This window comes from Anomaloglossus baeobatrachus, chromosome 5 (assembly GCF_048569485.1).
Source record: "Anomaloglossus baeobatrachus isolate aAnoBae1 chromosome 5, aAnoBae1.hap1, whole genome shotgun sequence".
NCBI classification, from domain to species: Eukaryota; Metazoa; Chordata; class Amphibia; order Anura; family Aromobatidae; genus Anomaloglossus; species Anomaloglossus baeobatrachus.
The window spans coordinates 235,119,268-235,263,446 of NC_134357.1; the positions used below are offsets into that span (position 1 = coordinate 235,119,268).

At 49.1% G+C, this 144,179-nt stretch overlaps 2 protein-coding genes across 3 annotated transcripts in view; both read right to left on the reverse strand.

Moving 5' to 3' along the window:
* The window catches only part of LOC142309890 (uncharacterized), a 14,632-nt gene extending 14,031 nt beyond the window's left edge, over positions 1-601 (reverse strand). For both annotated transcript variants that reach the window (XM_075347348.1, XM_075347349.1), the window contains exon 1: positions 488-601. The gene's annotated coding sequence lies outside the window, so the exon portion shown is untranslated. The remainder of the gene's footprint in view (positions 1-487) is intronic.
* Positions 602-24,057: 23,456 nt separating this feature from the next.
* Positions 24,058-88,106, reverse strand: LOC142311098 (uncharacterized). The gene is made up of 5 exons (XM_075349198.1): positions 88,049-88,106; positions 49,616-49,705; positions 49,354-49,536; positions 39,031-39,133; positions 24,058-25,441 (listed from the first exon to the last, which is right to left on the reverse strand). Exons 2-5 carry the CDS (start codon positions 49,691-49,693, stop codon positions 24,429-24,431), a joined length of 1,377 nt encoding a protein of 458 aa, XP_075205313.1. The 5' UTR covers positions 49,694-49,705; positions 88,049-88,106; the 3' UTR covers positions 24,058-24,428.
* Between the last annotated feature and the right edge of the window lie 56,073 nt (positions 88,107-144,179).

The window sequence follows — 144,179 nt, forward strand, 5'->3', positions numbered from 1 at the left end:
GCTCCACCTGTACAGAGGACTCTGCTGTATTCCTCCTGGTGACTCCATAGCCTGCATCTCCTGCTCAGGGAGGACACTACAGCCTGCTCCACCTGTACACAGGACACTGCTGTATTCCTCCTGGTGACTCCATAGCCTGCATCTCCTGCTCAGGGAGGACACTACAGCCTGCTCCACCTGTACACAGGACACTGCTGTATTCCTCCTGGTGACTCCATAGCCTGCATCTCCTGCTCAGGGAGGACACTACAGCCTGCTCCACCTGTACACAGGACACTGCTGTATTCCTCCTGGTGACTCCATAGCCTGCATCTCCTGCTCAGGGAGGACACTACAGCCTGCTCCACCTGTACACAGGACTCTGCTGTGTTCCTCCTGGTGACTCCATAGCTTGCATCTCCTGCTCAGGAACGACACTACAGCCTGCTCCACCTGTAAGATGAAATGATAGGATGACACGAGGGAATCAGGAGGCCTTGAGCATTACTTCTTGTCTGCGCTCTCCTGCGGCCCCCGCAGATCAGTGTACCCCGGCACTGTGCAGGGAGGAGATCCACAACATAACGCTTTCTATTCATTACTGGAAGCACAGGCGCTGAGCCTTCCGGGCTCTCGTAGTGACGTCATTAATCGCAGCAGGTCAGGCTGTAGATTGCCGAGCGCCCCAGACTCTGCAGGGCGGGGGGAGACTGCACATTGGCCACATAATGGCCGTTCTAGTATGTGTAGGCGACCTCGTCAGATAGGCTCTCCCGGTAATTCTCCGTGTGCAGCCAGTGTCGGCCATTCACAAACAGCACAGCTTCTAGAGCAAGCTCTGCACTAAATAGGGAGGATGGACCTGCACTGGATTAAAAAAAAACAATAACCAGGAGCAGCACCAATTGGAGTGCAGCTCCATTATCACAGATATGGATGTTTCAGAGACAACATATTGTATAGCCAGGGCTGAGATTAATGTGACTGGGATGACCGGTCCTTCAAGTCTCTCCCCACCCCACTCACCTGGGATGACCAGTCCCAGAGGTCTGTCCCCACCGGCTTCTCCCCACCCCACTCATGACCAGTCCCAGAGGTCTGTCCCCACCGGCCTCTCCCTACCCCACTCATGACCAGTCCCAGAGGTCTGTCCCCACCGGCCTCTCCCTACCCCACTCATGACCAGTCCCAGAGGTCTGTCCCCACCGGCCTCTCCCTACCCCACTCATGACCAGTCCCAGAGGTCTGTCCCCACCGGCCTCTCCCTACCCCACTCATGACCAGTCCCAGAGGTCTGTCCCCACCGGCCTCTCCCTACCCCACTCATGACCAGTCCCAGAGGTCTGTCCCCACCGGCCTCTCCCTACCCTACTCATGACGAGTCACAGAGGTCTGTCCCTGCCGGCTTCTCCCCACCCCACTCATGACCAGTCCCAGAGGTCTGTCCCCACCGGCCTCTCCCTACCCCACTCATGACCAGTCCCAGAGGTCTGTCCCCACCGGCCTCTCCCTACCCCACTCATGACCAGTCACAGAGGTCTGTCCCTGCCGGCTTCTCCCCACCCCACTCATGACCAGTCCCAGAGGTCTGTCCCCACCGGCCTCTCCCTACCCCACTCATGACCAGTCCCAGAGGTCTGTCCCTGCCGGCTTCTCCCCACCCCACTCACCTAGGATGAACAGTCCCAGAGGTCAGTCCCCACCAACGTCTCCCCACCCCACTCACTTAGGATGACTAGTCCCAGAGGCTGAATTTTGATTTTACTTGGTCATGCCCACCACGCACTTAAAGGAGTTATTTGAAGAGCCTCATGTTAATGGCACAGCCTTGCGCATGATCAACCACAGCTCCATATACATGGTGTTCTTCAAAGCTACCTTTCTTGTGATTGTGGGGGTCTCAGCAGTCAGATCCACAGTGAACGGAAAGTCATCCCCAATCCAGAAGATAAGTGATAACTTCCAAACTCGGAATAACCAATTTAAACAGGGTTTTCAAGATTTATTTTTATTAGCCCATTGGAACATAAAAAATAATAAATCAATAATGACATTTCCGAATCCAATGCAACCTGTCTAACCACAGGACAGGAGAAGAGGTACTGTGCCGTGTATATATACAGAATAATACAGACACTGAGAATTACACAGATACAGGACAGGAGAAGTGGTACTGTGCAGTGTATATATACAGAATAATACAGACACTGAGAATTACACAGATACAGGACAGGACAAGTGGTACTGTGCAGTGTATATATACAGAATAATACAGACACTGAGAATTACACAGATACAGGTTGGGAGAAGTGGTACTGTGCAGTGTATATATACAGAATAATACAGACACTGAGAATTACACAGATACAGGTTGGGAGAAGAGGTACTGTGCCGTGTATATATACAGAATAATACAGACACTGAGAATTACACAGATACAGGACAGGAGAAGTGGTACTGTGCAGTGTATATATACAGAATAATACAGACACTGAGAATTACACAGATACAGGTTGGGAGAAGTGGTACTGTGCAGTGTATATATACAGAATAATACAGACACTGAGAATTACACAGATACAGGTTGGGAGAAGTGGTACTGTGCAGTGTATATATACAGAATAATACAGATACTGGAGATTACACCCAGTATACAGGACAGGAGAAGTGATACTGTGCAGTGTATATATACAGAATAATACAGATATTGAGAATTACACCCGTTATACAGTACAGGGAAAGGAGTACTGTGCAGTGTATATATACAGAATAATACAGATACTGGAGATTACACCCAGTATACAGGACAGGAGAAGTGATACTGTGCAGTGTATATATACATAATAATATACAGCATAATATACAGCATAATACAGATACTGAGAATTACACCCATTATACAGGATAGGAGAAGTGATACTGTGCAGTGTATATATACAGAATAATAGGGATACTTAGAATTACACCCAGTATACAGGACAGGAAAAGTGGTACTGTGCAGTGTATATATACAGAATAATACAGATACTGAGAATTACACCCAGTATACAGGACAGGAGAAGTGGTACTGTGCAGTGTATATATACAGAATAATACAGATACTGAGAATTACACCCAGTATACAGGACAGGGGAAGGAGTACTGTGCAGTGTATATATACACAGAATAATACAGATACTGAGAATTACGCCCAGTATACAGGACAGGAGAAGTTATACTGTGCAGTGTATATATACAGAATAATAGGGATACTTAGAATTACACCCAGGGAAAAAGGAAGATGTCCAGCAATCACGTCCACGTTGTATTAAAAATAAAAATCCTTTATTTTATTCCATATTAAAATACTTCAGTCCATTCGGGAGTAAAAAGAATCCAATGGATTAATTATTCATTGAATTTTCTTAACTCCCGGATGGACTGATGTATTTTAATATGGATTAAAATAAAGTATTTTTATTTTTAATACAACCTGGACTTGATTGCTGGACATCTTCCTTTTTCCCTGCTATGTGGATGTTTGCCGACTCCTTTTTGCCCGTGCACCGTCTAGTTTGGGAGGTCTGCATATGAATTGGGTGAGATTTTGAGAATTACACAAGTATACAGGATGGGAGAAGTGGTACTGTGCAGTGTATACATACAGAATAGTACAGATACTCAGAATTACACCCAGTATACAGGACAGGAGAAGTGGTACTGTGCAGTGCATACAGTTAGGTCCAGAAATATTTGGACAGTGACACAATTTTCGCGAGTTGGGCTCTGCATGCCACCACATTGGATTTGAAATGAAACCTCTACAACAGAATTCAAGTGCAGATTGTAACGTTTAATTTGAAGGTTTGAACAAAAATATCTGATAGAAATTGTAGGAATTGTACACATTTCTTTACAAACACTCCACATTTTAGGAGGTCAAAAGTATTTGGACAAATAAACCAAACCCAAACAAAATATTTTTATTTTCAATATTTTGTTGCGAATCCTTTGGAGGCAATCACTGCCTTAAGTCTGGAACCCATGGACATCACCAAACGCTGGGTTTCCTCCTTCTTAATGCTTTGCCAGGCCTTTACAGCCGCAGCCTTCAGGTCTTGCTTGTTTGTGGGTCTTTTCGTCTTAAGTCTGGATTTGAGCAAGTGAAATGCATGCTCAATTGGGTTAAGATCTGGTGATTGACTTGGCCATTGCAGAATCTTCCACTTTTTTGCACTCATGAACTCCTGGGTAGCTTTGGCTGTATGCTTGGGGTCATTGTCCATCTGTACTATGAAGCCCCGTCCGATCAACTTTGCGGCATTTGGCTGAATCTGGGCTGAAAGTATATCCCGGTACACTTCAGAATTCATCCGGCTACTCTTGTCTGCTGTTATGTCATCAATAAACACAAGTGACCCAGTGCCATTGAAAGCCATGCATGCCCATGCCATCACGTTGCCTCCACCATGTTTTACAGAGGATGTGGTGTGCCTTGGATCATGTGCCGTTCCCTTTCTTCTCCAAACCTTTTTCATCCCATCATTCTGGTACAGGTTGATCTTTGTCTCATCTGTCCATAGAATACTTTTCCAGAACTGAGCTGGCTTCATGAGGTGTTTTTCAGCAAATTTAACTCTGGCCTGTCTATTTTTGGAATTGATGAATGGTTTGCATCTAGATGTGAACCCTTTGTATTTACTTTCATGGAGTCTTCTCTTTACTGTTGACTTAGAGACAGATACACCTACTTCACTGAGAGTGTTCTGGACTTTAGTTGATGTTGTGAACGGGTTCTTCTTCACCAAAGAAAGTATGCGGCAATCATCCACCACTGTTGTCATCCGTGGACGCCCAGGCCTTTTTGAGTTCCCAAGCTCACCAGTCAATTCCTTTTTTCTCAGAATGTACCCGACTGTTGATTCTGCTACTCCAAGCATGTCTGCTATCTCTCGGATGGATTTTTTCTTTTTTTTTCAGCCTCAGGATGTTCTGCTTCACCTCAATTGAGAGTTCCTTAGACCGCATGTTGTCTGGTCACAGCAACAGCTTCCAAATGCAAAACCACACACCTGTAATCAACCCCAGACCTTTTAACTACTTCATTGATTACAGGTTAACGAGGGAGACGCCTTCAGAGTTAATTGCAGCCCTTAGAGTCCCTTGTCCAATTACTTTTGGTCCCTTGAAAAAGAGGAGGCTATGCATTACAGAGCTATGATTCCTAAACCCTTTCTCCGATTTGGATGTGAAAACTCTCATATTGCAGCTGGGAGTGTGCACTTTCAGCCCATATTATATATATAATTGTATTTCTGAACATGTTTTTGTAAACAGCTAAAATAACAAAACTTGTGTCACTGTCCAAATATTTCTGGACCTAACTGTATATACAGAATAATACAGATACTGAGAATTACACCCAGTATATAGGTTAGGAGAAGAGGTACTGTGCATTACATATATACAGAATAATACAAATACTGAGAATTACATCCAGTATACAGCACAGGACAAGTAGTACTGTGCAGTGTATATATACAGAATAATACAGATACTGAGACGTACACCCAGTATACAGGACAGAAGTGGTACTATGCAGTGTATATATACAGAATAATACAAATACTGAGAATTACACTCAGTCTACAGGACAGGTCTTCTATGTGAACCTGCTGCCGACACGCAAGCGTTCTTGCACCATGCGTTCAAAGCTGCTTCCTATAGGGATTGGTGAGCTGGATATTTCCTTTTCTTTTTGAGAATTATATGGAGTATACAGGACAGGAGAAGTGATACTGTGCAGTGTATCTATATATATAATTGCCTTATTCTGTCTGTCTGTCTGTCTATCTGTCTGTCTGTCTATCTGTCTGTCTGTCTGTCATGCTCCGAAATTGTGTCCTTACGGTGACACAAAGCTGATTGGCCGCTGGGCTCGCCATGGCCCCGCCCCCCCACACGGATTGGCCTCTCGCCCTGGCTATCTGCAGGCCCCGCCCCCCTCACGCAATGCACGCTCGCTCTGGCCCAACTGACACGGAGCTCCGATTCCCAGGTGAGTACACACACACATCAGATCACACTCACTCTCACACTCACTCTCACACACACCTCACACATCACAACATGCTGGGATATCGCTTGCTTCTACACCGGCTCCGTCAGGATCCCGGCAGCGCCAGACATAACCTTGCGATGCTGGGATCTTGACGGAGGCCGTGAAAGCTGGTAACCATTATAAACATCGGGTAACTAAGGTCCCTTAGTTACCCGATGTGTATCATAGTTACCAGTGTACACCGGCTCACACACACCTCACACACACATCACATCGCATCCACACATCAAGGTCCTGCAGCTGCGGAACATACACACACATAACAGCACACACACACACACACACACACAAATCAGATCACACTCACACACACCTCACACATCACATCGCATCCACATACTCACAACATCCTGGGATATCGCTTGCTTCTCGGCGGCGATACTGTGCTGTTGTGAGCTTCCAGGACCTGCCGGGGGATCACATGGCCAGAAGCATGTGATATCCCCGGATGTTGTGAGTATCAGCGCGTATGTGCAATATCGTCAGTGTGTGTGTCTTTGTGTGTGAGTGTATGCGATCGGGTGTGTGTGAGTGTATGCGATCGGGTGGGTGTGAGTGTATGCGATCGGGTGTGTGTGAGTGTATGCGATCGGGTGGGTGTGAGTGTATGCGATCGGGTGGGGGTGTGTGGGTGTGTGTGAGTGTATGCGATCGGGTGTGTGTGAGTGTATGCGATCGGGTGTGTGTGAGTGTATGCGATCGGGTGGGTGTGTGTGGGTGTGTGTGAGTGTATGCGATCGGATCTGTGAGTGTCGGCAGAGGAGCACGGCGTGCTGGAGGAGGCTGAGAGGACAGAGGCTGATCCTGGGGAAGGCTGGGATGGGGAGGCTGATGCTGGACACGGAGAGGCTGATGCTGGGGACAGAGAAGCTGATGCTGAGGACAGAGAGGCTGATGCTGGGGACAGAGAAGCTGATGCTGGGGACAGAGAGGCTGATGCTGGGGACAGAGAAGCTGATGCTGGGGACAGAGAGGCTGATGCTGCGGGAGGCTGATGCTGGGGACAGAGAGGCTGATGCTGGAGACAGAGAGGCTGATGCTGGGGACAGAGAAGCTGATGCTGGGGACAGAGAGGCTGATGCTGGGGACAGAGAGGCTGATGCTGGGGACAGAGAGGCTGATGCTGGAGACAGAGAGGCTGATGCTGGGGACAGAGAGGCTGATGCTGGGGACAGAGAGGCTGATGCTGGGGACAGAGGCTGATGCTGGGGACAGAGAGGCTGATGCTGGGGACAGAGAGGCTGATGCTGGGGACAGAGAGGCTGATGCTGGGGACAGAGAGGCTGATGCTGGGGACAGAGAGGCTGATGCTGGGGACAGAGGCTGATGCTAGGGACAGAGAGGCTGATGCTGGGGACAGAGAGGCTGATGCTGGCGACAGAGAGGCTGATGCTGGGGACAGAGAGGCTGATGCTAGGGACAGAGAGGCTGATGCTGGGAGGAGAGAGGCTGATGCTGCAGGTAGAGAGGCTGATGCTGGCGCAGCATGGCGGATGGAGCACCTTTGGGAGTGCGCAGCATGGCGGATGGAGCACGTTTGGGAGTGCGCAGCATGGCGGATGGAGCACGTTTGGGAGTGCGCAGCATGGCGGATGGAGCACATTTGGGAGTGCGCAGCATGGCGGATGGAGCACGTTTGGGAGTGCGCAGCATGGCGGATGGAGCACGTTTGGGAGTGCGCAGCATGGCGGATGGAGCACGTTTGGAAATGCGCAGCATGGCGGATGGAGCACGTTTGGGAGTGCGCAGCATGGGGGATGCAGCACGATGGGGAGTGCGGAGTATGGCGGATGGAGCACGTTTGGGAGTGCGCAGCATGGAGGATGCAGCACGATGGGGAGTGCGGAGTATGGCGGATGGAGCACGTTTGGGAGTGCGCAGCATGGCGGATGGACCACGTTTGGGAGTGCGCAGCATGGCGGATGGAGCACGTTTGGGAGTGCGCAGCATGGGAGATGGAGCACGATGGGGAGTGCGCAGCATGGCGGATGGAGCACGTTTGGGAGTGCGCAGCATGGGGGATGGAGCACGATGGGGAGTGCGCAGCATGGCGGATGGAGCACGTTTGGGAGTGCGCAGCATGGCGGATGGAGCACGTTTGGGAGTGCGCAGCATGGCGGATGGAGCACGTTTGGGAGTGCGCAGGATGGGAGATGGAGCACGATGGGGGGTGCGCAGCATACGGGATGGAGCACGATGGGGAGTGCGCTGCATGGGGGATGGAGCACGATGGGAAGTGCACACCTCCCCCCAACACACACACACACACACACACACACGCGCACTGCACAACACACCACACCACACACACACACTGGGAACCACAAACAACTGCCCTACACAGACACCCACACACACAGACAACGCTGCACACACAAATATACGCACATACCGCACATCACGCACATTGCACAAAACATACCTCCCCCCAAAACACACCACACACACACAAACTGCGCAACACACACACAACGCTACAGACACAGCGCTCCACAAACAACGCAACACACAAACAACACCGCTCTCACCCCCCATCACACCCAGACAACACCCAGAACATGTACAGCGCCCTACACAAACACTTGGTAACTACACACAACAACATCTATATAACAAAAATCATACATGAACTACACAATACGTAAATTCTAGAATACCCGATGCGTAGAATCGGGCCACCTTCTAGTATATATATATATATATATATATATATAGTACAGACCAAAACTTTGGACACACCTTCTCATCTCTAGAACAACTGTTAAGAGGAGACTTTGTGCAACAGGCCTTCATGGTAAAATAGCTGCTAGGAAACCACTGCTAAGGACAGGCAACAAGCAGAAGAGACTTGTTTGGGCTAAAGAACACAAGGAATGGACATTAGACCAGTGGAAATCTGTACTTTGGTCTGATGAGTCCAAATTTGAGATCTTTGGATCCAACCACCGTGTCTTTGTAGAAAAGGTGAATGGATGGACTCTACATAGCTGGTTCCCACAGTGAAGCATGGAGGAGGAGGTGTGATGGTGTGGGGGTGCTTGGCTGGTGACACTGTTGGGGATTTATTCAAAATTGAAGGCATACAGAACCAGCATGGCTACCACAGCATCTTGCAGCGGCGTGCTATTCCACCCGATTTGCGCTTAGTTGGACCATCATTTATTTTTCAACAGGATAATGACCCCAAACACACCTCCAGGCTGTGTAAGGGCTATTTGGCTAAGAAGGAGAGTGATGGGGTGCTACGCCAGATGACCTGGCCTCCACAGTCACCAGACCTGAACCCAATCGAGATGGTTTGGGGTGAGCTGTATCGCAGAGTGAAGGCAAAAGGGCCAACAAGTGCTAAGCATCTCTGGGAACTCCTTCAAGACTGTTGGAATACCATTTCCGGTGACTACCTCTTGAAGCTCATCAAGAGAATGGCAAGAGTGTGCAAAGTAGTAATGTAAGCAAAAAGGTGGCTACTTTGAAGAACCTAGAATATAAGACATATTTTCAGTTGTTTCACTCCACATGTTTTAATTCATAGTTTTGATGCCTTCAATGTGAATCTACAATTTTAAGATATAAAAATAATTTTAGGACCCCTGCTGTTTTCAATCTACACATTTGGCCTGGGACATCTCAGAGTCCTACGGCTTTCAGTATCACCTCTATGCTGATGATACACAGATCTAATCTACCTCTCTTGCCTGACATCACCTCCTTACTAACCAGAATCCCACAGGGTCTGTCAGCTATATCATCTTTTTTGTCTGTTCGATTTTTAAAACTGAACATGGACAAAACAGAATTCATTATTTTTCCTCCTCCTCACTCAATGCCTCCAACTGATCTATCCATCAATGTCAATGGTTGCTCACATTCCCCAGTCCAACGTCCTCGTTGCCTGGAAGTAACTCTAGACTCTGATCTCTCTTTTAAGCCACACATCCAAGCCCTCTTCACCTCCTGTCAAGTCCAAATCAAAAATATTTCCTGGATTCGTACATTCCTTTCCCAAGAAGCTGCAAAAACCCTAGTGCATGCCCTTGTTATCTCCCGCCTGGACTATTGCAACCTCCTGCTTTGTGGCCTCCCTACTAACAGTCTATTCTAAACTATGCTGCCCGACTAATCCACCTGTCCCCCCACTACTCCATGACTTCTCCTCTCTGCCAATCCCTTCACTGGCTTCACATTGCCCAACGACTCCAGTACAAAACCCTCACCATGAGCTATAAAGCCATCCACAACCTGTATCCTCCCTACATCTGTGACCTAGTCTCTTGGTACTTACCCGCACGTAATCTTCGATCCTCACAAGATCTCCTTTTTTACTCCCCTCTCATCTCCTCTTCCCACCATCGCATCCAAGATTTCTCCTGTGCATCCCACATACTCTGGAATGCTCCGCCACAACATATCAGACTCTCACCTACCTTGATAAGCTTCAAAAGGAACCTGAAGACCCACCTCTTCCGACAAGCCAACAACCCTCAGTCTGATATAGCACCACATGACCATCTCTACCCTCACCTACTGTATCCTCACCCATCCTTTGTAGACTGAGCCCTCATGGGCAGGGTCCTCTCTCCTCCTGTAACAGTCTGTGCCTTATTTTGTTTATGATTACTGTAATTGCCCTTACTATGTGTACCCCTTTTCACATGTAAAGCGCCATGGAATAAATGGCGCCATCATAATAAATAATAATATATATACAGAATACTACAGATAATTAGAATTACACTCGGTAGACATGACATGCAGTGTACTGTGTAGTGTATATATACAGAATAATACAGACACTGAGAAAGGGCATCACACACCAATAGGACATCCATACACAGGTACCATCCTCTTATACATTGTGTTATATATTGCCATGCGGCTGATATACCTTCAGTCTTTTTGGCTGACACATTTATTAATTACCACTACATTTCCATTGTAAATGCTTGCACATTTTCTTGTTCTCTAGCATCTTACATGTACACCATTTGCGGTTTATGGTTCTTCATACATTGTTGCTGTAGCTTATATACTTTACCATAATTCCACTGTTTTCCATGCATTCATTACCTTACATATACACATGCAGAACTTTACTTTTTATAACTCATGCTCCTGATTTGAACCATTATAGTTCAGTATTGTTCCACTCATATTGCTGCCACAGCACATGCACTTTATAACATTGTCGGTATATTATTTTCTATACATACATGTGTACTGCCCCCGTGCCAGCAGCCGGGACTGCTGCTCGGATCCGGATCTGCGGTGGCTTGAGGGGTCTCCGGACCCGGGGGATCATGCGGCCACTCAAAACGAAAAAGGGGGGTATTTACAGGGGAGTGATATGTGTAACGTTTGTGACGCCACCCATGGTGCGTGGTAAGGTGGAGTACCACCGCTGCCGTTAGGAGCATCTGGTGGCGATGGGATGGTAGCCAGGTGTTTAACCCCTCCGTGGGTAGGGGGAATGTCCCAGGGCTCGGTGATGTTGATGAAGGGACACCGTTGGGGAGGTTAGGGTCACTGTGTACTCACTTAGTCCAATAACGCTGACACCAACAACTTGTAAACCAAAGTTCTGAGCACCGCTGCAGCAAGGAGGAAGCACGCCTGGATCCTGTGCCTGTTGGTGTTGCTTGTTAGCCTGTGGCCTTTTCCTTGGCACCTTTTTACTGATTGGCCCCTGTAGTGTAGAACTAGTCAGGTCCCGCTCACCCATATGGCTAACGGAGTGAGCTTGCTCTCAGGGTTCACGCTTGGGATTTTCTCGACTGTGTATTAGGAAAGTCCTATCCCCCTTGTTGCGCTAGTAGTTGAAGCTACTTCCCGGCCTAGGGTCCATGTACCCAGTCGTGCCTTGGCCCCTGCCTGGAGATGGCACAAGGCCGCCGGCTGCCCTCCTCAGCAGTACCGTGCCCCTTGTCACGATCCCCTGCGACAAGGGTTCCAGCTCCTACCAGGCCCAGACCAACGTCTGCCGACTAGTAGTAACAAGAAGCCCAGCTCCTAACCTCCTCCAACTGACTTGTGACCTCTCCTCACGAGTCACCACACAACCAGACTTTTCCTAACACTCCTGACCCTCCCCTACCAACCCCCCCAAGTGGGTGGCCCTATTCCCTTCAGCCTACCAATTGGTGTGTCTGGTGGGTGTGGTGCAGAGTGTTTCTAGGATTTTGATTAGCTTGTTCTTAGCAACATCAAAGGCCAGGGAGCTGTAACCAAGGAGGATATGGATACTGTGCAGAAGGGCAGGTTGCACAATACCCTGTGACGACCTGATAGGCCAGGGCGTCACATTCCCCCTTGGTTAAACATAGCTAGTCCCCGAGCTACAAAACACCAGAGGTTTATTATTATATATATATTATATATATATATAAAAATATATATATAAATATATATAAATATTTTTTTTTAACTGTAGAAAAATAGAGAACAAGATTAACATTTTTATTTGTGTTTTCATCCCACGCAGGGGAGGCACATTTCTTAAACGTTACTAAACTTTTTAAAGAGTTCGTCACCCAACGGTGGGACGCTACCGGTTTTAGTGGTAACGGAGACTCAACCTGCTCCGTTGCAGCCTCTTCCTGCGACAGTCCAGTCCCAATGTCATGGATCCCATTAACCCACCACCCAAACAACCTGAACCCCTGGAAACCTATCCGCGGGTCCGTGACCAGTTTAAGGTCCCAGGCGTGGTCTTTAGACGACTCTGGTAGGCACAGGATGTGCAACTATATACAATACACAAGTTTGTGTTGGTCACACCAGTCGTGTGACTGTGGTCCATTTTTATTAACTATAAAGAATCAACGGAGTCCATGTATCGGGTGTACACACTGTAAAGGAATCTGGTTGTTAATCAGGTAACTTCTTCGTTCATTTGCAATTGGTTATTTAAACATTTACTTGCTAATATCTCTATATGAAAAATATGAAACACCGAGCGGCCAATGCGACGGTTGTCACTGTAACGACATAATTTTGGAGCAAGGACAGACAGACAGAATAAGGCAATTAGATATAATTTTTTATATATATATATATATATATATATATATATATATATATATATATATATATATATATATATATTACACTGTATATACCATATATATAAATTACAATTGACAACATTACCTCCTGGCACATGACACTTTATTTAGGTTCATGTTTACAACAATTTTTTACCATATTTTCATATATCAGCTCCTTTCTGGTCAGGCGCAGTCTGCAAATGTTTTGCACTGAGCAATTATGTAAGCTATAGCAAACTGTACCTGTCTTTTATGGATAAAGAAGGTCCTTTGTCCAACTACTATTTCTGTGATGCCCTATTTTGTCCAGCCAACTGGTTTGTCTTTTACAATTTTTTTTTTAAAAGGTTTAATAAATATATCATTATACTTTGATCCTTTTGTTCTTTTTTTTTTTCTTTGGTTCTATATTGCCGAATGGTCTTATCTGTCCTTTAACCCCCACACTCATGCTCAATTTTGAATATGTTGTATATTTGTTACCATCTTTTCTGGGAGTAGGTACGGGTTTTTCTTTAAATTCTGTGGCTCTAATCATAGTCTGAACCACACGGTGGGAAAAACAAGCTCTTGTCAGAATCGAGGATTCAACGGCCAGGACATCAAATCCAGATATTGAGAATTGCGATGGAAGAGAGGCCCCTGAGCGAGAAAGTCGGGACAATCCGGGAGTAGATTGACCAACTCCGCATATCAGGACCTCCTGGGCCAGTTCGGTGCGATTAGGATCCCTTCCGCCTTATCTTCTTGATGACCTTTGGAACTAAGGGGAGCAGAGGGAAAATGTACAGAAGACGAAAAGGACCCAACCGCAACGAGAAGCATGGCACCTTGCAATTTTGACGGGACACCATCAGATCAATATCCAATGTTCCCCACCTCTGACAAACTTGACCAACTACGGCCGGATTGAGGGACCCTTCTCCCGGGGAGAGCTCCTTATGGCTTAGGAAATCTGCCGTCCAATTTTCTTGCCTTGTCTTGCACAATGTGGTGAAGAAAGACTGCCCTCCAACCCCGGATGCTAGCATCTGTCGAGATCACCTGCCATCGATGAGGACGGAATGACTTCCCGAGGTGGAGTCCACCAGGTGAGGGATCACTTCACCCGAGGATGGAAGAGGAATGGATGATCCAGTGAGGATGGACATCTGTCCCACGCAAAAAGGAGGGCCAACTGGAGGGGGCGAAGGTGAAAATGGGTGAAAGGAACCGCCTCTATGGCTGCCACCATCCTGCCTAGTACCCTCATCATGCTGAAGCGAAGAGAGCAGGGGGAGGACAGGCAAAGACTGCGGATGCCAAACAGTAGTGAGGAGATTTTTTCCTCTGGGAGAAAAACCCTGCCCATTTTTGAATCGAGGACCATACCTAAAAAGGTTAGATGATGGGCTGGGGTCAGAGAGGACTTCTCAAGATTGACTACCCATCCTAAACAGGAGAGAGTATCAATGGAGACGTGGAGACTCTCTAGGAACTCTGAAAATGACGGGGCTTTGATAACTAGATCGTCCAGATAAGGAGTAATCATAACTCCTCTGAGACAAGGAATGGACATGACAGCTGCCATAACCTTGGTGAAGACACATGGGGCTGTAGCAAAGCCGAACGGCAGGGCAGTAAACTGATAATGAACTCCCGAAATGGCGAACCGGAGAAAACGCTGGTAGGTGGCACAGATAGGGATGTGGAGATAAGCGTCCTGACTATCTATTGAACACGCATTCCCCTGACTCCATGGAAGCCACGACTGAGCGCAAGGATTCCATGCGGAATGACGTACCCAAACCCACTGATTTAGCAGCTTGAGGTCCAGAATGGGTCGAACCGATCCGACTTTTTTTGGAATGACAAAGAGGTTCGACTAGAACCCTGTGAAGTGGTCGAGGAGGAGGAACCATGACGATAACTCCTGAAAAAAGGAGAGACTAGATGGCCTGAAAAAGACAACGCCTGGGAAGGTGATTTTGGAGGCCAGGACTCTATGTAACGCATTCAGAGGATAGAAAGAAATGCTATCTTGTATCCCGTAGACACAATGTCCCTGACGCATGCGTCCTGAACAACCAAGAGCCACTCATCTCTGAACAGAAGTAGACTTCTGTGACTCTGTCGTGGTCCTCGGGAGAAGGCCACAAGTCATGTGGCGGAGAAACAATGGGATTTAGACCTCAAAGTCTTTACTTGGCGGGTACGTGAGCACCAAGCGGATTAGACTTAAAAGACAGTCCTCTTTTCCCAACAAATCTGGAGCGATCCCTCTAAGAGACAGGGTCGGAAAACTTCTGAAAGGACCGAAAACGGGAAATGTGGCCCCTCAGAGATCCATGTTCAGCCTTTTGCTGGGGAAAAGACGAAATCAACATGTCCTGTTTTTCGCCGAAAAGATGAAACCCCTGAAAAGGGGGACTAGAAAAGGATTTTTAGAAGCCACATCAGCATTCCAAGCTTTCAGCCAAAGAATCCTGTGGAGTGCATTACTAGAAGCAAGCACTGAACAGCATGCAGCATCGAGGGATGATGACAGCAAGTATTTCCCTGATTTCTCTGCAAGGGAAATCTGATTCGCCAAGTCTGCCATCTCCGCTGGGAGGGAACTGATAAAATTCCCTGGCGGAGGACCTTAGCCCAGGCAGGCACTGACTTGGCAACCCATACAGAGACAAAAAAGGGGCAAAGAGAAGCACTGGCCGACTCAAAAATGGATTTTGACAGCACATATATGTGCTCATCAGTAGGATCTTTGAGGGAAGCCCCGTCAGGCAATGAGAGGACAGTATTGGACGATAGGCAAGATACAGGTAAGTCCACAATCGGGGACTCCGTCCAATCTATAAGAAGCTCTGTAGCAAAAGGGTAGTAAAGATCAAGTCGCTTCTTGCCTTGAAAGCACATCTAGGTGCACCTCGTGATGAGAAACAAAGGGGAGTTTCACTTTCTGAAAGGAGACCGAACGAACCGGGAGTGGAGGGTCATTACATGCCACCTTGAGCGTTGGAATGACCGCCATAGTAAGGCCGTCAACCATCTTTTGCACGCCAGAGGACTGATCCGGGGGACAGAGTGGATCAGACCACCCTGTTTCCTCCATCTGAGGAGTGGGAAATCAAGGTGAAGAGTTACCCCCTGTTACCCAAAGAGAAGACCCTGAAAATGTAGAAATAGCTGCTATCCTTTCATGCCTCTTAAAGACATGGCGGTTTGTACCTAGAATCTCACATTTTGACTTGTTAGACCTTAGTAAAGATTTTTACTGATCTAATGTCCAGTCCTCGTGATGCTTGGCCTTAACAAGTCTATTTTTGTTTGCAATCCTCAGTAGTAGCTTCTTTACAGCAATTGAACCAATTCTCCTTGACAGTTGATGTTCAGATGTGTCTGCTACTTTATGACTAAGGGTGCGTGCCCATGATCAGTTTTTTGCAGCGTTTTGGAAGCAGCATGCTTCAGCTGCATCCAAAATGTTGCGTTGTACAATGCAAGCATAATGGAGGGGATTTTTAGAGCAAACATTGACCTGTGGTGCGTCTTTTCAGACCGCAGCATGTCAATTGTTAGCTGCAGATTCGCATGTCTCCTCTGGAGGGAGAACACAAGGGAGAGAGCGCAGCCGCCCGAACCCTGACCGTGGGTACAAGCAGCTGCGGTCTCCTGCGGAGGAGACTCGCGGACCGGCAGGTCAGGACCCAGTGATTCCTGATCGTGGGCACATATCCTTAAGAAGTGGTTCGTACATTTTCATTATTTTCTACATTGATATAACCTTGAGAAACAATGGTCCTGTCAAATACCTTGCATTGCCAATAGTGCCTGTGAGCGGTGCTATTGCAGACCGCTCTTCCCCATCGCAAGACCCCCGGGCTCCGTAACCTAGGGGATCGGGTGAGGTCACGTCAACCTCCTGTTCACCTGACATCACCGCGGCCGGCCCCAGTCTCCACGAGTCACTGGGCTGTGGGTGGCGTTTCACCGGTCATTACAGCCAAGCATCCCTCCTGCTTGTGCGCTGTGCAGTGAGGCAAGGAGCAGGGAGGTGCTGCACTGTCACGCTGGGCTGTGCTGAGCGGTGAAACTCCGCCCACAGCCCAGTCACTCATGGAGACTGTGGCCGGCCTCAGTTCATGTGACATCACCGGATCCCAGAGGTCACGGAGTCCGGGTATCACGTGATGGGGGTGAGCGGACCACAATAGCGCTGCTTATAAGCACTATTGGCAACACAAGGTATTTGAGAGAAACATTGTTTCTCAACATAATATTGATGTGGCCAATAATGAAAAGGGGTGACCCATTAAAGCATCATTCCTGAAGGCTGAGATCATCAGTGATGTAATTTAAAGTTTCTCAGGCTAGTGAACTTATCCTACGGAGCAGAGGTAATTCTTGGTCTTACTTTCCTGGGACAGTGGTCATGAAAGCCAGTTTCATCATAGTGATAGATGGTTTTCATGACTGCCCTTGAAGATACCTTCAAATTTCTAGCAATTTTCAAGGTTGACTGACCTTCAAGTCTTAAAAGTAATGATGGACTGCAATTTCTCTTTACTTAGTTGACTGGTTCTCACCATATTATGGCTTAGTTCCATAAAGTGTTGAACCCAATTCCAAAAGTGCGCTGCGTACGAACACTGCCTCTGCAAAACACACCTGATGGTCGCAAAACAGTGTCTGAAGGCCGGTGATTCCACACATGAACTCTTGATGAGGCATACCTATGCATTAACTATCATTCCAGGGTGATTTTTCATTTTTCCTCTCCTACTTTCAAACAGCCATTTTTATGCTTATTTTTCAGTCAATATAGCCATAGGAGGGATTGCTTTTTTTGCAGGACGAGTTGTAGTTATGAATGACACCATTTATTCTGCCCTGTATTGCACTGGAAAACATGAAAATGTCCATGTGCAGTGAAATTTCAAAAACAAAGTGTCTTTTACTGTATTATATAGTGTTTTTCCCCCAAATGGTGGGGGAAAGTGGGGGGTGCGTGTTATAGTCTGAATGTAGGGCTGCGGGGAATGAGGGTGGTGCGGTGGAGCGGATCATCGGTGGCACGAGCAGGCAGTAAGAGCGCCTGCCATGACCACGTGGGCCCGCTCATTTCATATGCATGCATCCTCTCCCCCATCATCTCAGCGCTGAAGCCAGTGCTGACAGGTAGGCGGGATGATGGGCGGGGGATGCGCGCATAGTAAACAGTCGGCCCGTATGATCACCCCTGGCAACTACAGCCTGGAGTGATCATGTGCGGCTGTATTCACTGCATATCATCATCAGCGCGGGGTGCAGTGAAGAAGTACGGTATACTCACCGTTCCCTGCAGCATCGCGATATCCTCCTGTCTGCCGGCCAGCTGATCTGTGCAGAGAAGGGTGAGCACAGCGATGACGTCATCCCTGTGCGCATCGCACTCTACACACATCAGCGGCCGCAGACAGGAGGACATGGCGATGCTGCAGACGGCTACACACAGGTCAGCAGCGCTGCTGCTGACACAGAGAGGAAGACTAGCGATGCTGCAGGGAGTGAGGAAAGGTGAGTATAAACGTTTATATTTTTCTGTGCCATAGGATACAGGCCATATACCAGGATGGGGTATATAGCAGGATGAGGGCATATACCAGGATGGGGGTATATTATGAGCAGGATGGGGGTATATAGCAGGATGGGGGTATATATAGCAGGATGGGGGTATTTATCAGGATGAGGGACATATATACAAGGATGGGGATCATATACAAGGCAGGAGAATTTGGGGACATTACCCCGTAACAGTGTCAGCAGCAGATCCTCGCCCCATAACAGTGTGTCATGACCACATTTTTGTCATGACCAGGGTGTGTTTTATGGTTCGGTGTGTCTTATAGTCTGAAAAATACGGTATTTACCATGTTCACTATATGGTAAAACTGAGCTTGCAATATGATTGCCCAGATCAGTACAAGTACGTAGATACCAAGTATATCCAATTTTTTTTTTATATGTGGTAAAAAAAAATTAATAAATTTGTAAAAAAAAATAAATAGAAAAATTTTTGTCGCCATTTTTAAGACCCATAATGTTTTCCTTTTTTGTGATGTGAGGCTGCGTGACAGCTTAATTTTTGCGCCCTGAGATGATGTTTTTACTGATTCCATTGTGGGGTAGATACAATGTTTTGATTGCCCTTTATTGCAATGTTTTTTCAACCAAAACAAAGTAATTTAATTTATGGACATCTATGGTTTGATTTCTTTGCATGTGTGGATTGGATGGGCTGCTACTGACATCTGGTGAGCAATTCATGTCAATAGTACCTTTAGAAATATATTTACTTAGAAAATTGATGATGTGTTCAATCCTTATTTTACCTGCTGTATAGATTAAGGTGATGGATTGACTGAGCAGCAAGTATCATACATATTGAGGTAACACATAGGGACTGTAAGGCTGTGTGCGCACGTGTGCGTAATTCATGCAGTTACGCTGCGCTTTGTGCAGAGGACGCAGGACGCATGCAGTTACGCTGCGCTACAATCTATGGAGATTGTGCAGGGGCCGTGCGCACGTGGCATCTTAGAGCGCAGCGCTTCGGCTGCTACCCGAAGCGCGTGTTCTAAGAAGTGACATGTCACTTCTTCCGTGCGCTTTGTCGGCAGCCCCTGCTCCGTCTATGGCAGGAGCTCAGGCAGAGCGCACGTTCTCTGCTGGCACCATGCGCTTCAGAACGGAGCTTTTCAGCTGCGCTCTGAAGCGCACCTTTTAGGTGCGGTGCAGAGCGCACACGTGCGCACATAGCCTAAATCTGTGGCGTTCTGATGCCGGTCCACAGATAACAGGTCTAAGATACACCTGCTCAGCAGCATACAGATACACCATGTGTGCCAGGCTGGAAAAAGCTCTCTCCTAGCTTCTATCAGTACTTACGTCACCAAGAACACATTTTCTTCACAGTATTATTTATTCCAACAAATATTTATCACCTAGAATGTAATTTAAATAACAAAAAATGCAAGTATTTTAAGTTAGAGTTAACAAGTCCGACAATAATATTAATTCTACTGAACAAAAATAGAAATGCAACACTTGTTTTTTTCTCCCATTTTTCAAAAGCTGAAGTCAAAGATCTAAAACGACTGTACACAAGGCCTTTTTCTCTCAAACATTGTTCACACATTTGTCTTCATCAGTGTTCGTGAGCACTTCTCCTTTACACCTGTTTAACACGTCAGTGAAAAACACAGACGTTTTTCACTGACGTGTTAAAAACGCATATGCACCTCCATGTGCCGTGATTCACGGCATTCATGTGTTCTCCATGTGCTATACCGGATCAGTGATAGCATATGGAGATCAGGTGTTCCAAACTCACCTGTCCCCACTCCTGCCGTCCGTGGTGCTGAATCTCCGACTCTGCTGTGTCCGGCCACTGCTGCTACTTCCGGGTCAGCTCTGCAGTGCATATTCATGAGACTAATTAGTCGGCTAGGAAGCAGCAGCCAGCAGCGGCCAAACACAGCGTCGCTGGAGAAGGTGAGTTTTTTATTTCAAAGATACTTTTTTTTTTTCTGGTATGCGTTTCACGGATCACACCATAGTGTTGTCCATGGGACATCAGTGATGCCAGAGAAAAACTGACTTGTCTCCGTGCGGAAACACGGACACACATGTACGCCACACGGAAACACGATCAATGGGGAAAAAAAAAAATCACTGATGTGTGCGCAGACCCATTGATTTTAATGGGTCTGCGTATATCCGCGATTCTGGTACGTAAAAAAACTGTCACATACATACCAGAATCACTGACGTGTAAAACAGGCCTTATCAAGATTATCTATCCACTTCACAGTTGTGGCATATCAAGATGCTGATTAGACAGCATGATTATTGCACAGGTGTGCCTTAGGCTGGCCACAATAAAAGGCCCACTCTAAAATGTGCAGTTTTATCATACAGCACAATGTCATAAGTTTTGAGGGAGCGTGCAGTTGGCATGCTGACTGCAGGAATGTCCACCAGAGCTGTTGGCCATGTATTGAATGTCCATTTCTCTACCATAAGCAGTCTTCAAAGGTGTTTTAGAGAATTTTGCAGTACATCAACTGGCCTCAACTGGAAACCACGTGTAAACCACACAAGTCCAAGATCCCAACAGCCAGCATTCAAGATAGTCTGAGACCAGCCACCCAGACAATTCCTGCAACAAACAGTTTGCATAACCAAAGAATTTCTGCACAAAGTGTCGGAATCAGTCTCAGGGAAGCTCATCTGCTGCTCGTTGTCCTCAGCAGAGTCTATACCTGGCTGCGACTTGAGTGAGTGGGCAAATGCTCACATTCTGTGGCGTCTGGCACATTGAAGAGGTGTTCTCTTCATGAATGAAACCTGGTTGTCACTTTACAAAACAGTTAGACTGGAAAATGGAGGTCACACCAGATCCTTACTGCTTTTCTGACCCCCCAACTTTCGACACTCAAACTGTAAAATGTCACATTTTAGAGGGGCCTTTTATTGTAGCCAGCCTAAGGCTCACCTGTGCAATAATCATGCTGGCTAATCAGCATCTTGATATGCCATGCCACACCTGTGAGGTTTTATTATTGAATGTTCTCAGTGAGAGGAACAAAATTATAATCTTGTGATACCTTTTAATGGCTAACTAAAATAAAATAAAGTGATGTTACAAAGCAAGCTTTCGAGACATCTCAGGTCCCTTCATCAGGCATGGTATGACAAAATATCTGAAGAAACACAAATATATGCACAAACAGAGCAGAGGGATGGCATAATAAAAGATATTTAAATAAACAAACACTGAGCTTAGAAAGTGAATCCTTAATTAGCTTTGATTAGTGGTGTGAGAGTTTTATTGTCCCAATATCCAGGTAGGATCAGAGGCCTGATGAGTCTCTGGAATGACTCCTCAGATTTTGTAATGGGCCATGAATCCTCCTGACAGATTGAGTCCTGTGTCCACAGAGTTAAACATTGTGATAAATTTGTATTCCCAGACCCTGCGATGGCTCTGTGATCTGAAGTTGCCTTTTAATATGACAACTTTCATATGGTTTATGTTGTGTCCTGAAGCACAGAAATGTTTGGCCACAGGTAAATGGATTTTTTTGTCTGTAATTGTGTGGTGGTGAGATCTCAACCTTGCTCTCAGTCTCTGTCCTGTTTCTCCAACATAGAGACCCCCAGTAGGACATATAGTGCACAGGATTAAGTACACCACGTTGGAAGAGGAACATGTGAATCTCCCAGGAATTTTATAGTCCTTCTGTGTGTTAGGGATCTGTATCCGGTCTTTGGTCTCTACATGAGTGCAGGTTTTGCAGCTCTTTACATTGCAAGGATAAGTTCCTCTTGGCGTGTCTGAGAGCATAGAACTTCGGATCATGATGCTCCTTAAATTAGGAGGTTGCCTGTAGCACAGCAATGGAGGATCTTTGAATATTGTTTTTAACCGGTCATCCTTGTGTAGAATGTGGTGAAGTTTCTTGGCCGTTGTTCTCAGTACCTCGAGCTGTGGGTTGTAGGTCACCACCAGAGGTACTCGACTATTTTCCTCTTTTTGTTTGTATTGAAACAGTTCACTTCTAGGGGTCCTTGTTGCTCTAATGATCTGGTCATCTATGGAGGTGGGGTGGTAGCCTTGGTTTAGAAATGACTTTTTAAGATGGGTTGTTCATCCCTGTCTGCAGGGCTGGAACAGATACGATTATATCTGAGGGCCTGGCTGTAGGCAATGGACTTTTTAATGTGTTTTGGGGTGAAAGCTGTCCCATCTGAGGTATGTGGGACGGTCAATAGCTCAGATGGGACAGCTTTAACCCCAAACACATTAAAAAGTCCATTGTCTACAGCCAGGCCCTCATATATAATCGTATCTGTTCCAGCCCTGCAGACAGGGATGAACAACCCATCTTAAAAAGTCATTTCTAAACCAAGGCTACCACCCCACCTCCATAGATGACCAGATCATTAGAGCAACAAGGACCCCTAGAAGTGAACTGTTTCAATACAAACAAAAAGAGGAAAATAGTCGAGTACCTCTGGTGGTGACCTACAACCCACAGCTCGAGGTACTGAGAACAACGGCCAAGAAACTTCACCACATTCTACACAAGGATGACCGGTTAAAAACAATATTCAAAGATCCTCCATTGCTGTGCTACAGGCAACCTCCTAATTTAAGGAGCATCATGATCCGAAGTTCTATGCTCTCAGACACGCCAAGAGGAACTTATCCTTGCAATGTAAAGAGCTGCAAAACCTGCACTCATGTAGAGACCAAAGACCGGATACAGATCCCTAACACACAGAAGGACTATAAAATTCCTGGGACATTCACATGTTCCTCTTCCAACGTGGTGTACTTAATCCTGTGCACTATATGTCCTATTGGGGGTCTCTATGTTGGAGAAACAGGACAGAGACTGAGAGCAACGATGAGATCTCACCGCCACACAATTACAGACAAAAAAATCCATTTACCTGTGGCCAAACATTTCGGTGCTTCAGGACACAACATAAACCATATGAAAGTTGTCATATTAAAAGGCAACTTCAGATCACAGAGCCATCGCAGGGTCTGGGAATACAAATTCATCACAATGTTTAACAATCTGTCAGGAGGATTCATGGCCCATTACAAAATCTGAGGAGTCATTCCAGAGACTCACCAGACCTCTGATCCTACATGGATATTGGGACAATAAAACTCTCACACCACTAATCAAAGCTAATTAAGGATTCACTTTCTAAGCTCAGTGTTTGTTTATTTAAATGTCTTTTATTATACCATCCCTCTGCTCTGTTTGTGCATATATTTGTGTTTCTTCAGATATTTTGTCATACCATGCTTGATGAAGGGACCTGAGATGTCTTAAAAGCTTGCTTTGTAACATCACTTTATTTTATTTTAGTTAGCCATTAAAAGGTATCACAAGATTATAATTTTGTTCCTCTCACTGAGAACATTCAATAATTTTTCAACTGGCTAACACGGTACTAAAACCTTTTCACTTGACACCTGTGAGGTGAATGGATTATTTCGGCACTAACATAACTATTTGAGAGAACGATGCATTTTGTGTACATTTTGTGTACATAGAAAAAGTCTTGGCTCTTTAAGTTCAGCGCATGGAAAATGTGAGCAAAAACAAAAGTTTTGCGCTTATATTTTTGTTCAGTATACAATAAATAAACGTAACTGGAGGAATTGCGAAATTATCCCATCAGAGATCAGGCAGTAACCAGAGGTTTGGAGCCTTCTGGTTGTGACTTCCACAGTAGAAGTCTAGAAGGTGCCATGAAGCTTTTTATTGGTGCAGCTGTGAGTGTATTTTCTGATGACGCACAATGTCAGACTTAAGCTTGAAGCATTTTCCGCAGTAACAACATGTGAATGGTTTTTCACCTGTGTGGATAGTCAGATGTTTGAAAAGGATGGACCGCTGTGTAAAACTCTTCCCACACTCTGCACATGAGAATGGCTTCTCCCCTGTGTGTATTCTCTGATGGTCAAGAAGGCTCGCCTTCTGGGTAAAGCATTTCCCACAATCAGAACATGAAAAGGGTTTTTCACCCTTATGAATCCTCTGATGAGCAACAAGGTTTGGTTTATGCGTAAAACATGAGCCACACTCTGAACAGATGAACGGCTTCTCCCCTGTATGTATTCTTTGATGTTTCACCAGATCTGGTTTCCGTATAAAACATTTTCCACAGTCAGAGCATGTAAAAGGTTTGTCTCCAGTGTGGATTCTCTGGTGTTTACTCATATCAGACTTCCGAGTAAAGCATTTCCCACAATCAGGACAAGGAAACGGCTTTTCTCTTGTATGAAATTTCTCGTGGGCAACCAATGTTGATTTCTGGGTAAAAGATTTACCACATTCCAGACAGGAATATGGCTTCTCATTAGTGTGAATCCTCTGATGGACAATTAAATCAGATTTTTGCGAAAAGCATTTTCCACAATCATAACATGCAAATGGTTTCTCCCCCGTGTGGATTCTCTCGTGTCTGATGAGCGTGGCTTTCTGTCCAAAGGTTTTACCACATGTGTAACATGGAAACTGCTTCTCAGCTACACTGACATTCTGCTGAGATGTCAACTGTGTGTTCTGAGGATGACACTGAAATATGTTGTCTAAGTGAGGTCTGCTGGGGACAATGACAGAATCATCTACTAGTTTTTCTCTACTATTATCAAGGCTTTCTGTAATAGGATGATCTTCAGCAGATTCTTGGGCGCCATCATTATCTTCCAAATCATCCTCTGAAGATAAATTGAAATGTCTGTCTGATAGGGTCCATTGATTGTGTTCTCCTAGGGGAAAAATATAAAAACCATCAAACCTATATAGCCATAAATCAGTTACTTTCTAGATTACTGCTTGTCTTGAAAAGTAATTCTAGATAATTCCCTAAAAGGATGGCTTTATCACACACTTTTTGTGTTGATATTTTGGAGGTTTTATTTTTATTTAACTCTTAGGCTATGTTCACACACTGCGTTTTTTACCCGCGTTTTTGGTGCGTTTTTGCTGCAGAAATTTCTTGAGAAATTTTTGTAACCTTTCTGCAGACATTCCCCAGGAAAACCTATGGCAAAAAAAATAGCTGTGCGCACACTGCGTTTTTTTTCTTAAGAAAATTCTTTCAGTAGATTTTAAGAAAAAGAATGAGCATGTCACTTCTTTTCTGCAGCTAACCGCGTTTCATTGCGTTTTCCTGCGTCATTCCCGCATTATTTCACGTTTTTCGGGACATAATGTTCAACACTGCCCTGCGTTTTTCAGGGAAGTGATGTCATTATGACAGGAAGAGGAAGCGGAGCAGAGAGTAAACACACACAGATCACACTCCCTGGACACCGCACGAAAGCACTTGTGTGTGACCTCCTTCGGGTGCCCGTGCAGTCTGTGTCCCGCTCCAGCCCCGCGGCTGCCCGCACTGCAGTATCAGCAGCTTCTCTACCTGCTGTGACAATCTCCTGCTCTCCTGACGTCAGTGCTGTCACTACCTTCCATTGCCCGCCGCGTTCTTATGTCACGTCTCGTGGGCGGCCCGGAGACTGTCACCAGCTGTGACATCACGGGCTCCCGCGTATCGCTGAGAATGCGGCGGGAAATGGAAGTCAGTGACAGCGCTGACGTCAGGAGAGCAGGAGATAGTCACAGCAGGTAATGATCTCATCTCACCTCCTGACAGCAGCGCTCCGGTCACCTATTGATGTTAGCTCAGGTCACTGCACTACTCTACTCTCCCAGCCAATGGGGAACATTCTGTTCTTCATTAATTGGGACAGTGACTATGGTATGGATCGTCGTGGGACCCCCTTATTGGATTATGCTGGACCCGGATTTGATTGTTCTTTTCAATAAAATGGTGAAAAGAGGTTGGGGAGTGTTTTTTCAAATAAAACTTTTTTTGCTGTCTATTTTTTATTTCTTACTGACTGGGTTGGTGATGTCAGGTATCTGATAGACGCATGACATCACTAACCTCAGGGCTTGATGCCAGGTGACATTACACATCTGATATCAACCCCATTTATTACCCCGTTTGCCACCGCACTAGGGCAACGGGATGAGTTGGGGCAAAGCGCCAGGAATGGCACGTCTAATGGATGCGCCACTTCTGGGGCGGCTGTATCCTGCTATTTTTAGGCTGGGGAGTGTCCAATAACAGTGGACCTCCCTAGTCTGAGAATACCAGACCACACCTGTCCGCTTTACCTTGGCTGGTGATCTAATTTGGGGGGGACCCCACGTTTTTTGTTTTAAATTATTTATTTAAATGTAAAATAACAGCGTGGGGTGCCCTCTGTTTTGGATTACCAGCCAAGGTAAAGCCAGCTGTGGTCTGAAGGCTGCAGCCGTCTGCTTTACCCTAGCTGGCTACAAAAGATATGGGGGACCCCACGTCGTTTTTTTTTTTTTTTTTTTTAATTTATCTATCCGTCTTTCTATCTATCCATTATTTATCTGTCTATCCATCTATCATCTATATTATTTATTGCTGTTAAAGCATTAAAAAACGCAGGGACCAACCTGCAAAAAAACGCACCACAAAGCGGTAAAAACGCATGCGTTTTTCAGTGCGTTATTGGTGCGTTTATTTAAGAAATTTCTTAAGAAAAATCCTTTTTCTAGTGCGCACAGAGCCTTAGAGATGAGAGAATCGACTTGCAGAATCCCGATCCAGCAGTCAGGTCGTTATTCCGTGACCTCTGGAAGGGAGCCCTACAAATAGTTTCTTATCTGACGGCATCCACAGCTCCTCTATTGATTAGTCAAACTGATGCAACCTCATCATGGCAGTTCATATACAGCAAAAATAGCAAAAAAAATGCAAGCCCAGTAATATAAAATATTATTTGTACAGAATAAGAAATAAAAACATAATAGCAAAAATAAATATTTAAAAGCACAGGCACAGATAAAAAAGCAGAGGCACCTAGTACAATATGATATGTGTATAGAGACGACAATATGGACTAGATATAAGGCCCGGGTAAGTGAATATCAACACATTTATTTTAAGTTACCAGTGCTTTAAAAGCATACTGAATTGGGAACCGTACTAAAACAAGATGATATGTACATATTTGCATAAGCGTAGAAGAAAAGGCTAGGTACTGTAGAAGTAAAGCAATATTAAACCTACCAAAGTGCTCCTCTTTAACCCCTTCACGACCATGGACGGCTATATCCGTCATGGAGCGTGTCCCGTTAAGCCCCGCCCCCTGCCGCGGGCAGGCGGAGTTGATCGGCACACATATCAGCTGTTTTCAACAGCTGACGTGTGACTGCATGTTACGAGTGGAATGGCATTCCACCCGTAACATTAACCCCTTACATCTCGCTGCCAAAGTCTGGCAGCAAGATGTATATACGCGCGGTGAAGATTTTCACTTACTGCCGCCCCCACCAGAAGTCACGTGAGTGATCACGTGACTTTCAGTGGTTGCAATCATAGCACAGGGTCATGTGATGACGCCTGCAGCTAAGAAGTTTCACTTTCGTTTTCCCTCGGCGGGGAGCAGAGAGAAACAGGAAGTGACTGAATCTGCTGTTTACAGCTGTATAGCTGTGATAAGCAGATAGATAAGAGCAATCGGATTGCTGATCACTATAGCCCCCTAGGGGGACTAGTAAAATTTAAAAAAAAAAATAAAAAAAAAAAAGTTTTAAAAAAACAAACCCCCCCCCTAAAAGTTCAAATCACCCCCCTTTACCCCCATTGAAAATGAAAGGGTTCAAAAATAAATAATTATAGACATATTTGGTATCGCCGCGTTCAGAAATGCCCGATCTATCAAAATATAAAATCAATTAATCTGATTGGTAAACGACGTAGTGGCAAAAAAATTCCAAATGCCAAAATTACGTTTTTTGGTTGCCACAAGTTTTACGCAAAATGCAATAACAGGCGATCAAAACGTAGCATCTGCGTAAAAATGGCACCATTAGAAACGACAGCTCAAGACGCAAAAAATAAGCCGTCACTGAGCCATAGATCCCAAAAAAATGAGAACTCTACGGTTTTCAAAAAATGGCGCAAAACGTGCGCCACTTTTATTGGACAAGCTTGTGAATTTTTTTTAACCCCTTAGATACAAGTAAACCTATACATGTTTGGTGTCTACAAACTCGCACCGACCTCAGGCATCATACCCACACATCAGTTTTACCAAATAGTGAACACCGTGAATAAAACATCCCAAAAACTATTGTGCCATCACACTTTTTTGCAGTTTTTCCACACTTGGAATTTTTTTGCTGTTTTCCAGTACACCATATGGTAAAACTTATGGTTTCATTTAAAAGTACAACTTGTCCCGCAAAAAACAAGCCCTCATATGACAGGATTGACGAAAAAATAAAAAAAAGTTACGGCTCTCGGAAGAAGGGGAGCAAAAAACAAAAACGGAAAGTGCCCCGGGGCTGAAGGGGTTAATTAACAAATGCCTAAATTATTGCAATCCATATACAGTATGTGCTAGTATAAAGAAACAGTGATTTTTATGAAACTACAACACATGTTTCACAGGAAAGCTTCCTGCTGGGTGACGCTTTCCTGAGCAACATGCGTCGGGTGCGGCGGGCCCCTGGTCCTTAGATCATTATTCACAGGGTTAGGCTTATCCTTCAACTGATATTTTTTCTTAATTTCCCTATACTAGTAAATACTGTATGAGCATGTGGATTTCATAGTATCATAGTTTTTAAGGTTGAAGGGAGACTCTAAGTCCATCTAATTCAACCCGTAGCCTAACATGTTGATCCAGAGGAAGGCAAAAAAACCCCCAATGTGGCAAACAAGTTCCAATGGGGAAAAAATTCCTTCCTGACTCCACATACGGCAATCAGACTAGTTCCCTGGATCAACACCCTGTCATAAAATCTAATATACATAACTGGTAATATTATATTTTTCAAGAAAGGCATCCAGGCTCTAATTAAATGTTAGTAGTGAATCACTCATTACAACATCATGTGGCAGAGAGTTCCATAGTCTCACTGCTCGTACAGTAAAGAATCCTCGTCTGTGGTTATGATTAAACCTTCTTTCCTCAAGACGTAGCGGATGCTCCCGTGTTCCAGTCGCAGGCCTAGGTGTAAAAAGATCTTTGGAAAGGTCTCTGTACTGTCCCCTCATATATTTATACATTGTGATTAGATCCCCCCTAAGCCTTCGTTTTTCCAAACTAAATAACCCCAAGTTTAATAACATGTCTTGGTATTGCAGCCCACCCATTCCTCTAATTTTTGTTTTGTTTCTAGTTTTTGAAAAAAGTTATGAAATCGAATCAATGAAAACCACAATGTCACACGAAAAATAAGTTCTGATACTACTCCTTTAAACAGAATAATGAAAAACATATGGTCTCAGTGTGGCGCCCTGGACTAGCCAGGTAGCCACAGACAACACTCACACACCCCCACCCCCAGACAGTTACATTAGTCAGACACAAAATCCTTGTTGCCTTCCTCCAGGGTCTGATGTCCACACCAGGTGGGGCGGAGCCAGGCGATGGCCCCGCCCACCGAGGAGTTCACAGGCCTGGAGGCGGGAAAAGGAGCAGTTCAGTTTTGGAGGTTGAAGTGAGAGGAGTAAAGTGGAGAGAACGGCAAGTGTCTGGGTTGGAGCCCAGGCACTGACAGCAAGGTTGGCAGACGGTGGTGGCCATCTGCAGGAGTGGTGGATCAACGTAGAACCGAGGGTCAGGCGGTGGCCCGCCGGTACCGAACCGGGGAGCGAAGTGAAGCTAGCACACACAGGCAGGGCCATCGGACCCAGACTAGGCTTGGAGCCGCCGTAACAGTCAAATCCGAGTGTGACAGGAACCCCAGGGGTTTCCTAACTACCCAAGTCCCGTCAGAAGGCAACCGTCCGCACCGTGAGGGTATACAGCCACCGCCACAGGCTAGAGACCCAAGGGCCAGCGCCTGCGGGCAAAACTGGCTCCTCCGGCATCCATACACCGGGGAGCGGACTACCGTTGGGAACCCATCGTAGTCAAGACAGTACACAAAGGTGCAGGGAAAGACAGCCACCATCACCTGTCCGGGGAGGGACACTGCAGCCGGCTGCAGGACCCGTCCATCCAGCAGTTTGGTTTACTGGAGACTTTGTGACTTTCTGTCTGAGTGAGTACAACAGTGCCATCCGGCACCGAGCCACGCTGTCCCTGCACCTCACCAACCCTGTGTCCCCGTCATACCACCGGGCCCCGGGACCACCAACCCCTACCCACGGAGGGGTAAAACAACATCACAGCTGCTCCCTACCATCTCTCCCGGGATCCCCGTCACCAGCAGCGATGGTGCCCATATTCACCACAACCCGTGGGTGGCGTCACGGACTAAATCCCCAAACAAACCACCCCTTTTCACTCACGGGCGAGGAGCGCCGCTCGAGTCCCCGGATCCGGCCCACCACTCGAGCCACCGAGCAGCAGCGCCCCGCCGCCTGCGACATCAGAATATAGTGACCCAAAACAAAAAAAATCATTTAAAGGCATGCCAATCACCAGGATTTTCCTATAAAACCTAAAGCCAGTGATATGCTGGCACTATCAGGCTGATTCTATACATACCTTTAGTGGTCAGCTTGGATGTTAGGTTTTGAAACACAAGCAGAGTTTGTAAAGAGAGCAGCTTTTTGAATGACAGCAGCTACTGATCAGCTAGTGATTCCCGCCCCCCGCCTATCCATCCTCCCACTGTTATTTATGCTAATTCTATTATAGAATCGTTTCACTAACTGACTAAAAGGAACGGGGCCTCAGCCAACATAGCTGATACCAGGAAGCAACATTATTTTTCTGTTGGCTGAGGCCCCGTTCATTTTGGTCACATAGGTATGACATCAGCATAGGTCCTTCTAGTCAGGTAATAAAACAATTCTATAATAGAATTAGCATAAATAACAGGGGGGCGATGGCGGGAATCACTATGAATATGCACACCAAGCAATCAGCTGATCGGCAGCTGTTGTCTTTCAAAAAGCTGCTCATTTTGCATACTTAACTTGCTTGTGTTTCAAAACCTATACATCCAAGCTGACAACTAAAGGTATGTATAGAATCAGCATGATAGTGCCAGTATAGCACTGGTTTTAGGTTCTATACGAAAATCCTGGTGATTGGTGTGCTTTAATAAGCAGTGTATATATTGTACAGTCCTAAAACTACATGGATTTGGTATTGCCATTAACATGCAAATCCAAAGAGTATAATAAGAGTTTCATTCCATTTCATTTTATAAAGACCTATAGAATTTTATCTATCTATATATACTAGCTGTAGTACCCGGGCGTTGCCCGGGATAGTAACTGTCCGTCCGTCTCTCTCCCCGTCCGTCTCTCTCCCCCTCTTTCCCAATCCATCTTTGTCCGTCTCTTTCCCTGTCCGTCTCTTTCCCGTCTGTCTCTTTATAATAATCTTTATTTCTATAGCGCCAACATATTCCGCAGCGCTTTACAATTCAGGAGGAACATATACATATCATATACATAAACATATACAACAAAGTAACAATTATAGAGGATACAATATTTAAAAGGAAAAATGGCAACCCTGCTCATGAGAGCTTACAATCTACAATGAGATGGGGGGGAGGGGCAAGGTACAAGTGCTTATTTAAAATGACAATCCAGCCAGCTCATGGGGGATAGATAATGGCTTCCTGGACCAGTTGGCCAGAGCCTGGAGATGCATTTGGGTGCCATAGAGTTTGACGTGGGGTTATGTTCTGAGAAGTTGTAGAGGGATTAGGTGAAATTAGTTTGGCTAGGGAGTGTGATAGGCCACCCTAAAAAGAAGCGTCTTTAGGGAGCGTCTGAAGCCGAGTAAGTTGTGATTTGTCCTAACTTCTTGGGGTAGAGCGTTCCAGAGGTTTGGTGCAACTCGGAAGAAGTCTTGGATTTGGGAGTGGGAGGTTCGAATTAGCGTGGATGTTAGTCGAAAGTCATTTGCAGAGCGTAGAGAACGGGTGGGATGATAGACAGAGAGGAGGGTGGAGATGTAGGAGGGTGCTGCACTGTGGAGAGCTTTGTGGGTGAGAACAAGCAGTTTGAATTGGATCCTGTGATATATGGGCAGCCAGTGCAATGACTGGCAAAGAGCAGAGGCATCCGAGTAGCGGTTAGCCAGATAGGTGACCCTGGCTGCTGCATTAAGGATGGACTGTAGAGGGGAGAGTCTAGTTAGGGGGAGACCAATTAATAGAGAGTTACAGTAGTCAAGGCGAGAGTGGATCAGGGCCACGGTGAGGTTTTTTTTTTTTAACTATATTTTTATTAAAATTTTTCATTAACATAACACTGGCATAAGCGAATTCAGCATTGTAAATTCAACATTACATTGTCATGTTTGATCATCCCAAATTCCATACCAATTTTTAAAATCAATAACCGTAACATGGCAAGATAAAGCAAAGGAAAGCAGCGACTCCTTAACCCATCATTCTTATCATTCCCCCCATTGAACCCTTGTGAACATGGTAATGACATACAATAAAGAAGTCCCACTCAAATCTGTTATTTCCCCCTCTCCTTTTAGTCAGCTTTCAGCCTTTCCTCCCCCACCTCCAAGCCATCCAATGTATCCTTCAATTTTTCAGTATGATACCAGACTGTGTCTTTGAAAGGTGACATAATCCTGACTATCTCCTCCCGAGTACAATAGGCCAGTATGAATTTCTTCCATTTGTTAAAGTGCTGTCGTATTCTATCCGCCCTCCTTTCTGCATCCAATCCTTCTATTTCAAGAAGATGCATGAGCTGACCCAAGATCTCTTCAATCGCGGGGACCCTAGACTCCAAACAATTTTTAAGTATCGTTCTCTTGGCTGCCAGAAGTATCACATGTATAAGTCTGGGTGGGTTAGTCATCTTCCCTTTGGTATCGTTCCCCTCCTCCCAATGGTGAAAAATAGCGAACCCAGGTGAGAGCCGAACTTCAAGACCCCACACCTTTTGTATACAACTTTTGATCTGTGACCATAATGGACTCAAATGGGGGCAGGACCACAACCCGTGAAGGAGATCAGTTCCACTACTCTTACACTTAGGGCAATACGTAAGCCTGTCTGGCTTTGTTGCTGATGGAGGGAGAATAAAACCATAAATTGCCTTGTGTATAATTCTAAATTGGGTTTCTCGCCAATTGTCATTTAAAATTGATTTACGAAGAGCATTCCACCCTCCCCTAATTTTTACCCCCATAGACGGGTCCTCAAATTGTTTTTCCCAAGATTTAAATAAACCTTCCGGGTGCTGTCCTATTAATAGATCACGCATGGCTCCATAAAGAAAAGAGATAGATGATGAAGTTATTGAGTTCTTTACCAGACAATCAAAAGAGTTAAATACTACCTCCTGGGTCACATCATGCAACTGAGTCATAATACTATATCTCACTTGGTCATATTGGATTACTTGGTTAGGCCCCAGGCCATACTGCGCTATAATTTCGTCTCTACTCAACCATCTAGGTTCTGAGGTGTGCAAGAGATGAGCAACAGTCCTTATACCCCTCACCTTCCACTCTACGGTGAGGGTTTTTGTCGTTTCCATTGTGAGAAAGGGGCGGATTCTAGCGATGTTCTTGAGGTGCAAGCGGCAGGTGCGGGCAAGAGATTGTATGTGGGAGGTGAAGGAGAGATCAGTGTCAAGTGTAATACCCAGACAGCGGGCCTGCGGCCTAGGACTTATCGTTGTGCCACACACAGAGGGGGAGATGTCAGGTTTAGGAAGGTTGGGAGATGGAGGGAAAAGCAGAAGTTCAGTTTTGGAAAGGTTAAGTTTCAGATAGAGAGCAGACATGATGTTGCAAACTGCAGTCAGGCAGTCACTTGTGTTCTGTAGTACAGCGGGGGTGAGCTCAGGGGAGGAGGTATATAGCTGTGTGTCATCAGCATAAAGATGGTACTGAAAGCCAAATCTGCTGATGGTCTGTCCAATTGGGGCAGTGTAGAGGGAGAACAGAAGAGGGCCAAGGACTGAACCTTGAGGGACCCTAACAGTGAGAGGGAGAGGAGAAGATGTGGAGCCAGCAAATGATACGCTGAATGAGCGTCCAGAAAGATAGGAAGAGAACCAGGAAAGAACAGTGTCCTTTAGGCCGATAGAATGCAGCATAGAGAGAAGGAGATGGTGGTCAACAGTGTCGAAGGCGGCAGAGAGGTCAAGAAGGATAAGCAGAGAGTGGTCACCGTTACGTTTTGCTGTCAATAGTTCATTGGTCACTTTGACAAGGGCAGTTTCTGTTGAGTGTAAAGGGCGGAAGCCAGACTGTAAAGGATCTAGAAGAGAGTGAGTGGAAAGGTAGCGGGTGAGACGAGAGTAGACCAGGCGCTCCAAGAGTTTAGAGATGAAGGAGAGATTGGAGACTGGTCTGTAGTTGCTTGTGCAGGACGGATCAAGGGAAGGTTTTTTAATAATGGAGTAATAATAGAGTGTTTGAGAGAGGAAGGGAAGATACCAGAAGAGAGAGAGAGAGATTGAAGATTTTAGTTAGGTGAGTGGTGACAACCGGAGAGAGTGTCTGGAGTAGGCGTGAGGGGAAGGGATCAGTAGGGCAAGTGGTAGGATGAGAAGAAGAGAGGAGCCTGGAGACTTCCTCCTCTGTGACTGGGTCAAATGTGGAAAGTGAGCTGGATGGGATATGGGGAGGGATGGGATTCACAAAGCTTGGTGACTGGGAGCTGATCTCTTGGCGGATGTTTTCTATTTTCTCTGTGAAATACGAGGCCAGGTCATCAGCATGAAGGTCTGTGATAGGGGTCTGTGCTTTGGGACTGAGGAGGGAGTGAAAGGTGTCAAAGAGCTTTTTTGGATTGTTGGCTAGTGAGGAGATAAGGGTGGTGAAGTAGGTCTGTTTGGCGAGGTGAAGGGAACAGTTGTAAGTCCTTAACATGAACTTGTAGTGGATGAAGTTTTCTGGTGTGCGGGATTTCCTCCATAGGCGCTCGGCACTCCTAGAGCATCGCTGGAGAAATCGAGTTTGTGATGTGAGCCAAGGTTGTTTTACTCGGTGTTTGGAGGTTCTGAGGGTGAGGGGTGCTACTTGGTCCAGGGTGCTTCTGAGTGTGTCATTGTAGTGTTTACAGCCAGATTAGGGCATGAAAGTGAGGAGATAGGGGATAGTGATAAGTGTAGAGAGTCTGTAAGTGTTTGAGAGTCAATGGCCTGTAGGTTTCTGAATGTGTGATAGGTGGCAGTGTGCTGTGGCAGACGAGGGTTTGTGAGCTTGAAGGAGAGGATGTTGTGGTCAGAGAGGGGAAGAGGTGAGTTGTCAAAGTGAGAGATTGAGCAGAGGCGGAAAAAGACCAGGTCAAGGGTGTTACCATCTTCATGTGTCTCTGAGGATGAGAGCTGTGAGAGGCCAAGGGAGGTGGTGAGAGATAGAAGCTGGGATGCAGATGGGGAGGAGGGGCTGTTCATGGGGATGTTAAAGTCTCCAAGGATGAGGGTTGGCAATTCAGAGGACATGAAGTGTGGCAGCCAGGCTGAAAAGTGGTCAAGGAACTGGGTGGGTGAGCCTGGTGGACGGTATATGACAGCTACTCTGAGGGGAAGGGGATGGAAGCGCCTAATGGTGTGAACCTCAAAGGATGGGAATGAGAGTGATGGAGCTGGGGGGATGACCTGGAAAGTGCACTGTGGGGACAGTAGTAAGCAGACTCCACCACCCTGTCTGTTTCCAGGTCTTGGTGAATGGGTAAAGTGTAAACCACCATGAGAGATGGCAGCAGGGGAAGTAGTGTCAGAATCCTGAATCCAGGTTTCAGTTAGGCCTAGTAAGTTAAGAGAGTTATTGAGAAAGAGGTTGTGGATGTAAGAAAGCTTGTTACATACGGACCGTGGATTCCAGAGAGCACAATTAAAAGAGGGAAGTGAGGGTGTACAGGGAATGTTAATAATATTATCAGGGTTTCTATGGGAGGTGGGGGAGGGGGTAAAGTTAGCATGGGGTGGACCTGGATTAGGAGAGATATCACCTGATAGAAGTAGGAGTAGAAGGAGAAAGGTCAGATGGTTTTTGGACGTGTGGCATGGCTTTTTGTGTGATACCCTGGAGCATGAAGGATTGAGGTTATTCAGATAGGTGAAAAGAGCCTGGGAGCCGTACATAGGAGAGGGGAGGAGAGAGGGGCTGATGTGGATGAGTGATGATGAAGGGGGGACAGGGCGGTGAAAGTGGACAGTAAAGGCACATAGAATGATGGAGATAGGAATAATAGTCATGGTGGAAACAGACGGTGTGAAAGAGTAGTTTACCTGACTCCTGCCCTGACTAACTGCCATTGAAATAACTGCCCAGCACTTAGCAACGTTGGCACTTAGCAAAAGATGCTACGCATGCAGGCACCCCTTAGAACAGCCCCAGATATATAGGGCTGACTAGAGGAGTAGGAGAGGGGGATTATGGGAGCTCAGATTGTTAAGGAAAATTAACAAATGCTGATCACACCAGGGAATGATTAAGGAATCAAAGGAAACAGAACATTTGACCCCCACCCGGACTCTAGTCTACACAGATTCACACCTTCCACCATCAGATAAGATGTACAAAGAGGAAGATACAGTCATACATCAGTGAGTATCAAACATAATGTAAAAATGATATAGCATATGTCACAGCAAGCAGAGATATATACCAGGAGAGTGAATTCAGCAGCAGAGGGGAGCAGACATTACACTTCAGCAAGCAGAGATATATACCAGGAGAGTGAATTCAGCAGCAGAGGGGAGCAGACATTACACTTCAGCAAGCAGAGATATATACCAGGAGAGTGAATTCAGCAGCAGAGGGGAGCAGACATTACACTTCAGCAAGCAGAGATATATACCAGGAGAGTGAATTCAGCAGCAGAGGGGAGCAGACATTACACTTCAGCAAGCAGAGATATATACCTCTCTTCCCTGTCTCCGTCTGTCTGTGTCTGTCTGTTCCTCTGTCTCACCACCGACATCATATTACCTCACACATAAGCTTTTTATATTAACAGTTTATTTGGTTCCTATAGCAACCACTGACAGTTGCTATTAATAGCCTATAGCTCCCACCTCTATTCAATTTAATGGAAGCAGGATTTTAGAGTAACTGTAAAGCGTGGGGTTAAATTTTCCCGTCAAAATATAGTCAGTGACGTTCCCCGAGTCACATGAGGCATGTGTGCAAAATTTCGTGATTGTAAAAGCGACGGTGCGGATTCCTTTAGCGGACATACACACATACGCTGCGCTTTACATATCAGATACAATATATATATATATATATATATATATATATATATATATATATATATATATACATACACATATATACATATAGTACCTGTACAATGTTTGTAAGTTGTATTAGTCAGTGGTACCATTATGGGGTATATAACCTATTACATTAGCTCTTTATAGGATGAAATAGAAAAAAAAGGGTCCTTCAGGGGTTTAAAAGGAATCTTTCACCAGGTTTTTGCCTACTAGTCAGAGAGCAGCGTAGGGGCAGCAACCCCGATTCCAGAGATGTGTCACTTACTGGGCTGCTTAGTGCTTTCACAAAAATCATTGATTAATCAGCAGTGCATCATCATTAGAGGACTAGTAAACCTGCTGTCATGTAGTCCAGCATATTCATGAGATCTGTGCATATTTCCGCCCCACCACTGATTGGCAGCTTTCTGCCTATGCACAGTGTACCCAAAAAGCTGCCTCAATGGTAAGGGTGGGGTTATACGCAGCTCAGCATTTAGAGAACTGGTAGATCTGCAGCAGATAAAACTGATATTTTCTTTTTTTTAAACTGCAGCAAGCAGCCAAGTAAGTGACATATTACTGTAACCAGAGTCTATCCCTACATCATGCTGCTCTCAGGTGGGATAGCCCATTAGTTTTAGCTGTGTAGGTAACAGCACCGTTGTCAGCCTATTCTAAGTCTGACTCTCAGTCCACAGCCTCTCCAGTGTGGAGGACACAGTGTATTAAATTCCTCCTGTACCGCCATATGTTTTGCTGCATATATAATTTTGGTCTTATTTATGAGACCAGTGATATAAAATGTGTGGAAATAGAAGCAGACAGCAGGAGGGACTGGCTGAGAGCATGTAGAAGGGTCTGCAGTGTGTCCTTGGTCACTGTCCTATCACTTGCTGCTGTCAGACACGACTGAGCTGAACAAGAGCAGTATAGGACTCCACCTGCTCTGACTGTGAGGAGCAGAAGGCATGATGGGAAATGTATTGGTAGAAAAGGGAGTCAAGATGGTGGACAGATAGTATATAGACCATGAACTAAAACATGTATGTACAACAAGGCATATGCAAGGACCTCTACACTATTTTTAATGATAACCTACTATATAGGCAAAAAAACATTAACATTTGCCTCCTTCACATATCAACCAACCTGCAGCAATGTTTTTAGGGATGTCCTCCTCCTTGCACTGCAGTTCAACTCTCACGTATGTTTCTTCTTCACTGTCAGTGTTCTCCTCTACTAAGCTTTGATCCTTAACAAAAGAGATGAGAAAAGAAATCATGGCACAATATTCGAAGTGGATCAGACTATGTGGCTCTATGAATGGCAGCGTAGTACGTGGACAGGTCTGCTCTCCTCTAACATTGTGTTATTTGGCTAAGGAGCGATCAAAGAACGCACTAGTCAGTGTGTCAGGTTTATTGGAAGAGCACCCCCTACTCCTCTTAGGACTGACTGAAAGCTAGCCATCACTGCGAGAAGGGCAGGGGGGGATGCTCTTCTCATTAACATGCTGGGCTCCAACTCTGCTTCCAGGGTATTCTTTTATTGCTCTACTTGGCCCACACCATGCTGCCATATGTACCTATACGTTAAGAGGTGGGGTATTCTATTACATGGGGTAATAGAAAATCTATTCCTAGACCCTAGTTAGCTAGATCTAGGAGTACCACTCAAAATATGCTCAATTCACGTTCTTACCAGAATCCATTTACCTACCATTAGAGGTCAACCTAAATAAATATGCCACACACGTTTTCTCCTAAAATAATTTACTTAGATCAAGAAGGTCAATGTTTGTACAATCATGGCCAAAAGTTTTGAGAATGACACCAAAATTATATTTTCACATGATCTGTTGCCCTCTGGTTTTTAATTGTGTTTGTCTGATGTTTACATCACATACAGAAATATAATTGCAATCATATTATGAGTACCAAAAGATTATATTGACAGTTAGAATGAGTTAATGCAGCAAGTCAATATTTGCAGTGTTGACCCTTCTTCTTCAGGACCTCTGCAATTCTCCCTGGCATGCTCTCAATCAACTTCTGGACCAAATCCTGACTGATAGCTGTCCATTCTTGCATAAGCAATGCTTGCATTTTGCCAGAATGTTTGTTTTTGTTTGTCCACCCGTTTCTTGATGATCGCCCACAAGTTCTCAATGGGATTAAGATCTGGGGAGTTTCCAGGCCATGGACCCAAAATCTCTATGTTTTGTTCCATGACCCATTTAGTGATCACCTTTGCTTTATGGCAAGGTGCTCCATCATGCTGGAAAAGGCATTGTTGGGCGCCAAACTGCTCTTGGACGGTTGGGAGAAGTTGCTCTTGGAGGACATTCTGGTACCATTCTTTATTCATGGCTGGGTTTTTAGGCAAGACTGTGAGTGAGCCGATTCCCTTGGCTGAGAAGCAACCCCACACATGAATCGTTTCAGGATGCTTAACAGTTGGCATGAGACAAGACTGGTGGTAGCGCTCACCTCTTCTTCTCCTAATAAGCTGTTTTCCAGATGCCCCAAACAATCGAAAAGTGGATTCATCTGAGAAAATGACTTTACCCCAGTCCTCAGCAGTCCACTCCCTGTACCTTTTGCAGAATATCAGTCGGTCCCTGATGTTTTTTCTGGAGAGAAGTGGCTTCTTTGCTGCCCTCCTTGAAACCAGGCCTTGCTCTAGCAGTCTCCGCCTCACAGTGCGTGCAGAAGCACTCACACCAGCCTGCTGCCAATTGCTGAGCTAGCTTGGCACTGCTGGTAGTCCGATCCCGCAGCTGAAACAGTTTTAAGATACGGTCCTGGCGTTTGCTGGTCCTTCTTGGGCGCCCTGGAGCCTTTTTGGCAACAATGGAAGCTCTCTCCTTGAAGTTCTTGATGATGCAATAGATTGTTGACTGAGGTGCAATCTTTGTAGCTGCGATACTCTTCCCTGTTAGGCCATTTTTGTGCAGAGCAATGATGGCTGCACGTGTTTGTAATATGTCACAAACCACCGGGGGGGTCACTCAGAAATCCCCCGCGCTGGCTACCAGTACGTCACAATCGGGGGGTAACAAGTGGGGGTCACCCCTCCTTTATACCTCCCGACCGACAGAGCACGTGATGCGCTCTCTAGCGCCCCTCTTATAGTCAGGCCAATTATGGAATTGCCCGACAATAAGCAAGGAGGCCGCTATACTACTTATGCCGATTATTGAAGGGTCCCCGGTGAGAGTAGGGTATATATTCCCCCGACCTCCGCGGGCGGAATATATAAAATCTCCCCGAATCTCACTGGCCTCCCCACAATAATCCTTGGCACAATTCGCTGCCACCAACCGATTTACGGTAACTATTAGCCGAACACACAGACGTGGGATTCAAGATCGAGATAACAGAACAGCCCAAGATTAATTATATAATTTAATCAGCCTAAAGCACACTAGAACTACAATATATACAATAGGGAATCTACAGAATATACATATGTCAGAGTACAGTTACAATCAAAGCATGGGTTACAAACAGGCATACACAGTTCCAGCAGTTACCTTGTTGCGTCTGGCCACAGGGGGGCGCTGTACCCAGGTTTCTAGGATCCTTCCCACAGATGTTTCCTACACGTGCCCCCAGCGAGAAGAACCCTGGAAAATGGCCGAAGTAGGGTTATCAACCTGGGCAGATCCAGGTCCCCTCCTACCTTAGTGACCTCACAGGGAAGCACTGCCACTCCCCCTGCATGGATCAGAATTATCCAGCAAAGGGGATATTGGCCATAACTTTGCCTGGGAGCGTCGTAGGCAGACGCCAATGCTCTCATTGTGACAGTTATGAATTTAGCTACAGAACGAGGGGACTCATGACCTGTCTGCCAGTTCCCCATTGGCTGATATCACGCCTGGGGCATTTCCCAATGTCCTGCTCCCATAAAAAGGGTGTGCCGGCATCGTCCGCATGCGGAGACACCATTTTTATGGTTGCCATATTTATCGGAAATATGGCTTGCGAGATATGAACCATTTTTTACTGGAGTCGTTCTGTCTAGCTAGTTCCATAGCCTTGCTAATGAGATACAACTCTTGTTACAGGGTGACGGCAGGGAGTCATCCTGTGTCCATTGTTCCCACACCACCTCATTTCCATATCACAGGACATGGCCATGGAGGTGTAAGTGGAACACTGAGAACAAGAAGGGAGGGGGCACTGCCAGGGAGTGATGAGGGATTATGACTGGAGTCATAATTCATCTTCATATCCCGGGATTTGCCTCACACCTCCCCCCTTTTGAGGGCGCTAGGGGGCAGCACACTCCGGTGTTCCCCCGTGCGCCCGTCCGCGACCTCTCCTTGTCGGGACAGCCCGTCTGCGTTACCGTGGTCACGGCCCCTTTTGTGGCGAATGGTGAAGTTGTATTGCTGGAGCGCAAGGCTCCATCGCAACAATCGCCCATTCGTCCCAGAGACGGTGTGCAACCAGCTGAGGGGATTGTGGTCCGTCTCCACGATGAAGTGGCGCCCGTATAGATAGGGTTGCAGACGCTGCAGGGCCCACACTATGGCCAGGCACTCCTTCTCCATCGTGGAATAGGCAACTTCCCTTGGTAACAGCTTCCTGCTCAGGTACAAGACTGGGTGCTCTTGGCTCGCAGAGTCCACCTGGCTGAGCACCGCACCGAGGCCGAAGTCACTGGCGTCGGTCTGTACTACAAACGGCCGCGTGAAGTCGGCTGCCTGTAGCACGGGCGGGCTGGACAGGGCGTCCTTTAGGGCCCGGAAGGCTGTCTCGCAGTCCATTGTCCAATCGACTGCAGAGGGCAGCTTCTTCTTGGTGAGGTCCGTCAAGGGCTTTGCCAGGCTACTATAGCATGGAACAAACCTCCTATAGTACCCAGCGGTCCCCAAGAAGGACATCACCTGCTTCTTGGTCCTGGGGGTGGGCCAGGATGCGATGGCTTCCACTTTCTCAGGCTCGGGCTTCAGTGTTCTCCCACCTACCCGGTGACCGAGGTACTGGACCTCGCTCATGGCCAGCTGACACTTTCCCGGCTTGATGGTCAAACCTGCCCGGTGGATCCGCCTGAGCACCTGTGCTAGATGCTCTAGGTGGTCCTCCCAGGTGGGACTGAAGACGGCAATGTCATCCAGGTACGCGGCCGCGTACCCTTCAAGTCCCTTGAGCAGGGTGTTGACCATCCGCTGGAAAGTGGCAGGGGCATTCCTCATCCCGAATGGCATCACCGTGGACTCGTACAGTCCAAATGGGGTAATAAAGGCAGAGCGTTCCCTGGCCTTGCGAGTCAGGGGGATCTGCCAATATCCCCGGCTCAGATCCATGATGGTCAGGTACTGAGCCCCGGCCAACTGATCGAGCAGGTCATCGATGCGTGGCATTGGGTACGCATCGGCGACCGTGACCGCATTGAGCCCCCTGTAGTCCACGCAGAACCGAGTGGTTCGGTCCTTCTTAGGGACGAGGACTACAGGCGAGGCCCAAGCGCTGTTGGATGCCTGGATCACCCCCAGCTTCAGCATCTCGTCAATCTCCTGGCGCATGTGTTGCTGCACCTCAAGGGAGACCCGATATGCTGAACGCCGGATCGGGGGATGATCCCCAGTGTCCACGTGATGGACAGCCAAGTCAGTCCTTCCGGGCTGGTTGGTAAACAACCCCCGGAAGGGGAGGAGGGTGGCCCACAGCTGGGACCGTTGGTCCTCCAAGAGCTGGTGGCCAACCTCCACATCCTCAATGGATCCGCCGGCCCTAACCTGGGCTAGCATATCCAAGAGGGTTTCCGCTTCTCCCTCCTCGGGCAGGTTGCACACGGGGAGCGCACACGCCTCCCGCTCATGATGTGCCTTCATCATGTTCACATGGAAGGGCTTCCGCCTTCCACGGGCAGGGTCCAGGGTGACCAGGTACGTCACAGGGTTGAGCTGCTGGTACACGAGGTATGGGCCTTCCCAGGCTGCCTGAAGCTTGTCCTGTGGTACGGGGACCAGTACCCACACCTTTTGACCCACTTGGTAGGTCCTCTCACAAGCGTTCTGGTCGTACCAACGCTTCTGATCGGCCTGGGCTTGAGCCATATTGTCGTGTACCAGTTGCGTCAAGGCCTGCATTTTGTCCCGGAAGCGCATGACATACTCGATAACCGACACTCCAGGGGTGGCCAAATCCCCTTCCCAAGCCTCTTTCACCAGAGCCAGGGGGCCCCGCACACGTCGCCCGTACAGGAGCTCAAACGGTGAGAATCCTGTTGAGGCCTGTGGAACCTCCCGGTAAGCAAATAACAGGTGTGGGAGATACCGCTCCCAGTCACGCCCATGGGAGTCGACCAACATCTTAAGCATCTGCTTTAAGGTGCCATTGAACCGCTCGCACAGGCCATTAGTCTGTGGATGGTACGGGCTGGCCACCAGATGTCGCACCTGGACTTGCTTACAGAGGGCCTCCATCAGCTGGGACATGAATTGGGTCCCCCGGTCAGTGAGCATTTCCTGGGGAAAACCCACTCGGGAGAAAATCTCCAGCAATGCGGTGGCCACCTTGTCAGCCCGAATGGACGACAAGGCCACTGCTTCTGGGTACCGGGTGGCATAGTCCACTACCGTCAGTAGGAAGCGTTTCCCGGAGCTGCTGGGGATGGCCAGCGGGCCGACCAGATCCACAGCCACCCTCCTGAAAGGCTCATCGATGATTGGCAGAGATACTAGTGGGGCTTTGGGGCGTGGCCCCGCCTTCCCCACTCTCTGACAGGTTTCACACGAACGGCAGTAGGCAGCCACATCGGCCCCCATTTTTGGCCAGTAGAACTGCTGGTTTAACCTGGCCTTGGTCTTAGCGATCCCTAGGTGTCCGGCCATCGGAATCTCATGTGCGATCCGCAACAACTCCGTCCGGAACGGATAGGGTACCACCAACTGTCGGTCCCTGGGCCACGCCTCCGGTGAACCCTGCTGGACCGTGGCCCGGTACAGCCGTCCTTGGTCCCAGACCACTCGCTCCGGGTCCGAGTCCGAGGGAGGCTGGGCCGCCTGCTCCTTAAGAGCTTTCAGGCTGTCGTCAGCTTCTAACGCTGCCTGAAACCCCTGACTAGATGTGGCCAGAATCGACGAGACTGTCACATCTTCAGTCAGTACCCCGGGACCTGTGTCCTGGCCTCCACCTGACTCGGCTGCCACTTGGTCAGAAGGGGAAGAGCTATCGGACCTCCGGGAGGCCCCTTGGCTTCCAGCACTCCCACTGCGGGTGACAGCGGCCACAGCCGCTGCGACCGTGGGTCGTGCCTGCTCCTCCTCCGTTCCTGACCAAGTCGCCAGTTCAGGCAGACCTACCTGGCTTCCTGACACCCCGGTTGTGGGGGAACCATGCACCGAGATCTTACCTGGGAGCACTTCCGCTCCTGGACCGGCCCCAATCTCACCTGCCTGTTCCCCTCCTGCAGCAACAGAACCCCGCTGTGAAATCTCTGGGGACCCCACATTTGCTGTGGTAGCCCCCACCCCACACACTGGTCCTCCCCCTGCAGCACCCTGCTCTCTGCTTATCCCTGCAGAGGGCAACAGATCCCAGCTCACAGGCTGGTTACTTGTAGAGGCATTGTCACACCTTTCTCTGACCCCCTCCCCTGTCACAGCTGCAGCTGAGTGTGTGTCTATGGTGTCTATGCAAGCAGAAATATCAGAGTTCACTCCCTCCTCCCTTACATCATTCATAGATAACACATTAACATTGTCCGGAGGCATGTCAGTACTGGCTGAAGGTTCAGCCCTTGGTTGGGGCCCAAACTGGGAGGTTATCTGCCCCAAATCTGTCCCAAGTAGCACGTTTGCAGGGATCCGATCAGTTACCCCCACCTCCCTCACCCCTCGCCCTGCGCCCCAGTCCACATAAATGTCAGCAACAGGCAGCGCCGGGTCAGTGCCTCCAATCCCGGAGACAGCGAGGGTTTTTCCAGGGATCAAGTCTTGGGGGGACACCATCTCAGGCCGCACCAGAGTCACCTCCGAGGCGCTGTCTCGCAGTCCTATGGTCACAGACCGGCCGACGGTGACAGGTTGGAAGCTGTCCAGGGACCTACCACCACCCCCACCCACACAATACACCTTGGGCGGCCCTTGGGACGGGGACGGAGCCGGGGCCTTGGGACGCTGAGGGCACATGGCCTTGAAGTGTCCAGGTAGGTTGCACTGGTGGCACCGTCTTGGTTCCGCCACGGGCCTGGAGAGGGGAGTTGAGGGGGACACCCCCTGCAGTCTAGGGGCAGGTGGGGCAGTCGCAGAATTCATCTTACCCCCTCTCCAGGTGCTGCTGGTGGCCGCTCTCCTGGCCTCAGGGGCCCGGTTGTTGGTGTAGTCATCGGCAAGGGCAGCTGTAGCCGTGGACCCCTTTGGCTTCTGGTCTCGGATGAACTGGCGGAGATCCTCAGGGCAGTTCCACAAGAGTTGCTCCGTGATGAACAAGTCCAGGATCTCCGGTCCGGTGGAAAGCTGCAGGCCTTGGGTCCAGTGGTCGGCAGCTCGGGCAAGTGCCCGCCGGTGGTCAGCCCAGGAGTCCTTTGGTCCCTTCTGTAGGCTCCGGAACTTCTTGCGGTAGGACTCTGGAGTGAGGTTGTACTGTTGGATCAGGGCCTGCTTGATGGTGTCGTAGCCCTGATCTGCCTCAGCAGGCAAGTCCCCAAGGACATCCAGGGCCTTACCCCTTAAACGGGGGGTCAGGTATTTGGCCCACTGGTCCTTGTCCAGATGGTGCTGCAAGCAAGTCCGTTCAAAAGCAGTCAAGAAAGAGTCCAAGTCTCCATCCTTCTCCAGCACTGGGAAGTCCTCAACACGGACCTTTGGAAGTTTGGTGTCTCGAAGGTCACGTGTGGCTGATGAGGGCCGGAGCTGAGCTAGCTGCAGCTGGTAGTCACGGTCTGCCTGTCGCTCTCGCTCTCGCTCTTCACGCGCTGCCTGCCGCTCTCGCTCCGCAGCCTCACGCTCTGCGTGCCGCTCCGCAGCCTCAGCGTCACGCGCTGCCTGCCGCTCTGCCCTGCGCTCTGCCAGGAGTTCCTTGTAGCCCTTCTGGTCTCCAGCCTGGAGAAGGGCCATAGCCATTTGAAGAAGGCTATCCGAGCCTCCCAGGCTCGGTGGAATGGCACGTGGTGATCTGCGGCACGCTGCAGAGCTAGGCGATTCACTGTCCCTTCCAGAGCGGAGGGCTGGCATCTGGCTCGTTGAGGAACCTTGGGTGAGCTCCTCCTCATCTTGTCCAGCAGTGCCAGGTTGCGCAATGTCCTCGGCAGAACGGTTTTCTGGCGTCGAGCTCCTGGAGGACTCGTGGGCAACCTCCTCATTGCTGTCCACAGCACCGTCCTCCCTCTCTTCGGCTCCTGCCTTAGCATTGGCCAGTTGCATAGCTCTGCTCCTGGTGCCATCAGCCATTCTTGCAGACTTTTGGTCACTGACACAGAACTGACACCTGATGCCTCCACACACCTTACAGTATCTGCACTCTGACACTCTAGTGTTGAGCTAGTCTGAAGACCCCAGCAGCCACAGCTGCTGCAGGCAGTCTTTAGTGTCTGGGAGTATGGGTCTCACACTCACACACACTATTATCTCGATCCCACCGCTTGCCACCAATATGTCACAAACCACCGGGGGGGTCACTCAGAAATCCCCCGCGCTGGCTACCAGTACGTCACAATCGGGGGGTAACAAGTGGGGGTCACCCCTCCTTTATACCTCCCGACCGACAGAGCACGTGATGCGCTCTCTAGCGCCCCTCTTATAGTCAGGCCAATTATGGAATTGCCCGACAATAAGCAAGGAGGCCGCTATACTACTTATGCCGATTATTGAAGGGTCCCCGGTGAGAGTAGGGTATATATTCCCCCGACCTCCGCGGGCGGAATATATAAAATCTCCCCGAATCTCACTGGCCTCCCCACAATAATCCTTGGCACAATTCGCTGCCACCAACCGATTTACGGTAACTATTAGCCGAACACACAGACGTGGGATTCAAGATCGAGATAACAGAACAGCCCAAGATTAATTATATAATTTAATCAGCCTAAAGCACACTAGAACTACAATATATACAATAGGGAATCTACAGAATATACATATGTCAGAGTACAGTTACAATCAAAGCATGGGTTACAAACAGGCATACACAGTTCCAGCAGTTACCTTGTTGCGTCTGGCCACAGGGGGGCGCTGTACCCAGGTTTCTAGGATCCTTCCCACAGATGTTTCCTACACGTGCCCCCAGCGAGAAGAACCCTGGAAAATGGCCGAAGTAGGGTTATCAACCTGGGCAGATCCAGGTCCCCTCCTACCTTAGTGACCTCACAGGGAAGCACTGCCACTCCCCCTGCATGGATCAGAATTATCCAGCAAAGGGGATATTGGCCATAACTTTGCCTGGGAGCGTCGTAGGCAGACGCCAATGCTCTCATTGTGACAGTTATGAATTTAGCTACAGAACGAGGGGACTCATGACCTGTCTGCCAGTTCCCCATTGGCTGATATCACGCCTGGGGCATTTCCCAATGTCCTGCTCCCATAAAAAGGGTGTGCCGGCATCGTCCGCATGCGGAGACACCATTTTTATGGTTGCCATATTTATCGGAAATATGGCTTGCGAGATATGAACCATTTTTTACTGGAGTCGTTCTGTCTAGCTAGTTCCATAGCCTTGCTAATGAGATACAACTCTTGTTACAGGGTGACGGCAGGGAGTCATCCTGTGTCCATTGTTCCCACACCACCTCATTTCCATATCACAGGACATGGCCATGGAGGTGTAAGTGGAACACTGAGAACAAGAAGGGAGGGGGCACTGCCAGGGAGTGATGAGGGATTATGACTGGAGTCATAATTCATCTTCATATCCCGGGATTTGCCTCACAGTGTTCCTTTAGAGATTACCATGGTTAACTGAAGAGAAACAATGACACCAAGCACCAGCCTCCTTTTAAAGTGTCCAGTGGTGTCATTCTTACTTAATCATGACTGATTGATTGCCAGCCCTGTCCTCATCAACACCCACACCTGTGTTAATGGAACAATCACTAAAACAATGTTAGCTGCTCCTGTTAAGGCAGGAATGCAATGATGTTGAAATGTGTTTTGGGGGTTGAAGTTCATTTTCTTAGCCAATATTGACTTTGCAAGTAATTGCTGTTAAGCTGATCACTCTTTATGACATTCTGGAGTATATGCAAATTGCCATTAGAAAAACTTAAGCAGTAGACTTTGTAAAAATTAATATTTGTAGCATTCTCAAAACTTTTGACCATGACTGTAGGACCATGACCCCAGAATGTGACCCAAGCATCCTGAACCTCAAGAGGACTGATACATGACAAGTTCTGCCACCGTAGACTTCAGGTAGTTGAGCTCCAAGTTTTGAATCAGTGGCCCCAAGTTCTACATAGGCCATGTGTCAGTGTGAAAAATCTCAATCCTCACATCCTGCCAGCGTTGTCAGTAGTGCCTACCTCTACAGTTAACAGCCGAATGATCTTGTTGGCGAGTTCCATGACCTTCTGTTCATTGTCCTGTACTAATGAGTGACACGGAATAACTGTGGTGCATCGCAGAGTCCGTCTCATCCCACCCATCAAATGACATCTACTGGTTGATTCCACATCTCCACTGGACTTTTTCACTACGGTGTAGTCCTGAATATGAAAAATATTACAATGTGTCACTGGACACAATGTACAATTAGTCTCACCGACATAGCCGAGAAGCTCTCACCTCTCCTGTCAGCAAGTAGATGATGTCCAGGGTGATGTTTAAAATCTTCTTAGTCATGTACATTTTTTCCTTCTCCATCGGGCAAGGTAACTTCAGAAAGAACCAAAAACAAAGATCATGTAAGAATACTTTGAGACTTGTTCTTAGCAAATTCAATGCAGCTAATGAAGTGAAGCTTTGGGATTTTTTGTTTAATGAAAAGCAAAGCAAAAGAAGCAAAAGCCCTATTTTCAAAGGTAATTATACAAAATTTGGACAAAAGTAATAACACCAAAAATGTATACCTGTCAGTTATATCACTGCCGCTATGCTGTCCCATCTGCACTGTTAGGCCCATGATTGTCTGCAGAGGTCACCTGCATCCATAGGATGTAATCGCTACAACCACGGAAAACAGGATCGGTGGGGATATTAATGTTAAATGTGTTATCCGTTACTATGATATTGATGGCTTATCCTTTGCCCTGGTGATGTTCATCCGCCCCTATTCACACGAATCTGCAGAACCTCAGTGTGGCCACTATGTAGTTGACAGAGCTCTTTTGTTTGGCAAGGAAGCCCATCCGTTCGGCATCGGGAATAGCTGATCGGCAATAGCTGATCGGCAGGTGTGATGGGTGTTGCACTGTCACCGATCTAGTAATGATGACCTATCCAAAAGGCAACCCCATTAAGTGTACGTTCTTGTTATTTTCTACCGTTGTCCAAGTTATATAATATGTTTGAAATCTACATTAAAAGCGGTCTTCCACCATTAGACAACCCCTTATAACATAATGTCACACGATCCCTGCAGCCAAGTCACTCTTCTCTCCTTCGGAGGCATCACGTTCATCCAGCTGAAGTGAGAGCAACAATGCTCACTTCCGCCAGATGTATGTGCTTTGTCCCAAGGCGGGGACAGTGATGCGTTCACTGACCGGCTACAAGGAACATGTGAGGTAACAATGACACGAGCCCTGGGAGAAGCAGTGCCGGACCCCTAAAACGGCGCAGGAACCGGAGTTGAGTATAATGGGGAAGCATAAGAATTCAAAAGGCTTGTCCTACTAGTGGACAATCCCTTTAAGGGTATGTTAAAAAAAGTAAGTCTCTTGCAGATTTTAAGTGGCAATTCAGCTTCAAAACCCCAATTTATATTGTAAGAGAATCAAGCCTGACGGTCCTCACTAGTAAGATAGGGACAGGTACAGGGAGCTAAGATTCTCTTATACAGTGCCTACAAGTAGTATTCATCCCCCTGCAGGTTTGATAAGATGCAAATAAGTTAGAGCCTGCAAACTTCAAACAAGAGCAGGATTTATTAACAGATGCATAAATCTTACAAAACAACAAGTTATGTTGCTCAGTTAAATTTTAATAAATTTTCAACATAAAAGTGTGGGTCAATTATTATTCAACCCCTAGGTTTAATATTTTGTGGCATAACCCTTGTTTGCAATTACAGCTAATAATCGTCTTTTATAAGACCTGATCAGGCCGGCACAGATCTCTGGAGTTATCTTGGCCCACTCCTCCATGCAGATCTTCTCCAAGTTATCTAGGTTCTTTGGGTGTCTCATGTGGACTTTAATCTTGAGCTCCTTCCACAAGTTTTCAATTGGGTTAAGGTCAGGAGACTGACTAGGCCACTGCAACACCTTGATTTTTTCCCTCTTAAACCAGGCCTTGGTTTTCTTGGCTGTGTGCTTTGGGTCGTTGTCTTGTTGGAAGATGAAATGACGACCCATCTTAAGATCCTTGATGGAGGAGCGGAGGTTCTTGGCCAAAATCTCCAGGTAGGCCGTGCTATCCATCTTCCCATGGATGCGGACCAGATGGCCAGGCCCCTTGGCTGAGAAACAGCCCCACAGCATGATGCTGCCACCACCATGCTTGACTGTAGGGATGGTATTCTTGGGGTCGTATGCAGTGCCATCCAGTCTCCAAACGTCACGTGTGTGGTTGGCACCAAAGATCTCGATCTTGGTCTCATCAGACCAGAGAACCTTGAACCAGTCTGTCTCAGAGTCCTCCAAGTGATCATGAGCAAACTGTAGACGAGCCTTGACATGACGCTTTGAAAGTAAAGGTACCTTACGGGCTCGTCTGGAACGGAGACCATTGCGGTGGAGTACGTTACTTATGGTATTGACTGAAACCAATGTCCCCACTGCCATGAGATCTTCCCGGAGCTCCTTCCTTGTTGTCCTTGGGTTAGCCTTGACTCTTCGGACAAGCCTGGCCTCGGCACGGGTGGAAACTTTCAAAGGCTGTCCAGGCCGTGGAAGGCTAACAGTAGTTCCACAAGCCTTCCACTTCCGAATGATGCTCCCAACAGTGGAGACAGGTAGGCCCAACTCCTTGGAAGTGGTTTTGTACCCCTTGCCAGCCTTGTGACCCTCCACGATCTTGTCTGATGGCCTTGGAATGCTCCTTTGTCTTTCCCAAGTATGAGTGCTGTTCACAAGTTTGGGGAGGGTCTTAATTAGTCAGAAAAGGCTGGAAAAAGAGGTAATTAATCCAAACATGTGAAGCTCATTGTTCTTTGTGTCTGAAATACTTCTTAATACTTTAGGGGAACCAAACAGAATTCTGGTGGTTTGAGGGGTTGAATAATAAATGACCCTCTGAATAAACTTTTCACAATTTAAAAAAAAAAATAAAAAAAGAAATAACATTCTTTTTTGCTGCAGTGCATTTCACACTTCCAGGCTGATCTACAGTCCAAATGTCACAATGCCAAGTTAATTCCGAATGTGTAAACCTGCTAAATCTGCAGGGGGTTAAATACTACTTGTAGGCACTGTAGTACATCTACTGTTTGCTATCTTATAGAACACTTGCAAACTTAATTCTCTGAGAAAGCAGCAGTACCACTGAACGTTACAAAGCATAAACACGCCACTCTCTGCAAAGCTTGGAACCCTCCAACTGTATTTCTGGATGCCAGAGCCGAGTCTGATGGTGCAAAACTCGGTGCCAAGCAAAGAGTACACTCAGGGAGCACTTGCTATGGCATCTGGGAGATTTACCGACTCTTTAATCCCTTTTTGTCTCCCCATTTCAGGAGAGTTGATAAATAAGTGCCACCATCAGATACATTTTCTCACGATTAGGGATTAGCAGACCCTTGGATGTTTGGGTTCACCGGATTTGGATGGACTTTAGTGAGAAGTTCGGTACCCAGACTTGACGAGAACCCCAAATAAGTCAATGGAGACCCATACTTTTAGCCTGTGAAATGGTCATAGTAAGGGTTAGGGAGCTGTAAGGCCCAGTGCCCACGCTGTGTAGTTTTGACACGTATTTTCAGAAATCTGCAGCAAATTCTGCATGTCCATTGTGAAGCCAGCAAAGTCTATGAGAATTCAGAAGTGCTGTGCCCACGTTGCTTATTATTCCCTTGCGTATTTTGTGCAGATTTAGTGTAGAAAAAATAAATCTGCACCAAATACGCAAGGGAAAAATACTCAATGTGGGCACAGCACTTCTGAATTCTCATAGACTTTGCTGGCTTCACAATGGACATAAGATTTTGCTGCAGATTTCTGGAAATATGCGTCAAAACCTGCATCAAAATACACAGCATGGGCACAAGGTCTAAAAGGGAGCAAAATTGAGATAAGAGCAGGGCAATAGCCCTGCAAACAAATGTGGATAGGGAATAAATAATCTAAAAAAAAAAAAAAAAAAAAAGTGACCCCCCCCCCCTTTCCCTATTTTTGATAGCCAGCCAAGGTAAAGCCTACAGCTGGGGGCTTTCAACAAACTTTATTCAGCATCCGAATTACGAACTCGACCACGGACTTCTGGGAGAAGTGTCTGGTACAAACCCCAAACTCTACTGTTCGGATTCACTCATCTCTACTCAAGATGTGCATGTCTGATACAGGACTGTGATGGATGTCATGCAGTGGCATTTGCCCCCCCCATATTGATTCAATGTAAAAAAAACTATAAGATTTCTTCCAGTGGCCGCCTGAAACAGTCTGTTGCGCTTTCGTATACAGTTAAATAGACTTAAACATAGCAGGCAACAGGCGAAAAGGTCGTTCTTTTGGTGAATGGGAGCCTATATAAACGTTAACCTGTACAAGTAGTGAAGATGCCCCGTGTGTGTACAATTGAGGAATGACACTAAATCTTACTATTTGTATCCTGCATTTCATCACCTGCTGGAAGGTTCTCTTCTATTATCAGTCGTGCCAGAGCTCGTGGCTGGATATTCCCATACACAATACATTTGGGACTGCACAACTCTTCAGCACGTTTAGAAGCAGTATGAAGGCTATCATGCCACAGTAACGAGCAGTGTAGCTGTGAATCCATCATGAGGACAAGAGAAAAACACTACAATTTCTCAGCCCCATATCTTTACTTTTCTCTCTAGCTTCTGCAAGCAACCACACCGATCAGGTGTTATTTGTGATAGCGGCTGCTGGATATATACATTCTCAATGGGGCGGAAAGCTATATAGCTCCATTCAATGTGTAGTGGCTGCTGGATATATACATTCTCAATGAGGCTGGAAGGCATAGCGCCATTCAATGTGTAGCGGCTGCTGGATATATACATTCTCAATGAGGCTGGAAGGCATAGCTCCATTCAATGTGTAGCGGCTGCTGGATATATACATTCTCAATGGGGCTGGAAGGCATAGCGCCATTCAATGTGTAGCGGCTGCTGGATATATACATTCTCAATGAGGCTGGAAGGCATAGCGCCATTCAAATGTGTAGCGGCTGCTGGATATATACATTCTCAATGAGGCTGGAAGGCATAGCGTCATTCAATGTGTAGCAGCTGCTGGATATATACACTCAATGAGGCTGGAAGACATAGCGCCATTCAATGTGTAGCGGCTGCTGGATATATACATTCTCAATGAGGCTGGAAGGCATAGCGCCATTCAAATGTGTAGCGGCTGCTGGATATATACATTCTCAATGAGGCTGGAAGGCATAGCGTCATTCAATGTGTAGCGGCTGCTGGATATATACACTCAATGAGGCTGGAAGACATAGCGCCATTCAATGTGTTGCAGCTGCTCCCCAATACTGCAGAGCAGTTCCAATTCTTTTGAATAGGCGCTGAAACGTAGTACCAGGCAGTTTTCACTATACTCCGAATGAAAAGAAAACAAATTTTAGACCAAAAGTCATGGCTCCACTCACTTAGCAACAAAACCTATAAAGAACCATGAATGAATGAGCCTAATAATTAATAATATATTTTTTATTGAGTAATTATTTAAAAACATAAACATATGGAAGACAAAATGAGGTCACAATCAGATACCCTCAGGTGATCAAAATGACTTGTCTATAAATGGCATGAATGCACAACAGGTATGTGTCAGAAAAACCTATACCTCAAAAAAGCATAGTGAAATGACATGGAGATATGAATCAGAAAAAGAGTGGACCCCTATTAAAAATAGAGGAAATCCACATTAGTACTAGAAAAATACAACACATATGAATGCCACATAAAGCTGCCCCAATGAAGACTAATACTGAAAAGCCTATATCAGCAGCTGAAAGAATGCAAAAAATGCAGGAGAAGCAAAATATATATATATATATATATATATATACATAAAATTAAAGGCCAATGCCCATTATATCCATTAGATGGCGATAAACACACATGACTTGTAATGAAAGGCCAGCAGAAAAATTAGGTGATGACCATAATGTGAAAAGTTATGAAATGGAAAAGAAAGGATATAGGTCAGGCTGGAGGGAGATGAACCCCAATCGCAGGATACCAGAAAATTAATTAAGAAATGGCAATGGAAAAATCAAAAGCTGGCAGAAATAAATGAGACGGCCCCAACCGGAGCTAGTACTGTAAAGCCCTATTCCCAAAGCCACAATGCAGTAATAATGTGAAGACAAAGAAAAATAACGAAAGGTCTTAAACAGGGATCAAAGGCAAATGCCCATAGTATCCACAAAATGGTAGTCCTGCAAAGTATAGCCAAAAGCCATAGGAGTCAACCATAAAGATAAATAAGACACAAGATACCAGAAAGATAACCTGAGGGTAAGGTGATACCCCTACACGTGTTTCGCAATAGCTTCTTCCCTCCAGCCTGACCTATATCCTTTCTTTTCCATTTCATGACTTTTCACATTATGGTCATCACCTAATTTTTCTGCTGGCCTTTCATTACAAGTCATGTGTGTTTATCGCCATCTAATGGATATAATGGGCATTGGCCTTTAATTCTATTTTTTTTTTTGCTTCTCCTGCATTTTTTGCATTCTTTCAGCTGCTGATATAGGCTTTTCAGTATTAGTCTTCATTGGGGCAGCTTTATGTGGCATTCATATGTGTTGTATTTTTCTAGTACTAATGTGGATTTCCTCTATTTTTAATAGGGGTCCACTCTTTTTCTGATTCATATCTCCATGTCATTTCACTATGCTTTTTTGAGGTACAGGTTTTTCTGACACATACCTGTTGTGCATTCATGCCATTTATAGACCAGTCATTTTGATCACCTGAGGGTATCTGATTGTGACCTCATTTTGTCTTCCATATGTTTATAAATAATTACTTAATAAAAATATATTTTTAATTATTAGGCTCGTTCATTCATGGTTCTTTATAGGTTTTGTATACTCTGAATGATGCTGTGCCTGGCAGCATCATTCAATGAGTTTACATAGGCACAAATAAATGATTAATAGGGATGCCAGGCCATGTCCACTGCTAATGTCATATTGATGATCTAGCCTGCGATTGGATAATTCCTTTAGCGCACATATACTATACACACAGCAAGCTTTTCTACTTGTGCTCCTCTTCACATGGAAGCAGACTTTTACATGAATATCTATACATGATATTGGCAGGCATGTACATACATATACATATATTCCTGCTTTATATGGTGGCGGTCTAGCAGTGGTATTGGGGGTGGCGCAGGCTTCCTGATGGTCTCCAGATGACGAGGCAGACACTTCTCCCTCTTTTCAGCAGGGCTCCAGATCGAATCTGTATCATGTTCTGATTTTCCTAAAATTCAAAGTAAAATGCATGTTTTTGGGGTTTTGTCGGGTATTTTATTAGAATCAGAACACAGCCTGATTGTGAGAGAGCACAGGCTCCGCTCTAAGCCATCGGCCCTCCTATTCAGGCTGCTTACAGAATTAGCGCAAGGCCCCCGAACAGCTAGGACAGCAGTGGTAACCTGCCGCATTAGAAGGCTAAAAACACTTTTCACCTCCAAAGCCGTTCCAGCCATATTGGCACTCGCTCTCCCAGGGCTCACATGATGTTATGCCATGCCCTGCAACCAATCAGCACTGGCGATAAGAAAAGAAGAGGGCACCACCTAAGAAACGGATCAACTAGGGCATGCTACACATGAGATACAAAGGAAAGAAGGGATCACCTAGAAATAGTCATTAATTGAATAAATAACCAATACAATGGTTCAATCCACTTAAAGAGCCCCAAGGCTCTGACAACGTGATCAGAAAACCCAAAATAGAATTCTGAGTAACACTAATCACATTCATGCATTATTAAAGCCATAAGCAGGACTGAGCTATAATAAGGTGTGTATAATGATTATGCATATAATACATGCCAATAACATTACAAAAAGGAAACAAGACAAAAAAATAAAAAGAGGTAAAAACTGGCATGGTAGTGGGACCTCTGAGCTGAGTCTGAAGATAGTAGAAAAACCCACACGTATCGCCACAAAAGACATGGCTTCCTCAGGGGCACATTGCATGGCTCGCAATATCATATATACACATAATACATGGAAAGATAACTACCGGCTGACGGACATGCTTCAGCACAGGAACAGAGTGTTTCCCAATGTATGGCACTTGTCATTTTAGTGCCCCGTCCTATACCCCAACGCCACCAGTCACCGTACCTGCAAATCTGCACCCCCAACAGGCACCATACCCACAGATCCCAAGCCCAAAACCACAGGGCACCAGTCACCGTACCTGCAGATCTGCACCCCCAACAGGCACCATACCCACAGATCCCAAGCCCAACACCACAGGGCACCAGTCACCATACCTGCAGATCTGCACCCCCAACAGGCACCATACCCACAGATCCCAAGCCCAACACCACAGGGCACCAGTCACCATACCTGCAGATCTGCACCCCCAACAGGCACCATACCCACAGATCCCAAGCCCAACACCACAGGGCACCAGTTACCGTTCATGCAGATCTTCCCCCCCCCCAACAGGCACCATACCCACAGATCCCAAGCCCAACACCACAGGCCACCAGTCACCGTACCTGCAGATCTGCACCCCCAACAGGCACCATACCCACAGATCCCAAGCCCAACACCACAGGGCACCAGTCACCATACCTGCAGATCTGCACCCCCAACAGGCACCATACCCACAGATCCCAAGCCCAACACCACAGGGCACCAGTTACCGTTCATGCAGATCTGCCCCCCCCCCCCCAACAGGCACCATACCCACAGATCCCAAGCCCAACACCACAGGGCACCAGTCACCGTACCTGCAGATCTGCACCCCCAACAGGCACCATACCCACAGATCCCAAGCCCAACACCACAGGGCACCAGTCACCATACCTGCAGATCTGCACCCCCAACAGGCACCATACCCACAGATCCCAAGCCCAACACCACAGGGCACCAGTCACCATACCTGCAGATCTGCACCCCCAACAGGCACCATACCCACAGATCCCAAGCCCAACACCACAGGGCACCAGTTACCGTTCATGCAGATCTGCCCCCCCCCCCAACAGGCACCATACCCACAGATCCCAAGCCCAACACCACAGGCCACCAGTCACCGTACCTGCAGATCTGCACCCCCAACAGGCACCATACCCACAGATCCCAAGCCCAACACCACAGGGCACCAGTTACCGTACATGCAGATCCGCCCCCCTCCCCCCCAACAGGCACCATACCCACAGATCCCAAGCCCAACACCACAGGGCACCAGTTACCGTTCATGCAGATCTGCCCCCCCAACAGGCACCATACCCACAGATCCCAAGCCCAACACCACAGGCCACCAGTCACCGTACCTGCAGATCTGCACCCCCAACAGGCACCATACCCACAGATCCCAAGCCCAACACCACAGGGCACCAGTTACCGTACATGCAGATCCGCCCCCCTCCCCCCCAACAGGCACCATACCCACAGATCCCAAGCCCAACACCACAGGGCACCAGTCACCATACCTGCAGATCTGCACCCCCAACAGGCACCATACCCACAGATCCCAAGCCCAACACCACAGGGCACCAGTTACCGTACATGCAGATCCGCCCCCCTCCCCCCCCAACAGGCACCATACCCACAGATCCCAAGCCCAACACCACAGGGCACCAGTCACCATACCTGCAGATCTGCACCCCCAACAGGCACCATACCCACAGATCCCAAGCCCAACACCACAGGGCACCAGTTACCGTTCATGCAGATCCGCCCCTCCCCCCCCAACAGGCACCATACCCACAGATCCCAAGCCCAACACCACAGGGCACCAGTCACCGTCCCTGCAGATCTGCCCCCCCCCCCCCAACAGGCACGATACCCACAGATCCCAAGCCTAACACCACAGGGCACCAGTCACCGTACCTGCAGATCAACCCCCCCCCCAACAGGCACCATACCCACAGATCCCAAGCCCAACACCACCTGGCACCAGTCACCGTCCCTGCAGATCTGCCCCCCCCCCCCAACAGGCACCATACCCACAGATCCCAAGCCCAACACCACAGGCCACCAGTCACCGTCCCTGCAGATCTGCCCCCCCCCCCCCAACAGGCACCATACCCACAGATCCCAAGCCCAACACCACAGGCCACCAGTCACCGTCCCTGCAGATCTGCCCCCCCCCCCCCAACAGGCACCATACCCACAGATCCCAAGCCCAACACCACAGGCCACCAGTCACCGTCCCTGCAGATCTGCCCCCCCCCCCCAACAGGCACCATACCCACAGATCCCAAGCCCAACACCACAGGCCACCAGTCACCGTCCCTGCAGATCTGCCCCCCCCCCCAACAGGCACCATACCCACAGATCCCAAGCCCAACACCACAGGCCACCAGTCACCGTCCCTGCAGATTTCCCCCCCCCCCCAACAGGCACCATACCCACAGATCCCAAGCCCAACACCACAGGGCACCAGTCACCGTTCCTGCAGATCTGCCCCCCCCCCCCCAACAGGCACCATACCCACAGATCCCAAGCCCAACACCACCTATACCCATAGATAACCCAAATAACACTAAGCACCAGTCACCATACCCATAGATCACCAGTAACCTTACCCACAGACTTTCACCCAAACAACACTAGGCACCAGTTACCATACCCACAGATTACCCGAATAACACCGGGCACCAGTCACCGTACCCACAGATTCTCAACACAACAGCCCCGGGATCAAGTCCCCATAGCCGCAGATCACCCGAATAACAGGGCACCGGATGACTATGAACAGATCACACATTTGTCAGGAGTGACCCGTCCTATACCTAGTCGGGTGTACGCTGACACCACCGCCCGTATCTCTGTCCGCCTCACATTCGGTGGCTAGATCTCTCCCGTTGTGGCTCCGCCATCTTCCCGAAGACCAGCGATATCACAGCAGTGCTGGAAATCGCGGCCGTCCACAAGGCCACCTGGATCAGGTTGTACACATCCGCACTCCAGGAAAGAGGATGGAGGACGGCAGCACACTGCCCGGGTATTCCTCTAGTACCTGGAAGAAAATGGCGTATTGAAACCAGTCTCCTATCGTCTCTGCCTCCGGTCAGGAATATGCAGCTGAATAGTTTTATATAATAAATGTATAGAAACCAGCTCTATGAGCGCTCCCAATACACTGCCATCAACACCAAGTCATGGTACGCCCAGCAAGTCACATTCACAGGGCAGCCAGCAGGGGGCGCACTGTGCACTTCACAAATACAAAGCAGCCAACATGGGGTGCACCTTTACTTCACATGTACAGGGCAGCCACCAGGGGGTGCGTGTACTATACACGTTACATGTACAGGGCCGCCACCAGGGGGTGCACCGTGTATTATACACGTTACATGTACAGGGTAGCCACCAGGGGGTGCGTAAACTATACACGTTACATGTACAGGGCATCCACCAGGGGGTGCGTGTACTATACACGTTACATGTACAGGGCAGCCACCAGGGGGTGCGTGTACTATACACGTTACATGTACAGGGCAGCCACCAGGGGGTGCGTGTACTATACACGTTACATGTACAGGGCCGCCACCAGGGGGTGCGTGTACTATACACGTTACATGTACAGGGTAGCCACCAGGGGGTGCGTAAACTATACACGTTACATGTACAGGGCATCCACCAGGGGGTGCGTGTACTATACACGTTACATGTACAGGGCAGCCACCAGGGGGTGCGTAAACTATACACGTTACATGTACAGGGCATCCACCAGGGGGTGCGTGTACTATACACGTTACATGTACAGGGCCGCCACCAGGGGGTGCGTGTACTATACACGTTACATGTACAGGGCATCCACCAGGGGATGCACCATGTATTAAACACTTCACATGTACAGGGCAGCCACCAGGGGGTGCAGGGCAGCCACCAGGGGGTGCATCATGTACTATACACTTCACATGTACAGGGCAGCCACCAGGGGGTTCACCGTGTATTATACACTTCACATGTACAGGGCCAGCCACCAGGGGGTGCACCGTGTACTATACACTCCACATGTACAGGGCAGCCACCAGGGGTGCACCGTGTATTATAGACTTCACATGTACACGGCAGCCACCAGGGGTGCATTGTGTATTGTAAACTTCACATGTACACGGAATCCACCAGGGGTTGCACCATGTATTATACACTTCACATGTACAGGGCAGCCACCAGGGGGTGCACCGTGTATTATACACTTACCCTTCTGACTGCCCTGTACATGTGATGCACCATGTATTATGCACTTCACATGTACAGGGCATCCACCAGGGGGTTCACCGTGTATTATACACTTCACATGTACAGGGCAGTCACCAGGGTATGCACCGTGTATTATACACTCCACATGTACAGGGCAGCCACCAGGGGGTGCACCGTGTACTATACACTTGACATGTACAGGGCAGCCACAAGGGGGTGCACCGTGTATTATACACTTACCCTTCTGACTGCCCTGTACATGTGATGCACCATGTATTATGCACTTCACATGTACAGGGTAGCCACCAGGGGGTGCATCGTATATTATACACTTCACATGTACAGGGCAGCCACCAGGGGGTGCAGGGCAGCCACCAGGGGGTGCACCGTGTACTATACACTTCACATGTACAGGGCCAGCCACCAGGGGGTGCACCGTGTACTATACACTCCACATGTACAGGGCAGCCACCAGGGGTGCACCGTGTATTATAGACTTCACATGTACACGGCAGCCACCAGGGGATGCACCATGTATTATACACTTCACATGTACAGGGAATCCACCAGGGGTTGCACCATCTATTATACACTTCACATGTACAGGGCAGCCACCAGGGGGTGCACCGTGTATTATACACTTACCCTTCTGACTGCGCTGTACATGTGATGCACCATGTATTATGCACTTCACATGTACAGGGCAGTCACCAGGGGGTGCACCGTGTATTAGTCACTTCTCCTGCTGACTGCCCTGTACATGTGATGCACCATGTATTATGCACTTCACATGTACAGGGCATCCACCAGGGGGTGCATCGTGTATTATATACTTCACATGTACAGAGCATCCACCAGGGGTGCACCGTGTATTATACACTTCACATGTACAGGGCAGCCACAAGGGGGTGCACCGTGTATTATACACTTCACATGTACAGGGCAGCCACCAGGGGTGCACCGTGTATTATACATTTCCCCTGCTGACTGCCCTGTACATGTGATGCACCGTGTATTATACACTCTACATGTACACGGCAGCCACCAGGGGGTGCACTGTGTATTATACACTTCCCCTGCTGACTGCCCTGTACATGTGATGCAGCGTGTATTATACACTCCACATGTACAGGGCAGCCACCAGGGGGTGAACCGTGTATTATACACTTCCCCTGCTGACTGCCCTGTACATGTGATGCAGCGTGTACTATACAATCCACATGTACAGGGTAGCCACCAGGGGTTGCACCGTGTATTATACACTTCCCCTGCTGACTGCCCTGTACATGTGATGCACCGTGTATTATATAATTCACATGTACAGAGCATCCACCAGGGGATGCACCATGGATTATACACTTCACATGTAAAGGGCAGCCACCAGGGGGTGCACCGTGTACTATACAATCCCCATGTACAGGGCAGCCACCAGGGGGTGCACCGTGTATTAGTCACTTCGCCTGCTGACTGCCCTGTACATTTGATGCACCGTGTATTATACACTTCACATGTACAGGGCATCCACCAGGGGATGCACCGTGGATTATACACTTCACATGTACAGGGCAGCCACCAGGGGGTGCACCGTGTATTATACTCTTCACATGTACAGGGCATCCACCAGGGGATGCACCGTGGATTATACACTTCACATGTACAGGGCATCCACCAGGGGGTGCACCGTGTATTAGTCACTTCTCCTGCTGACTGACCTGTACATGCGATGCACCGTGTATTATATACTTCACATGTACAGGGCATCCACCAGGGGATGCACCATGTATTATATACTTCACATGTACATGGCAATCAGCAGTGGATGCTCCGTATATTATACACTTCCCATGTACAGGGCAGTCACCAGGGGATGCACCATGTATTTTACACTTCACATGTACAGGGCAGCCACCAGGGGTTGCACCATGTATTATACATTTCACATGTACAGGGCAGCCACCAGGGGGTGCACCGTGTACTATACACTTCACATGTACAGGGCAGCCACCAGGGGGTGCACCGTGTACTATACACTCCACATGTACAGGGTAGACACCAGGGGGTGCACCGTGTATTATACACTTTCCCTGCTGACTGCCCTGTACATGTGATGCACCGTGTATTATACAATCCACATGTACAGGGCAGCCACCAGGGGGTGCACCGTGTATTATACACTTCACATGTACAGGGCAGCCACCAGGGGGTGCACCGTGTATTATACACTTCACATGTACAGGGCAGCCACCAGGGGTGCACCGTGTATTATACACTCCACATGTACAGGGCATCCACCAGGGGATGCACCATGTATTATACACTTCACATGTACAGGGCATCCACCAGGGGATGCACCATGTATTATACACTTCACATGTACAGTGCAGCCACCAGGGGGTGCACCGTGAACTATACACTTACCCTTCTGACTGCGCTGTACATGTGATGCACCATGTATTATGCACTTCACATGTACAGGGCATCCACCAGGGGGTGCACCGTGTACTATACAATCCACATGTACAGGGTAGCCACCAGGGGGTGCACCGTGTATTATACACTTCCCCTGCTGACTGCCCTGTACATGTGATGCACCGTGTATTATACACTTCACATGTACAGGGCATTCACCAGGGGGTTCACCGTGTATTATACACTTCACATGTAAAGGGCAGCCACCAGGGGGTGCACCGTGTACTATACAATCCCCATGTACAGGGCAGCCACCAGGGGGTGCACCGTGTATTAGTCACTTCGCCTGCTGACTGCCCTGTACATTTGATGCACCGTGTATTATACACTTCACATGTACAGGGCATCCACCAGGAGATGCACCGTGGATTATACACTTCACATGTACAGGGCAGCCACCAGGGGGTGCACCGTGTATTATACTCTTCACATGTACAGGGCATCCACCAGGGGATGCACCGTGGATTATACACTTCACATGTACAGTGCAGCCACCAGGGGGTTCACCGTGTATTATACACTTCACATGTACAGGGCATTCACCAGGGGGTTCACCGTGTATTATACACTTCACATGTACAGGGCAGCCACCAGGGGGTGCACCATGTACTATACAATCCCCATGTACAGGGCAGCCACCAGGGGGTGCACCGTGTATTAGTCACTTCGCCTGCTGACTGCCCTGTACATTTGATGCACCGTGTATTATACACTTCACATGTACAGGGCATCCACCAGGGGATGCACCGTGGATTATACTCTTCACATGTACAGGGCATCCACCAGGGGATGCACCGTGGATTATACACTTCACATGTACAGGGCAGCCACCAGGGCGTGCACCGTGTATTATACTCTTCACATGTACAGGGCATCCACCAGGGGATGCACCGTGGATTATACACTTCACATGTACAGTGCAGCCACCAGGGGGTTCACCGTGTATTATACACTTCACATGTACAGAGCATCCACCAGGGGTGCACCGTGTATTATACACTTCACATGTACAGGGCAGTCACTAGGGGGTGCACTGTGTATTGTACACTTCACATGTACAGGGCATCCACCAGGGGATGCACAGTGGATTATACACTTCACATGTACAGGGCATCCACCAGGGGGTGCACCGTGTATTATACTCTTCACATGTACAGGGCAGCCACAAGGGGTTACATAGTTACTTAGGTTGAAAAAAGACCTAGGTCCATCTAGTTGAACCTTCCTCCACCAGTTCTACATTTAGCCACTAAGTCATTTATAACCAACAATGTTGTGTGTACTGAGGAAATCATCCAGCCCTTTTTTAAAAGCTGTTATAGTATCTGCCATTACTACCTCTTGTAGTAGTGTATTCCACAGTCTGACTGCTCTAACTGTAAAGAACCCTTTCCTATTTAGGTGTCGGAATCGCTTTTCTTCCACTCGCAGTGAGTGCCCCCTGGTCCTTAGTATTGTCTTTGGAAGAAATAAGTCATGTGCCAGTCCTTTATATTGACCACACATGTATTTATACACATAAATGAGATCTCCTCTGAGACGTCTTTTTTCTAAGCTAAACATATCTAACTTTTCCAACCTGTCATCATATGGGAGGCCTTCCATTCCTTGTAATAGTCTAGTTGCCCGCCTTTGAACTGACTCTAACTTCTGAATGTCCTTTTTAAAATGTGGAGCCCAAAACTGGATCCCGTATTCCAGATGTGGCCTTACAAGTGATTTATAGAGGGGTAACAATACGTTGGGATCACGGGATCTAATCTCTCTTTTTATACACCCTAAAATCTTGTTTGCTTTAGCAGCTGCTGCTTGACATTGAGTGCTGCTGCTCAGCTTATTTGTAATGAGAATACCCAAGTCCTTCTCCTGTTCTGTAGTCCCGAGTTTACTTCCATTTAATGTATACGCAGCTATAGGATTACTCCGTCCTAGGTACATTACTTTACATTTATCAACATTAAATCTCATTTGCCAAGTATCTGCCCATTCTGACATCTTATCCAGATCTTTTTGTAATATTGTACTATCCAGGTCAGTTTTTAATATCCTACATAGTTTGGTGTCATCGGCAAAGACTGACACTGTACTATCAATCCCATCCACAAGGTCATTAATAAAGAGAGTAAAAAGAATTGGTCCTAGCACAGATCCCTGCGGCACCCCACTGCTGACTATGGCCCATTTAGAGAATGTACCATTTATGACTACTCTTTGTTTCCTATCTTTTAGCCAATTCCTTACCCAGATAAATCACATCAGCTGCATTATTAATATACAGGGTTGCACTTACCCCCTCATAGAACCCCAACAGGTTGGTTAGACACGACTTATCTTTCATGAATCCATGCTGTTTGTCAGTTATCATATTATTTTCTGCAATATATTTTTGCATGTCATCCCTTAAAATGCCCTCAAAAACTTTGCATACTACTGATGTCAGGCTTACTGGACGGTAGTTGCCTGGATCTACCCTCTTACCTTTCTTAAATATCGGTACCACATCAGCAATCCTCCAATCCTGAGGCACCAACCCTGTTACAAGTGAGTCTAAAAAGATGAGATACAGCGGTCTGTCGATTACGGAGCTCAATTCCCTCAATATTCGTGGATGAATGCCATCTGGCCCTGGGGATTTGTCAATGTTTAATTTACTCAGACGTAGGCGTACTTCATCTTGTGTTAAATTAATTATATCGGGTGGTGGACTTTGATTTTTCACTTGTTGAATGATCCCTGGTACAGTCAGTTCCTTGGTGAATACAGATGAGAAATGCCTATTTAATATCTCAGTCTTTTGTTTGTCCTCTATAACTAACTTGTTATTATATTTTAAGGGGCCGATACTATCCTTTGTTTTCCTTTTGGCATTAATGTATTTATAAAAGATTTTGGGATTTATTTTAATGTCATTGGCGATTTTTGTTTCAGTAGCTAATTTTGCTTGTTCGATTTCTTTTTTACATTTCCTATTGATATCTTTATACTCCTGCAATGCTATTTCTGTATTCTCAGCCTTTAAGATTTTAAATGCCCTTTGTTTTTGTTTTATTATACTTTGTACAGTCTTATTTATCCATAGTGGTTTCTTTTTATTCCTGGACATTTTATTACCAGAGGGTATACGTTTTTTACAGGACTCTAGCAGTATATCCTTAAACTTACCCCATTTATGTTCGGTATCCCCAGTTACTATGACTTTGTCCCAATCTACACATTTAAGCTCTTCCCTTAATTTGTTGAAATCAGCTTTCCTAAAATTCCAGGTTTTAGCATTCCCCCTTTGAAATGTTCTATTGAATATTATGTTGAAGCTTACCATATTATGATCGCTGGTGCCCAAGTGCTCCCGGACCTGTAGATCTGAAATTGTATCCGGTCTATTTGACAGGACCAGATCTAGCAAATTATCTCCCCTGGTCGGTTCACCTACCATCTGAGAGAGGAAATGGTCTTGAATGGTAGATAAGAACTTACAGCTTTTAGCAGAACCAGAAGATTCTATGTCCCACTGAATGTCTGGATAGTTGAAATCCCTCATAATAAGAACCCGATTATTATTATTAGCTGCCTTTTCAATTTGTTCCAGCATTTCACCCTCTATTTCTTGAGGTATGTTAGGAGGCTTAAGCTGGGTTTACACACTGCAACATCTCAAACGACATCGCTGTAACGTCACCGGTTTTGTGACGCAATAGCGATGTTGTTTGCGATGTTGCAGTGTGTGAAACCTATCAGCGACCCGGCCCCTGCTGTGAAGTTTTAATCGTTACAAATCGTTCAGGACCATTCCTAGGTCCTTTGTTTCCCGCTGTGCAGCATGAAGTTTCAGTGTGTGAAGACTTTGCAGCGACTTTGTTAGCAACTTCCCTTTCAAAAGGCTGCTTATCAACGTCCCCAACAACCAGCTAGGTCGCTCTGCAGGTCCGGATCGCTGTTGCGTTGTTGGCCAGTTTTGCCTGTTTGAACGCTCACCAGAGACTTAGCAGAGACTTAGGGAGGTCGCTATGGCGTCACCAAACCGGTGATGTTACAGCGATGTCCTTTGCGATGTTGCAGTTTGTAAACCCAGCTTTATAGCAAACTCCAATTAGCATTTTTCCATTGTTCTCCTCCCCATGTACATTTACCCATACTGACTCTACATTGTTGCTGTTCCCCTCAATGTCATCATACAACACAGGTTTTAGGTTAGATTTAATAAATATACACACCCCACCACCTTTTTGGCCTTTCCTGTCCTTCCTAAATGTACTATAACCCTGTATGTTTGTCACCCAGTCATGGCTTTCATCCAGCCAGGTTTCCGTAATGCCCACCACATCATAATCCATGGTTGACATAAGAGTCTCCAATTCATTCATTTTGTTTGCAAGACTTCTTGCATTTGCCAGTAGACATTTAATCCTATTAACACCTTTATTACTCCTAGCCTCCCTACGTTCCTTGTATGTCCCTATCCCCCCTAATCCTTCATTGACCCCTACCGTCTCCCTGTCTCTATCTGCTCTATCTATCCCCTTAATTGCTCCACTACCCTCCCTCCCCCCGATCCTAGTTTAAAAGCTCCTCCATCTGTCTGACCATTTTCTCCCCCAGCACAGCTGCACCTTCCCCATTGAGGTGCAGCCCGTCCCTACCGTAGAGCCTGTAGTCGACTGAGAAGTCAACCCAGTTCTCCATGAACCCGAACCCTTCCTTCCTGCACCAATTTCTAAGCCACATATTTATCTCCCTAAGCTCCCGCTGTCTTTCTAGTGACGCTCGTGGCACCGGTAGTATTTCTGAAAACACCACCTTGGAGGTCCTGGACTTCAGCTTCTCTCCTAGTTCCCTGTAATCATTTTTAAGGACCTTCCACCTGCCTCTAACTTTGTCATTAGTACCAATGTGCACCATGACCGCTGGGTTTTCCCCAGCCCCACCCAGCAATCTGTGTATCCGATCCACAATATGCCGAACCCGAGCACCCGGCAGACAACACACTGTTCGGCATTCACGGTCTTGGCGACAGATGACCCTGTCTGTCCGCCTAATTATAGAGTCCCCTACCACTAACATCTGTCTGGGCTTTGCTGCACTCCTATTTCCCTCCTTCCTACAGCAGTTGTTTTCCTGGTTGCTAGGAGCAACATCCTGCTGTAGTGACCCTAGTCCAGGCCCTTCATTCCTAATATCAGCCAAACAGGCATATTTACTAGGTTGTGCCAGGTCAGGACTAGGCTCCCTGACACTTTCCCCCTACCTCTTCTTCTAACTGTTACCCAGCTACCTACCTCTGGGTCCTGATCTTCCCCACTTCCACCCTCCTCCATATCACTGGCCCCAGCCAGAGAAAGCTCAGTGAGCTCTAAACTCCTCTCCAGGTTTGCAATGCCCCTTAGTGTTGCAAGCTGCTTATTTAGATCAGTTACCTTGGCTTCCAAATACGCAACATGCTTGCATCGAGTGCAGACATAGTCACCCTCGAACGGCTGCTCAAGGCATGCATACATCTGACAAGATACACACCTGGTAGCATTGTCCATGGAGCACCTATCAAATGGGGATAAACAGTAAAGTAGAAAAACAAAGAGAAAAAAAAACGAAAAAACCCAAAGGGAAACGTATAAGGATAAATTCAAATTATGTTCTTGTGTCAAACTATGTAATTGTGTTGAAACTATGCACTTATCTTAAATTCAGCACCTCGCTCGCTCAGCACCTCGCTTGTGCTGGGTGGTTTATATAGATGTACAATGACTATCAGAAGCTGCTAGAAGCTTCTAGAAACAGGTGTGACTAATCCTACTAATTAAATCACAAGACTAACTTTTTTTTTTTTTTTTTCCCTTTTCACAGAATCACAAACAGACACACAATTCCCTAATGACATTCAACAATTACAGTTATCACCACTATGTAATTGTGTTGAAACTATGCACTTATCTTAAATTCAGCACTTTACTTCAGTTCAGCACCTCGCTCGCTCAGCACCTCGCTTGTGCTGGGTGGTTTATATAGATGTACAATGACTATCAGAAGCTGCTAGAAGCTTCTAGAAACAGGTGTGACTAATCCTACTAATTAAATCACAAGACTAACTTTTTTTTTTTTTTCCCCCTTTTCACAGAATCACAAACAGACACACAATTCCCTAATGAAATTCAACAATTACAGTTATCACCACTATGTAATTGTGTTGAAACTATGCACTTATCTTAAATTCAACACTTTACTTCAGTTCAGCACCTCGCTCGCATGGTACATGGTGCACCATGTATTATACTCTTCACATGTACAGGGCAGCCACCAGGGGATGCACCATGTATTATACACTTCACATGTACAGGGCAGCCACAAGGGGTGCACCGTGTATTATACTCTTCACATATACAGGGCAGCCACAAGGGGATGCACCATGTATTATACACTTCACATGTACAGGGCAGCCACCAGGGGTTGCACCGTGTATTATAAACTTCCCCTTCTGACTGCCCTGTACATGTGATGCACCGTGTATTATACACTCCACATGTACAGGGCAGCCACCAGAGGGTGCGCCGTGTATTATACACTTCACATGTACAGGGCAGCCACCAGGGGATGCACCATGTATTATACACTTCACATTTACAGGGCAGCCAGCAGGGGTGCACGGTGTATTATACTCTTCACATGTACAGGGCAGCCACAAGGGGATGCACCATGTATTATACACTTCACATGTACAGGGCAGCCACCAGGGGTTACACCGTGTATTATACACTTCACATGTACAGGGCAGCCACCAGGGGTGCACCGTGTATTATACTCTTCACATGTACAGGGCAGCCACCAGGGGTGCACCGTGTATTATACTCTTCACATGTACAGAGCATCCACCAGGGGATGTACCATGTATTATACACTTCACATGTACAGGGCAGTCAACAGGGGGTGCACTGTGTATTGTACACTTCACATGTACAGGGCAGCCACCAGGGGTTGAACCATGTATTATACATTTCACATGTACAGGGCAGCCACCAGGGAGTGCACCGTGTACTATACACTTCCCCTGCTGACTGCCCTGTACATGTGATGCACCGTGTATTATATGTTTCACATGTACAGGGCAGCCACCAGGGGATGCACCATGTATTAAACACTTCACATGTACAGGGCAGCCACCAGGGGTGCACCGTATATTATACTCTTCACATGTACAGGGCAGCCACCAGGGGTGCACCGTGTATTATATACTTCACATGTACAGAGCATCCACCAGGGGTGCACCGTGTATTATACACTTCACATGTACAGGGCATCCACCAGGGGGTGCACCATGTATTATACACTTCACATGTACAGGGCAGTCACCATGGGGTGCACTGTGTAATGTACACTTCAAATGTACAGGGCAGCCACCAGGGGATGCACCATGTATTATACACTTCACATGTAAAGGGCAGTCACCATGGGGTGCACTGTGTATTGTACACTTCACATGTACAGGGCATCCACCAGGGGATGCACCATGTATTATACACTTCACATGTACAGGGCAACCACCAGGGGGTGCACCGTGTACTATACACTCCACATGTACAGGGCAGCCACCAGGGGCTGCACCGTGTATTATACACTTCTCATGTACAGGGCCGCCTCCAAGGGTGCACCATGTATTATAGACTTCACATGTACAAGGCAGCCACCAGGGGGTGCACCGTGTATTATACTCTTCACATGTCCAGGGCAGCCACCAGGGGTGCACCGTGTATTATACATTTCACATGTACAGGGCAATCAGCAGGGGATGCTCCGTATATTATACACTTCACATGTACAGGGCAGTCACAAGGGGATGCACCATGTATTATACATTTCACATGTACAGGGCAGCCACCAGGGGGTGCACCGTGTAATATACACTTACCCTTCTGACTGCCCTGTACATGTGATTCATTATGTATTATGCACTTCACATGTACAGGGTATCCACCAGGGGGTGCACCGTGTACTATACACTCCACATGTACAGGATAGCCACCAGGGGGTGCACCGTGTATTATACACTTCCCCTGCTGACTGCCCTGTACATGTGATGCACCGTATATTATACACTCCACATGTACAGGGCAGCCTCCAGGGGTGCACCATGTATTATAGACTTCACATGTACAGGGCAGCCACCAGGGGGTGCACCGTGTATTCTACTCTTCATATGTACAGGGTATCCACCAGGGGATGCACCATATATTATACACTTCACATGTACAGGGCAGCCACCAGGGGGTGCACCGTGTATTAGTCACTTCCCCTCCTGACTGCCCTGTACATGTGATGCACCGTGTATTATACACTTCACATGTACAGGGCATCCACCAGGGGATGCACCGTGGATTATACACTTCACATGTACAGGGCATCCACCAGGGGATGCACCATGTATTATACACTTCACATGTACAGGGCAGTCACCAGGGGGTGCACTGTGTATTGTATACTTCACATGTACAGGGCATCCACCAGGGGATGCACCATGTATTATACACTTCACATGTACATGGCAATCAGCAGGGGATGCTCCGTATATTATACACTTCACATGTACAGGGCAGTCACCAGGGGGGTGCACTGTGTATTGTATACTTCAGATGTACAGGGCATCCACCAGGGGGTGCACCGTGTATTAATCACTTCCCCTGCTGACTGCCCTGTATATGTGATGCACCATGTATTATACACTTCACATGTACAGGGCAGTCACCAGGGGTGCACCGTGTATTATAGACTTCACATGTAGAGAGCATCCACCAGGGGTGCACTGTGTATTATACTCTTCACATCTACAGGGCAGACACCAGGGGTGCACCGTGTATTATATACTTCACATGTACAGAGCAGCCACCAGGGGTGCACCTTGTATTATACACTCCACATGTACAGGGCAGCCACCAGGGGATGTACCGTGTATTATACACTCCACATGTACAGGGCAGCCACCAGGGGGGGCACCGTGTATTATACACTTCACATGTACAGGGCAGCCATAAGGGGTTGCATCGTGTATTATATACTTCAGATGCACAGGGCAGCCACCAGAGGTGCACCGTGTATTACACTCTTCACATGTACGTGGCAGCCACAAGGGGGTGCACCGTGTGTTACACACTTCCCCTTCTGACTGCCCTGTACATGTGATGCACTGTGTATTATACACTCCACATGTACAGGGCATCCACCAGAGGGTGCACCATGTATTATACACTACACATGTACAGGGCAGTCACTAGGGGGTGCACTGTGTATTGTACACTTTACATGTACAGGGCATCCACCAGGGGATGCACAGTGGATTATACACTTCACATGTACAGGGCAGCCACAAGGGGTGCACCATGTATTATACTCTTCACATGTACAAAACAGCCACCAGGGGGTGCACCGTTTATTATACTCTTCACATGTACAGGGCATCCACCAAGGGGTGCACCATGTATTATACACTTCACATGTACAGGGCAGTCACCAGGGGGTGCACTGTGTATTGTACACTTGACATGTACAGGGCATCCACCAGGGGGTTCACCGTGTATTATACACTCCACATGTACAGGGCAGCCACCAGGCGGTGCACCGTGTATTATACACTTCACATGTACAGGGCAGTCACCAGGGGATGCTCCGTATATTATACACTTCACATGTACAGGGCATCCACCAGGGGGTTCACCGTGTATTATACACTCCACATGTACAGGGCAGCCACCAGGGGGTGCACCGTGTATTATACACTTCACATGTACAGGGCAGCCACCAGGGGTGCACCGTGTATTATACAATTCCCTGCTGACTGCCCTGTACATGTGATGCACCGTGTATTATACACTCCACATGTACAGGGCAGCCACCAGGGGGTGCACCGTGTATTATACACTTCACATGTACAGGGCAGCCACCAGGGGGTGCACCGTGTATTATATATTTCACATGTACAGAGCATCCACCAGGGGTGCACCATGTATTATACACCCCACATGTACAGGGCATCCACCAGGGGTGCACCATGTATTATACACCCCACATGTACAGGGCAGCCACCAGGGGGTGCATCATGTATTATACTTTTCACATGTACAGAGCATCCACCAGGGGTGCACCGTGTATTATACACTCCACATGTACAGGGCATCCACCAGGGGGTTCACCGTGTATTATACACTTCCCCTGCTGACTGCCCTGTACATGTGATGCACCGTGTATTATACACTCCACATGTACAAGGCAGCCACCAGGGGGTGCACCGTGTATTATACACTTCACACGTACAGGGCAGCCTCCAGGGGTGCACCGTGTATTATACACATCACATGTATAAGGCAGCCACCAGGGGGTGCACCGTGTATTAGTCACTTCCCCTGCTGACTGCCCTGTACATGTGATGCACCGTGTAATATATACTTCACATGTACAGGGCATCCACCAGGGGATGCACCATGTATTATACACTTCACATGTACAGGGCAGTCACCAGGGGTTGCACCATGTATTATACACTTCACATGTACAGGGCATCCACCAGGGGGTGCATCGTGTATTATACACTTCCCCTGCTGACTGCCCTGTACATGTGATGCACCGTGTATTATACACTCCGCATGTACAGGGCAGCCACCAGGGGGTGCATCATGTATTATACTCTTCACATGTACAGGGCAGCCACCAGGGGTGCACAGTGTATTATACACTTCACATGTACAGGGCAGCCACCAGTGGTGCACCGTGTATTATACACTTTCCCTGCTGACTGCCCTGTACATATGATGCACCGTGTATTATACACTCCGCATGTACAGGGCAGCCACCAGGGGTGCACCGTGTATTATACACTCCACATGTACAGGGCAGCCACCAGGGGATGCACCATGTATTATACACTCCGCATGTACAGGGAAGACACCAGGGGTGCACCGTGTATTATACACTCCACATGTGCAGGGCATCCACCAGGGGGTTCACCGTGTATTATACACTTCACATGTACAGGGAAGCCACCAGGGGGTGCAATGTGTATTATACACTTCACATGTACAGGGCAGCCACCAGGGGTGCACCGTGTATCATAGACTTCACATGTACAGGGCATCCACCAGGGGGTGCACCGTGTATTAGTCACTTCCCTTGCTGACTGCCCTGTACATATGATGCACCGTGTATTATACACTCCCCATGTACAGGGCAGCCACCAGGGGGTGCACCATGTATAATACTCTTCACATGTACAGGGCAGCCACCAGGGGTGCACCGTGTATTATACACTCCACATGTACAGGGCATCCACCAGGGGGTTCACCGTGTATTATACACTTCACATGTACAGGGAAGCCACCAGGGGGTGCAATGTGTATTATACACTTCACATGTACAGGGCAGCCACCAGGGGGTGCACCGTGTATTATACACTTCACATGTACTGGGCAGCCACCAGGGGTGCATCGTGTATCATAGACTTCACATGTACAGGGCAGCCACCAGGGGGTGCACCGTTTATTATACTCTTCACATGTACAGGGCAGCCACCAGGGGGTGCACCGTGGATTATACACTTCACATGTACAGGGCATCCACCAGGGGTGCACCGTGGATTATACACTTCACATGTACAGGGCATCCACCAGGGGTGCACCGTGTATTAGTCACTTCCCCTGCTGACTGCTTTGTACATGTGATGCACCGTGTATTATATACTTCACATGTACAGGGCAGCCACCAGGGGGTGCACCGTGTATTATATTTTTTACATGTACAGGGCAGCCACCAGGGGGTGCACCGTTTATTATACTCTTCACATGTACAGGGCAGCCACCAGGGGGTGCACCGTGGATTATACACTTCACATGTACAGGGCATCCACCAGGGGTGCACCGTGTATTATACACTTCACATGTACAGGGCATCCACCAGGGGGTGCACCATGTATTATACACTTCACAAGTACAGGGCAGTCACCAGGGGGTGCACTGTGTATTGTACACTTCACATGTACAGGGCAGTCACCAGGGGATGCTCTGTATATTATACACTTCACATGTACAGGGCATCCACCAGGGGATGCACCATGTATTATACACCTCACATGTACAGGGCAGTCACCAGGGGGTTCACCGTGTATTATACACTGCACATGTACAGGGCAGCCACCAGGCGGTGCACCGTGTATTATACACTTCACATGTACAGGGCAGCCACCAGGGGTGCACCGTGTATTATACACTTTCCCTGCTGACTGCCCTGTACATGTGATGCACCGTGTATTATACACTCCACATGTACAGGGCAGCCACCAGGGGGTGCACCGTGTATTATACACTTCACATGTACAGGGCAGCCACCAGGGGGTGCACCGTGTATTATACACTTCACATGTACAGGGCAGCCACCAGGGGTGCACCGTGTATTATACACTTCACATGTACAGAGCATCCACCAGGGGATGCACCATGTATTATACACTTCACATGTATAGGGCATTCACCAGGGGGTGCACCGTGTATTAGTCACTTCCCCTGCTGACTGCCCTGTACATGTGATGCACCGTATATTATACACTCCACATGTACAGGGCAGCCACCAGGGGGTTCACCATGTATTATACACTTCACTTGTACAGGGCAGCCACCAGGGGGTGCACCGTGTACTATACACTCCACATGTACAGGGTAGCCACCACGGGGTGCACCTTGTATTATACACTTCACATGTACAGGGCAGCCACCAGGGGGTGCATCGTGTATTATACACATCACATGTACAGGGCATCCACCAGGGGATGCACCATGTATTATACATATCACATGTACAGGGCATCCACCAGGGGGTGCACCGTGTATTATACACTTCCCCTGCTGACTGCCCTGTACATGTGATGCTTCGTGTATTATACACTCCACATGTACAGGGCAGCCACCAGGGGGTGCACCGTGTATTATACACTTCACATGTACAGGGCAGCCACCAGGGGTGCACCGTGTATTATACACTTCCCTGCTGACTGCCCTGTACATGTGATGCACCGTGTATTATACACTCCACATGTACAGGGCAGCCACCAGGGGGTGCACCGTTTATTATACAATTCGCATGTACAGGGCAGCCACCAGGGGTGCACCGTGTATTATATCCTTCACATGTACAGAGCATCCACCAGGGGTGCACCGAGTATTATACACTTCACATGTACAGGGCTGCCACCAGGGGGTGCACCGTGTATTATACACTTCACATGTACAGGGCTGCCACCAGGGGGTGCACCATGTATTATACACTCCACATGTACAGAGCATCCACCAGGGGTGCACCGTGTATTATACACTTCCCCTGCTGACTGCCCTGTACATGTGAAGGACGTGTTATTATACACTTCACATGTACAGGGCAGCCACCAGGGGGTGCACCATGTATTATTTACTTCACATGTACAGGGCAGCCATCAGGGGGTGCACTGTGTATTATACACTGCACATGTACAGGGGCAGCCTCCAGGGGATGCACCATGTATTATACACTTCACATGAACAGGGCAGCCACCAGGGGGTGCACCATGTATTATACACTTCACATGAACAGGACAGCCACCAGGGGGTGCACCGTGTATTATACACTCCACATATACAGGGCAGCCACCAGGGGATGCACCATGTATTAGACACTTCACATGTACAGGGCATCCACCAGGGGGTTCACCGTGTATTATACACTTCACATGTACAGGGCATCCACCAGGGGGTGCACCATGTATTATACACTTTACATGTACAGGGCAGCCACCAGGGTCTGCACCGTGTATTAAATACTTTACATGTACAGGGCAGCCACCGGGGGTGCACCATGTATTATACACTTTACATGTACAGGGCAGCCACCAGGGTCTGCACCGTGTATTAAATACTTTACATGTACAGGGCAGCCACCAGGGGGTGCACCATGTATTATACACTACACATGTACAGGGCAGCCACCAGACGGTGCACCATGTATTATTTACTTCACATGTACAGGACAGCCACCAGGGGATGCACCGTGTATTATACACTTACCCTGCTGACTGCCCTGTACATGTGATGCACCATGTATTATTTACTTCATATGTACAGGGCAGCCACCAGGGGGTGCACTGTGTATTATACAGTTAGGTCCAGAAATATTTGGACAGTGACAACAATTTTCGCGACTTGGGCTCTGCATGCCACCACATTGGATTTGAAATGAAACCTCTACAACAGAATTCAAGTGCAGATTGTAACGTTTAATTTGAAGGTTTGAACAAAAATATCTGATAGAAATTGTAGGAATTGTACACATTTCTTTACAAACACTCCACATTTTAGGAGGTCAAAGTAATTGGACAAATAAACCAAACCCAAACAAAATATTTTTATTTTCAATATTTTGTTGCGAATCCTTTGGAGGCAATCACTGCCTTAAGTCTGGAACCCATGGACATCACCAAACGCTGGGTTTCCTCCTTCTTAATGCTTTGCCAGGCCTTTACAGCCGCAGCCTTCAGGTCTTGCTTGTTTGTGGGTCTTTCCGTCTTAAGTCTGGATTTGAGCAAGTGAAATGCATGCTCAATTGGGTTAAGATCTGGTGATTGACTTGGCCATTGCAGAATGTTCACTTTTTTGCACTCATGAACTCCTGGGTAGCTTTGGCTGTATGCTTGGGGTCATTGTCCATCTGTACTATGAAGTGCCGTCCGATCAACTTTGCGGCATTTGGCTGAATCTGGGCTGAAAGTATATCCCGGTACACTTCAGAATTCATCCGGCTACTCTTGTCTGCTGTTATGTCATCAATAAACACAAGTGACCCAGTGCCATTGAAAGCCATGCATGCCCATGCCATCACGTTGCCTCCACCATGTTTTACAGAGGATGTGGTGTGCCTTGGATCATGTGCCGTTCCCTTTCTTCTCCAAACTTTTTTCATCCATCATTCTGGTACAGGTTGATCTTTGTCTCATCTGTCCATAGAATACTTTTCCAGAACTGAGCTGGCTTCATGAGGTGTTTTTCAGCAAATTTAACTCTGGCCTGTCTATTTTTGGAATTGATGAATGGTTTGCATCTAGATGTGAACCCTTTGTATTTACTTTCATGGAGTCTTCTCTTTACTGTTGACTTAGAGACAGATACACCTACTTCACTGAGAGTGTTCTGGACTTCAGTTGATGTTGTGAACGGGTTCTTCTTCACCAAAGAAAGTATGCGGGCGATCATCCACCACTGTTGTCATCCGTGGATGCCCAGGCCTTTTTGAGTTCCCAAGCTCACCAGTCAATTCCTTTTTTCTCAGAATGTACCCGACTGTTGATTTTGCTACTCCAAGCATGTGTGCTATCTCTCTGATGGATTTTTTCTTTTTTCAGCCTCAGGATGTTCTGCTTCACCTCAATTGAGAGTTCCTTAGACCGCAGGTTGTCTGGTCACAGCAACAGCTTCCAAATGCAAAACCACACACCTGTAACCAACCCCAGACCTTTTAACTACTTCATTGATTACAGGTTAACGAGGGAGACGCCTTCAGAGTTAATTGCAGCCCTTAGAGTCCCTTGTCCAATAACTTTTGGTCCCTTGAAAAAGAGGAGGCTATGCATTACAGAGCTATGATTCCTAAACCCTTTCTCCGATTTGGATGTGAAAACTCTCATATTGCAGCTGGGAGTGTGCACTTTCAGCCCATATTATATATATAATTGTATTTCTGAACATGTTTTTGTAAACAGCTAAAATAACAAAACTTGTGTCACTGTCCAAATATTCTGGACCTAACTGTACACTTCACATATACAGGGCAGCCCAACAGGGGATGTACCATGTATTATACACTTCACATGTACAGGGCAGTCACCAGGGGATGTACCATGTATTATACACTTCACATGTACAGGGCAGTCACCAGGGGATGCACCATGTATTATACACTTCAAATGTATAGGGCAGCCTCCAGTGGTGCACCGTGTATTATACTCTTCACATGTACAGGGAAGCCTCACAGGGTTGCACCGTGTATTATAGACTTCACATGTACAGGGCAGCCACCAGGGGTGCACCGTGTATTATACTCTTCACATGTACAGGGAAGCCTCCAGGGGTGCACCGTGTATTATAGACTTCACATGTACTGGGCAGCCACCAGGGGGTGCACCGTGTATTATACACTTCACATGTACAGGGCAGCCACCAGGGGTGCACCGTGTATTATACTCTTTACTTGTACAGAGCATCCACCAGGGGATGTACCATGTATTATACACTTCACATGTACAGGGGCAGTCACCAGGGGATGTACCATGTATTATACACTTCACATGTACAGGGCAGTCACCAGGGGATGCACCATGTATTATACACTTCACATGTATAGGGCAGCCCTCCAGGGGGTGCACCGTGTATTATACACTTCACATGTACAGGGCAGCCTCCAGTGGTGCACCGTGTATTATACTCTTCACATGTACAGGGAAGCCTCCAGGGTTGCACCGTGTATTATAGACTTCACATGTACAGGGCAGCCACCAGGGGTGCACCGTGTATTATACTCTTCACATGTACAGGGAAGCCTCCAGGGGTGCACCGTGTATTATAGACTTCACATGTACTGGGCAGCCACCAGGGGGTGCACCGTGTATTATACACTTCACATGTACAGGGCAGCCACCAGGGGTGCACCGTGTATTATACTCTTTACTTGTACAGAGCATCCACCAGGGGTGCACCGTGTATTATACACTTCATATGTACAGGGCAGCCACCAGGGGGTGCACCGTGTATTATAGACTTCACATGTACAGGGCAGCCACCAGGGGGTGCACCGTGTATTAGTCACTTTCCCTGCTGACTGCCCTGTACATGTGATGCACAGTGTATTATATACTTCACATGTACAGGGCAGCCACCAGGGGTTGCACCATGTATTATACACATCACATGCACAGGGCAGCCACCAGATGGTGCACCGTGTATTATACACTTACCCTTCTGACTGCCCTGTACATGTGATGCACCATGTATTATGCACTTCACATGCACAAGGCAGTCACCAGGGTGTGCACCGTGTATTATACACTCCACATGTACAGGGCAGTCACCAGGGTGTGCACCGTGTATTATACACTCCACATGTACAGGGCAGTCACCAGGGGGTTCACTGTGTATTGTACACTTCACATGTACAGGGCAGTCACCAAGGGATGCACCATGTATTATACACTCCACATGTACAGGGGTAGCCACCAGGGGGTGCACCGTGTACTATACACTCCACATGTACAGGGTAGCCACCAGGGGGTGCACCGTGTATTATACACTTCACATATACAGGGCAGTCACCAGGGGATGCCACCATGTATTATACTCTTCACATGTACAGGGAAGCCTCCAGGGGTGCACCGTGTATTATAGACTTCACATGTACTGGGCAGCCACCAGGGGGTGCACCGTGTATTATACACTTCACATGTACAGGGCAGCCACCAGGGGTGCACCGTGTATTATACTCTTCACTTGTACAGAGCATCCACCAGGGGTGCACCGTGTATTATACACTTCACATGTACAGGGCAGCCACCAGGGGTGCACCGTGTATTATAGACTTCACATGTACAGGGCAGCCACCAGGGGGTGCACTGTGTATTGTACACTTCACATGTACAGGGCATCCACCATGTATTATACACTTCACATGTACAGGGCAGCCACCAGGGGGTTCACCGTGTATTATACACTTTCCCTGCTGACTGCCCTGTACATGTGATGCACCGTGTATTATACACTGCACATGTACAGGGCAGCCACCAGGGGGTGCACCGTGTATTATACACTTCACATGTACAGGGGCAGTCACCAGGGGGTGCACCGTGCATTATACTTTTCACATGCACAGGGCAGTCAGTAGGGGATGCACCGTGGTATTAATTCACTTCCCCCTGCTAAATGCCCTGTACATGTAAATCATCGTGTATTATACACTTCACATGTACAGGGCAGCCACCAGGGGGTGCACCCATGTATTATATAATTCACATGTATAGGGCAGCCCACCAGGGGGTGCACCGTATATTATATAATTCACATGTAAGGGGCAGCCATATATAATTCACATGTACAGGGCATCCACCAGGGGAGGCACCGTGTATTATATATTTCACATGTAGGGGGCAGCCACCAGGGATGCACTGTGTATTATACACTTCACATGTACAGGGCAGCCACCAGGGGGTGCACCGTATATTGTATACTTCACACGTACAGGGCAGCCACCAGGGGTGCACCGTGTATTATACACTTCACATGTACAGGGCAGCCACCACTGGTGAACTGTGTATTATACACTTCACATGTACAGGGCAGTCACCAGGGGGTGCACCGTGTATTATTCACTTCCCCTGCTGACTGCCCTGTACATGTGGTGCACCGTGTATTATATACTTCACATGTACCGGGCAGTCAGCAGGGGATGCACCGTGTATTATATAATTCACATGTTGGGGCCAGCTACCAGGGGGTGCACCGTGTATTATTCACTTCCCCTGCTGACTGACCTGTACATGTGATGCACCGTGTATTATATACTTCACATGTACAGGGCAGCCACCAGGGGGTGCACTGTGTATTATACACTTCACATGTACAGGGCAGCCACCAGTGGTGCATCATGTATTATACACTTCACATGTACAGGGCAGCCACCAGGGGGTGCACCGTGTATTATACACTTCACATGTACAGGGCATCCACCAAAGGGTGCATCGTGCATTATACAATTCACATGTACAGGGCATCCACCAGGGGGTGCACCGTATATTATAGTCTTCACATGTACAGGGTAGCCACCAGGGGGTGTACCGTGTATTATATAATTCACGTGTACAGGGCAGCCACCAGGGGTGCACTGTGTATTATACACTTCACATGTACAGGGCAGCCACCAGGGGGTGCACCGTGTATTATACACTTCACATGTACAGGGCAGCCACCAGGGGGTGCACCGTGAATTATAGTCTTCACATGTACAGGGCAGTCACCATGGGGTGCACCATATATTATACACTTCCCCTGCTGACTGCCCTGTACATGTGATGCACCGTGTATTATATACTTCACATGTACAGGGCAGCCACCAGGGGTGAACCGTGTATTATACACTTCACATGTGCAGGGCAGCCACCAGGGGGTGCACCCAGGGGCGGATTAAGGGTAAGCAGGGCCCTGGGCTGTTCAGGATCTGTGGGCCACCCCATCCCTACGCACGGGTCATGTGACGGGTCCATCATTATACACCTGAAACAGATAATTTCTTAAAAATAGTCGCCGAAACTATAACCTTAAAAACATCCACTAATCTAGTAAATATACCATTCAGTTTATAAAAAAAAAACCAAAAAACAATAAGGCCAAGTATTGAACAGTCCAACTTTAACCCCTTCAGCCCCCAGCCTGTTTTCACCTTAAAGACCCGGCCATTTTTTGCAATTTTGACCAGTGTCACTTTGACAGGTTATAACTCTGGAACACTTCAACGGATCCTGGCGATTCAGAGATTGTTTTTTCGTGACATATTGTACTTCATGTCAGTGGTAAATTTAGGCAGATATGTTTTGCGTTTATTTGTGAAATTTCGGAAATTTGGCGAAAATTTTGAAAATTTTGCAATTTTCAAAATTTGAAATTTTATGCCCATAAATCTGAGAGATATGTCACACAAAATAGTTACTAAATAACATTTCCCACTTATCTGCTTTACACCAGCGCAATTTTTGAAAAAAAAAAAATTCCGTTAGGAAGTTAGAAGGGTTCAAAGTTCATCACCAATTTCTCATTTTTCCCAACAAAATTTACAAAAAAAAATTTTTTAGGTACCACATCACATTGTGGAGTGATTTGAGAAACCTAGGCGACAGAAAATACCCAAAAGTGACCCAATTCTCTAAAATCTGCACCCCTCACTCTGCTCAAAACCACATCCAAGAAGTTTATTAACCCTTTAGGAGCTTCACAGCAACCAAAGCAATGTAGACGAAAAAATGAAAATTTTACTTTTTTAACACAAAAATGTTACTTTAGCCATAAAAATTAGTATTTTCACAAGGGTATCAGGAAAAATGCATCATAAAATGTATCGTGCATTTTCTCCTGAGTACGCAGATACCCCATATGTGGTGGAAATCAAATGTTTGGGCACACAGCAGGACTCGGAAGGCAAGGAGCGCCATTTGAATTTTTGAGTGCAAAATTAGCTGCACTCATTAGCGGACGCCATGTCGGGTTTGAAGACTCCCCGAGGTGCCTAAACAATGGAGCTCCCCCATAAGTGACCCCATTTTGGAAACTAGAGCCCTCAAATATTTTTTCTAGATGTTTTATGTGCACTTTGAACCCCTGGGGGCTTCACAGAAGTTTATAACGTTGAGCCGTGAAAAGAAAAAAATTTTTTTTTACCACAAAACTGTTGCTTCAACCAGGTAGCTTTTTTTATCACAAGGGTATCAGGAAAAAATGCACCATAAAATGTATTGTGCATTTTCTCCTGAGTACGCAGATACCCCATATGTGGTGGAAATCAAATGTTTGGGTGCACGGCAGGACTCGGAAGGCAAGGAGCGCCATTTCACAGCAAAATTGGTTGGAATTATTAGCGGACGCTATGTTGCGTTTGGAGACCCCCTGAAGTGCCTAAACAATGGAGCTCCCCCACAATTGACCCCATTTGGAAACTAGACCCCTCATGGAATTTATCTAGCTGTTTAGGGAGCACTTTGAACCCCTGGAGGCTTCACAAACGTTTGTAATGTTGAGCCGTGAAAATATTTTATTTTTTTTACCACAAAATTGTTTTTTCAAACAGGTAGCTTTTTTTCCACAAGGGTATCAGGGAAAAAATGCACCATAAAATGTATTGTGCAATTTCTCCTGAGTACGACGATACCTCATATGTGGTGGAAATCAATTGTTTGGGCGTACGGCGGGGCTCAGAAGAGAAGGAGCGCCATTTCACAGTAAAATTGATTGGAATTATTAGCAGACGCCATGTTTCATTTGGAGACCCCCTGAGGTGCCTAAACAATGGAGCTCCCCCACGTGATCCCATTTTGGAAACTAGACCCCCCCCCCATACAAAAAAAATTAGTTTGGCGAAATAAAAAATACAGACATCAGTAGAAAAAAAAAAAAAAAATGAGCGCCTGCCAAGACCAGTGCCAAACGTGAGAGCAATGCACGAGTCTCGCATCGCATCATCCACTGCAGTCTGGAAGCGAGCAACTGCGCTGGATAATGCGATGCGAGAGGGCGGGGCGGCAGATGAGAAAGGGCGCAGCGGATGGAAGATGGGAAAGGGCGCAGCGGATGGAGGAGCGGCAGAGGATGGGAAAGGGCGCAGCGGATGGATGATGGAAATGGCGCAGCGGATGGAGGAGCGGCAGAGGATGGGGGGGGGGTGAGATGGGGATACCTACCTTACAGGATGGATCTAGGCAGCAGGATCACAGCAGACAGAAGAGGCAGCAGATCGGGGAGGGGGGCAGAGTCTGATGGGAGAGAGTGATGGCACATGTAGGGGAAGGGAGGGGGGCTTGCAGCACATGTAGGGGGAGGGAGGGGGGCTTGCAGCACATGTAGGGGGAGGGAGGGGGGCTTGCAGCACATGTAGGGGAAGGGAGGGGGGCTTGCAGCACATGTAGGGGGAGGGAGGGGGGCTTGCAGCACATGTAGGGGGAGGGAGGGGGGCTTGCAGCACATGTAGGGGGAGGGAGGGGGGCTTGCAGCACATGTAGGGGGAGGGAGGGGGGCTTGCAGCACATGTAGGGGGGAGGGGAGGGGGGCTTGCAGCACATGTAGGGGAAGGGAGGGGGGCTTGCAGCACATGTAGGGGGAGGGAGGGGGGCTTGCAGCACATGTAGGGGGAGGGAGGGGGGCTTGCAGCACATGTAGGGGGAGGGAGGGGGGCTTTCAGCACATGTAGGGGGAGGGAGGGGGGCTTGCAGCACATGTAGGGGGAGGGTGGCTGGCTTGCAGCACATGTAGGGGGGAGGGTGGCTTGCAGCACATGTAGGGGGAGGGTGGCTTGCAGCACATGTGCTGCAAGCCAGCCATCCTCCCCCCACATGTGCTGCAAGCCAGCCAGCCACCCTCCCCCCACATGTGCTGCAAGCCAGCCAGCCACCCTCCCCCCACATGTGCTGCAAGCCAGCCACCCTCCCCCCCACATGTGCTGCAAGCCAGCCACCCTCCCCCCACATGTGCTGCAAGCCAGCCACCCTCCCCCCACGTGGGGGGAGGGTGGCTTGCAGCACATGGAGGGATAGGTGGTGTGGCGATGGAGAAGGGGCAGCCGATGAAGGAGGCGGCGGCCGCCGCCGATCGGGGGCAGCAGCGGCTGAAAAAGGTGGGTGCGACGGCGGCGGGGACAGTGGCAAGCATGGCGGCGGGGACGGCGGTGGATCGGGAGCATGGCGGCGGGGGACGGCGGTGGATCGGGAGCATGGCGGCGGGGACGGCGGTGGATCGGGAGCATGGCGGCGGGGACAGCGGTGCAGCGGGAGCATGGCGGCGGGGACGGCGGTGGATCGGGAGCGCCGGCGGAGACAGCGGTGCAGCGGGAGCATGGCGGCGGGGACGGGCGGTGGATCGGGAGCGGCGGCGGAGACAGCGGTGCAGCGGGAGCATGGCGGCGGGGACGGCGGTGGATCGGGAGCGGCGGCGGAGACAGCGGTGCAGCGGGAGCATGGCGGCGGGGACGGCGGTGCAGCGGGAGCATGGCGGCGGGGACGGCGGTGCAGCGGGAGCATGGCGGCGGGGACGGCGGTGCAGCGGGAGCGGCGGCGGAGACAGCGGTGCAGCGGGAGCATGGCGGCGGGGACGGCGGTGGATCGGGAGCTGCGGCGGAGACAGCGGTGCAGCGGGAGCATGGCGGCGGAGACAGCGGTGGAGCGGGAGCATGGCGGCGGAGACAGCGGTGGAGCGGGAGCATGGCGGCGGGACAGCGGTGAAGCGGCAGCAGCGGCGGGGCGATCGGAGACAGCGGCGGGGACAGTGGTGAAGCGGGAGCAGCGGCGGGGCGATCGGAGACAGCGGCGGTGAAGCGGGAGCAGCGGCGGGGGCGATCGGAGACAGCGGCGGTGAAGCGGGAGCAGCGGCGGGGCGATCGCAACTTACCGCTCTCCTCGGCTTCCAGGGACGGTCACAGGCCGCAGATCCACATTGATTGGAGAGAGCGGTCACAAGACCGGTCTCTCCAATCAGAGCTGGGGGCGGGTGAAGCATCGATCACCCAGCTCCAGCCAATGGCCAGTGCTACAGCAGCACTGATCAGGGCTGAATTTCAATGTTCCAGCCATTTTCAATGGCTGGAACATTACAGTGGCTGTAATTGGCTGAGCGGCGTTCGTCAGCCAATCACAGCCTCTGTAGGTTCGGGGAGGAGGCACCACCCCTCCTGAGGTCAGGCAGAGGTCCCCTCCTTCCCGAATCCACCGTTTAAGTAAATAAATTTCACTCCCCGGGGCTCCGGGACCGCGATTTCGCCAGGACGTACTGAGTACGTCATGGGTCCTTTAGCACCATGTCACCATGACGTACTCAGTACGTCCAAGGTCGTTAAGGGGTTAAACAAGACTACTGCCCAAAGAAATAAATAAATAAAAAATAAAAAAAACCTGGAGCAAAAACATCGTGTGGGAACAAAGCTTAACAAATACTGAAGTAAAATACTCACTAAATACTCGTGTGCACGAGGCCTTACAAATACTGAGGTAAAAACTCACCAATATTAAACATGTGCACGAGGCCTTACAGCTACTGAGGTAAAAACTCACCAATACTGAACATGTGCACGAGGCCTTACACATACTGAGGTAAAAACTCACCAATACTGATCATGTACACGAGGCCTTACACATACTGAGGTAAAAACTCACCAATACTGAACATGTGCATGAGGCCTTACACATACTAAGGTAAAAACTCACCAATGCTGAACATGTGCACGAGGCCTTACAGATACTGAGGTAAACACTCACCAATACTGAACATGTGTGTGGCTTCTCACTGCTGGAGACACACGGGGAATCAGGAAGCTGAGGAGAAGACCGTGCAATCAGCACTTATCTCTCCTGCAGATAGCACTGGCCTAAGGCTATGTGCGCACTAGACCGTTTTTCCCGCGGATTTACCCGCGGATTTGCCCGGAAATTTCTGAGAAATGTCTGCAATCTTTGTGCAGACATTTCCCATGAAATTCAATGAGAAAAAAAAAATAGCTGTGCGCACTGTGCGGATTTTTCTCAAGAAAATTTCTTGAGAAAATTTTCTCGAGGAACTTTCTTGAGAAAATGTGCATGTCCATTAATTTCCGCAGGTACCTGCGGTATTCCGGGGGTATTCCGCAGGTAGCAATGATGTGCGGTATACCACCGGAATAGCCGCGATTTACCTGCGGTAATGCCCATTGCTGCCTGCGGTTTTGCAGGAAGCAATGTCATTATGCCAGGAAGAGGAGCAGAGGAAACACACGTCGCACTCCCTGGACTCCGCACAGAAGCACTTCCGTGCGACCTCCAGGTGTCTGTGCAGTGTGTGTCCTGCTCCGGCCTCGCGGCTGCCTGCACTGCAGGGTGTCAGTGTCTGCCCGCAGTGTCAGCAGCCTGTCACGCTGCAGCGCAGGCAGACACGGACATCCTGCAGTGCTGGGAGCCGCGGGGATGACGATCGCTGCTGTCAGGAGGTGAGATCATTACCTGCTGTGACGATCTCCTGCCTCCTGACGTCACCGCGGTCACTGCTGTCTATGCCCGTCTCGCAAGCGGCCCGAGACTGTCACTAGCGGTGACGTCACGGGCTCTCGCGATAAGTCAGTGACAGCGCTGACGTCAGCAGTACAGGAGATGATCACAGAAGGTAATGATCTCAGCTATGCTCCTGATGGCAGCGCTCGTCATCCCCTGCAGTGACCTGAGCTGACCTATTGATGTTAGCTCAGGTCACTGCATTGCTCTCCCAGCCAATGGGGAACATTCTGTTTTTCATTGACTGGGACAGCGACTATGGTATGGATCGCCGTGCCCCCCCCCCCCCCCCTTATTGGATTACGCCGGACGTGGAATTGATTGTGCTCTTTTCAATAAATTGGTTAAAGAGGGAATGTTTTGGGGAGTGTTTTTTCAAATAAAACTTTTTTTGTTGTCTATTTTTTAATTATTACTGACTGGGTTGGTGATGTCGGGTATCTGATAGACGCCTGACCTCACCAACCCCAGGGCTTGATGCCAGGTGACATTACACATCTGGCATCAACCCCATATATTACCCCGTTTGCCAACGCACCAGGGCGCGGGATGAGCTGGGGCAAAGCGCCAGGATTGGCACGTCTAATGGATGCGCCACTTCTGGGGCGGCTGCGGCCTGCTATTTTTAGGCTGGGGAGTGTCCAATAACAGTGGACCTCCCTAGTCTGAGAATATCAGACCCCAGCTGTCCGCTTTACCTTGGCTGGTGATCCAATATGGGGGGGACCCCACGTTTTTTGTTTTAAATTATTTATATAATTTAAAATAACAGCGTGGGGTGCCCACTGTTTTGGATTATCAGCCAAGGTGAAGCTGCCAGCGGTGGTCTGCAGGCTGCAGCCGTCTGCTTTACCCTAGCTGGCTACAAAAAATGGGGGGACCTCACGTCATTTTTTTTTAATTATTTATTTATTTTATGGCTAAATACAAGGCTAAGCACCCTTTAGGCTACTTTCACACATCCGGCTTGAGCTCTGCGGCTCAATCCGGCTGTGCAAGCTATGCAACGGATGCGGTGAAACCACCGCATCCTTTGCATAGGTTTTTCCTTTGCGGCCAGTCCGGTTTTTGCCGCTTGCGGCATGCTACTGAGCATGCGCAGTGGCAAAAACCGCATGCGGCGGCCGGATGCGGTTATTGCCGCATCGCGCCGCATCGCGCCGCATCCGGCCGCCATAGGCATGTATTGAAAAATGTGCCGTATCGGCCGAATGCGGCGCGATGCGGTTTTTTTTTGCCGCACGAAAAAACGTGCCAGGCAACGTTCCATCCGGCCGCCGCATCGGCTACATCTGCCGCATGCGGCAAAAAACGGACGGAACGCAAGGCCATGCGGTACAATGCGGCACTAATTAAAGTCTATGCAGGAAAATCGCAACCGGCAGCAAAAAAAACCGGTTGCGATTTTCATGCAAAGTGCCGGATTGTGCCGCATAGCAAAAACCGGAGGTGTGAAAGTAGCCTAAGTGCCACATGAAAGTCACTAAAGGGTGCCAGCTTAGAAAATGCAGGGAGGTGGAACATTATATAGGTTTTTCTCATCTATCTATCTATCTATCTATCTATCTATCCCTCTATCTATCTATCCCTCTATCTATCCCTCTATCTATCTATCCCTCTATCTATCTATCTATCTATCTATCCCTCTATCTATCTATCTATCTATCTATCTATCTATCTATCCATCTATCTATCTATCTATCTATCCATCTATCCCTCTATCTATCTATTCATCTATTTATCTATCCCTCTATCTATCTATCTATTCATCTATCTATCCCTCTATCTATCTATCTATTCATCTATCCATCTTTCCCTCTATCCATTATCTGTCCATCGATTATCTTTATTATTTATTGCAGGGACAAACCTGCGGTAAATCCGCGGTAAATCCGCGGCAAATTCGCGGCAAATTCGCGGCAAATCCGCGGCAAATCCGCGGCAAAAACGCATGCGGATTTGGTGCGGATTTTTTCCGCAGGTCCGGAAATCTTTCACTGGCAGAAGTTTCTCAAGAAATTTTCTTGAGAAACTTCACATTTCTAGTGCGCACATAGCCTAAGGGGTGCTTCACACACAGCGAGCTCGCTGCCGAGATCGCTGCTGAGTCACGCTTTTTGTGACGCAGCAGTGACCTCATTAGCGATCTCGCTGTGTGTGACACTGAGCAGCGATCTGGCCCCTGCTGCGAGATCGCTGCTCGTTACACACAGCCCTGGTTCGTTTTCTTCAAAGGCGCTCTCCCGCTGTGACACACAGATCGCTGTGTGTGACAGCGAGAGAGCGACAAATGAAGCGAGCAGGGAGCAGGAGCCGGCGTCTGGCAGCTGCGGTAAGCTGTAACCAAGATAAACATCGGATAACCAAGGTGGTTACCCGATATTTACCTTAGTTACCAGCCTCTGCAGCTCTCACGCTGCCTGTGCTGCCGGCTCCGGCTCTCTGCACATGTAGCTGCTGTACACATCGGGTTAATTAACCCGATGTGTACTGTAGCTAGGAGAGCAAGGAGCCAGCGCTAAGCAGTGTGCGCGGCTCCCTGCTCTCTGCACATGTAGCTGCATTACACATCGGGTTAATTAACCCGATGTGTACTGTAGCTAGGAGAGCAAAGCTAAGAGGTGTGCACTGGTAACTAATGTAAACATCGGGTAACCATACCCGATGTTTACCTTAGTTACCAGTGTCCGCAGCTTCCAGACGCCGGCTCCGTGCAAGCGCAGCGTCGCTTGCACGTCGCTGCTGGCTGGGGGCTGGTCACTGGTCGCTGGTGAGATTTGCCTGTTTGACAGCTCACCAGCGACCATGTAGCGATGCAGCAGCGATCCTGACCAGGTCAGATCGCTGGTCGGATCGCTGCTGCATCGCTAAAGTGTGAAGGCACCCTAATGGCCAGTGCTATCTGCAGGAGAGATAAGTGCTGAATGCACTATATAACCTATGCAGAGTTACATCTAGAGACTTCTATTAGCTTACCGATCAGTGGTCTCCTGCCTGTGGAGCTGCTGGGTCCTAGCTACCCAACAGGTTCAGCTCTGCTTTATCCTGGCTCCCCTATCAGTTAAAGGGAACCTGTCAGCAGAAATTTCGCAATAAAAATAAAAGATTCCCCTCTGCAGCTCCTGGGCTGCACTCTAGGAAGGTTCCTGTTATTGTGCCCCCTTTAAAACCTAAAAAAATACAAAAAGGTAAGACTTTATAAAGTATGCAAATGCTTTTTTATGGTCACTGGGGTGGGCTGTCTGGCGCCCGTTATTCCCCCTCCTGCCGCTTTAAGCAGGCCCCCATTGCTCATTTCCATACATGAGGACGCCTTCCTCATGTAACTGTCCTTTTGAAGTTTTGCGCATGCCCAGTGGCACTCTCGCGGGACTGAGCACTGTGCAAAGTGTGAACGCTTTTGAGGTGATTGCGCAGGCGCGAGATTATGGGTGGCACTGTGATTGTCATCAGCAGCGTCATCCAAGTAACCGCCCATAATCTCATGCCTGCTCTTCTCACTCTGCCTCCACTGTTATGCGCAAGCGCTGGCCATATCATCCACGTTACCTATTACCGCGGGCACGAGATTATGGGCGGGTACTTGGATGACGCTGCTGATGACAATCACAGTGCCGCCCATAATCTCGCGCCTGTGCAATCACCTCAAAAGAGTTCACACTTTGCACAGTGCTCAGGTCCGCGAGAGTGCCACTGGCAATGCGCGAGACTTCGGCAGGACAGTTACATGAGGAGGGCGTCCTCATGTATGTAAATGAGCAATGGGGGACTGCGTAAAGCGGCAGGAGGGGGAATAACGGACGCCAGACAGCCCACCCCCGTGACCGTGAAGTATTTTTTAGGTCTCAAAGGGGGCACAATAGCAACAGGCACCTTTCTAGAATGCAGCCCAGGAGCTGCAGAGGGGGAAACTTTTATTTTTATTGCGAAATTTCTGCTGACAGGTTACCTTTAAAGGGAACCTGTCAGGTGCAATATGCACTCAGAGCCAGGAGCAGTTCTGGGTGCATATTGCTAATCCCTGCCTAACCGTCCCTGTATACACTAGCATAGATAAAGAGATCTTTAGAAAAAATATTTATAAAGATCTTATATCTAATGCTAATGAGCACGGGGACTAGTCCCAAGGGCGTTACTTCACTTGGCTAGTCGGCTTACATAGCCTGTTAGTACTCACACAGGGGCGTAATAACTTGCTAACATGCTATGTTAGCCGACTAGCCAAGTGAAGTAACGCCCTTGTGACTAGTCCTCTCGCTCATTAGCATAAGATATAAGATCTTTAAAAATATTTTTTCTAAAGATCTCTTTATCTATGCTAGTGTATACAGGGACGGTTAGGAAGGGAATAGCACTATGTACCCAGGACTGCTCCTGGCTCTGAGTGCATATTGCACCTGACAGGTTCACTTTAACAAGGAACCTGTCACCAGATTTGGTGACTATAAACTGCAGCCACCACCAGTGGGCTCTTATATACAGCATTCTAACATGTTGTATATAAGAGCCCAGGTGGCTGTGTAGAAAGTAAAAGTCACTTTATAATACTCACCTAAGGGGCGGTGCGGTGCAGACTGGTCGGATGGGTGACAGATTCCCTTTAATCTCTGTTGGACGGGCTGCCCAACTGGTTCGACTCTGCTGGATCATGGCTGCCCAATCGGTTCTTTTCTGCTGGATCATGGCTGCTCAACCGCTTCGGCTCTGCTGCGTCCTGGCTGCCCAACCGGTTGAGCTCTGCTGCATCCTGCTGCCCAACTGTTTAGCTCTGCTGGATCCTGGCTGCCCAACCAGTTATGCTCTGCTAGATCCTGTCTGACTAGCCAGTTCCGTTCTGCTCCATACTGGCTGCCCAACTGTGGCGCCCTGGACAAGCCAGGTCGTCACAGGTACTGCAACAACACACCCCACACCCCGGTTAGGCACATCAGCCGCACACAAATCCTTGTTGCCTCCCTCCAGGGGCTGATGTCCACACCAGGTGGGGCGGAGCAAGGCGGTTGGCCCCGCCCATCGAGGAGTTCACAGTCCTGGAGGCGAAAAAAGGGTTCAGTTCAGTTGGAAAGAGGAGTTTGAGAGTTGAGTGAGGGAAGTAGTAGTTGAGGAGCTGACTGACCGTGTCCGGGTACGTGGCCCGGGCACATACAGGAAGGTTGGCAGACGGTGGTGGCCATCTGCAGGAGAGGCTTATCGCCGCGGAACCGTAGGGCCGGGGTTAGGCGGTGGCCCACCGGTACCGAACCGGGGAGTGAAGAGAAGCCAGCACCATCCGGCAGGGCCTGCGGACCCCGACCAGGCTGGGAGTCGCCGTTAAACTGGTCAAATACGTCAGCGATGGGAACCTCCGGGGTTTCCTAGCATCAAAGACCCGATTGAAGGCAACCGTCCGAACCGTACAAGGAGATAAAGCTACCGCCAGAGCTAGAGCTCCCAGGGCCAGAGCCTGCGGGCAAAAGGGGCTCCCTCAGCAAATATCCAATCTGGGGAGCGGGTTACCGGTGGGAAGCCATCGGGACCGAAGACACACTACAGGTGCAGGGAAAGGCAGCCACCATCAACCGTCCGGGAGTAACCACAGCAGCCGGCTGCGGGACCCGTCCATCCAGCCGTTTGTTTTACAAGAGACTGTGTGCATTCTTGGTTGAGTGAGTACCACCGTGCCGTCTGGCACCGCGCTGCCCCCGTGACCCTGCACCTCACCTGCCCTGCATTCCTCCCTTCACCCCTTACCCCGGGACCACCAACCCCTACCCACGGAGGGGGAAAACATCCCAGCTGCTCCCTAACAACGCTCCCGGGATCCATCAACGGTGGTGCCCCAACCTCACCATGACCCGTAGGTGGCATCACAAACTCAATCCCCAAACCAAACCAACCCCTTTCACTCACGGGCGAGGAGCGCCGCTCGAGTCCCCGGATCCGGCCCACCGCTCGAGCCACCGAGCAGCAGCAGCAGCCGGACCCGAGCAGCAAGCGCAGGCGAGCAGCGCACCCCCCGCCCGCGACACAACCACTTCCACTCTGCTCCATACTGGCTGTCCAACCAGTTCAGCTCTGCTTCGTCCTGGCTCCCCAACCAGTTCAGCTCCTCTGGGTCCTGGGTCTGCCTTATTACAGTCAATAGCCACTTCACATCCTATTTTTTTAGGGCTTCACAGAATAATAAACATTTCTAATAAAGGATTTTTTCGGGTGTGTGTGTTTATTTATTGTAATTTACAGATTAATCATGGAAGGTATCTCGGGGAGACGCCTGACATGATTAATCTAGGACTTATTGGCAGCTATGGGCTTCCAATAACTCCTTATTACCCCGATTTGCCAACGCACCAGGGCAAATTGGGAAGAGCCGGGTACAGTCCCAGAACTGTCGCATATAATGTATGTGGCAATTCTGGGCGGCTGCTGACTGATATTGTTAGGCTGGGGGGGGCTCCCCATAACGTGGGGCTCCCCATCCTGAGAATACCAGCCTTCAGCCGTATGGCTTTATCTGGCTGGTATTAAAATTGGGGGGGACCGCACGCCGTTTTTTTTAATTATTTATTTATTTTACTGCACAGTATAGACACGCCCACCGGCTGCTGTGATTGGGTGCAGTGAGACAGCTGTCACTCAGCGTGGGGGGCGTGTCTGACTGCAACCAATCATAGGCGTCTGTGGGTGGGGAAAGCAGGGAATACGAGATTATTTAATGAGCGGCCAGCATATTCAAAGTAATTGTTGCCGCGTATTCTCTGCACAGCTGTTCCTCGCCGCGCTGGTGATCGGGGAGCGGTATGAGCCAGGGGAAGAAAAAAACCGAGCGCCAATGTACGTATGAGAACAGCAGAAAAAAAAGGTAAGTACACTGACTTTAATTTAAAAAAAACCAAAAAATAAGATCGCTGGTGTAAAAACGCACACGTACGAAACGTGCTGAACACGGAGATACTCCGTGTGCGGTACATGCAGGCACGGACCCATAGACTAAAGCGGGTCCGTGCCTGCGTGCTGCCGGCCAAAAACAGACATGTTGTCCGAGTATAAAAGCGCACACACGTACTTACCACACGGACACACGTTCCGTGTGATTTTACGTGTGTGCCATCTACCATAGAATAACATGGGTCTCCGTGTGTACGTGTCTCCAGTACGTGCAAATACGTACAAATTAAACGGATGTGTGTTGCGGGTCATACAGATACTGAGGTAAATACTCACCAATACTGAACATGTGCTCATGACCTTAGCTTATGTTCACACAGGGTGTTTTTCTTTATGCAGCAAAATCTGAGCAAAAGCTACAGCTTGTTATTAGCATGTATTTACATTAAACCAATGGAAAAAAACCTGCGAAACTGCCCTATGTGAACACAGCTTAACAAATACGGTAACAAAAACTCTAAAGCTATGTGCGCACGTTGCGTTCTCTGCAGTGCAGAAAAGCACACACCCTCTGGCAGACTGGACAAATGTAAACACTGCGTTTTTAAAATAAAATGCATCCACAACGCATGCTTTTTGGATGCTTTTTCCATGCATTTTACATGCGTTTTGGATGCATTTTTGTCAGTGAGTTCCCCTGGCAATTCAGCTCTGCTACATGCCAGGTCGGGCGATGAGAATGAACTCGGGTAAACTTCATCCGACTTCATTGTCATACCGCGGCTCTGTCTGTGCCGTGTCCTGATTATCATCTTCCCCGCACACATCCCGACATTACCGCTGACATCCCCGCACATATCCCGACATTACCGCCGACATCCCCGCACATATCCCTACATTACCGCCGACATCCCCGCATACATCCCGACATTACCGCCGACATCTCCGCACACATCCCAACATTACTGCCTACATCCCCGCACACATCCAGACATTACTGCCGACATTCCCGCACACATCCCGACATTACTGCCGACATCCCCGCACACATCCCGACATTACTGCCGGCTGACAGCCGACACAGACAAAGTCGCACGATGAGAATGAACTCGGGTGAACTTCACCCAACTTCATTGTCATCCCACGGCTCTGTCTGTGTGTGGCAGCCTGATTAGCGGTCACCCGTGAAGGACTCACCGGTGACCGCTAATCCCCTAAGTGACTGCAGTGAGCAGCGCGATTATCGCTGCCGTCACTCAGGTTACCCGCGGCTAGCTGGATTCCTCCACCCGAGACCGCAACTCACCTGTGACTTCATCGCTGTCAGCGCGGCTCACTTCAGTCACTTGGGCGACTTGCTGTCACAGTTGGAGGATCCAGTGGTGGCCGTGAGTAACGTCATCGCTGATCGCGCGGCTCACCTTAGTTGCTGCATGGATCTGTCAGGAGCGGTAGTGTTCTACTGCCGCTCTTGTCAGCTTCATGTAGCAGAGCTGGATGCGTCGCGGGACCTCCGTGGATTACGTCGGACCTGGAGGGGTATTTGAGGATTTTAATAAAGTGGTGAAAGAGGGTGGGTTTTTTTTGTCTTTTATTCCAAATAAAGGATTTTTTGGATGTGTGTGTTTATTTTCTTTAACTTACAGGTTAATCATGGAAGGTATCTCGAGGAGACGCCTGCCATAATTAACCCCTTATTACCCCGATTGCCACCGCACCAGGACAATTCGGGATGAGCTGGGAAAAGTCCCAGGACTGTCGCATATAATGGATGCGGCAATTCCGGGCGGCTGCTGGCTGATATAGTTAGGCTTAGGGGCTCCCCATAATGTGCCGCTCGCCATCCTGAGAATACCAGCCTTCAGCCGTGTGGCTTTATCTTGGCTGGTATCAAGATTGGGGGGGACCGCACGCCGTTTTTTTTTTAATTATTTATTTATTTTACTGCACTATATAGACCCGCCCACCGGTGGCTGTGATTGGTTGCAGTGAGACATCTGTCACTCAGCGTGGGGGCGTGTCTGACTGCAACCAATCATAAGCGCCAGTGGGCGGGGGAAGCAGGGAATACAAGATTGAATAATAAGCGGCCGGCTTTTTCAAAAGCAGGAGAAGCCGCGGAGGGGTGTGACAGCCGTGCAGCGCCCCGCCGATGTTCGGTCAGTGATCGGTGAGTATGAGAGAGTAGGGAGAGGGATAGACCGACAGAGAGAAAGACCGACCGACAGAGAGACCGACAGACAGACAGAGAGAGACCGACATTGCAACCAAAATGCACAAAAGAAGTGACATGTTGCTTTTTAGAACGCAGCGTCTTGGCAGCAGCCAAAACGCTGCGTTCTAAAACGCAACGTGCGCATGGAATTTGCACAATCTTCATAGATTGTGCTCAGGACGCATGCAGTTACGCTGCAGTGCAATACACAGCGTAACTGCATGCAAATACGCAACGTGCGCACATAGCCTAATACTGAACATGTGCATGAGGCCTTGGAGCCATGTGCACACATTGAGTATTTGGTGAGTTCATTACCTCATTATTTGTAATGCATTGTCTGCACGTTCAGCATTTAGTGACTTTTCTACCTCCGTATTTAAAAACCCCCTCAACAAATACTGACTGTGTGCACACGGTCTTATTGTAGTAGTGAAAACATATATGGGGTATGGGATTGGTGTGGGCAGTTGTCCCCGGCCTGCACTCTGTGTGTGCCCCTCCATTATATCCACTACATACATCATGATACATGCAGAATATCCTGATGGAGGGGCACACAGTATGTGGAGTCAGACATTGGAAATATCCAAGATGGAGGGCGGGCCAGTGGGGCACAGTGTGCTGGGGTGTGTCACCCATGCAGTTTCAATCCTCTATTCCCAATCTATGCATACACAGTGGATGTATTGGGAATGGAGACTTGAAACTACATAGATCAGATGCCCCAGAACACTTTAATAGAAGACACCCTCGTCCCCCTCCTTTCACATAGTGTGCCGCCATTGCCCCCCCTTTCACATAGTGTGCCGCCATTGCCCCCCCTTTCACATAGTGTGCCGCCATTGCCCCCCCTTTCACCTAGTGTGCTGCCGTTGCCTGCTGCTATTGAACAGGTCGTCAGGCACCTCCACACCATTCACCGGTCCGTCTCCATTCTTCTAGCTGCTGGACTCCAGCGTGGCCTGCAACAACGCCATCTGCCGTCACCATTACAGAGGACGCTCCTCTTCAGCAGACAGGTGGCCGGGATTCCCTCAACCGCGCCGCACCCTGTATGTTGCTAGTACGTCCTGCCCAGGGCTGCCACCAGGAATTTTAGAGCCTCATACTGCCAACATTTTCGGGGCCCCTTCAGACTCCGCCTCCACCACAGCTCCGCCTCTACCCCCCAAAACTTCAGCAATAGTAAAAAGTTGTTTCCAGCATCACGTCCAAGAAATAAGGTTAAAAAACAAATTTTATTCCATAAGGGTAAAACCAGCACTAGGCTGGATGGACGTCCACGAAGTATAAAACAATGTCTGACGCGTTTCACACCTTAAAGAGGTTCTTAGACATAGACATATTCTGCTGGATTTGCACAAGTAAGTTATGTAATAAAATTGTTTTTTACCCTTATTTCTTGGACGTGATGCTGGAAACAACTTTTTCTATTGCCAGACTTTGCCTCTCTGAACATGAGGCTGCCCTCCTCGCACCGTTCCCCAGAGAAAGGACCCAGGTGATGCATTTACAGTGTGAGATCAGTTCCTCCTCTGCATACTTATATCCAAATTCCACAGTCCCTCCATCACTCTTGGAAAATCTCCAATTCTGTAAACAGTCCTCATCAATCAAAACATTAACCGCTAGTAGTCATTCTGACAGCCCGAAAAAAGCTGCATGCGCCGTTTTCCAGGACATCAAAATGACAAGCCCAAGACAGAATCGTCAGCCATGTGCGTATATCTAATATATAAAGCTCTGTGTATATATATGTGTGTGTGTGTGCTCACATGCGTGCGTGTCCCTTAAAGGAATCTGCACCATCACATTTACAATCACGATATTTTGCACAGACGCCCCATTTGACTCAGGGAATGTCATAGACTACGTTTTGAGGGGAAAAATTAACCCCATGCTTTACAGTTATTTGCCAAAAAACCTGCTTACATTAAAGTCAATGGAGCTGTGATTGGTTGCTATAGGCAACGAAAGAAATTCTTAGTATAAGGCTATGTGTCCACGGTAGAATGTACCTGCGGACTTTTCTGCCTGAAAATCCGCGACTTTCGCGGCAAATCCGCACCGGCGGATTTGCCGCGGATTTTGATGCAGATTTTTTTTTTTTTTTTTCCCATTCTATACCCAAAATCCGCACCAAATCTGCAACAAACAATTGACATGCTGCAGATTTTTCCGGATCAAAATCCGCGGCAAATCCGCAGCGGAAAAATCCGCAGCATGGGCACAGTATTTCCAAAATGCCATTGAAATGGCTTGGAAGTGCCGCTGCTGCAGATTTTGGGGAAATCCGCGGCAAAATCCGCGGTAAATCCGCAGCGTGGGCACATAGCCTATGAAGCTTATGTGTGAGGTAGTGTGATTTCTATGGAGAGACATATAGAGACTGTCAGAGAGACAAAGAGAGAGAGACACAGAGAAAGAGACAGCCAGCCAGGGAGAGAAAGACAGCCAGCCAGAGAGAGAAAGAGGCAGCCATCCAGGGAGAGAAAGAGAAAGACAGCCAGCCAAGGAGAGAAAGAGAAAGACAGCCAGCCAGGGAGAAAAAGAGAAAGACAGCCAGCCAGAGAGAAAAAGAGACAGCCAGCCAAGGAGAGAAAGACAGCCAGCCAGAGAGAAAAAGAGACAGCCAGCCAAGGAGAGAAAGAGACAGCCAGCCAATGAGAGAAAGAGACAGCCAGCCAAGGAGAGAAAGAGACAGCCAGCCAAGGAGAGAAAGAGACAGCCAGCCAGGGAGAGAAAGAGACAGCCAGCCAGGGAGAGAAAGAGACAGCCGGCCAAGGAGAGAAAGAGACAGCCGGCCAAGGAGAGAAAGAGACAGCCAGCCAAGAGAGAAAGAGACAGCCAGCCAAGGAGAGAAAGAGACAGCCAGCCAAGACGAGAAAGGGACAGCACAGAACACTGGGGGGGCACAGATCACTGGGGAGACTGGGGGGCACAGATCACTGGGGAGCCTGGCGGGGGGGCACAGAACACTGGGGGGGCACAGATCACTGGGGAGACTGGGGGGCACAGAACACTGGGGGGGGCACAGATCACTGGGGAGACTGGGGGGCACAGAACACTGGGGGGCACAGATCACTGGGGAGACTGTGGGAGGACAGATCACTGGGGAGAAAGGGGCACAGAGCACTGGGGAGACGGGGGGGCACAGATCACTAGGGGGGCATAGATCACTAGGGAGACTGGGGGGAGGCACAGAACATTGGGGGCACAGATCACTGGGGAGACTGGGGGGGCACAGAACACTGGGGGGGCACAGATCACTGGGGAGACGGTGGGAGGACAGATCACTGGGGAGAAAGGGGCACAGAGCACTGGGGAGACGGGGGGGCACAGATCACTAGGGGGGCATAGATCACTGGGGAAAATGGGGGGGGGCACAGAACACTGGAGGGGCACAGATCACTAGGGAGACTGTGGGGGCACAGATCACTGGGGAGAAAGAGGGGCACAGAGCGCTGGGGGCACAGGCAGACCCGGATGAGCTTGGAGGTAGTTAGAGAACTGGGGGAGGCTGGGATCACTGAGCACTGGAGGTGGCTGCGGGCACGGAGGACTCTGCCGCCAGGCACAGAGAGGAGCAGCCGCCGGGCACAGAGAGCCACCGGGCACGGAGCCGCCGGGCACAGGGAGCCGCCGGGCACATAGAGGAGCAGCCGCCGCCGGGCAGAGGTAGCCGCCGGGCACATAGAGGAGCAGCCGCCGGGCACAGGGAACCGCCGCCCGGCACAGGGAGCCGCCGCAACCGCCGGGCACAGGGAGCAACCGCCGCAACCGCCGGGCACAGGGAGCCACCGCCGCTGGGAACAGAGCGCTGCCGGCACACAAAGACCTGGGGGATGATTGGCAGTCAATCCTCTCCTTTTGATTTTAGCACTCCTCATGCCAACCCCACCTACAAAATACGTCCTCACATAGGCAGTGCCAACGTGGAGACGTAGTCTTTCAGGTATAGGAAATGCAGCGTTCAGCATTGAATGCGCTGTGTGGGGTTTTAAAAGGCGAACAGCCAGTAAGATGCGGCTACCGCCCCAGCACTGCAATCCCCGGGAATCAGCCCGGGGGCCGCAGAAAAAGTCGTCGCGGGCCGGAGGTTTCCCACCCCTGCATTATACACTTCACATGTACAGGGCAGCCACCAGTGGGTGCACAGTGTATTTTATACTGCACATGTACAGGGCAGTTACCAGGGGGTGCACCATGTATTATATACTTCACATGTAAAGAGCATCAACCATGGGGTGCACCGTGTATTATAGACTTCACATGTACAGGGCAGCCACCAGGGGGTGAACCGTGTATTATACACTTCACATGTACAGGGCAGCCAACAGGGGGTGCACTGTGTATTACACACTTAACATGTATAGGACAGATACCAGGGGGTGCACCGTGTATTATACACTTCATATGTACAAGGCAGCCACCAGGGGGTGCACCATGTATTATACACATCACATGTACAGGGCAGTCAGCAGGGGATGAACCGTGTATTATATACTTTACATGTACAGGGGAGTCAGCAGGGGGTGCACCGTGTATTATACACTTCACATGTACAGGGCAGCCACCAGGAGGTGCACCGTGTATTATAGACTTACCCTGCTGACTGCCCTGTACATGTGATGCACCAGGTATTATGCACTTCACATGTACAGGGCAGCCACCAGGGGGTGCACCGTGAATTATACACTTCCCCTGCTGACTGCCCTGTACATGTGATGCACCATGTATTAAACACTTCACATGTACAGAGCATCCACCAGGGGGTTCACCGTGTATTATACACTTCACATGTACAGGGCAGCCACCAGGGGGTACAACGTGTATTATACACTTCACATGTACAGGGCAGCCACCAGGTGTGCACCGTGTATTATACACTCCACATGTACAGGGCATCCACCAGGGGGTTCACCGTGTATTATACACTTCACATATACAGGGCAGCCACCAGGGGGTGCACCGTGTACTATACACTCCACATGTACAGGGTAGCCACCAGGGGGTGCACCGTGTATTCTACACTTCCCCTGCTGACTGCCCTGTACATGTGATGCACCGTATATTATACACTCCACATGTACAGGGCAGCCACCAGGGGGTGCACCGTGTATTATACTCTTCACATGTACAGGGAAGCCTCCAGGGGTGCACAGTGTATTATAGACTTCACATGTACAGGGCATCCACCAGGGGATGCACCATGTATTATACACTTCACATGTACAGGGTAACCACCAGGGGGTGCACCGTGTATTATACACTTCCCCTGCTGACTGCCCTGTACATGTGATGCACCGTGTATTATACACTCCACATCTACAGGGCAGGCACCAGGGGGTGCACAGTGTATTATAGACTTCACATGTACAGGGCATCCACCAGGGGGTTCACCGTGTATTATACACTTCACATGTACAGGGCAGTCACCACGGGTGCACCGTGTAGTATACACTTCACATGTACAGGGCAGCCACCAGGGGGTGCACCGTGTATAATACACTTCCCCTGCTGACTGCCCTGTACATGTGATGCACCGTGTATTATACACTCCACATCTACAGGGCAGGCACCAGGGGGTGCACAGTGTATTATAGACTTCACATGTACAGGGCATCCACCAGGGGATGCACCATGTATTATACACTTCACATGTACAGGGTAACCACCAGGGGGTGCACCGTGTATTATACACTTCCCCTGCTGACTGCCCTGTACATGTGATGCACCGTGTATTATACACTCCACATCTACAGGGCAGGCACCAGGGGGTGCACAGTGTATTATAGACTTCACATGTACAGGGCATCCACCAGGGGGTTCACCGTGTATTATACACTTCACATGTACAGGGCAGTCACCACGGGTGCACCGTGTAGTATACACTTCACATGTACAGGGCAGCCACCAGGGGGTACAACGTGTATTATACACTTCACATGTACAGGGCAGCCACCAGGGGTGCACCGTGTATTATACTCTTCACATGTACAGAGCATCCACCAGGGGTGCACCGTGTATTATACACTCCACATGTACAGGGCAGCCACCAGGGGGTGCACCGTGTATTATACTCTTCACATGTACAGGGAAGCCTCCAGGGGTGCACAGTGCATTATAGACTTCACATGTACAGGGCATCCACCAGGGGATGCACCATGTATTATACACTTCACATGTACAGGGTAACCACCAGGGGGTGCACCGTGTATTATAAACTTCCCCTGCTGACTGCCCTGTACATGTGATGCACCGTATATTATACACTCCACATGTACAGGGCAGCCACCAGGGGGTGCACCGTGTATTATACTCTTCACATGTACAGGGAAGCCTCCAGGGGTGCACAGTGTATTATAGACTTCACATGTACAGGGCATCCACCAGGGGGTGCACCGTGTATTATACACTTCCCCTGCTGACTGCACTGTACATGTGATGCACCGTGTATTATACACTTACCCTTCTGACTGCCCTGTACATGTGATGCACCATGTATTATGCACTTCACATGTACAGGGCATCCACCAGGGGGTTCACCGTGTATTATACACTTCACATGTACAGGGCAGACTCCAGGGGTGCACAGTGTATTATACACTTCACATGTACAGGGCAGACTCCAGGGGTGCACCGTGTATTATACACTTCACATGTACAGGGCAGCCACCAGTGGTGCACCGTGTATTATACACTCCACATGTACAGGGCAGCAACTAAGGGGTGCACCGTGTACTATACACTCCACATGTACAGGGCAGCAACCAAGGGGTGCACCGTGTACTATACACTCCACATGTACAGGGCAGCAACCAAGGGGTGCACCGTGTACTATACACTCCACATGTACAGGGCAGCCACCAGGGGGTGCACTATGTATTATACACTTCATATGTACAGGGTAGCCACCAGGGGTTGCACCGTGTATTATAGACTTCCCCTGCTGACTGCCCTGTACATGTGATGCACCATGTATTATGCACTTCACATGTACAGGGCATCCACCAGGGGGTTCACCGTGTATTATACACTTCACATGTACAGGGCAGCCACCAGGGGGTGCACCGTGTATTATACACTTCACATGTACAGGGCAGCCACCAGGGGGTGCACCGTGTATTATACTCTTCACATGTACAGGGCAGCCACCAGGGGGTGCACCGTGTATTATACTCTTCACATATACAGGGCAGCCCCGAGGGGTGCACCGTGTACTATATACTATATATACTTCACATGTACAAAGCATCCACCAGGGGTGCACCGTGTATTATACACTTCACATGTACAGGGCATCCACCAGGAGATGCACCATGTATTATACACTACACATGTACAGGGCAGCCACCAGGGGGTGCACACTGTACTATACAATTCACATGTACAGGGCAGCCACCAGGGGGTGCACCGTGCATTATACACTTACCCTTCTGACTGCCCTGTACATGTGAAGTGCATAATACATGGTGCATCACATGTACAGGGCAGTCAGAAGGGTAAGTGTATAATACACGGTGCACCCCCTGGTGGCTGCCCTGTACATGTGAAGTGCATAATACATGGTGCATCACATGTACAGGGCAGCCACCAGGGGGTGCACTGTGTATTATACACTTCACATGTACAGGGCAACCACCAGAGGTTGCACCATGTATTATACAATTCACATGTACAGGGCAGCCACCAGGGGGTGCACCGTGTATTATACACTTACCCTTCTGACTGCCCTGTACATGTGATGCACCATGTATTATGCACTTCACATGTACAGGGCATCCACCAGGGGGTGCACCGTGTACTATACACTCCACATGTACAGGGCAGCCACCGGGGGGTGCACCGTGTATTATACACTCCACATGTACAGGGCATCCTCCAGGAGATGCACCATGTATTATACACTCCACATGTACAGGGCAGTCACCAGGGGGTGCACTGTGTATTGTACACTTCACATGTACAGGGCAGTCACCAGGGGATGCTCCGTATATTATACACTTCACATGTACAGTGCATCCACCAGGGGATGCACCATGTATTATACAGTTCACATGTACAGGGCAGTCAGCAGGGGATGCTCAGTATATTATACACTTCACATGTACAGGCAGCCACCAGGGGGTGCACCGTGTACTATACAGTTCACATGTACAGGGCAGCCACCAGGGGGTGCACCGTGTATTATACACTTACCCTTCTGACTGCCCTGTACATGTGATGCACCATGTATTATACACTTCACATGTACAGGGCAGCCACCAGGGGGTGCACTGTGTATTATACACTTCACATGTACAGGGCAACCACCAGAGGTTGCACCATGTATTATACAATTCACATGTACAGGGCAGCAACCAGGGGGTGCACCGTGTACTATACAGTTCACATGTACAGGGCAGCCACCAGGGGGTGCACCGTATATTGGATACTTCACACGTACAGGTCAGCCACCAGGGGGTGCACCGTGTATTATACACTGCAAATGTACAGGGCAGTCAGCAGGGGATGCACCGTGTATTATACACTTCACACGTACAGAGCAGCCACCAGTGGTGCACCATGTATTATACACTTCACATGTACAGGGCAGCCACCAGTGGTGCACCATGTATTATACACTTCACATGTACAGGGCATCCACCAGCGGGTGCACCATGTATTATATGCTTCACATGTACAGGGCAGCCAACAGGGGGTGCACCATGTATTATATAATTCACATGTACAGGGCAGCCACCAGGGGGTGCACTGTATATTATAGTCTTCACATGTACAGGGCAGCCACCAGGGGGTGCTCCGTATATTGTATACTTCACATGTACAGGGCAGCCACCAGGGGTGCACCGTATATTATAGTCTTCGCATCTACAGGGCAGCCACCAGGGGGTGCACCATGTATTATATAATTCACATGTACAGGGCAGCCACCAGGGGGTGCACCGTATATTATAGTCTTCACATGTACAGGGCAGCCAGCAGGGGGTGTACCGTGTATTATACACTTCACATGTACAGGGCAGCCACCAGGGGTGCACTGTGTATTATACACTTCACATGTACAGGGCAGCCACCAGGTGGTGCACCGTATATTGTATACTTCACATGCACACGGCAGCCACCAGGGGTGCATCGTGTATTATACTCATCACACGTACAGAGCAGCCACCAGTGGGTGCACCGTGTATTATATACTTCACATGTACAGAGAATCCACCAGGAGTGCACCGTGTATTATACACTGCACATGTACAGGGCAGCCACCAGAAGGTGCACCATGTACTATACACTCCACCTGTACAGGGTAGCCACCAGGGGGTGCACAGTGTATTATACACTTCACATGTACAGGGCAGCCACCAGGGGGTGCTCAGTGTATTATACACTTCACATGTACAGGGCAGCCACCAGGGGGTGCTCAGTGTATTATACACTTCACATGTACAGGGCAGCCACCAGTGGTGCACCATGTATTATACACTTCACATGTACAGGGCATCCACCAGCGGGTGCACCATGTATTATATGCTTCACATGTACAGGGCAGCCACCAGGGGGTGCACCATGTATTATATAATTCACATGTACAGGGCAGCCACCAGGGGGTGCACTGTATATTATAGTCTTCACATGTACAGGGCAGCCACCAGGGGTGCACCGTATATTATAGTCTTCGCATCTACAGGGCAGCCACCAGGGGGTGCACCATGTATTATATAATTCACATGTACAGGGCAGCCACCAGGGGGTGCACCGTATATTATAGTCTTCACATGTACAGGGCAGCCACCAGGGGGTGTACCGTGTATTATACACTTCACATGTACAGGGCAGCCACCAGGGGTGCACTGTGTATTATACACTTCACATGTACAGGGCAGCCACCAGGTGGTGCACCGTATATTGTATACTTCACATGCACACGGCAGCCACCAGGGGTGCATCGTGTATTATACTCATCACACGTACAGAGCAGCCACCAGTGGGTGCACCGTGTATTATATACTTCACATGTACAGAGAATCCACCAGGAGTGCACCGTGTATTATACACTTCACATGTACAGGGCAGCCACCAGAAGGTGCACCATGTACTATACACTCCACCTGTACAGGGTAGCCACCAGGGGGTGCACAGTGTATTATACACTTCACATGTACAGGGCAGCCACCAGGGGATACACCATGTATTATACACTTCACATGTACAGGTTAGCCACCAGGGGGTGCTATGTATTATACTCTTCACATGTACAGGGCAGCCACCAGGGGGTGCACCGTGTATTAGTCACTTCCCCTGCTGACTGCCTTGTACATGTGATGCACCGTGTATTATACACTCCACATGTACAGGGCAGCCACCAGAGGGTGCACCGTGCATTATACACTTCACATGTACAGGGCAGCCACCAGGGGTGCACCGTGTATTATACACTTCACATGTACAGGGTAACCACCAGGGGGTGCACCGTGTACTATACACTCCACATGTACAGGGTAGCCACCAGGGGGTGTACCATGTATTATACTCTTCACATGTACAGGGCATCCACCAGGGGTACACCGTGTATTATACACTCCACATGTACAGGGCAGCCACCAGGTGGTGCACCGTGTATTATACTCTTCACATGTACAGGGCATCCACCAGGGGTGCACCGTGTATTAGTCACTTCCCCTGCTGACTGTCGTGTACATGTGATGCACCGTGTATTGAATACTTCACATGTACAGGGCATCCACCAGGGGATGCACCATGTATTATACACTTCACATGTACAGGGCATCCACCAGGGGGTTTACCAAGTATTATACATTTCACATGTACAGGGTAGCCACCAGGGGGTGCACTGTGCATTATACACTTCCCCTGCTGACTGCCCTGTACATGTGATGCACCGTGCATTATACACTTCACATGTACAGGGCAGCCACCAGAGGGTGCACCGTGTATAATACACTTCACATGTACAGGGCATCCACCAGGGGATGCACCATGTATTATACTCTTCACATGTACAGGGCAGCCACCAGGGGGTGCACCGTGTACTATACACTCCACATGTACAGGGTAGCCACCAGGGGGTGCACCGAGTATTATACACTTCCCTTGCTGACTGCCCTGTACATGTGATGCACCGTGTATTATACACTCCACATGTACAGGGCAGCCACCAGGGGGTGCACCGTGTATTATACACTTCACATGTACAGGGCAGCCACCAGGGGGTGCACCGTGTATTATAGACTTCACATGTACAGGGCAGCCACCAGGGGTGCACCGTGTATTATACACTCCACATGTACAGGGCATCCACCAGGGGGTTCACCGTGTATTATACACTTCACATGTACAGGGCAGCCACCAGGGGTGCACCGTGTATTATACACTCCACATGTACAAAGCATCCACCAGGGGATGCACCGTGTATTATACACTTACCATTCTGACTTCCCTGTACATATGATACACCATGTTTTATGAAATTCACATGTACAAGGCATCCACCAGGGGATGCACCGTGTATTACACACTTCACATGTACAGGGCAGCCACCAGGGGGTGCACCGTGTATTATACACTTCACATGTACAGGGCAGCCACCAGGGGGGGCACCGTGCATTATACACTTCCCCTGCTGACTGCCCTGTACATGTGATGCACCGTGTATTATACACTCCACATGTACAGGGCAGCCACCAGGGGATGCACCGTGTATTATACACTCCACATGTATAGGGCAGCCACCAGGGGATGCACCATGTATTATACACTTCACATGTACAGGGCAGTCAGCAGGGGATGCACCGTGTATTATACACTTCACATGTAGAGGGCAGCCACCAGGGGGTGCACCGTGTATTATACACTTCACATGTACAGGGTATCCACCAGGGGTGCACCGTGGATTATACACTTCACATGTACAGAGCATCCACCAGGGGTGCACTGTGTATTAGTCACTTCCCCTGCTGACTGCCCTGTACATGTGATGCACCGTGTATTATATACTTCACATGTACATGGCAGCCACCAGGGGTTGCACCGTGTATTATACACTTACCCTTCTGACTTCCTTGTACATATGATGCACCATGTTTTATGAAATTCACATGTACAGGGCATCCATTAGGGGATGCACCGTGTATTATACACTCCACATGTACAGGGCAGTCACCAGGGGGTGCACCGTGTATTATACACTTCACATGTACAGGGCAGCCACCAGGGGGTGCACCGTGTATTATACACTCCACATGTACAGGGCAGTCACCAGGGGGTGCACCGTGTATTATACTCTTCACATGTACAGAGCATCCACCAGGGGTGCACCGTGTATTATACACTTCACATGTACAGGGCAGCCACCAGGGGTGCAAAGTGTATTAGTCACTTCCCCTGCTGACTGCCCTGTACATATGATGCACCATGTTTTATGCAATTCACATGTACAGGGCATCCACCAGGGGGTGCACCGTGTATTATACACTTCACATGTACAGGGCAGACACAAGGGGTGCACCGTGTATTATAGACTTCACATGTACAGGGCAGCCACCAGGGGGTGCACCGTGTATTATACTCTTCACATATACAGGGCAGTCACCAGGGGTGCACCGTATATTATACACTTCACATGTACAGGGCATCCACCAGGGGATGCACCATGTATTATACACTTCACATGTACAGGGCAGTCACCAGGGGGTGCACCGTGTATTATACTCTTCACATGTACAGAGCATCCACCAGGGGTGCACCGTGTATTATACACTTCACATGTACAGGGCAGTCACCAGGGGTGCAAAGTGTATTAGTCACTTCCCCTTCTGACTTCCCTGTACATATGATGCACCATGTTTTATGCAATTCACATGTACAGGACATCCACCAGGGGGTTCACCGAGTATTATACACTTCACATGTACAGGGCAGCCACCAGGGGGTGCACTGTGTATTATAGACTTCACATGTACAGGGCAGCCACCAGGGGGTGCACCGTGTATTATACTCTTCACATGTACAGGGCAGTCACCAGGGGTGCACCGTATATTATACACTTCCCCTGCTGACTGCCCTGTACATGTGATGCACCGTGTATGATACACTCCACATGTACAGGGCAGCCACCAGGGGGGCACCGTGTATTATACACTTCACATGTACAGAGCATCCACCAGGGGTGCACCGTGTATTAGTCACTTCCCCTGCTGACTGCCCTGTACATATGATGCACCGTGTATTATATACTTCACAGGTACAGGGCAGTCACCAGGGGGTGCACTGTGTATTGTACACTTCACATGTACAGGGCATCCACCAGGGGATGCACCATGTATTATACACTTCACATGTACAGGGCAGCCACCAGGGGATGCACCATGTATTATACACTTCACATGTACAGGGCAGTCAGCAGGGGATGCACCGTATATTATACACTTCACATGTACAAGGCATCCACCAGGGCATGCACCGTGTATTCTACACTTCCCCTGCTGACTGCCCTGTACATGTGATGCACCGTGTATTATACACTCCACATGTACAGGGCAGCCACCAGGGGGTGCACCGTGTATTATACTCTTCACATGTACAGGGAAGCCACCAGTGGTGCACCGTGTATTATACTCTTCACATGTACAGGGCAGCCACCAGGGGGTGCACAGTGTATTATAGACTTCACATGTACAGGGCATCCACCAGGGGATGCACCATGTATTATACACTTCACATGTACAGGGTAACCACCAGGGGGTGCACCGTGTATTATACACTTCACATGTACAGGGCAGCCACCAGGAGGTGCACCGTGTATTATACACTTCACATGTACAGGGCAGCCACCAGTGGTGCACCGTGTATTATACTCTTCACATGTACAGGGCAGCCACCAGGGGGTGCACCGTGTACTATACAATTCACATGTACAGGGCATCCACCAGGGGGTTCACCGTGTATTATACACTTCACATGTACAGGGCAGCCACCAGGGGGTGCACCGTGTACTATACACTCCAGATGTACAGGGCAGCAACCAAGGGGTGCACCGTGTATTATACACTCCACATGTACAGGGCAGTCACCAGGGGGTGCACTGTGTATTGTACACTTCACATGTACAGGGCATCCACCAGGGGGTGCACCGTGTACTATACAATTCACATGCACAGGGCAGCCACCAGGGGGTGCACCGTGTATTATACACTTACCCTTCTGACTGCCCTGTACATGTAATGCACCATGTATTATGCACTTCACATGTACAGGGCATTCACCAGGGGGTGCACTGTGTATTATACACTTCACATGTACAGGGCAACCACCAGAGGCTGCACCATGTATTATACAATTCACATGTACAGGGCAGCCACCAGGGGGTGCACCGTGTATTATACACTTACCCTTCTGACTGCCCTGTACATGTGATGCACCATGTATTATGCACTTCACATGTACAGGGCATCCACCAGGGGGTTCACCGTGTATTATACACTTCACATGTACAGGGCAGCCACCAGGCGGTGCACCGTGTATTATACACTCCACATGTACAGGGCATCCACCAGGAGATGCACCATGTATTATACACTCCACATGTACAGGGCAGTCACCAGGGGGTGAACTGTGTATTGTACACTTCACATGTACAGGGCATCCACCAGGAGATGCACCATGTATTATACACTTCACATGTACAGGGCAGTCAGCAGGGGATGCTCAGTATATTATACACTTCACATGTACAGGCAGCCACCAGGGGGTGCACCGTGTACTATACAGTTCACATGTACAGGGCAGCCACCAGGGGGTGCACCGTGTATTATACTCTTCACATATACAGGGCAGCCCCGAGGGGTGCACCGTGTACTATATACTTCACATGTACAAAGCATCCACCAGGGGTGCACCGTGTATTATACACTCCACATGTACAGGGCATCCACCAGGGGGTGCACCGTGTACTATACACTTCACATGTACAGGGCAGCCACCAGTGGTGCACCATGTATTATACACTTCACATGTACAGGGCATCCACCAGCGGGTGCACCATGTATTATATGCTTCACATGTGCAGGGCAGCCACCAGGGGGTGCACCATGTATTATATAATTCACATGTACAGGGCAGCCACCAGGGGGTGCACTGTATATTATAGTGTTCACATGTACAGGGCAGCCACCAGGGGGTGCTCCGTATATTGTATACTTCACATGTACAGGGCAGCCACCAGGGGTGCACCGTATATTATAGTCTTCGCATCTACAAGGCAGCCACCAGGGGGTGCACCATGTATTATATAATTCACATGTACAGAGCAGCCACCAGGGGGTGCACCGTATATTATAGTCTTCACATGTACAGGGCAGCCACCAGGGGGTGTACAGTGTATTATACACTTCACATGTACAGGGCAGCCACCAGGGGTGCACTGTGTATTATACACTTCACATGTACAGGGCAGCCACCAGGTGGTGCACCGTATATTGTATACTTCACATGCACATTGCAGCCACCAGGGGTGCATCGTGTATTATACTCATCACACGTACAGAGCAGCCACCAGTGGGTGCACCGTGTATTATACACTTCACATGTACAGAGAATCCACCAGGAGTGCACCGTGTATTATACACTTCACATGTACAGGGCAGCCACCAGAAGGTGCACCATGTACTATACACTCCACCTGTACAGGGTAGCCACCAGGGGGTGCACAGTGTATAATACACTTCACATGTACAGGGCAGCCACCAGGGGATGCAACATGTATTATACACTCACCCTTCTGACTGCCCTGTACATGTGATGAACCATGTATTATGCAATTCACATGTACAGGGCATCCACCAGGGGGTTCACCGAGTATTATACACTCCACATGTACAGGGCAGCCACCAGGGGGTGCACCGTGTATTATACACTCCACATGTACAGGGCATCCACCAGAGGGTGCACCATGTATTATACACTTCACATGTACAGGGCATCCACCAGGGGGTGCACCGTGTACTATACAATCCACATGTACAGGGCATCCACCAGGGGGTGCACCGTGTACTATACACTTCACATGTACAGGGCAGCCACCAGGGGGTGCACCGTGTACTATACAATCCACATGTACAGGGTAGCCACCAGGGGGTGCACCGTGTACTATACACTCCACATGTACAGGGTAGCCACCAGGGGGGTCACCGTGTATTATACACTTCCCCTGCTGACTGCCCTGTACATGTGATGCACCGTGTATTATACACTTCACATGTACAGGGCAGTCACCAGGGGATGAACCATGTATTATAATCTTCACATGTACAGGGCAGCCACCAGGGGGTGCACCGTGTATTATACACTTCACATGTACAGGGCATCCACCAGGGGTGCACCGTGTATTAGTCACTTCCCCTGCTGACTGTCCTGTACATGTGATGCACCGTGTATTATACACTCCACATGTACAGGGCAGCTACCAGGGGGTGCACCGTGTATTATACTCTTCACCTATACAGGGCAGCCACCAGGGGTGCAACGTATATTATATACTTCACATGTACATGGCATCCACCAGGGGTGCACCGTGTATTATACACCCCACATGTACAGGGCAGCCACCAGGGGTGCACCGTGTATTATACACTTCCCCTGCTGACTGCCCTGTACATTTGATGCACCATGTATTATACACTCCACATGTACAGGGCATCCACCAGGGGATGCACCATGTATTATACACTTCACATGTACAGGGCAGTCAGCAGGGGCTGCACCGTGTATTATACACTTCACATGTACAGGGCAGCCACAAGGGGGTGCACCGTGTATTATACATTTCACATGTACAGGGCAGCCACAATGGGGTGCACCGTGTATTATACTCTTACCCTTCTGACTGCCCTGTACATGTGATACATATTATATACTTCACATGTACAGGGCATCCACCAGGGCATGCACCATGTATTATACACTTCACATGTACAGGGCATCCACCAGGGCATGCACCATGTATTATACACTTCACATATACAGGGCAGTCACCAGGGGGTGCACCGTGTATTATACTCTTCACATGTACAGGGCATCCACCAGGGGTGCACCGTGCATTAGTCACTTCCCCCGCTGACTGCCCTGTACATGTGATAAACCGTGTATTATATACTTCACATGTACAGGGCATCCACCAAAGGATGCAGCATGTATTATACACTCCACATGTACAGGGCATCCACCAGGGGATGCACCATGTATTATACACATCACATGTACAGGGCAGCCACCAGGGGGTGCACCGTGTACTATACACTCCACATGTACAGGGTAGCCACCAGGGGGTGCACCGTGTATTATACACTTCCCTTGCTGACTGCCCTGTACATGTGATGCACCGTGTATTATACACTCCACATGTACAGGGCAGCCACCAGGGGGTGCACCATGTATTATACTCTTCACATGTACAGGGCAGCCACCAGGGATGCACCATGTATTCTACACTTCACATGTACAGGGCAGCCACCAGGGGGTGCACCGTGTATTATACTCTTCACATGTACAGGGCATCCACCAGGGGTGCACCGTGTATTATACACTCCACATGTACAGGGCAGCCACCAGGGGGTGCACCGTGTATTATACACTCCACATGTACAGGGCAGTCAGCAGGGGATGCACCGTATATTATACACTTCACATATACAGGGCAGCCGCCAGGGGGTGCACCGTGTATTATACACTTCACATGTACAGGGTAGCCACCAGGGGGTGCACCGTGTATTATACACTTCCCCTGCTGACTGCCCTGTACATGTGATGCACCGTGCATTATACACTCCACATGTACAGGGCAGCCACCAGGGGGTGCACCGTGTATTATACACTTCACATGTACAGGGCAGCCACCAGGGGTGCACCGTGTTTTATATACTTCACATGTACAGAGCATCCACCAGGGGTGCACCGTGTATTATACACTCCACATGTACAGGGCAGCCACCAGGGGTGCACCGTGTATTATACACTCCACATGTACAGGGAAGCCACCAGGTGGTGCACCGTGTATTATACTCTTCACTTGTACAGGGCATCCACCAGGGGTGCACCGTGTATTAGTCACTTCCCCTGCTGACTGTCCTGTACATGTGATGCACCGTGTATTATACACTCCACATGTACAGGGAATCCACCAGGGGATACACCATGTATTATACTCTTCACATGTACAGGGCAGCCACCAGGGGGTGCACGGTGTACTATACACTCCACATGTACAGGGTAGCCACCAGGGGGTGCACCGTGTATTATAGACTTCACATGTACAGGGCAGCCACCAGGCGTGCACCGTGTATTATACACTCCACATGTACAGGGCATCCACCAGGGGTGCACCATGTATTATACTCTTCACATGTACAGGGCAGCCACCAGGGGTGCACCGTGTATTATATACTTCACATGTACAGGGCAGTCAGCAGGGGATGCACCGTATATTATACACTTCACATGTACAGGGCATCCACCAGGGGTGCACCGTGTATTAGTCACTTCCCCTGCTGACTATCCTGTACATGTGATGCACCGTGTATTATATACTTCACATGTACAGGGCATCCACCTGGGGGTTCACCGAGTATTATACAATTCACATGTACAGGGTAGCCACCAGGGGGTGCACTCTGTATTATACACTTCCCCTGCTGACTGCCCTGTACATGTGATGCACCGTGTATTATACACTCCACATGTACAGGGCAGCCACCAGAGGGTGCACCGTGTATTATACACTTCACATGTACAGGGCAGACACAAGGGGTGCACCGTGTATTATAGACTTCACATGTACAGGGCAGCCACCAGGGGGTGCACCGTGTATTATACACTTTACATGTACAGGGCAGCCACCAGGGGGTGCACCGTGTATTATACTCTTCACATGTACAGGGCAGCCACCAGGGGGTGCACCGTGTATTATACTCTTCACATGTACAGGGCAGCCACCAGGGGGTGCACCGTGTATTATACTCTTCACATGTACAGGGCAGTCACCAGGGGATGCACCATGTATTATACACATCACATGTACAGGGCAGCCACCAGGGGTTGCACCGTGTACTATACACTCCACATGTACAGGGTAGCCACCAGGGGGTGCACCGTGTATTATACACTTCCCTTGCTGACTGCCCTGTACATGTGATGCACCGTGTATTATACACTCCACATGTACAGGGCAGCCACCAGGGGGTGCACCATGTATTATACTCTTCACATGTACAGGGCAGCCACCAGGGAGTGCACCGTGTATTATACTCTTCACATGTACAGAGCATCCAACAGGGGTGCACCGTGTATTATATACTTCACATGTACAGAGCATCCACCAGGGGTGCACCGTGTATTATACACTTCACATGTACAGGGCAGTCACCAGGGGATGCACCATGTATTATACACTTCACATGTACAGGGCAGCCACCAGGGGGTGCACCGTGTATTAGTCACTTCCCCTGCTGACTATCCTGTACATGTGATGCACCGTGTATTATACACTCCACATGTACAGGGCAGCCACCAGAGGGTGCACCGTGCATTATACACTTCACATGTACAGGGCAGCCACCAGGGGGTGCACCGTGTACTATACACTCCACATGTACAGGGTAGCCACCAGGGGGTGCACCGTGTATTATACACTTCCCTTGCTGACTGCCCTGTACATGTGATGCACCGTGTATTATACACTCCACATGTACAGGGCATCCACCAGGGGGTTCACCAAGTATTATACACTTCACATGTACAGAGCATCCACCAGGGGTGCACCGTGTATTATACACTCCACATGTACAGGGCAGTCAGCAGGGGATGCACCGTATATTATACACTTCACATGTACAGGGCAGCCACCAGGGGGTGCACCATGTATTATACCCTTCACATGTACAGGGCAGCCACCAGGGGTGCACTATGTATTATATACTTCACATGTACAGGGCATCCACCAGGGGTGCACCGTGTATTAGTCACTTCCCCTGCTGACTGTCCTGTACATGTGATGCACCGTGTATTATATACTTCACATGTACAGGGCATCCACTAGGGGATGCACCATGTATTATACACTTCACATGTACAGGGCAGTCAGCAGGGGATGCACCGTATATTATACACTTCACATGTACAGGGCATCCACCAGGGGATGCACCATGTATTAAACATTTCACATGTACAGGGCAGCCACCAGGAGGTGCACCGTGTATTATACACTTAACCTTCTGACTGTCCTGTACATATGATGCATCATGTTTTATGCAATTCACATGTACAGGGCATCCACCAGCGGATGCACCATGTATTATACTCTTCACATGTACAGGGCAGCCACCAGGGGTGCACCGTGTATTATAAACTTCACATGTACAGAGCATCCACCAGGGGTGCACTGTGTATTATATACTTCACATGTACAGGGCAGCCACCAGGGGTGCACCGTGTATTATACACTTCACATGTACAGGGCATCCACCAGGGGTGCACTGTGTATTATATACTTCACATGTACAGGGCAGCCACCAGGGGTGCAAAGTGTATTAGTCACTTCCCCTGCTGACTGTCCTGTACATGTGATGCACCGTGTATTATATACTTCACATGTATAGGGCATCCACCAGGGGATGCACCATGTATTATACACTTCACATGTACAGGGCACTCAGCAGGGGAAGCACCATATATTATACACTTCACATGTACAGGGCAGCCACCAGGGGTTGCACCATGTATTATACACTTCACATGTACAGGGCAGCCACCAGGGGTTGCACCATGTATTATACACTTCACATGTACAGGGCAGCCACCAGGGGTTGCACCATGTATTATACACTTCACATGTACAGGGCAGCCACCAGGGGGTGCACCGTGTATTATACACTTAACCTTCTGACTGCCCTGTACATATGATGCACCATGTTTTATGCAATTCACATGTACAGGACATCCACCAGGGGGTTCACCGAGTATTATACACTTCACATGTACAGGGCAGTCACCAGGGGGTGCACCGTGTATTATACTCTTCACATGTACAGGGCAGTCACCAGGGGTGCACCGTATATTATACACTTCCCCTGCTGACTGCCCTGTACATGTGATGCACCGTGTATGATACACTCCACATGTACAGGGCAGCCACCAGGGGGGCACCGTGGATTATACACTTCACATGTACAGAGCATCCACCAGGGGTGCACCGTGTATTAGTCACTTCCCCTGCTGACTGCCCTGTACATATGATGCACCGTGTATTATATACTTCACAGGTACAGGGCAGTCACCAGGGGGTGCACTGTGTATTGTACACTTCACATGTACAGGGCATCCACCAGGGGATGCACCATGTATTATACACTTCACATGTACAGGGCAGCCACCAGGGGATGCACCATGTATTATACACTTCACATGTACAGGGCAGTCACCAGGGGGTGCACTGTGTATTGTACACTTCACATGTACAGGGCAATCAGCAGGGGATGCACCGTATATTATACACTTCACATGAACAGGGCATCCACCAGGGGGTTCACCGAGTATTATACACTTCACATGTACAGGGCAGCCACAAGGGGATGCATCATGTATTATACACCTCACATGTACAGGGCAGCCACCAGGGGGTGCACCGTGTACTATACACTCCACATGTACAGGGTAGCCACCAGGGGGTGCACCGTGTATTATACACTTCCCTTGCTGACTGCCCTGTACATGTGATGCACCGTGTATTATACACTCCACATGTACAGGGCATCCACTAGGGGGTTCACCAAGTATTATACACTTCACATGTACAGGGCAGCCACCAGGGGGTGCACCATGTATTATACTCTTCACATGTACAGGGCAGCCACCAGGGGTGCACTATGTATTATATACTTCACATGTACAGAGCATACACCAGGGGTGCACCGTGTATTATACACTTCACATGTACAGGGCATCCACCAGGGGTGCACCGTGTATTAGTCACTTCCCCTGCTGACTGTCCTGTACATGTGATGCACCGTGTATTATATACTTCACATGTACAGGGCATCCACCAGGGGATGCACCATGTATTATACACTTCACATGTACAGGGCAGTCAGCAGGGGATGCACCGTATATTATACACTTCACATGTACAGGGCAGTCACCAGGGGGTGCACCGTGTATTATACACTCCACATGTACAGGGCAGCCACCAGGGGATGCACCATGTATTATACACTTAACCTTCTGACTGTCCTGTACATATGATGCATCAGTTTTATGCAATTCACATGTACAGGACATCCACCAGGGGGTTCACCGAGTATTATACACTTCACATGTACAGGGCAGACACAAGGGGTGCACTGTGTATTATAGACTTCACATGTACAGGGCAGCCACCAGGGGTGCACCGTATATTATACACTTCCCCTGCTGACTGCCCTGTACATGTGATGCACCGTGTATGATACACTCCACATGTACAGGGCAGCCACCAGGGGGGCACCGTGTATTATACACTTCACATGTACAGGGCATCCACCAGGGGTGCACCGTGTATTAGTCACTTCCCCTGCTGACTGTCCTGTACATGTGATGCACCGTGTATTATATACTTCACATGGACAGGGCATCCACCAGGGGATGCACCATGTATTATAGTCTTCACATGTACAGGGCAGCCACCAGGGGTGCACCGTGTATTATAAACTTCACATGTACAGAGCATCCACCAGGGGTGCACCGTGTATTATACACTCCACATGTACAGGGCAGCCACCAGGGGGTGCACCGTGTATTATACACTTCACATGTACAGGGCAGCCACCAGGGGGTTCACCGAGTATTATACACTTCACATGTACAGGGCAGACACAAGGGGTGCACTGTGTATTATAGACTTCACATGTACAGGGCAGCCACCAGGGGGTGCACCGTTTATTATACACTTCACATGTACAGAGCATCCACCAGGGGTGCACCGTGTATTAGTCACTTCCCCTGCTGACTGCCCTGTACATATGATGCACCGTGTATTATATACTTCACAGGTACAGGGCAGTCACCAGGGGGTGCACTGTGTATTGTACACTTCACATGTACAGGGCAGCCACCAGGGGATGCACCATGTATTATACACTTCACATGTACAGGGCAGCCACCAGGAGTTGCACCATGTATTATACACTTCACATGTACAGGGCAGCCACCAGGGGGTGCACCATGTATTATACACTTCACATGTACAGGGCAGCCACCAGGGGGTGCACCGTGTATTATACACTTAACCTTCTGACTGCCCTGTACATATGATGCACCATGTTTTATGCAATTCACATGTACAGGACATCCACCAGGGGGTTCACCAAGTATTATACACTTCACATGTACAGGGCAGACACAAGGGGTGCACTGTGTATTATAGACTTCACATGTACAGGGCAGCCACCAGGGGTGCACCGTGTATTATACTCTTCACATGTACAGGGCAGCCACCAGGGGGTGCACCGTGTATTATACTCTTCACATGTACAGGGCAGTCACCAGGGGTGCACCGTTTATTATACACTTCCCCTGCTGACTGCCCTGTACATGTGATGCACCGTGTATGATACACTCCACATGTACAGGGCAGCCACCAGGGGGGCACCGTGTATTATACACTTCACATGTACAGGGCAGCCACCAGGGGGGCACCGTGGATTATACACTTCACATGTATAGAGCATCCACCAGGGGTGCACCGTGTATTAGTCACTTCCCCTGCTGACTGCCCTGTACATGTGATGCACCGTGTATTATACACTCCACATCTACAGGGCAGGCACCAGGGGGTGCACCGTGTATTATACACTTCACATGTACAGGGCAGCCACCAAGGGGTGCACCGTGTATTATACACTTCACATGTACAGGGCAGTCACCACGGGTGCACCGTGTAGTATACACTTCACATGTACAGGGCAGCCACCAGGGGGTGCACCATGTATTATACACTTCACATGTACAGGGTAACCACCAGGGGGTGCACCGTGTATTATACACTTCCCCTGCTGACTGCCCTGTACATGTGATGCACCGTATATTATACACTCCACATGTACAGGGCAGCCACCAGGGGGTGCACCATGTATTATACTCTTCACATGTACAGGGAAGCCTCCAGGGGTGCACAGTGTATTATAGACTTCACATGTACAGGGAATCCACCAGGGGGTGCACCGTGTATTATACACTTCCCCTGCTGACTGCACTGTACATGTGATGCACCGTGTATTATACACTTACCCTTCTGACTGCCCTGTACATGTGATGCACCATGTATTATGCACTTCACATGTACAGGGCATCCACCAGGGGGTTCACCGTGTATTATACACTTCACATGTACAGGGCAGTCACCACGGGTGCACCGTGTATTATACACTTCACATGTACAGGGCAGACTCCAGGGGTGCACAGTGTATTATACACTTCACATGTACAGGGCAGCCACCAGTGGTGCACCGTGTATTATACTCTTCACATGTACAGGGTAGCCACCAGGGGGTGCACCGTGTACTATACAATTCACATGTACAGGGCATCCACCAGGGGGTTCACCGTGTATTATACTCTTCACATGTACAGGGTAGCCACCAGGGGGTGCACCGTGTACTATACAATTCACATGTACAGGGCAGCCACCAGGGGATGCACCATGTATTATACACTTCACATGTACAGGGCAGCCACCAGGAGTTGCACCATGTATTATACACTTCACATGTACAGGGCAGCCACCAGGGGGTGCACCATGTATTATACACTTCACATGTACAGGGCAGCCACCAGGGGGTGCACCGTGTATTATACACTTAACCTTCTGACTGCCCTGTACATATGATGCACCATGTTTTATGCAATTCACATGTACAGGACATCCACCAGGGGGTTCACCGAGTATTATACACTTCACATGTACAGGGCAGACACAAGGGGTGCACCGTGTATTATACTCTTCACATGTACAGGGCAGTCACCAGGGGTGCACCGTATATTATACACTTCCCCTGCTGACTGCCCTGTACATGTGATGCACCGTGTATGATACACTTCACATGTACAGGGCAGCCACCAGGGGGGCACCTTGGATTATACACTTCACATGTATAGAGCATCCACCAGGGGTGCACCGTGTATTAGTCACTTCCCCTGCTGACTGCCCTGTACATGTGATGCACCGTGTATTATACACTCCACATCTACAGGGCAGGCACCAGGGGGTGCACCGTGTATTATACACTTCACATGTACAGGGCAGCCACCAAGGGGTGCACCGTGTATTATACACTTCACATGTACAGGGCAGTCACCACGGGTGCACCGTGTAGTATACACTTCACATGTACAGGGCAGCCACCAGGGGGTACAACGTGTATTATACACTTCACATGTACAGGGCAGCCACCAGGGGTGCACCGTGTATTATACACTCCACATGTACAGGGCAGCCACCAGGGGTGCACCGTGTATTATACACTCCACATGTACAGGGCAGCCACCAGGGGGTGCACCGTGTATTATACTCTTCACATGTACAGGGAAGCCTCCAGGGGTGCACAGTGTATTATAGACTTCACATGTACAGGGCATTCACCAGGGGATGCACCATGTATTATACACTTCACATGTACAGGGTAACCACCAGGGGGTGCACCGTGTATTATACACTTCCCCTGCTGACTGCCCTGTACATGTGATGCACCGTATATTATACACTCCACATGTACAGGGCAGCCACCAGGGGGTGCACCATGTATTATACTCTTCACATGTACAGGGAAGCCTCCAGGGGTGCACAGTGTATTATAGACTTCACATGTACAGGGAATCCACCAGGGGGTGCACCGTGTATTATACACTTCCCCTGCTGACTGCACTGTACATGTGATGCACCGTGTATTATACACTTACCCTTCTGACTGCCCTGTACATGTGATGCACCATGTATTATGCACTTCACATGTACAGGGCATCCACCAGGGGGTTCACCGTGTATTATACACTTCACATGTACAGGGCAGACTCCAGGGGTGCACAGTGTATTATACACTTCACATGTACAGGGCAGCCACCAGTGGTGCACCGTGTATTATACTCTTCACATGTACAGGGTAGCCATTAGGGGGTGCACCGTGTACTATACAATTCACATGTACAGGTCATCCACCAGGGGGTTCACCGTGTATTATACACTTCACATGTACAGGGCAGCCACCAGGGGGTGCACCGTGTATTATACACTTCACATGTACAGGGCAGCCACCAGGGGGTGCACCGTGTATTATACTCTTCACATGTACAGGGCAGCCACCAGGGGGTGCACCGTGTATTATACTCTTCACATATACAGGGCAGCCCCGAGGGGTGCACCGTGTACTATATACTATATATACTTCACATGTACAGGGCATCCACCAGGAGATGCACCATGTATTATACACTTCACATGTACAGGGCAGCCACCAGGGGGTGCACCGTGTACTATACAATTCACATGTACAGGGCAGCCACCAGGGGGTGCACCGTGTATTATACACTTACCCTTCTGACTGCCCTGTACATGTGATGCACCATGTATTATGCACTTCACATGTACAGGGCAGCCACCAGGGGGTGCACTGTGTATTATACACTTCACATGTACAGGGCAACCACCAGAGGTTGCACCATGTATTATACAATTCACATGTACAGGGCAGCCACCAGGGGGTGCACCGTGTATTATACACTTAGCCTTCTGACTGCCCTGTACATGTGATGCACCATGTATTATGCACTTCACATGTACAGGGCAGCCACCAGGGGGTGCACTGTGTATTATACACTTCACATGTACAGGGCAACCACCAGAGGTTGCACCATGTATTATACAATTCACATGTACAGGGCATCCACCAGGGGGTTCACCGTGTATTATACACTTCACATGTACATGGCAGCCACCAGGGGTGCACCGTGTATTATACACTCCACATGTACAGGGCATCCACCAGGAGATGCACCATGTATTATACACTCCACATGTACAGGGCAGTCACCAGGGGGTGCACTGTGTATTGTACACTTCACATGTACAGGGCATCCACCAGGAGATGCACCATGAATTATACACTTCACATGTACAGGGCAGTCAGCAGGGGATGCTCCGTATATTATACACTTCACATGTACAGTGCATCCACCAGGGGATGCACCATGTATTATACACTTCACATGTACAGGGCAGTCAGCAGGGGATGCTCAGTATATTATACACTTCACATGTACAGGCAGCCACCAGGGGGTGCACCGTGTATTATACACTTCACATGTACAGGGCAGCCACCAGAAGGTGCACCGTGTACTATACACTCCACATGTACAGGGCAGCCACCAGGGGTGAAACGTGTAATATACTCTTCACCTCTTCACATGTACAGGGCAGCCACCAGGGGTGCACCGTGTATTATAGACTTCACATGTACAGGGCAGCCACCAAGGGATGCACTGTATACTATACACTCCACATGTACAGGGTAGCCACCAGGGGGTGCACAGTGTAGTATACACTTCCCCTGCTGACTGCCCTGTACATGTGATGCACCGTGTATTATGCACTTCACATGTACAGGGCATCCAGCAGGGGGTTCACCGTGTATTATACACTTCACATGTACAAGGCAGCCACCAGGGGGTGCACTGTGTACCATACACTCCACATGTACAGGGTAGCCACCAGGGGGTGCACCGTGTATTATACACTTCACATGTACAGGGCAGCCACCAGAAGGTGCACCGTGTACTATACACTCCACATGTACAGGGCAGCCACCAGAAGGTGCACCGTGTACTATACACTCCACATGTACAGGTTAGCCACCAGGGGTGCAACGTGTAATATACTCTTCACCTCTTCACATGTACAGGGCAGCCACCAGGGGTGCACCGTGTATTATACTCGTCACATGTACAGGGCAGCCTCCAGGGGTGCACCGTGTATTATAGACTTCACATGTACAGGGCAGCCACCAAGGGATGCACTGTATACTATACACTCCACATGTACAGGGCAGCCTCCAGGGGTGCAACGTGTAATATACTCTTCACCTCTTCACATGTACAGGGCAGCCACCAGGGGTGCACCGTGTATTATAGACTTCACATGTACAGGGCAGCCACCAGGGGGTGCACCGTGTATTATACTCGTCACATGTACAGGGCAGCCTCCAGGGGTGCACCGTGTATTATAGACTTCACATGTGCAGGGCAGCCACCAAGGGATGCACTGTATACTATACACTCCACATGTACAGGGTAGCCACCAGGGGGTGCACAGTGTAGTATACACTTCCCCTGCTGACTGCCCTGTACATGTGATGCACCGTGTATTATGCACTTCACATGTACAGGGCATCCAGCAGGGGGTTCACCGTGTATTATACACTTCACATGTACAAGGCAGCCACCAGGGGGTGCACTGTGTACCATACACTCCACATGTACAGGGTAGCCACCAGGGGGTGCACCGTGTATTATACACTTCACATGTACAGGGCAGCCACCAGAAGGTGCACCGTGTACTATACACTCCACATGTACAGGGCAGCCACCAGAAGGTGCACCGTGTACTATACACTCCACATGTACAGGTTAGCCACCAGGGGTGCAACGTGTAATATACTCTTCACCTCTTCACATGTACAGGGCAGCCACCAGGGGTGCACCGTGTATTATACTCGTCACATGTACAGGGCAGCCTCCAGGGGTGCACCGTGTATTATATACTTCACATGTACAGAGCATCCACCAGGGGTGCACCGTTTATTAGTCACTTCCCCTGCTGACTGTCCTGTACATGTAATGCACCGTGCATTGAATACTTCACATGTACAGGGCATCCACCAGGGGATACACCATGTATTATACACTTCACATGTACAGGGCAGCCACCAGGGGGTGCTATGTATTATACTCTTCACATGTACAGGGCAGCCACCAGGGGTGCACCGTGTATTATATACTTCACATGTGCAGAGCATCCACCAGGGGTGCACCGTGTATTATACACTCCACATGTACAGGGCAGCCACCAGGGGTGCACCGTGTATTAGTCACTTCCCCTGCTGACTGTCCTGTACATGTGATGCACCGTGTATTATACACTTAACATGTACAGGGCAGCCACCAGGGGATGCACCATGTATTGTACACTCCACATGTACAGGGCAGTCAGCAGGGGATGCACCGTATATTATACACTTCACATGTACAGGGCATCCACCAGGAGTGCACCGTGTATTAGTCACTTCCCCTGCTGACTGCCTTGTACATGTGATTCACCGTGTATTATACACTCCACATGTACAGGGCAGCCACCAGGGGTGCACCGTGTATTATACACTTCACATATACAGGGTAACCACCAGGGGGTGTACCATGTATTATACTCTTCACATATACAGGGTAACCACCAGGGAGTGTACCATGTATTATACTCTATACATGTACAGGGCAGCCACCAGGGGGTGCACCGTGTACTATACACTCCACATGTACAGGGTAGCCACCAGGGGGTGTACCATGTATTATACTCTTCACATGTACAGGGCAGCCACCAGGGGTGCACCGTGTATTATAAACTTCACATGTACAGAGCATCCACCAGGGGTACACCGTGTATTATACATTCCACATGTACAGGGCAGCCACCAGGTGGTGCACCGTGTATTATACTCTTCACATGTACAGGGCATCCACCAGGGGTGCACCGTGTATTAGTCACTTCCCCTGCTGACTGTCGTGTACATGTGATGTACCGTGTATTGAATACTTCACATGTACAGGGCATCCACCAGGGGATGCACCATGTATTATACACTTCACATGTACAGGGCATCCACCAGGGGATGCACCATGTATTATACACTTCACATGTACAGGGCAGCCACCAGGGGATGCACCGTATATTATACACTTCACATGTACAGGGCATCCACCAGGGGGTTTACCAAGTATTATACATTTCACATGTACAGGGTAGCCACCAGGGGGTGCACTGTGCATTATACACTTCCCCTGCTGACTGCCCTGTACATGTGATGCACCGTGCATTATACACTTCACATGTACAGGGCAGCCACCGGAGGGTGCACCGTGTATAATACACTTCACATGTACAGGGCATCCACCAGGGGATGCACCATGTATTATACTCTTCACATGTACAGGGCAGCCACCAGGGGGTGCACCGTGTACTATACACTCCACATGTACAGGGTAGCCACCAGGGGGTGCACCGAGTAGTATACACCTACCTTGCTGACTGCCCTGTACATGTGATGCACCGTGTATTATACACTCCACATGTACAGGGCAGCCACCAGGGGGTGCACCGTGTATTATACACTTCATATGTACAGGGCAGCCACCAGGGGGTGCACCGTGTATTATAGACTTCACATGTACAGGGCAGCCACCAGGGGTGCACCGTGTATTATACACTTCACATGTACAGGGCAGCCACCAGGGGGTGCATCGTGTATTATAGACTTCACATGTACAGGGCAGCCACCAGGGGTGCACCGTGTATTATACACTCCACATGTACAGGTCATCCACCAGGGGATGCACCGTGTATTATACACTTACCTGTTACGAGGGGGACCCGGGGAAGCGTGCCAAGATGGGGAATGGACAGCTTCCGCCGGTCAAGGTCCACTGTGCGGTGTAAGGGACCGCTGCTATGGTGGGTGAAGAGTGGGCGGGTTGCTGCTAGCGATCGTCTGGAATGTCACAGACGATCTATGTACACCGGTCTGCCCTAACCCGTGTGGGTTGTATGGCAGGGATCACACGGCTCGGTGTACCTGTTGCACGGGGAAGCACAGAGGTGCCCACGCACGTGTGCCAGTGGAAGTCACGAGAATATGGCACGAGGGTAGCACAGAGGTGCCCACGCACGTGTGCTTTCAATAACCAGGTGAGTCCAGTGGAGACTCGAGGAGCTCACCTGGGACAGGAACACGGCCTGTAGAAGGAGCTACTGCCGGAGCAGCAAGGCAGGGACACGGCCTGCAAACCAGGTGCTGCCTAAGCAGCAAGGGCCAAGCCCACAGAAGAAGATAATGCCTGAGCAGTGGCGTGGCAGCACGCTGCCAGACATCCAAACATAGAAGGACGGTCGCGCGCCGCCATGATGGCAGGAGGAGCTTTTAAGGAGGTGTAGCTCCAGCCAAGGGCGGGCGCGAGGCGGAGATGACGGACTTGACCCAATCAGGATCCACGACATCCCAGCCTGGCCAGTCAGGATTCACCACGTCACCAGCCTTGTCATCAAGCCGTGTGACGTCAGTGGGCGAATCAGGATCCACCAAGCATAGCACATGCTCACTCTCCTGCCTCTGGGAAATAGAGGCGGGATCCTCGGTCTCACAATGTGTAGAGATAACGGGAGTCTCACTGCTTCCCTGAGCAGCAAATCTCTGCACATTGCGCAACCTCAGAGACCTTCGAGGCTGCTGAGCAGGAGGAGCTGTGGCAGGCAAGGAATGGGAGACCGCCTCATTTCTTGCAACAGGAGTACCACTAGGTGTCACCCTTGTGCTGCCTCTCTGAGGAGGTTTCTCCTGCACTCTGCGCAGTCTGGCAGACCTTCGGCGCTGCGGAGCAGGAGCGCTCGTGGCAGGCAAGGAGACTGTCTGATTCCTTGCCACAGGAGAGCCACGAGGTGTAACACTTACCCTTCTGACTTCCCTGTACATATGATACACCATGTTTTATGAAATTCACATGTACAAGGCATCCACCAGGGGGTGCACCGTGTATTATACACTTCACATGTACAGGGCAGCCACCAGGGGGGGCACCGTGCATTATACACTTCCCCTGCTGACTGCCCTGTACATGTGATGCACCGTGTATTATACACTCCACATGTACAGGGCATCCACCAGGGGGTGCACCGTGTATTATACTCTTCACATGTACAGGGAAGCCTCCAGGGGTGCACAGTGTATTATAGACTTCACATGTACAGGGCATCCACCAGGGAATGCACCATGTATTATACACTTCACATGTACAGGGTAACCACCAGGGGGTGCACTGTGTATTATACACTTCCCCTGCTGACTGCACTGTACATGTGATGCACCGTGTATTATACACTTACCCTTCTGACTGCCCTGTACATGTGATGCACCATGTATTATGCACTTCACATGTACAGGGCATCCACCGTGTATTATACACTTCACATGTACAGGGCAGTCACCACGGGTGCACCGTGTATTATACTCTTCACATGTACAGGGCAGCCACCAGGGGGTGCACCGTGTACTATACAATTCACATGTACAGGGCATCCACCAGGGGGTTCACCGTGTATTATACACTTCACATGTACAGGGCAGCCACCAGGGGGTGCACCGTGTACTATACACTCCACATGTACAGGGCAGCAACCAAGGGGTGCACCGTGTACTATACACTCCACATGTACAGGGCAGCCACCAGGGGGTGCACTATGTATTATACACTTCATATGTACAGGGTAGCCACCAGGGGTTGCACCGTGTATTATAGACTTCCCCTGCTGACTGCCCTGTACATGTGATGCACCATGTATTATGCACTTCACATGTACAGGGCATCCACCAGGGGGTGCACCGTGTATTATACTCTTCACATGTACAGGGCAGCCACCAGGGGGTGCACCGTGTATTATACTCTTCACATGTACAAAGCATCCACCAGGGGTGCACCGTGTATTATACACTCCACATGTACAGGGCAGTCACCAGGGGGTGCACTGTGTATTGTACACTTCACATGTACAGGGCATCCACCAGGAGATGCACCATGTATTATACACTTCACATGTACAGGGCATCCACCAGGGGGTGCACCGTGTACTATACAATTCACATGCACAGGGCAGCCACCAGGGGGTGCACCGTGTATTATACAATTCACATGTACAGGGCAACCACCAGAGGCTGCACCATGTATTATACAATTCACATGTACAGGGCAGCCACCAGGGGGTGCACCGTGTATTATACACTTACCCTTCTGACTGCCCTGTATATGTGATGCACCATGTATTATGCACTTCACATGTACAGGGCATTCACCAGGGGGTGCACTGTGTATTATACACTTCACATGTACAGGGCAACCACCAGAGGCTGCACCATGTATTATACAATTCACATGTACAGGGCAGCCACCAGGGGGTGCACCGTGTATTATACACTTACCCTTCTGACTGCCCTGTACATGTGATGCACCATGTATTATGCACTTCACATGTACAGGGCAGCCACCAGGGGGTGCACCGTGTATTATACATTCCACATGTACAGGGCATCCACCAGGAGATGCACCATGTATTATACACTCCACATGTACAGGGCAGTCACCAGGGGGTGAACTGTGTATTGTACACTTCACATGTACAGTGCATCCACCAGGGGATGCACCATGTATTATACACTTCACATGTACAGGGCAGTCAGCAGGGGATGCTCAGTATATTATACACTTCACATGTACAGGGCATCCACCAGGGGGTTCACCGTCTATTATACACTTCACATGTACAGGGCAGCCACCAGGCGGTGCACCGTGTACTATACACTCCACATGTACAGAGCAGCCACCAGGGGGTGCACCGTGTACTATACAGTTCACATGTACAGGGCAGCCACCAGGGGGTGCACCGTGTATTATACTCTTCACATATACAGGGCAGCCCCGAGGGGTGCACCGTGTACTATATACTTCACATGTACAAAGCATCCACCAGGGGTGCACTGTGTATTATACACTTCACATGTACAGGGCAGCCACCAGGTGGTGCACCGTATATTGTATACTTCACATGCACACGGCAGCCACCAGGGGTGCATCGTGTATTATACTCATCACACGTACAGAGCAGCCACCAGTGGGTGCACCGTGTATTATATACTTCACATGTACAGGGCAGTCAGCAGGGGATGCTCCGTATATTATACACTTCACATGTACAGGGCATCCACCAGGGCATGCACCATGTATTATACACTCCACATGTACAGGGCATCCACCAGGGCATGCACCATGTATTATACACTTCACATGTACACGGCAGCCAGTTCACCGTGTATTATACACTTCACATGTACAGGGCATCCACCAGAGGGTGCACTGTGTACTATACACTCCACATGTACAGGGCAGCCATGTACCGTGTATTATACATTTCCCCTGCTGACTGCCCTGTACATGTGATGCACCGTGTATTATACACTCCACATGTACAGGGCAGCCACCAGGGGATGCACCGTGTACTAGTCACTTCCCATGCTGACTGCCCTGTACATGTGATGCACCGTGTATTATATACTTCACATGTACAGGGCAGTCAGCAGGGGATGCACCATGTATTATACACTTCACATGTACAGGGCAGTCAGCAGGGGATGCACCATGTATTATACACTTCACATGTACAGGGCAGCCACAAGGGGGTGCACCGTGTATTATACTCTTACCCTTCTGCCTGCCCTGTACATGTGATGCACCGTGTATTATATACTTCACATGTACAGGGCATCCACCAGGGCATGCACCATGTATTATACACTTCACATGTACAGGGCATCCACCAGGGCATGCACCATGTATTATACACTTCACATGTACAGGGCAGTCACCAGGGGGTGCACCGTGTATTATACACTCCACATGTACAGGGCAGCCACCAGGGGGTGCACCGTGTATTATACTCTTCACATGTACAGAGCATCCACCAGGAGATGCACCATGTATTATACACTTCACATGTACAGGGCATCCACCAGGGGTGCACCGTGTATTAGTCACTTCCCCCGCTGACTGCCCTGTACATGTGATGCACCGTGTATTATATACTTCACATGTACAGGGCATCCACCAAAGGATGCAGCATGTATTATACACTCCACATGTACAGGGCATCCACCAGGGATGCACCATGTATTATACTCTTCACATGTACAGGGCAGCCACCAGGGATGCACCATGTATTCTACACTTCACATGTACAGGGCAGCCACCAGGGATGCACCATGTATTCTACACTTCACATGTACAGGGCAGCCACCAGAGGTGCACCGTGTATTATACTCTTCACATGTACAGGGCATCCACCAGGGGTGCACCGTGTATTATACACTCCACATGTACAGGGCAGCCACCAGGGGGTGCACCGTGTATTATACACTCCACATGTACAGGGTAGCCACCAGGGGGTGCACCGTGTACTATACACTCCACATGTACAGGGTAGCCACCAGGGGGTGCACCGTGTATTATACACTTCCCCTGCTGACTGACCTGTACATGTGATGCACCGTGCATTATACACTCCACATGTACAGGGCAGCCACCAGGGGGTGCACCGTGTATTATACACTTCACATGTACAGGGCAGCCACCAGGGGTGCACCGTGTTTTATATACTTCACATGTACAGAGCATCCACCAGGGGTGCACCGTGTATTATACACTCCACATGTACAGGGCATCCACCAGGGGGTTCACCGAGTATTATACACTTCACATGTACAGGGCAGCCACCAGGGGTGCACCGTGTATTATACTCTTCACTTGTACAGGGCATCCACCAGGGGTGCACCGTGTATTAGTCACTTCCCCTGCTGACTGTCCTGTACATGTGATGCACCGTGTATTATATACTTCACATGTACAGGGCATCCACCAGGGGGTTCACCGAGTATTATACACTTCACCTGTACAGGGCAGACACAAGGGGTGCACCGTGTATTATAGACTTCACATGTACAGGGCAGCCACCAGGGGTGCACCGTGTATTATACACTTCACATGTACAGGGCAGACACAAGGGGTGCACCGTGTATTATAGACTTCACATGTACAGGGCAGTCACCAGGGGATGCACCATGTATTATACTCTTCACATGTACAGGGCAGCCACCAGGGGGTGCACCGTGTATTATACACTCCACATGTACAGGGCATCCACCAGGGGTGCACCGTGGATTAAACACTTCACATGTACAGAGCATCCACCAGGGGTGCACCGTGTATTATACACTTCACATGTACAGGGCAGCTACCAGGGGGTGCACCGTGTATTGTACTCTTCACATGTACAGGGCAGCCACCAGGGGGTGCACCGTGTATTATACTCTTCACATGTACAGGGCAGTCACCAGGGGATGCACCATGTATTATACACATCACATGTACAGGGCAGCCACCAGGGGGTGCACCGTGTACTATACACTCCACATGTACAGGGTAGCCACCAGGGGGTGCACCGTGTATTATACACTTCCCTTGCTGACTGCCCTGTACATGTGATGCACCGTGTATTATACACTCCACATGTACAGGGCAGCCACCAGGGGGTGCACCATGTATTATACTCTTCACATGTACAAGGCAGCCACCAGGGGGTGCACTGTGTATTATACTCTTCACATGTACAGAGCATCCACCAGGGGTGCACCGTGTATTATACACTTCACATGTACAGGGCAGTCACCAGGGGATGCACCATGTATTATACACTCCACATGTACAGGGTAGCCACCAGGGGGTGCACCATGTATTAGTCACTTCCCCTGCTGACTGTCCTGTACATGTGATGCACCGTGTATTATATACTTCACATGTACAGGGCATCCACCAGGGGATGCACCATGTATTATACTCTTTACATGTACAGGGCAGCCACAAGGGGTGCACCGTGTATTATAAACTTCACATGTACAGAGCATCCACCAGGGGTGCACCGTGTATTATACACGCCACATGTACAGGGCAGCCACCAGGGGGTGCACCGTGTATTATACACTTCACATGTACAGGGCAGCCACCAGGGGGTGCACCATGTATTATACACTTCACATGTACAGGGCAGCCACCAGGGGTGCACCGTGTATTATAAACTTCACATGTACAGAGTATCCACCAGGGGTGCACCGTGTATTATACACTCCACATGTACAGGGCAGCCACCAGGTGGTGCACCGTGTATTATACACTCCACATGTACAGAGCATCCACCAGGGGTGCAACGTGTATTATACACTTCACATGTACAGGGCATCCACCAGGGGTGCACTGTGTATTATACACTTCACATGTACAGGGCATCCACAAGGGGTGCACCGTGTATTAGTCACTTCCCCTGCTGACTGCCCTGTACATATGATGCACCGTGTATTATATACTTCACAGGTACAGGGCAGCCACCAGGAGATGCACCATGTATTATACACTTCACATGTACAGGGCAGTCAGCAGGGGATACTCCGTATATTATACACTTACCCTTCTGACTTCCCTGTACATATGATGCACCATGTTTTATGAAATTCACATGTACAGGGCATCCACCAGGGGGTTCACCGAGTATTATACTCTTCACATGTACAGGGCAGCCACCAGGGGTGCACTGTGTATTATATACTTCACATGTACAGGGCATCCACCAGAGGATGCACCATGTATTATACACTTCACATGTATAAGGCAGTCACCAGGGGGTGCACCGTGTATTATACTCTTCACATGTACAGGGCAGTCACCAGTGGTGCACCGTATATTATACACTTCACATATACAGGGCAGCCACCAGGGGGTGCACCGTGTATTATACACTCCACATGTACAGGGCAGCCACCAGGGTATGCACCATGTATTATACACTTCACATGTACAAGGCAGCAACAAGGGGGTGCACCGTGTACTATACACTTCACATGTACAGGGCAGCCACCAGGGGGTGCACCGTGTACTATACAATCCACATGTACAGGGTAGCCACCAGGGGGTGCACCGTGTACTATACACTCCACATGTACAGGGTAGCCACCAGGGGGGGCACCGTGTATTATACACTTCCCCTGCTGACTGCCCTGTACATGTGATGCACCGTATATTATACACTTCACATGTACAGGGCAGTCAGCAGGGGATGCTCCGTATATTATCCACTTCACATGTACAGGGCAGCCACCAGGGGGTGCACCGTGTACTATACAATCCACATGTACAGGGCAGCCACCAGGGGTGCACCGTGTATTATACACTCCACATGTACAGGGCATCCACCAGGGGGTGCACCATGTATTATACACTTCCCCTGCTGACTGCCCTGTACATGTGATGCACCACGTATTATACACTCCACATGTACAGGGCAGCCACCAGGGGGTGCACCATGTATTATACACTTCCCCTGCTGACTGCCCTGTACATGTGATGCACCGTGTATTATACACTCCACATGTACAGGGCAGCCACCAGGGGGTGCACAGTGTATTATACACTTCACATGTACAGGGCCGCCACCAGGGGGTGCACCGTGTATTATACACTTCACATGTACAGGGCATCCACCAGGGGTGCACCGTGTATTAGTCACTTCCCCTGCTGACTGCCCTGTACATGTGATGCACCGTGTATTATACACTCCACATGTACAGGGCAGACACAAGGGGTGCACCGTGTATTATACTCTTCACATGTACAGGGCAGTCACCAGGGGTGCACCGTGTATTATACACTTCCCCTGCTGACTGCCCTGTACATGTGATGCACCGTGTATTATACACTCCACATGTACAGGGCAGCCACCAGGGGGTGCACAGTGTATTATACACTTCACATGTACAGGGCCGCCACCAGGGGGTACACCGTGTATTATATTCTTCACATGTACAGGGCAGCCACCAGGGGGTGCACCTTGTATTATACTCTTCACATGTACAGGGTAGCCACCAGGGGGTGCACCGTGTATTATACACTCCACATGTACAGGGCACCCAACAGGGGTGCACAGTGTATTAGTCACTTCCCCTGCTGACTGCCCTGTACATGTGATGCACCGTGTATTATACACTCCACATGTACAGGGCAGACACAAGGGGTGCACCGTGTATTATACACTTCCCCTGCTGACTGCCCTGTACATGTGATGCACCGTGTATTATACACTCCACATGTACAGGGCATCCACCAGGGGATGCACCATGTATTATACACTTCACATGTACAGGGCAGTCACCAGGGGATGCACCATGTATTATAATCTTCACATGTACAGGGCAGCCACCAAGGGGTGCACCGTGTATTATACACTTCCCCTGCTGACTGCCCTGTACATGTGATGCACCGTATATTATACACTTCACATGTACAGGGTAGCCACCAGGGGGTTCACCGTGCATTATACACTTCCCCTGCTGACTGCCCTGTACATGTGATGCACCGTGTATTATACACTCCACATGTACAGGGCATCCACCAGGGGGTTCACCGAGTATTATACACTTCACATGTACAGGGCATCCACCAGGGGTTCACCGAGTATTATACACTTCACATGTACAGGGCAGACACAAGGGGTGCACCGTGTATTATATACTTCACATGTACAGGGCAGCCACCAGGGGGTGCACCGTGTATTATACTCTTCACATGTACAGGGCAGTCACCAGGGGTGCATCGTGTATTATACACTTCACATATACAGGGCAGCCACCAGGGGTGCACCGTGTATTAGTCACTTCCCCTGCTGACTGCCCTGTACATGTGATGAACCGTGTATTATACACTCCACATGTACAGGGCATCCACCAGGGGTGCACCGTGTATTAGTCACTTCCCCTACTGACTGCCCTGTACATGTGATGCACCGTGTTTTATATACTTCACATGTACAGAGCATCCACCAGGGGTGCACCGTGTATTATACACTGCACATGTACATGGCAGTCAGCAGGGGATACTCCGTATATTATACACTTCACATGTACAGGGCAGTCACCAGGGGGTGCACCATGTATTATACACTTCACATGTACAGGGCATCCACCAGGGGATGCACCATGTATTATACTCTTCACATGTACAGGGCAGTCAGCAGGGGATGCACCATGTATTATACACTTCACATGTACAGGGCAGTCAGCAGGGGATGCACCGTATATTATACACTTCACATGTACAGGGCATCCACCAGGGGTTGCACCATGTATTATACACTGCACATGTACAGGGCATCCACCAGGGGTGCACCGTGTATTAGTCACTTCCCCTGCTGACTGCCCTGTACATGTGATGCACCGTGTATTATATACTTCACATGTACAGAGCATCCACCAGGGGTGCACCGTGTATTATACACTGCACATGTACATGGCAGTCAGCAGGGGATACTCCGTATATTATACACTTCACATGTACAGGGCATCCACCAGGGGATGCACCATGTATTATACTCTTCACATGTACAGGGCAGCCACCAGGGGGTGCACCATGTATTATACTCTTCACATGTACAGGGCAGCCACCAGGGGTGCACCGTGTATTATATACTTCACATGTACAGAGCATCCACCAGGGGTACACCGTGTATTATACACTTCACATGTACAGGGCAGTCACCAGGGGATGCACCATGTATTATACACTTCACATGTACAGGGCAATCAGCAGGGGATGCACCGTATATTATACACTTCACATGTACAGGGCAGCCACCAGGGGATGCACCATGTATTATACACTTCACATGTACAGGGCATCCACCAGGGGTGCACAGTGTATTAGTCACTTCCCCTGCTGACTGCCCTGTACATGTGATGCACCGTGTATTACCGTATACACTCCACATGTACAGGGCAGCCACCAGGGGGTGCACCGTGTATTATACACTTCACATGTACAGGGCAGCCACCAGGGGGGCACCGTACATTATACACTTCCTCTGCTGACTGCCCTGTACATGTGATGCACCGTGTATTATATACTTCACATGTACAGAGCATCCACCAGGGGTGCACCGTGTATTATACACTTCACATGTACAGGGCAGCCACCAGGGGGTGCACCGTGTATTATACTCTTCACATGTACAGGGCAGCCACCAGGGGGTGCACCGTGTATTATACATTCTACATGTACAGGGCAGCCACCAGGGGTGCACCGTGTATTATATACTTCACATGTACAGAGCATCCACCAGGGGATGCACCGTGTATTATACACTCCACATGTACAGGGCAGCCACCAGAGGGTGCACCGTGCATTATACACTTCACATGTACAGGGCAGCCACCAGAGGGTGCACCGTGTATTATACACTTCACATGTACAGGGCATCCACCAGGGGATGCACCATGTATTATACTCTTCACATGTACAGGGCAGCCCCCAGTGGGTGCACCGTGTACTATACACTCCACATGTACAGGGTAGCCACCAGGGGGTGCACTGTGTATTATACACTTCCCTTGCTGACTGCCCTGTACATGTGATGCACCGTGTATTATACACTCCACATGTACAGGGCAGCCACCAGGGGGGGCACCGTACATTATACACTTCCCCTGCTGACTGCCCTGTACATGTGATGCACCGTGTATTATACACTCCACATGTACAGGGCAGCCACCAGGGGTGCACCGTGTATTATATACTTCACATGTACAGAGCATCCACCAGGGGTGCACCGTGTATTATACACTTCACATGTACAGGGCAGCCACCAGGGGGTGCACCGTGTATTATACTCTTCACATGTACAGGGCAGCCACCAGGGGGTGCACCGTGTACTATACACTCCACATGTACAGGGTAGCCACCAGGGGGTGCACCGTGTATTATACACTTCCCTTGCTGACTGCCCTGTACATGTGATGCACCGTGTATTATACACTCCACATGTACAGGGCAGCCACCAGGGGGGGCACCGTACATTATACACTTCCCCTGCTGACTGCCCTGTACATGTGATGCACCGTGTATTATACACTCCACATGTACAGGGCAGCCACCAGGGGTGCACCGTGTATTATATACTTCACATGTACAGAGCATCCACCAGGGGTGCACCGTATATTATACACTCCACATGTACAGGGTAGCCACCAGGGGGTGCACCGTGTATTATACACTTCACATGTACAGGGCAGTCAGCAGGGGATGCACCGTATATTATACACTTCACATGTACAGGGCAGTCACCAGGGGGTGCACCGTGTATTATACACTCCACATGTACAGGGTAGCCACCAGGGGGTGCACCGTGTATTATACACTTCCCTTGCTGACTGCCCTGTACATGTGATGCACCGTGTATTATATACTTCACATGTATAGGGCATCCACCAGGGGATGCACCATGTATTAAACACTTCACATGTACAGGGCAGTCAGCAGGGGATGCACCGTATATTATACACTTCACATGTACAGGACAGTCACCAGGGGGTGCACCGTGTATTATACACTCCACATGTACAGGGTAGCCACCAGGGGGTGCACCGTGTATTATACACTTCCCTTGCTGACTGCCCTGTACATGTGATGCACCGTGTATTATATACTTCACATGTATAGGGCATCCACCAGGGGATGCACCATGTATTATACACTTCACATGTACAGGGCAGCCACCAGGGGGTGCACCGTGTATTAAACACTTAACCTTCTGACTGCCCTGTACATATGATGCACCATGTTTTATGCAATTCACATGTACAGGGCAGGCACCAGGGGGGCTCCGTGTATTATACACTTCACATGTACAGGGCATCCACCAGGGGGTGCACCGTGTATTATACTCTTCACATGTACAGGGCATCCACCAGGGGTGCACCGTGTATTATACACTTACCCTTCTGACTTCCCTGTACATATGATGCACCATGTTTTATGAAATTCACATGTACAGGGCATCCATTAGGGGGTGCACCGTGTATTATACACTCCACATGTACAGGGCAATCACCAGGGGTGCACCGTGTATTATACACTTCACATGTACAGGGCAGCCACCAGGGGTGCACTGTGTATTATATACTTCACATGTACAGAGCATCCACCAGGGGTGCACCGTGTATTATACACTTCACATGTACAGAGCAGCCACCAGGGGGTTCACCGAGTATTATACACTTCACATGTACAGGGCAGACACCAGTGGGTGCACCGTGTATTATACACTTCACATGTACAGGGCAGCCACCAGGGGGTGCACCGTGTATTATACTCTTCACATGTACAGGGCAGTCACCAGGGGTGCACCGTGTATTATACACTCCACATGTACAGGGCATCCACCAGGGGTGCACCGTGTATTATACACTCCACATGTACAGAGCATCCACCAGGGGTGCACCGTGTATTAGTCACTTCACATGTACAGGGCAGTCAGCAGGGGATGCTCCGTATATTATACACTTCACATGTACAGGGCAGTCAGCAGGGGATGCTCCGTATATTATACTCTTCACATGTACAGGGAAGACACCAGGGGATGCACCATGTATTATACACTTCACATGTACAGGGCAGCCACCAGGGGTTGCACCATGTATTATACACTTCACATGTACAGGGCATCCACCAGGGGCTGCACCGTGTATTATACACTTCACATGTACAGGGCAGTCACCAGGGGATGCACCGTGTACTATACACTCCACATGTACAGGGTAGCCACCAGGGGGTGCACCGTGTATTATACACTCACATGTACAGGGCATCCACCAGGGGCTGCACCGTGTATTATACACTTCACATGTACAGGGCAGCCACCAGGGGGTGCACCGTGTATTATACACTTCACATGTACAGGGCAGCCACCAGGGGTGCACCGTGTATTATAAACTTCCCCTGCTGACTGCACTGTACATGTGATGCACCGTGTATTATACACTCCACATGTACAGGGCAGCCACCAGGGGGTGCACCGTGAACTATAAACTCCACATGTACAGGGCAGCCACCAGGGGGTGCACCGTGTATTATACAATTCGCATGTACAGGGCAGCCACCAGGGGGTGCACCGTGTATTATACTCTTCACATGTACAGGGAAGCCACTAGGGGTGCACCGTGTATTATATACTTCACATGTACAGGGCAGCCACCAGTGGTGCACCGTGTATTATATACTTCACATGTACAGGGCATCCACCAGGGGGTGCACCGTGTACTATACACTCCACATGCACAGGATAGCAACCAGGGGGCGCACCATGTATTATACACTTCACATGTACAGGGCAGCCACCAGGGGGTGCACCATGTATTATTTACTTCACATGTACAGGGCAGCCACCAGGGGGTGCACCGTGTATTATACACTTCACATGTACAGGGCAGCCACCAGGGGGTGCACCATGTATTATACACTACACATGTACAGGGCAGTCACCAGGGGGTGCACCATGTATTATACACTTCACATGTACAGGGCAGTCACCAGGGGATGCACCGTGTATTATACACTCCACATGTTCAGGGCAGTCACCAGGGGTGCACCGTGTATTATACATTTCACATGTACAGGGCAGCCACCAGGGGTGCACTGTGTATTATATACTTCACATGTACAGAGCATCCACCAGGGGTGCACCGTGTATTATACACTTCACATGTACAGAGCAGCCACCAGGGGGTTCACCGAGTATTATACACTTCACATGTACAGGGCATCCACCAGGGCTGCACCGTGTATTATACACTTCACATGTACAGGGCAGACACCAGTGGGTGCACTGTGTATTATACACTTCACATGTACAGGGCAGCCACCAGGGGGTGCACCGTGTATTATACACTCCACATGTACAGGGCAGCCACCAGGGGGTGCACCGTGTATTATACACTTCACATGTACAGGGCAGCCACCAGGGGGTGCACCGTGTATTATACTCTTCACATGTACAGGGCAGTCACCAGGGGTGCACCGTATATTATACACTTCACATGTACAGGGTATCCACCAGGGGATGCACCGTGTATGATACACTCCACATGTAGAGGGCAGCCACCAGGGGGGCACCGTGTATTATACACTTCACATGTACAGGGCAGCCAACAGGGGGTGCACCGTGTATTATACACTCCACATGTACAGGGCAGCCACCATGGGTGCACCGTGTATTATAGACTTCACATGTACAGGGCATCCACCAGGGGTGCACCGTGTATTATAGACTTCACATGTACAGGGCATCCACCAGGGGTGCACCGTGTATTATACACTTCCCATGTACAGGGCATCCACCAGGGGTGCACCGTGTATTATAGACTTCACATGTACAGGGCAGCCACCAGGGGTGCACCGTGTATTATACACTTCCCATGTACAGGGCATCCACCAGGGGTGCACCGTGTATTATAGACTTCACATGTACAGGGCAGCCACTAGGGGGTGCACCATGTATTATACTCTTCACATGTACAGGGCAGCCACCAGGGGTGCACCGTGTATTATACACTCCACATGACGAGGGCAGCCACCAGGGGGTGCACTGTGTGTTGTACACTTCACATGTACAGGGTAATCAGCAGGGGATGCACCGTGTACTATACACTTCCCATGTACAGGGCAGACACCAGGGGGTTCACCGTGTATTATACACTTCACATCACATGTACAGGGCAGCCACCAGGGGGTGCACCGTGTACTATACACTCCACATGTACAGGGTAGCCACCAGGGGGTGCACCGTGTATTATACACTTCCCCTGCTGACTGCCCTGTACATGTTATGCACCGTGTATTATACACTCCACATGTACAGGGCAGCCACCAGGGAGTGCACCGTGAGTTATACACTTCACATGTACAGGGCAGCCACCAGGGAGTGCACCGTGTATTATACACTTCCCCTTCTGACTGCCCTGTACATGTTATGCACCGTGTATTATACACTCCACATGTACAGGGCAGCCACCAGGGGGTGCACCGTGAGTTATACACTTCACATGTACAGGGCAGCCACCAGAGGGTGCACCGTGCATTATACACTTCACATGTACAGAGCATCCACCAGGGGATGCACCATGTATTATACACTTCACATGTACAGGGCAGCCACCAGGGGGTGCACCGTGTATTATACACTTCACATGTACAGGGCAGCCACCAGGGTGTGCACTGTGAATTGTACACTTCACATGTACAGGGCAGCCACCAGGGGTGCACTGTGTATTATACACTTCAAATGTACAGGGCAGCCACCAGGGGGTGCACCGTGTATTATAGACTTCACATGTACAAGGCATTCACCAGGGGGTGCACCGTGTATTAGTCACTTCCCCTGCTGACTGCCCTGTACATGTGATGCACCGTGTATTATACTCTTCACATGTACAGGGCATCCACCAGGGGATA

What these genes read in the sequence shown, in the direction of transcription:
- LOC142311098 (XM_075349198.1), bottom strand. Translation starts at nt 49,693, where the DNA reads ATGGAGAAGGAAAAAATGTACATGACTAAGAAGATTTTAAACATCACC. An exon ending in TCTACTTGCTGACAGGAGAG is followed by an intron (nt 49,537 to 49,615) that starts GTGAGAGCTTCT and finishes TTTCATATTCAG; the next exon opens with GACTACACCGTAGTGAAAAA. An exon ending in CCCTAAAAACATTGCTGCAG is followed by an intron (nt 25,442 to 39,030) that starts GTTGGTTGATAT and finishes TTTTTCCCCTAG; the next exon opens with GAGAACACAATCAATGGACC.